General features: G+C 42.7%; 2 protein-coding genes and 1 pseudogene across 2 annotated transcripts in view; 1 reads left to right on the forward strand and 2 right to left on the reverse strand.

Annotated features, from left to right (window-relative positions):
* Positions 1–38751: 38751 nt before the first annotated feature.
* On the forward strand, positions 38752–101611 carry LOC147610968 (uncharacterized). The gene is made up of 25 exons (XM_086785621.1): positions 38752–39012; positions 39361–39484; positions 39917–39985; positions 80176–80277; positions 87918–88086; positions 88179–88277; positions 88716–88865; positions 88985–89024; positions 93823–93883; positions 94069–94151; positions 94324–94422; positions 94537–94652; positions 96035–96153; positions 96238–96308; positions 96969–97074; positions 97158–97303; positions 97502–97660; positions 98727–98830; positions 98998–99173; positions 99316–99508; positions 99634–99733; positions 99923–100091; positions 100325–100407; positions 100524–100600; positions 100716–101611. The coding sequence occupies exons 1-25, from the start codon at positions 38938–38940 to the stop codon at positions 100885–100887; spliced, it is 2862 nt and encodes a 953-aa protein (XP_086641747.1). The 5' UTR covers positions 38752–38937; the 3' UTR covers positions 100888–101611.
* A 4893-nt stretch (positions 101612–106504) lies between these two features.
* Positions 106505–108187, reverse strand: LOC147610969 (polyphenol oxidase, chloroplastic-like; annotated as a pseudogene).
* Positions 108188–124871: 16684 nt separating this feature from the next.
* The window catches only part of LOC147610970 (polyphenol oxidase I, chloroplastic-like), a 1947-nt gene continuing 947 nt past the window's right edge, over positions 124872–125871 (reverse strand). Inside the window, exon 2 of the mRNA XM_086785157.1 lies at positions 124872–125858. Coding sequence (XP_086641283.1) covers positions 125012–125858 — 847 coding nt within the window. The 3' untranslated portion in view covers positions 124872–125011. The remainder of the gene's footprint in view (positions 125859–125871) is intronic.

Here is a 125871-nt window from a genome sequence, read left to right on the forward strand (position 1 = left end):
TGGCAGTGTTGATCGCTATAAGGCTAGACTTGTTGCAAAGGGTTATGCTCAAGAAAAGGGCATTGATTTTGATGAGACCTTTGCTCCCACTTGTTGTATGACTACCATTCGTAGCATTTGTGCATTGGCAGCTCATAATGGTTGGAATGTACATCAGTTGGACATAAAGACTGTGTTCTTAAATGGAGATTTGCATGAGGAGGTGTATGTATCGCAGCCTCGTGGTTTTGTTCAAAGAGGGCAGGAAAACAAGGTGTGCAAGTTGAAAAAGGCTTTATATGGTTTAAATCAAGCTCCACGAGCTTGGTATGAAAAGATATATGCATATTTGACTGCACATGGTTTTTAGAATAGTCCAACAGAAAGCACTTTGTATGTTAAATGTGTGGATGATGTACATCTAATCATTGCTCTCTATGTCGATGACATGCTGCTCACAGGACCAAATGAGAGTCATATTGCTGATTTTAAGGCTGATTTAAATGCCTCTTTTGATATGTCAGATTTGGGGCATTTGCATCATTATTTGGGGATACAATTTAAGTAGTGTGATGGAAGTATTGCTTTGTGTCAAACAAGTATATTGAGACATTGCTGTGGAGATTTGGCCTTAAGGACTGCAAGCCTATTGTTACTCCAATGGAAACAGGTTTGAAGTTGAGTCTTCATGAGGTTGGAGATCACTTTGATGTCACACTCTATCACAAATTGCTATTGGTTGCCTCATTTATGTATGCATTACGAGGCCGGACATTCAGTTTGCAGTCTCACAAGTGAGCAGGTTTATGCATAGCCCAGGGTCTCAGTATTGGAAGGCAGTTAAACGCATCTTTCGCTACTTGAGTGGCACCATATATCTTGGGTTGTTTTATCCCAAGGGGGGATCATTACCGCCAGATTTACATGCTTTTTCAGACTCAAATTGGACTGGTTGGTATGACACAAGAGTGTCCACAAGTGGTTTTTGTTTCATGCTCGGTAGCTCATGCATATCTTGGTTGTGCAAGAAGCAACTAGGACTGTGGCCACTTCTAGTTGTGAAGCTGAGCACAGGGGAGCTTTCACAGCTACGGTTGAGTTTGTGTGGCTCAGACGGCTTATGGCTGACTTGGGTGTTGGACAGGAGTCTGCCACCTCTATCTACACTAACAGTCAGAGCGCATTGGCAGTTGCAAGAAACCGAGTTTTTCATGCTCGCACAAAGCACATTGAGGTGCATTATCACTATGTCAGGGAGAGACTCTCAGCAGGAGAGATCAGCTTGGCCTATGTACCAACACAGGACAACCTCGCCGATCTTTTCACAAAGGCGCTTCCTCGTGAGAAGTTTGAAGCTTTTCGTAAAGCTTTGGGCTTGCTTCCCTTTGTGGACTGATCTACTTCGGGCATGGTACTTCCCTATACATAGTGCCAGCTCTCGTTCACACCATCACTCCCAGGGGGGATTTGTTGCCATATATATAGGCAGTGATGTGTGTGAACACACTTAGGACCGCCGGGGCACTTTTTCCCTCTTTAGGAGGTTTTTTCCCTCGGCTTGTATATACGCCCATCATTCCTGGGCTAACTTATCTTTTGTACATTGACACAATCTAATACATTGTGTGTTGTGTGCATTCTTGCTTCTTCTTCTACAAGCTTTGTGTGCTTTCCTGCAACCCTAGTTCCAACATAAAATAGATACCCGCAGTAGCATATTTCAAAGACAAACACATCTTCTTGATCCCCAGAGTGTCCTCTAGTGACAGCCAACTACAAACACTTGATCCTGAACTTCTTAGATCACATCCAACAAGAGATTACCTCTGCTCTAGTGAACTGCAATTGTTGTGAGGATCTTTCCAATGGCCGATCTCATAACCCTTGAGGTCTCCAAGCTCTACAACTCGTTGTGAAGCAACTCCACCACGCCTCCCCCGCAAATGTTGTCTCACCGCCGCATTGCACTATGTGTACTCGTGCCTCCTCTCACCTCACTTCACTCACACACACTCACTAGCATCCATTAGCGAGAGACATTAGCAAGAGCAAGAATCTATTGCACAATGGGAGAGTTCTTTGTATTATGAGAGATATTCACTTATATACATGGCCATAAGTGTTCACACGCACTTAAATTGTGGTCGTCTTGGCACTTTAGTCTCATAAGAGGCCTAATGCTATTACAATGACTACTCTCATAATATATCCATGAAGTACATCAGTTGGGACTTCATCCTAACTTACTACCACACGCTCTTGAAGCGAAAATCACCATAAGTATTCTATAGGACCATTACGAACGCATGTCCAAGTTATGGATTTGGACACCATTGCTTCATATCTTAAATGTATGACCTTTTGGTGTATCTACCTTGACTTCTCGATATAAGATAATGGTAGTAGCTCTTGTTAATCCTAGGAATGGGTTAACATTCTCCCCTTCCTGATGCCAATCATGACCTCATAATCGCATTGAAGACCTTTATGTAGGGGAGAATCGAAAAGCTTTGTTGATGGCCTTTGATGTTAAGTGACATTCAATAATATTTGTTCCTCCAAAAGGAATAAGAAACGCTAGTTAGTAAATGAGGGTACACATTAGTAGAAATTCCTAAAAACGGGGTGGGGGTGGTGGGGGGTTTTGCGAGTGATCGTAATTTTATGTTTTTGTGAGTATGTTTTTTTAAAATATTTTTGCTCACTGATTTCTTGGCAATCATAAGAAATGTTACATTTGATTTCTGTTATTTGGAAAACTAAGAGATGTCAATTATGGGGGAGAAGAGAAGGAAAGATCCCAAGGAGCGTAGACATAATCATCAGAAACGAGATTGTGTTTCTCAATTCCTCATCTAATTCATTGAAGCGATATTCATCACTTGAAGAATTTGGCCTTTGATGATGTCCTAGTTGTGGTAGGATTTTTGTCAAATGTTGTTGAGTAGGACTTGCTCTAAAAGATCCCTGTCCCCTCTGCTGTGCAACCAATTCCAGGGGTGCTAGCAATGGAAGTAGCACTTCTTACGCAGGGTAGAATCTCTCACTCGGGGCCTCGCCTACGGATATCCAGACAAGAGACTAATCCCTCGGTTCTTCCAAAAACCGAACCCGAAAAAACTTCCATCGCCCAGTAGACATAGGAGATTCCTCTAAGATATTTTTATTCTAATGTAGTCAAGAGTCTTAAGTAACCAAACTGATCCGACCAAACCTGTAAGTCACATGGTCAGATCAAGGTAAATACTTGAACTTGGATCATAGAGTCCAACGCTTTTTTCCTCATCAAGAGGCACAGCTGTTGATTCTTTTCCATAGAACAAGGGTTATCTGAGATTTACTTCAACTATCGTAATTGAGTCTCATTTTAGGGATCCATTAGTCCAGCCTAACCCCATCCAGTCCCATGGGTTAGCCAACCGCCCAACCACTGTAGTGATAGGATCCATTTAGGAATTTGGTTATATTTTGTCTCGGGTACTAGTAAAAGAGTTTCCAGGTCCCCTAGCCGGCGCTTCAAGCAAACTTCAAGATAGTTACACCACTTACGCACCCAATATGAAATTGCCTATTTCACAAATTCAGCTGTCTTTAAAACAATATTTTAATGAAACCATAGTATCACTGATCATAATCCTCCAAAATATCCTGCTTGAATTCTAATTTCCAATCATTCCTTCAGCGGTGTACATATGGCATCCTTGGCAACTAGAACGTTCTCGTGAACCACCTGTTCTCTCAGGGGCCTTTTCAATAGTTCCTAGCTCATAGTACCCAAAAATATATTCACTTAAGAAAATCCAGATGGACTCTCCATTGAGGATTAGCAAGATCAACCAACAGATCCATATAAAGAGCCATGGACTCATCCGTTGAGGACCAGCAAGGACAATCATATAGATCCATGCTCGAGTTCAGAAAACAACTCTAATACCTTGTTCCATTTTCTTCCTCAACATACGTGTGGGTATCTTCGATGACCGAGAGCCCGAGCACTGTATGATCAGCACCCTCTAGGCTCCTTCACAGGTCACCTAGCACTTCACTCATAGGCCGCTTCCTTGGTCCCTTATCCAGCGTACCGGAAGCTCACCATTTAAATCAAACCGAGGCTGCTCAAGACCTCGGCCGACCTTGCTATACGAGACGTCCTCCGTTGACCTTCTGTCAGCTGTTGTTGCAACTTTATCACTTAGGTCTCCACCACCACGACCTCATTCACCATATGGTCAAAATGCTTCCCCAGCATTCTTGACATAAAACAGTCATTTAAAAATAGGTCATAAATACAGTTTCTAACGAACTCTCATCTTTCCACGATGTGAAACATCATTTCTCGTTATTCCACATTCTTCTTCATCAATTCACATTGCTTAATCCACATCTATCCTCGTCACATATCATCCATTCATATCTCATCCATTCACATCTAACCATATCCATATCACATCACATCACATCCATTCACATCTAACCATATCCATATCACATCACATCACATCCATTCACATTGCATCCATTCACATCTAACCATATCCATATCACATCACATCACATCCATTCACATCACATCACATCCATTCATATCTCATCCATTCACATCTAACCATATCCATATCACATCACATCACATCCATTCACATCTAACCATATCCATATCACATCACATCACATCCATTCACATTGCATCTCATCCATTCACATCTCATCCATTCACATCTCATTCATTCACATCTAACCATATCCATATCACATCACATCACATCCATTCACATCTAACCATATCCATATCACATCACATCACATCCATTCACATTTCATCTCATCCATTCACATCTATCCCAATTCACATCACATCTCCTCCATTCACATCTATCCCAATTCACATCACATCACATTTCATCCATTCACATCTATCCCGATTCACATCACATCGCATCTTATTCATTCACATCTATCTCGATTCACATCACATCACATCTCATTCATTCACATCTATCCCGATTCACATCACATCTCATCAATTCACATCTATCCTGATCTACATCACATCACATCTCATCCATTCACATCTATCCCAATTCACATCACATCTCATCCATTCACATCTATTTACGTCACATCCATTTCACATCACATCACATCCATTCACATCACATCTCATCCATTCACATTTATTTATATCACATCATATTCACATCCATTCACATTTCATCACATCCATTCTCATCCATCTCATTCATTACATCCACATCACATCACATACATCCCATCCACATTACATCACGTCCACATCTCATTCTCATCCATTTGCATCACATCGCATTCTTTCACATATTATCACATCTCAATCTCATCTCATCACATTCACATCCACATCTATTTACATTACATCACATCTCATCCACATTTAGTACTGTTTTCTACTTTCGATACCGATGGGACTTTTCTAAGTTTTTGCCAATTGCTTGGCCTAGTTAAAGGTACTTTTCTCGATGGATATTTTCATATTCTTTCTTAAATTTCTCAAGTGAAATACATTCAATATTCTTCTCTTTGAGTAAAGTATTCATGGGATTTACAAAAATCAATTCTACCCATATTTCCCAATAAAATTAATAATGCTGAAAATTTCACTTTTGATAAATTCTCATAATTTGAATTATGCTAAAAATTCCTCTTTTTCCATTTAATTTCTTGGATCTCAAATATCATGGGAACTCCTCTTTTTGCATTTAATTGATTGAATTCCAAATGTCATGGAAATTTCTCTTTTATCATAAAATAAATTTATCTAAAATTCCTCTTTTCTTTAATAAAAATATCCATTATTTCAAATATATCAAGAATTTCACTTTTACCATTTAAATGATTGAATTCCAAATGTCATGGGAACTCCTCTTTTATCATTTAAATTTTCTCATGCATAAAATAAATTTATCTAAAATTTCTCTTTAAATAAAAATATTCATTATTTTAATATACTAAAATTTCTCTTTTTCCATTTAATTACATGGATCTCCATTATCATGGGAATTCCTCTTTTTTCATAAAAATAAAATTACCAAAAATTTCTCTTTTCTCTAATTAATTATTTATGTATAAATACTAAAAATTAGTTTCCCATGAATTTGATGAAAATCATTCTTTTAGCATAGGATGTCCAATCCTAGAATATGGTAGAAAGTCCTCTTTACATATTATGCAAAAAAATGAGTTATGTATTAATTTCTAAAAATTTTACCATAGCTTCGTTGCTATTACTGATAATTTTTAATATTTCTAGAAAGAATAAGACTTTGTAATACAATTATGGTAGAATACTATCCTTAGACTTAAATCCAATTTATGGAATTAAATCATAAGTTTACCATAATTTTATTAGCATAAAAGTATAAAAATTTAATTTTGTTAACCTCTAGCTTAACAAGCTTAGAGATTGATTTTGAATTAAGAATTTATCAATGAGAAGCATTCATTTGCTAAAGAAATAGTCATAGGAATGACTATTCTTTTGGGGGGAGAGAGTTATACATAAAAGCATCCTAATTAAGCATAAAAACTAACTTTTTGTGACTAATCATTAGAATTCTTATAGAAAGCTTAATTTGCATTGAAAACAATTAATTTGAAACTTCTCAAGCTTGAGAGGGGTTGAGAAGTGAAATCTTTTGAGAATATTAAGGAAAACCATGCAAGTACTTCTTACCTCTTGATTTGGCTTGCTTCTTTATCTTAGAAGGAAGCCCCCAACCAATCAATTGGTTTAGTATGTTGAGAAGAAAGCTCCAAGAGTTGTTGAAGAGAGAGAGAAGCTCCAAGTTCTCCAAAAGTAGAGGATTTTTAAGGGATAATAAAAAATATCATTATTTTCATGTAGTAATACTGGCATGGTATAGTTCACAAATTTTTTTACAAAATCCAACAGATACAGAGAAGATGTTCAGGGGGAAGCTATCCCGGCGGTAAAGTTTCTTAGGCACTTTCCAATCATCCCAAGAATAAAAAGCATGTTCAGGTGCAAATCTATAGCAAGCTTGATGACATGGCATGCCACAACTCGATCCATAGATAAAGTGATGCGTGTGCCTGATTCACCCGCATGGAGACACATTGAAGAGAAATGGCCGGCTTTTAGGGAAGATCCTCGTAACCTCCATCTTGGCCTAGCAATGGATGGTGTAAACCCTTTTGGTTTAAGGAGCTCTTCATGGAGCACATGGCCTGTTTGCCTTGTGAATTATAATCTTCCACCATGGCTAACAATAAAGAAAGGTCATTTGTTGCTCTCATTAATAGTTCCAAGAAAGTACAAGGTGAAGAACATGGATGTATATTTGGCACCACTTATTGATGAGTTACGCACCTTGTGGAACGGAATTGAAGTGAAGGACATGTCAAAGCAGCAGAGTGGCCAAAGACTTGCAACTATGCAAGGTATTCTCATATGGACAATGCATGATTGGCCTGGCTATGGAGAATGCTCAGGTTTGTCTATATCGGGTTATAATGCATGTCCTGTATGTGGTCCTCGACTTGATTCAAGATACTCAAAAGCATTACGAAAGAATGTCTACCAAGGACATGTTAGGTATCTTCCAGAAAATCATGAATTGCGGGATGGTAATCTAGGAAGACCTCCTCCAAGTGTACTGAAGGCAAGCGATTGGAAGATCAAATGGGAGGAATGTGGCAACTTGGCATGTCCTGGGATGAAGAGGCTCTCTATCTTTCACCAACTCCCCTATTGGGGTGATCTCCTTATAAACCATTTGCTTGACCCGGTGTATATTTTCAAGAATGTAGCTGACATTCTGTGGAAGACCATGACAGGAAAAAAGGAGACTAAAGGCCAAAGGGATGACTTGGAAGAGATAGGTTGCATGCAAGAGTTGTGGGCTCGCACTAGACCCAATGGAAAGGTGCTACTTCCAAGAGCCCCATGGGTTTTTAGTAAGATGGAGGAACAACAAGTGAAGAGGACAATTTCAGAGTTTCACACTCCTACAGGTTGTATGCATTTCTTGAAAAGTGCATTTACAAAGGATGATGATCTTAGTGGCCTCAAGAGTCATGATTGGCACAAGTTTCTACAATATGTGCTACCCATAGCAATAAAAGATTGCATCACTGAAGACATTAGAGCTACTATCTATAAGATTAGCACATTGGTGCATTGGATTTCTTCAAAAGAGATAAAGAGAGACACTTTGGAGACAGCGCGTTTAAACTCCATAGAGGCAGTCTGCATGGTAGAGAAGTTTTTCCCTACAAGTTTATTAACAATCCAGATGCATGTGCTAGTTCATGTTGTAGATGAGGTTGCAGTTGCTGGAACAGTCCATTCAAGATGGATGTTCTTTTTGGAGAGGTTTATGAAGACATTAAAGGGATTTGTTCGCCAAATGGCTCGCCCGGAGGGTAGTATGTCAGAAGGGTGGCTGATACAAGAGTCCCTTGTTTACATCACTGAATATTTAAGTTCTTCAGATCCAGAGATACCTCGACTATGGTCTCAAGAGTCTAACAGGCGAGTCATTGGTGAGGAACCTCAAGGCCAAGGCATTATGAGAAAGATGGATAACAATTTGAGGGAAAAAATCAACAAATTTTGCATTTTGAACTCTCATGTAATGGAGAAGTGGATTGAGACATATGAAGCTCTCAAGCGACAGCGAGTACAAGATCGTTTAAGTTTCAAAAGGAATCGCACTACAAGAAATCTCCCATATCCAGAAGGTATGCAAGCTCTTCCGGACTTTCCCACAGGTAGATGGCTGGAAGCTATAATTTTATAAGCCAAACGTTCTGGTTTAACTATAACAGAGGAGGAGGAGGAGCTTACAAAAGAATGCGATTGGCATGTAAGTGTTTAAGTTCTACATGTCTCTCTTTTTTTTCTCTACATGTCTCAGTTTTTGTTTGTCCATCAACAATCTTTATGTGCTATTTGTAGTATCACAAATATGGGGCGTTTTGGTCACATGGACGTCATTTTTGAGTAGAACGAATAGACCAAAGAAGAGCAACCTTTGATTGTGGTGTCACAGCACAGTTTGTTCAAGAAAGTCGTGCAAGTGCAAGTGATGATAACACAGTTACTGGAATGCTTGATTACTTTGGAACCATTCAAGACATATTAAAGGTTGGCTTCAGAAGTTTTGAGTTGTTTATCTTTGATGTGAAGTGGTTCAAGGTAATCACAAATGGGCCACATGCAACTGTACGTAGAGACAAGAGTGGCCTCATCCAAGTGGACTCCACAAAGGTATGGACCGATCAGCAAGATACTTTTGTGCGCCCAGAGCATTGTGAGCAGGTTGTCTTTAAAGCGGATCCAAAAGATCCACGCTGGCTATTTGTGGTTCAAGTCGCCCCCCGCAGCAGCAGTAAGCAAATTTTTGAAGAATTATAGCTACAACAGGGTGATGTGGATTCACAGGGTGGTGGGGAGCAGCAAGAACAAGCCGATATCAACAATGAAGAGGAGCAAGCCAATGAAGAGGAGCAACTAGAGCAAGATCCAAATGAAGAGGTGCAAACCAATGAAGCTGTAAAACCTGTTAAGGAAGAAGACATAGATGATGAGGACATCCTTCATCAAGGGACTTTTAATGATGAGGATGCTGAAATGTACATAGACATAGATCTCTTTGGGGCTACTAATCTTAATGAGGATGATAGAATAGATAATGATTTTTAAAATGATGTATCTTAATGATTATGCAAATAGTTATGACATATTTGTAATGATTTTATGACATTGAAGGTGCAAAGTGATATGGTCTACCATTGTTGTTTAGGGAAGTTAATGTTTGTCATATGGTCCTTTCATTGTTTACCATTGTTAATGTTTACCGTCATAATCACTAGTGCAGGTGCAAATTGATATGGTTTTACCATTGTTGTTTATCATTGTTAATGTTTGTCATATGGTTCTTTCATTGTTTACCATGTAATTTTCGTTTCGCACAAGTTTGTCATATGGTTTTTTGTCCAACACGCCATGGGTGATGACTCACCGCCGCTTGACTACAGTCCTGATTTCTCATTTAACCCTACACCACAGAGCATGAGTCCCCAGCAGTTATATGGTTTTCTCTTGTCCATGACTCCAGAGCAGAGAGCCATGGCTCAGACTTATTGGGGTTCTGGAGCAGGGACATCTGCCTCACCATCTGGCTTCCCGACGGCAGTTCCATCACCCGTAGATACGACAGCAGCTCCCACACCTCATACCACATAGCCTTCCACTCCTCTTACAGCTCGATCTACCACCTCTTCACATAGACGTCACTCACGTAGTAGGTTTTCAGGGGGAGGTTGTTGTGGTGGTAGTGCCACAGATGCTGTGACACCACCACCACGTGAGCGTCGTCCTTCGCTCTCATCTGTTGATAGCACACCCATAGGTTCACCTTCCACTCCTTGGGGTGCACATGACCATGACAACAGCAAGATATACACAATTAGGGATGGGGCACCTATAATAAATAGTGCAGGGAAGGCAATGAAGACACGAATTCGACAATTGTGCACTATACAGTTTCACAACTCTGTTATGACTAAATGGGATCAGCAAGATAAGGAGAAGAAAAATTACATAAATACAAAGATAAAGCAAGAGTTTCAGCCATCTGACCCTATGAATGTCGTCTCTAATGAGTGGATACAATATACAGCTCGCATTTTGATGGGGCATCGTAGGTCAGAGGCGAGGGATGCATTTAGAGAGGGGAAAGAGAAACCTGTTTGGCTAGATGATAGGGAGTGGGAAGCCATAGCTCAGGAGCTCACAGAGACACCGGAGAGGTTTCAACAACAAAGAGAGGCGACAAGGACAAGACTCCAAACAGTAGGGGCTTCTCATCTTGGGAGTGGTGATTACCATGCGCCATGAATTCGTAAGTATTTGTAGCAATTTTGTTTATCTAAATGTATGTATGTGGGCTAAATAATGATTTCTAAAAGTTGTAATTGTTAATCGTTTATGTAGGAGTTGGCCATGAATCGCCCACCAAGTAGGCGAGAAGAGAAGTACGCTCACAAACATGGCCTTGTGGCCTTATTTGAGATGCTTGAAGAAGAAGGAGAGACCATTAATTGGGAGGCATTACCATAATGTAAGACCTTCAAACTATTGGTATATGATCAAAATATTCTTGAGTATTAATGTTTAATTTCTTGTTTATCTGAAAAATAAAAAAACAAGCACTGTTGTCTTTTGTGCTCTATTTTAGACAGAATAGTGATGTCTGTTTACTATTGTTGAGTCCTGTTCACTGCAGGCAGCCAGGCAACACCGTTCTGTCTTAAAAAAATTCTGCTGTAGCATCGGTATATTCCCCGGTATAGGTACCGGTATATGCGCCAGTATATTCGCCAGTAAATCTGCCGGTATATATGACGGTACTGTCGTCGGTATATCTGTCGGTATGCTCGTCGGTATAGGCACCGGCGTACCGTCGGTATAGGCGCCAGTATAAGCGCCGGCATTAATCCCCGACGCTTATACCGACGTCGTCGTTCCGACGTAGATACCGACGTTTATACCGATGATGGGGCTTTTTTAGACCCCGTTTAATGACGTCGGTATAAGCACCGATATTAGGCTATCATGTAGTAGTGTTCCAAAATCAAAATTTTCTGCTTAACCTTCCCATAGAACCAATGCCATATTTTAGCGAGGAAGCACTCCTTCCTCTACCACCTTCTCCAGAGCCCCTTTTTTGTACAGGGTTATCCTTGCATTCTGAAGTGATTGATACCATCTTTCCAGCAGAAGTGGACACGGATCCACCACCAGTGCAGGGGGAAGCACATCAACTCCACAATAAGATCAACAAGCCAGGGCACTTTTCTCCCACTAGGTTTTTTCCCTCGGTTATATTCGGTGATTGGCACCAATAACAAATTTTATTCTTTTCTTTTCTTTTCTTGTTTGTTAATAAGACATTTTGCAGAGATCTCAGCTAAACAAGAGCATACAAACACGCTCCAACAGTCCACCTACCGTGCACACAAATTAGGAAGGGGGGAGACATGCAATGCCTACAAAGAGCAAAGAGAAGCAATCTGCACATCAGTAATGCATCAAGACAAACGCGCCACATTAACGAGCACTACAACAGGTGTATTCAAGTCATAATCTTTTGTTCTTTATGTGCTTTTCACTTTTGCATATATTGTTTGCATGTTCACATACACTTGGCTGGTTTAAGTTTTAAATTAGTTGTTACTATGTGGTGAGTGATTTCTAGATTCTTAGAGAACTTAGTAGAAGGTATTTCTATTTGAAGACGGTGTAAGATATATGCCAACGGAGTATGCCAAGTTCTTATGCTCTCGAAGTATATTAGTTATCCCTAGTGGTAGCTACCTCTTAGGTATGGCCTAAGTGCTGTGATTTATTTTTTTTTAAAGAAATTCATGCCCTAAAAAACATATACAAGTGAATCGAGACATGATGTGTCTACGGCCATGTGGAATGCTTGGTAGGACCTTGGGTTGTCTTAGCACCTCGGGGCCGATGCCTTGGTTTCCATGGGGTGTACCCTGACGTCTAAAAGATTAAGAAGAAGACCTACAAGGACTCTATCACCTTGATAGATGCTGGTAGGACTCTTGGGTACATTATGGGCCTCGAGACTGATGCCCTCATCTTCATGGGGTACTTCTTATGTCAAAAAGAAAGAAAAGGGTATGTCGCCCTTGAGATACTTAGCGGCCTTTAGATTCTCTTGGCCATTGCTTGGGTCTCATTGGGATAGAACCTTCCTCTTTATCAAGCTAAAAATAATAATTTTCTTTAATCTTCTCCTCTTTACACAAAAAAAAATAAAAACAAAAAAAAACCCAAAAAAAACAAAAAAGAGAAAGAAAGAAAGGTCTAATCACAATGGCTTATATTTAGGAGTAGGGTTGCCACTTAGGAATAACTTAAACACTTATAGGACATTGAGACTGTGGTCATAACCTGCAGTGTACAAACACACTTGCCTTTGCATAGCACTATCTACCACTTAGTCTCACTTTGACTAGTCTTTACTTGCTTCTTTTAGCACTCTTTAAAACTCTAATCGGCCTTTCACTTGCGTGCTCACGTGTGAGATTGTCATTTTTGGTTTTTTTTTCAATAAAAGGCTTTACTTGTCTTCCATTGTTTTTTGTAGCTTTTATTTCTACCGTGCCCGAGGACGTGCGCGATTTAGGAAGGGCGGAATGTTCCACGGGAACACGGATTATGGAAGGAGACCGGAAGCAATTAATGCAAGAGAGCGGGATTGTAGCCATGGGAACATAAAAAGAGGCACATAATTTTTTCATATTTTTGTGCCGAAGTGCAATGTAAATCATTTTAGGCCAATGTAGGTTCTAAATGAGAGTTCTAAGTGTATTAAGCAAGGCTCACTTATGGGGTTGTCCGCCCATGTGTGAAAGAGGCCTAGGGTTAGGGTTAGTGACATCTCTATAAAAGAGATGTTAGCTAAAGAAAGTGGACGTTTTTGCCCATTCTCATAAGCTATTAAGTGAAGCTCTTGAGCTCTCAAGCTATGGCAACTCTCTAACTCTCTCTTGAGCATCAAGCTCCAATGAGTATAGCTCCACTTCTCTCTCTTAATCTGTTTTAGCATCATTGAAGTAGATTAATCTATGATTAGTTGAATGCTTCTTTCTTTCTCTTGTGTATGCATGCTTGTAGTGTGTGTGTGTGTAGTCTCCATTGATGTAAGCTCTTGTCCACTTCATTGGGCAACAATGAGTTATTCATGGATAGACTCTCTCTATGAGCTTGTGGGTTTGTGAATGTTACATTCTATGCTTCCTTAAGCTTGTGGGTTAGTAGATGCACGCTTATGGGTTTGTTGGCATTAGGGAAAGCTAAGATTTAGTCAATGTTTGAATGGGATTAAGAGATGGCCATGCATTGCTTGTTCTCTTGATTAGTGTAGTGGATTTAAGGAATTGAGAGATTGATTGAGGTGTTGAATGGTTGAATCGTCAAGTGGTGGTTCATGTATGTGAGCTCTCCCTCATGGGATAAGCCTTCATGCACTAATCGGGTCGAGTCCTCGGATTGACATTATGTTTCTTAACACATTTGTTGATCGGTAGTACTCTATGAGCACTATATTGCACGGTAGAGAGAACCGCTCTACAACTTGGGTATTGGTTTCTCAAATTGATCATATAGCTAGGAAGCTCTTCATATGCTCTTTCCACTCATGTAACTAATTTCTTTATCCTTTACTTCATTGAATCAGAATTTCTCCCAAAGTTGCTAACTTTTAGGCAAATTTTGGCAGTTTCATAGTCTTGTAGTAAAATGCTCAAAACTTTTCGCTCGGTTGCCCGTTTTTGAAAGTTTTTATATAGGCGCAAAGCTCTCTTCAAGCTCTACGTACGTGAGGAATCCTCTTTTATACAATCTATATGGATTTAAAACTGCAATTCTCTGTGTATCTCTATTTTTATAGACTTTTGGCCAATGATTAACTCCTCTTAATCTCTTATCAAAAAGCAAATCCCATGTATCTTATCCTCTTGTAAGTGATTGCTATATTCTTTTACTTTAAGATGTTCCGTCCAAATCGCCCAACTCAAACAGATGAACCTTACCAACATTTCCCGTATGTTATCGTTCACATAATCCTGAGTTGGAAGATTTTCTTCCAACAAAGAATTGCCCTCTTGTTTGGAGCTACAAGACTGGCAGAAATTCTTGCTTCTCCGGAGCCTTTCATCTTTCCTCCCATGAATTATGATCTCACCTTTGATGTGTTTATCTTTATCTTAACCTAGGGAGAGAAAGGGAGGTGAGGAGACTGTGAGGTTTCATACAAGTGTGTTTTGATTCTAAGAAGTGACCGAAGTCAAAACCCCAACTTTGTGTCACATCTTTTGGTGGAGTTGACGAGCAAAATTGGTATCTTTCATTTTCAATTTTGTACATATTTTGATGGTTTCTCAATGGTAATAAGGTGGAAGCTTGTCTAAGAAGATTGCGGCGTCCACAATGGAATAACGGCATGGTGATGCGACGGCTTGGCGGGTACCCTGATAACAGCATTCTATCTTCAAATATAATGGTTGTACTTGATTTAGGGTGCACATATTGTAAATGCCACAAGTATGCTTGATAAATACTTTGGTATGGTAGATAGGCTAGTGATGTGGAAAATAAAGTGAGCCTTCATGCTCACATGGATTGTAATTGTATTATTAATATAGTATTCACCATAAGGCTACAAGTTGGGGAGTGTGGAAGGCATGTGGAGGAGTGTGTGTAGGTGTATAATTGGGTACCCATGCATGTCTTGAGTAATCATCAATGAAAGTCACGAAGTACAAGTGTTTACCAAATGACGGAGTTTGCATAGGCCCACATACATCACTATGTACAAGTTGCAATTTGTGAGTGGCCCGCACAGAACCATCCTTTGGAAACGCAAAACGCTGCATTTTGCCCAAAAGACAGCCTTCACAAACATGTTTCAATGGTGCCTCAAGAGGGGGCAATGAAGCAACCATATCAAATTTCTGCAAACACAGCAAACTAGCAAAGTTCAGATGACCAAAACGAGCATGCCATAGTTTTGCATCTGAAACTGCCTTTTCATGAGAAACTGCATTTGCTAAATCTTGCACACACTTGTCATAAGAATTGAGCCTATACAACCCATGAAACAAGGTGCCAGATAATAATCGTATCACTAGAAGTCAAATCATGAACAGTACATCTGTCATCCATAAATTTGACTACAAGTCCAAGTCTAGCAAGCGCAGAGACAGACAATAGATTCTTCTTTATCCCTGACACATACAAAGCATTTGAAAGTGTAAAAGCGCTGCCATTTGCAGCAGTAAGCATAATTTTACCAATGCCCTTCACTGGGTAAGAAGCATTATTAGCACATGTGACAGTATTCCCATTAGGGACAGCCTCAAGACAAGTGAACATATCACGATGCGAGGTAATGTGCTTTGTAGCACCACTCTCAAAATACCATACATCAGAGTCAACAGAAACTGCCAAACATGCATCATGTACAGATGGGTCATACTGGCAATACACACTAAATGCCCATTCTGTATCGTGCACAACATTTGCAAAATCTGCATTTGTAGAAGCATCCGCTATTGTGGCTACATTTGACTCTTTCTTCTTTGCCTCTTTAGCCTCCTTTAGCTTAGGGCAATTCTTAATGACATGATCGGTTGCCTTACAATAGTTGCACTTAATCTTTTTCTTGCCTTTATCAAGAGCCTTCTTAGACCTATTGTTGCTACCTGTGGAAGGAGAAGAAGTTGCAGACCTACTAAATAGGAGAAGAAACAGTGGAAGGGACTGCCTTACCAATTCTTCTCTGTTGGGCAGTAGCAACAAATGCTTGATCAACTGCACGGTGCCTAGCCCTATTTTGCCTGGACTGTGCTTCTTGCAAGAGTTTGTTAACTAAAGTATCATACTTGACAACATCAGGTCCGTCCTCAGTAATAAGTCTCCACGTGGAAGCAAAAGTCTGATATGACTCAGGTAAAGCATCAAGAACAGTCTGCACAAGAGAATGATCAAGAATAATCTCACCTACAGAAATCAACTATTCCTTGAGATCTTTAATCTCAGCAAGAAAAACATTCATGCATCATCTTCCTGCATAATCTTCGATTCTAGCTCTTTACGCAGGTAAGAGATTTTTGCCTCGTTACGACCTGCATACAAACCAGCTAGAATATCCCAAGCCTGTTTTGCTGTTTTAGCTGAATGAATATGTGGAGTGATGTTACGTTTGACAAAAAGTGCAATCAAGGCATGAGCTTGCGCATCTTTACCATCCCAACGAGCTTGTTCAGCAGTGGGTAAAACAGCAGCAACAGTAGAGCTGCTAGAATCTGCAACATCCTCAACAGATCCTACATCCACACAACCTGGACGTACATCCATACCCTGCACAATGTTCCACACTCCTTTTGCAACCAAACCATGCTGCATCATGTATGCCCAAAGTGGGTAGTTACTGTCTCCATCCAGTTTGTCATCATCACCAGACAACATACGAAATACATCATTGCTGTTATCAACCATGGCCACTGACTGAAACTGATGCAAAAGCTACCTATAATGGAGCAAAGACTGAACAGAAAACAACTCGTGCTATGTAGCATGGTCCACAATAGAATACGTATGCCTAGAACACTGCACTGTTGAAATTTCTACACAAAATGACGAAAACACCTATACATAACTTGTAATGCAAAAACGGAGCCCGAAACGACCTCAGATGCAATTTCTGAGAACGCAGGGTTTTGATCTGCAGAGTATAGGGACCTGCAAGCGCTCGTTGAATGCTCATCTCAATCGGAGAACGTGAGTCGGAGGATGCTAGCGGAGTAGCCCTGGGAGCCGATGCCTGCTCTGATACCAATTGTTGGAATTAGGGTTGCAGGAAAGCACACAAAGCTTGGAGAAGAAGAAGTAAGAATGCACACAATCTAATACACTAGTGTTGTGTGCATTCTTGCTTCTTCTTCTCCAAGCTTTGTGTGCTTTTCTGCAACCCTAATTCTAACAGTACCAGCCCTTATACTTATTGTACCATCCATTGTACTAGCTATACCATCCATTGTACTAGTTGTACTAGCCAGTACATTGTACTTGTTGTACCAGTCCTTGTACTTGTTGTACCAATTGTACGTGTTATACCAGCCATTATACCTATTGTGCCAACCATTTTACTAGTTGTACCGGATGAATGTAGAGTTTTACTTGTTGTACTAGCTCTATTGCATGAAGCCCATGGTTTTTAGGGAAGAATCAGTACCCACAAGGACGTATCTGGTTTATATTGTTAGCTCAGCATTTCTACAGCTATGTGTCTGGTTGAATTTTATGGTTGCCTTGTGTTGGGCTGTGTTATGGCATTTTTGTTTTCTCTAGATACATGCCATATCTGAAAGACCTAGAAACAATTTAAGAGCTTCCTCACCTTGAAAAACTAAGTCTTCATCTCATCTTTGTTAACTTTTTAAGTTCCTTGTACCTGCCTTATAACAAGTAGAGAGTCTCCCTCTATAACTAGTCTTCTAACCTTCCTCACCTTGAAAAACTAAGTCTTCATCTCATCTTTGTTAACTTTTAAGTTCCTTGTACCTGCCTTATAACAAGTAGAGAGTATCCCTCTATAAATAGTCTTCTAACCTTCCTCTACCTTCACTCTTCAAGACCCAAATTGAAGCTAGCATACTCAGCCTCATTGTTGCTTCTAACTTTGAATCTCTTTACCTTATTTGCTCACAAAGACAAACCCAACACCCCCTTTACCCAGGCTTCTCTTAAAATCCCCATCAAAGTATAAAGTCCCATCTACAACTTGCAATTCTTCATGCAATATATGATCTAGAACCACCTACTTTTCAATAAGCTTGGGCTTCACCTGTACCTCTTTGTAGGTTAACATGTCTGCCATATGGGCTCTCACACTATCTTCCTTAATAAAGCTCATATCAAACTCCTACAATGCCATGATCCACTTCTGTACCTTTGGATTATCCTTAGGATATTTCATTACATGAGGTAGAAGGTTACAGGAAGTAAGCACAACAAAAGGTTTATAAATCAAGTAAGACTTCAGTCTCTTTGTAGCATGTACAAGTTTCCAAACCAGTAGCTCAACCTCATGCTAGGCCTTCTCAATCTCACCCTTTGCCCTACTGTTATAGAATACACGTCTCATATATGACTGCTTGGTTTTTTTTGCATCAACAATGCCCCTACTGCATGTTTCTCAACACTAAAACTTAGATAAAAGGGTTGGCTCCAATTTGGGGGCAATCATCATCAAGATGTTTAAAGACAACATCAAGCTTCTCTACATGCAGTAGTCTGTCACTATATACACAAAAATTAAATCCATAAATATTGTGACAAAAGTACCTAGGTATGGAGCAAGTATCTTGTCCACCCAACTCTAAAAGCTAGCATAAGCATTAAGCAAACCAAAAGGCATCACTCTGTAACAGAACACCCCCCGTGGAGTAATGAAACTGGTCTTCTTTTGGTCCTCTCAGGAGCTATTCTTATTTAATATTATCCACTAAATCCATCACATACTGAGTACCTTTCATGCCCAGCTACCTGATCCAAAATCTCATCCTTGAAAGGGAAGAGGGTAGTGATGTCTCTTGGTAGCTCACATACTGAGTACCTTTCATGCCCAGCTACCTGATCCAGAATCTCATCCTTGAAAGGGAAGAGGGTAGTGATGTCCCTTGGTAGCTGCATTCAGTGGCTTACAGTCTCACAGATTCTCTATTTATTCCCCTTTTTACAAACAATTACAATAGGAGACACCCACTTAGCATCATCTACTAGATAGATAAAACCAACTCCCTTTAAGTCATAAAACCAGCTCCCTCTGAGTCATAAAACCAGCTCCCTCTAACTCGGATCTCTAACTCAGATCCTTACAACCTTATTCTCTTATCAGCTAACATGTCTGCCTCAACTTCCTCCTCTTCTTCTTCAATGGTCTGAAGCATATGTACCTGAGTCATAAAACCAGCTCCCTCTAACTCGGATCTCTAACTCAGATCCTTACAACCTTATTCTCTTGTCAGCTAACATGTCTGCCTCAACTTCCTCCTCTTCTTCTTCAATGGTCTGAAGCATATGTACATTTCCTAAGGGGCCTTGAGGTGGTACCTGCCCTTGTACTAGCCCTCGGTTCCCATTATTCATCTCCCTATTTCCCACTCCTCTATTTCCTTTAGGCCTTTGAAGTATTGGTTATACTCCTCCTCTTTCCCTCCTTGGTTGGGTACACTGTGGAGCAATATGCCCCCTCTCACCACAATTAAAGCACTAGAATTCTCCATTCTATTCCTTAGTGGTTTGTCCCCCTGTGGTCTTCTAACCTGATTCTAAATGCCCTGCACAACAAGGTTCAAATTCCCAATTTGCTCTATCAACCTCTGGATTTCTTGATGCAGTCCTTTCTAACTTCTTTCTTCCATCTCTGCTACCCTAGGAATATCAACACGACGGTCTCTATCTACATGAACTTCAACCAGCAAAACAGCTTGACAACATCAAAAGCACTCACTCAAAAATGCTCACCAAAATGCTCACTCAAAAATTCTCACCAAAAAAAATACACCCGTCAACTACTACATCCCACTGAGGTAACAACCAGGTCCATGGTACAACCCATTGTCAGGCTAAAATCTGAAAGGTATTTTGGGTCAATGTACATATGGGATGCGTGATGTGTGAATAAATTTTGCCCTAAATGCCCTGGCAAGTGTACAGGCTGAGTGGTTTGGCAGAAAGTTGGTTTATGCACGTGTTTTGTTTTTCGGAGCAGACGCTGGAGATCTGGAGTTTTATGGCGATTGTGAGATGTGCAGATGATTACTAAATACAGGGTACCGACTGGCAATTGTCGGATTTGGTAAGTAGCTACAGCGGGAAATGAAGAGGGGGCAGCTCTCGCATTTATTTGGAAATTATGGGCGCGGCGTGATGATCTGAAGAAAGGAGAAGAAGAGTTTTTTTAGCATTAGTGTGGTCATTATTTTGTGGTTTGAGGCTTTTAAAAAAAATTTAAAAAAATATATTACACATGGCCAAGATTAGAGGAGGCCACATGGAAGTTCTTATACACTGCCAGCACGTCGTCTAGAGGCTGCAAAGATTCAAAAGCTAGCCGTCTACAGGCTGGCGTCGGCAAGCTGGTGATGAGAAAGGAGAGCTCACGGCTGGGAGCGGCCTGGTATGTGAGGAGAGCTGGCCACTTTGGTGTGAGGATAGCCTTGCTATAGTGCTGCAGTTACAGAAGGCGTCGACTTGTGCGAAGGCAACGGGCTGGCGTGTGGAGCTGCTGGCGTCAAAAGAAGTTGGAGTGCTACAGCAGTAGCAGACGGGTGCGAAGAAGCGAGAGTGGTGGTCGCTTTTAGATGAAACTGCCAGGGCAGGTACTATTGCTGTGAAACAAAAGGTGCTTGAGAGGTGCAGGCCTTGTAAGAGAGCCGCCTTGTGAGAGGAAAGAGACGGCTGGGGGAATTCGCCAGTCCACGCAAGGTTGGAGAGCCCAGGCGAGAGCTGTGGCCATTTTTGTGTGTGGTGGATTTCTACAGCAAGGGAAGGTGGCCGTCATGTGATCAAGAGGAGGTCGTGCTGGGAAAAGAAAGCTGGCAGACTGGCGCAAGAGGTGCCTATAGTGGCTGGTAGGCCTAGGGAACAATGGACTGCCTTGCTGAAGTGAGAGGAAGCCAGAGCAGAGGAGCCCCCTAGAGAGCCTGGTGAAGATTGCTGCAAAGGCCAGCGTTGGTGAAGCTCGTGCGTGGGAGAGCTGGCGACAGAGAGTGGACACTCTCCCTCGGCGCCGTAGACATAAAAGGAGAGGCCAACTTGTGCGTGTGTTTTGAGGCTGGCAAGAGAAAGGCAGAGCCAGAGGTTGGCGAGTGAAGACAGCAGGTCAAGGATTTGAAGTTGATAAGTGTGGGACAGTTGCATGGAAAGGAGACCGGGTCCAGAGAAGGTCGCACTCGAGTGGCTCTACTGACAAAGCGAGCAAAGCTGCTGACTTTCTACTGGTGGGAGGTGGCTGCCTTGTTTCGAGACTTCTGGTGTGAGACCAAGAGAAGCTGTGGGCAGTGTGTGGGTGAGTTGTTTGCTGTGAGTGTGTGATAAAAGGAGAGTGTGAGGGAGAGTGGGTTGAAGTTGTCAATTAATAAAATCTATGGTGATGGATCACCCCTTGTAAATGGATAACAGGGTTTGGGTTGATGATATGTGAATGGCTTAGCTTGCTGACGAATAAAAGGCTTTTATAATAAGAGATGTGAGCTGTTGAATTGCCTTTCTTTGGATATCTCTGAGTGGTAGAGAGAGAGAGAGAGAGATTTTTTCCTTTCTAGCTAGAGAAGCTGGTGGTGCCCCTTGTGCTTGTGAGTGTTCTGAAGGTGGTGAGTCGGCGAGCTATAGTGGCCTTCTTGTGTTCTTGAGCTGCCTCACATCTTTCTGGTGCCCCCACTGAGGATTGCTCTGTTATTTCCTTCGGTTATCAGGGTGTGTGCCCTAGAAGTTGAGAGTTCAGGGAGGGTGCTTTCTTGGGATCTAAGGTGAAGTTTGGGGGTGAAAATGATGTCTTATCCAGAGTTTTATGGTAGCCCCAATGAGGATGTGGCAGAATTCTTGGAAAGAATGGAGGTTGCATGCATAAGCAACCATATTAATGAGTCTGTACAGGTGTTGCGGCTACTGAGCATCTGTTTGAAAGGGGATGCAAGGACCTAGTACAGGACTTATGAGGAGTCATTGAGGGTTGCTGTTCCACATCTTGATATGACTGAGAATGGATTAAAGACAGCACTTAGCAACAGGTTCAAGAAGATAGAAGACCCCGACAAGGTTTGGCATGAGGTGCAAGCTCTGACACAAGGTGAGTTTGAATCATTAGATGATTATATGAAGAAATTTTCTTTGCTATGGGAGACTCTATGCAGGGCTTTTTTAGGGGAAGACCAGGTGCCGCCTGATATGATGAAGAAAAACAAGTTTGTAGCCGGGCTTAAGAGGAGTATTCACTGGAAAGTGGAATTGAAGAAGCCCAGGTCTTTTGAGGATGCGGTAGAAATTGCTAAGTCAAAAGATTGGAAGCTGCAACGAATGAATCAACTGGGGATGATTCCAGTTGTAGCATAGTCGGAGATTCATAAAGTGGAGGCTACACCCATGAATGCAGTGATTGAGAGGACGAAGCCCTCTGAAGCCCAAGCTATGCAGATGGTGCCACAAGCTAGTCAGGGAGTACCTATGGTTCCTGCAGGTTCTGATGAGGGATTGCGACAGGATATGAAACAGATGGTTGATCTTATGAAGAATTTGAGCTTAAATTTAATGGGAAGTACAGGTGGTGGACATGGTAGAGGCCGAGGCAATAATCATGAAGGGGGAGATGGACAAGCAGGATATGGACGTGGTCACGGTAGGGGCCATCGTTTCATTCCTACATGCTGGAACTGTGGTGAGCTTGGTCATCTGAGTACAAATTGTGATAAGCCTCAGCGTATGGGTGGTGATATGTACCCACTACCTTCACAACTACCTGACAGGTCAAATGATTATGGTATTGATATCAGGGATCAAGCAGGCCCCAGTGGAATCACAGCTGAGGAGAAAGGTAAAACTAAGGTGATATATGTGGTCACCCTTGAGAAGACGAAGGAAGCAGAAGCAGATGTAATGCCTTTGGGGAAACGGATGCCACAAGAAAGGGAAAGCAAGGATGCTGCAGGGCCCAGCAAGAAGAAAGGTAAAGTGAAGGAAGGGGAGGATGTGAAGGTCAAGCAGAAGCGGAAGTCTCGTAGGAAGTTTCAGGTAACTGATTTTCCACTAGGAGGTGGGCAGGATAGCTACACTATTCATGCATACCCATAACACACTTCCATACACACACATATACACATCCTCTGAACCCAACCCATTACACTTGAGTATTCTCACAAGTCCTAAGAACAATAGCCACATGCATTTAACACAACTCACATGCATATATACCTATAAGGTATTTGTATAACTTAAAAAGATGCAAGGGGGAAGAGAGCTTGAGCTCTTGCAAGCACACACACACACTCACAAAACCCTAATAGAGAACACACAAGGTGAGAGGCTGAAAATCTTCTTCTTCTCTACTCAACACTCAACACACCATATACAAGAATAAGAGTACACACAATATGAAAGGTACTCAACCAATACATACACGGGTTCTCTATAGTGTGAACCCGACTAAATGAGCTGGCGCTATAACTATGCCAGTCTCTAGAATGGCTGTCACACAGCCTGTCATCCCACTGGCCGCATATCACCCAAGATCTCACCAACCATGCCAGTGGTGTAAGTGTGGGGCCTATCCCCCAGGCGGGTCATCAGTGTCCACCGCCTCACTAGAGCTCGATATCTCAACACTCCCCCTCAAGCTCAACTCCATCTCATGTACACCAAGTGAAGCCCTGAATCTGCGGAGCTTCTCTGTACCCAATGCTTTGGTGAAGATGTCAGCTACCTGATCCTCTGTGCTGACATAAATAAGGTCAAGGTCAAGGTCTCCTGCCAAGACCTTCTCTCTAACGAAATGGTAGTGAACCTCTATGTGCTTCGTACGAGCATGAAAGACTGGGTTCCTGGCCAACTGTATACTGCTAATGTTATCATAGAAAATGACAACTTGTCTATCCACTGATAGACCCAAATCTGCAAGTAGCTTTCTCAACCAAGCTACCTCACATGCTGCCATAGCAGCTCCTTTGTACTCGGCCTCTGTACTGGATAGAGCAACCGTAGGCTGCTTCTTGCTGCTCCAAGTCACAGTAGCACTCCCCAAAGAAAACATGAATCCACTGGTAGATCTTCTGTCTGAGATACTACCAGCCCAATCAGCATCTGTGTACCCATGTACACATATCTCTGTCCCAATCTCATAGAATAGTCCACAATGCAAAGTAGACTTCACATACCTCAATATGCATCTCACTGCATCCAAATGCGATTTCCGTGGAACCTGCATAAACTGACTCACCAATCCAACAGCATAGCTCAAATCTGGTCTGGTGATCGTCATGTATATCAAACTTCCTACTATGCTCCTGTACATAGTAGGATCCTCCAAGATCTCTCTTGAATCTATACTCAACTTGCCATTCTGATCCAATGGCACGGAAATAGGCTTACAGCCTGTCACATACCATACTTGGATAACATGTCCAAGCCATACTGTCTCTGCAGTCATCCAATACCATGTGGTGACCTAATCACCTCAATGCCCAAGAAATATCTGAGCTCCCCCAGATCCTTCATCTCAAACTTCTGTCTTAGCAAGATCTTTACATCAAAGATCTCTGCATCATGGTCCCCCGTAATGATCAAGTCATCTACATAGATGACAACAAGCACAACCCCTCTATCACCATGTCTCACATACAGCGAGAAATCTGCATTGGCTACATGAAAGCCAATAGTGACAAGATATTCAGAAATCTTGTCAGACCATGCTCTTGGTGCTTGTTTTAAGCCATACAAGGCTTTCTTCAACCTGCAAACATGCTCGGGGTGACCCACATCCTCATATCCAGGTGGCTGCAACATATATACCTCTTCTTGCAAATCCCCATGCAAGAATGCATTCTTTACATCCATCTGATGTAAAGACCATTACTTTGACGCAGCCATTGCTATCACAACTCTCACCATTGCCATCTTGGCAACTGGGCTGAAAGTTTCCTCATAATCAATCCCATATGTCTGCGCATATCCTTTGGCTACCAATCTAGCCTTGTACCTGTTTATGCTTCCATCACTGTTATGTTTAACTTTGTATACCCACTTGCATCCAATGGCTTTCTTTCCTTCAGGAAATTGCACTAAATCCCAAGTTTCATTTCCATATAGTGCATCCATCTCCTCATCCATAGCTTTCTCCCAACACACATTTCCAACAGCCTCATCAATGCATGTGGGCTCAACAACTTGCACAACCTTTGCCATATATGCATAGTGATGTGCCACATAACCATCATAGGTAAATCTCTGCACAGGATTTTTCACTCTCCCAGATCTTCGCAGCTTTTCATTCATGGCTTCCATAGCCTTCTTTACACCAAGTGTTCTCATAGCTGGGATCCCAAGCTCCTCATCAAGGCTCATATCTGAGCCACTAGACTCTCCATCAACATGAGAATGCCCTGCAGAAATGTCAGGCATACCAAGGGGCTCAACCACTTTCTCTTTTCCTTTACGTGATGTACTAATCACATTTGCAGGACTGGTATTATGACGCAGCCTGCCACTCCATGGTCTATCAAGAGACCCACTAGATGAGGACTCTCCTGGTCCACTCAAAGACTGTGATTGCTGACCTGCATTCTGTGCAACCACACTTCCACTCACATCAGCCCCAACAGCTTCTTTTTCAGCAGCATACCAGCTGCTCATCTCATCAAAGACATCATCCCTGCTTACCCTCAACTCACGTGTAGCAGGGTTATAACACCTGTATCCCTTTTGCTCAAGGGAATATCCAATAAACACACATTTTTCAGCTTTCAGATCCAGCTTAGTTCTCAGCTCATCTGGCACATGCACATATGCAATGCATCCAAAGACTTTCAGATGAGACAAATCTGGTTTTCTGCCAGTAAACCTCTCCTCTGGAGTTACATCATGTATGGTTGCAGTTGGAGTCCTGTTCATGATGTATACTGCTGTAGAAACAGCCTCAGTCCAATAGCAATGTGGCATATTCTTCTCTTCCATCAATGCTCGCGCAATCTCAGCAATGTGCCTGTTTTTCCGTTCAGCAACTCCATTTTGCTGCGGAGTGTATCTGCATGTAAACTGTCTCCGAATACCATTCTTCTTAAAAAATTCAGAGAACTCATTGGAGAAGTACTCTCCCCCTCCATCTGACCTTAAGCACTTTACATATTTCCCTGTTTGCTTTTCAACCAAAACTCTGAAATTTTGAAAGTGAGTGAACACCTCACTCTTCTCCTTCATGAAATATACCCACACTTTCCTTGTGTGGTCATCAATGAAGGTCACATAGTACCTGCAGCCTCCCATAGATATGGTCTTCGTAGGACCCCATACATCTGAATGCACAACATCTAGTGCATTTCTGCTCACATATCTGTTACGTGGAAACACATGCTTTGTTTGCTTCCCAAATTGGCATGCTTCACAAATTTTCTGCGTACCTTCCACTTTAAATTTTGGCAGCCCTGTCACAATTCCTTTTGTCTGCATAGACTTCAATCTCTGCACATTTACATGTCCAATCCTTTTATGCCAAATGTCTGTGTCTGCAACAATTCCTGAACCATTTGCAAACATCGCAGCACTCATTTCAGGCATGTCTACATTTAATGTAAACATTCTGCCCACTCTGTTGCCTTTTGCAACCAACCTGCACTTGTCTTTGAAATCTTCAACATAACACCCATCAGGGTTAAACCTAACCTGCAAACCCTGCTCAATCATCTGGCCAACTGAAACCAGATTCTTTGTTATGTTCGGTACATGAAGTACATCTGCAAGGTACTTCACTTTGCCATCCTGCATAGACAATGGCACATCTCCAACATGGGCAATTGGATAAGCAGTGTCATCCCCTGTTTCCACAAAACCTGGTCTTTCCGGGTTTTTCATCTCCTTGAACCACTCCCCATGACTCGTCATGTGGTTTGAAGCACCTGAATCCACATATCATACATTATCTTTTTGTGCTGCATCAACATTTTCAGACATGGCATTCACAACATGCTGCATAACAAACAACCTTTCATTATCCTCATTATTTCTGCTTGAGGATGCATAGTTGTTTTGCTGCACTTTCCCATTTTGCATGTCAGCCTGCTTCTTATAACATTCTGCCTGCACATGTCCAGGCTTACCACAATAATAGCATTCACGTGCATCATTATATTGCCTTTGCCAATTTCCACGGCCTCTTTGACTCCCCCTGCCTCTGAATCTGCCTCTTCCACCTGCGTGTTGTTGTTGTTGTTGATTCTGGGACTGTTGTTGTTGTTGCTGCTGCTGACCATAATTCTGATTACCTATTCGGCCACCTCCTTGACTGCGTCCACGGCCTCCTCTACCTCGTCCTCTTCTTGAACTCGTGTAGAAGGCCTGTTGCTTTGAACTGTTTTTGCTTTGTGAAGACTATTGGTCTTCACCCAAGTTCTTCTCTTCGATAATCAGCATAGACACCAAATCTGTAAAGTTGGGAATGTTTTCCCAAGTCTAAATAGACGTCTTAAACGCCTTGTATTGTGGCCCGAGACCACGTAGACAAACTTCCACCTTGTCATCGTCATCTATTGACACACCAATAGATGCAAGGGATTCCACAATACCCTTTATCTTCAGCGCATAGTCATTCACAGACATGCTCTTTTTCTCCACAGTATGAAGTTCATTCTTCAACTGTATCTTACGTGCCTTGGTATTTGTTTCATAGAGCTTTACCAAGGTGTCCCACGCCTCCTTGGGAGACGGCATCCTGAATGTGCCCAATCATGGTGTCTTGTATACTAATGGAAAGCCAATACATAACCTTTCTGGCTCCTTGATTCCAGTCTTTAAACTCTTTCACATCTGCAGTCAGCAGCAGTCGGATTTATATCCGGTATCTCCGGTGCCTCTTCATGCTCACCTTCTATGTAGTCCCAATAGCCTTTTCCCATCAGGAAATTCGTCAACCTGAACCTCCAAGCATGGAAGTTATTCTTATCAAGCTTCTCAGCCACAATCTGAGTTATCCCATCATTTGACATCAAGCTTCTCAGCCACAATCTGAGTTATCCCATCATTTAACATCTTGCCAAACACACAATTTTACCAGAACCTGCACTCTGGTTTTTCTGCACAAACTGCTGTATTTTCTGCACAGCGGTACTGTAGTACTCTCAAATGTCACAACCAGTGACTTCAATGTGCATACATACACCCAATGGCAACTGTAGACCTCTTTGCAGCACCCACAGTGTCTGCACAGTCAATCTGTCTTCCTGCAGTTCTTAAAACAGAGTTCTGCAGAGAATCGATGACTTACCCGCAGTGCTCGAAATCGCCTGCTTTCTGAAAAACGGAGGTCCAGACGCGCCCGAAACGCGTTTTCGGCCCGAAATCTTAGTCCGATAGGACTGTATAGTTGCCCTATAGCTTTACTCCCGCGAAGAAAGCTCCTCAATCAGAGATCGTTTGCCGGTGCCTCCCGTAGAGCTCCCGACAAGGGTGTAGTCACCAACACAATAGGGAAGAGTAGTTGAAGCTCTTACCCTCGTACCGCTTCCTGTGGTTCTCTTGCTTGCAGCTCAGCCCTTAGCACGAACCAGGCTCTGATACCATGAAAAGATGCAGGGGGGGAAGAGAGCTTGAGCTCTTGCAAGCACACACACACACTCACAAAACCCTAATAGAGAACACACAAGGTGAGAGGCTAAAAATCTTCTTCTTCTCTACTCAACACTCAACACACCATATTCAATAACATGTGTTAACATGTTATTAACATGTTAACATGTTAACATGTTCCCAAAAAAGCCGGTGGAAAGCAACCTGGTAACCGGATAAAATCTCGCCGGGCTTTTGCTATACCCGGAGGTCCCGCCGGGAAAAAGGAAACCCCAGAGCGGGTCCCGACGGGGTCATCATCCAGCCCGGTGGGGTACAATTTCCTATATATATGGACCCGGGGGGCCCTTTGGGAGTTCATTGCTGACAGCATACACAGGTAATGAAACTTGTGTGTGTGTGTGTGGGTGTGTGTTCGTGCGGGCAACCGCCCACTGTCGCAATGCGCGACAGGATGTGGGTGGTCCGCCACACGAGGGATGTGTGTGTGGGTGTGTGTTCATGCGGGCAACCGCCCATTGTCGCAATGCGCGGCAGGATATGGGTGGTCCGCCACACGACAGGTGTGTGTGTAAGGCCATTCTTCGGAATGGTGCTTACCCTGGGGCACTTAGTCGATAACGCGGCTAGTCTGTGTCCTATGGTAAGTATGGCACGCCGTAGCGGTACTAGTCGGTAACGCGGCAAGCATAGTATCGTTATGGCGATGTCACCTTCCCTTCCCTTCCCTTTGTCAAATGCGGGCATATGGTCGGTAACGCAGCCAGTGTATGTTCGTATCCTATTCGTATTCCCATAGAATCGGGCGGCATTTTATCGTTAACGCGGCAAGTTGGTGTCGTCCACCAGTGCATAAATTGTTTTTTGCATATTGCAGCATTTGATCGTTAACGCGGTCGAAAAAATGTCGTAAATTTGCTTGCATATTACGGCATATGATCGTTAACGCGGTCGAAAAAATGTCGTAAATTTGTTTGATTTGACTTGTATTGTTTTTATTGTGTTTGATCCATGCGATACTTGGTTGCTAACGCGGCATGAGTATTTCATGGATCAAAGTTTACATCATATTGTCTAAACGTTTTATTTTATAATATCGTGATTCGTAACTCGAAAAAATGAATATCTCTCTCTCTTCCTACCCCCCTCTCTCTCTCATGATACACTTCACAACTCTTTCTCTCTCTCTCCCTCTCATGATACACTTCACAACACGATAGATGTGTAGATAAGGATTTCTTTTTTTTCTCTTAAAATATACATAATTCCTAATAATTTCTTTTTTCTCCCTCTATTTACTTAAAAATTAAAACAGTACATTATTTTCCTCTTTAGGATCTCACAAAAACATTAAAAATGTCATCTAATGTTTCTTCTCTCTATCTGTCACAACTCTCTCTTCCTCTCCTCTCTCTCTCTCTCTCTCTCATGATACACTTCACAATCTCTCTCTCTCTCTCTCTCTCTCTCTCTCTCTCTCTCTCTCTCTCTCTCTCTCTCATGATACACTTCACAACTCTCTCTCTCTCTCTCATGATACACTTCACATCTCTCTCTCTATCACGATAGGTGTGTAGATGAGGAGTGCTTTAGGATTACAAAACATTATTTTTCTCTCTTTAGGAACTCACAAAACTATTAAAAATGTCATCTAATGTTCCCTCTCTCTCTATTTGTCACACCTCTCTCTCTTCCTCCCCCTCTCTCTCTCTCTCTCTCTCGTTCAATAATATATACACGATAAGTAATAATGCACTTGTTGCGGTTGTCTCACGTTCAATAATGTATTGCATGATGTTGAGTTCAGTAATATTGTTTGATATTCCGTTTTTGTTTGATCATTGATAAGTAATGATACACTTGTTGCTGTTATCTCACGTTTGATGATGTATTGGATGATGTTGAGTTCATTAAAATTATTTGATATTCCGTTTTTGTTTGAACATTGATAAGTAATGATACACTTGTTGCTGTTCTCTCACGTTTGCTTGATGTTGATTTCAGTAATGTTTGATATTCTGTTTTTTGTGTTTAGTGATATTTGCTAGATTTACGGAGACGACCAATTCATGCTTTCCCCTAAAGAGCGTAAAATCGTTCTACGAGCAATTCGCATTGAAGCAGTCATCACAGTGTCACAATGTGCTGATGATGTCGTCAAAAAGATCAATGAGTCTGAGATACTCATGCGAGATCTAATAGACCAGATATGGGAAAATGCACACCGTCGGCTTCGAAGCAGAGGCAACGCTGAGTTGCTTGATAGACAGAAGATAGCAAATTTCAACCATCAACATATAACACGAACCATTTTGGGGAGCATGCATGTAGCATGCAGTGATCTTAGAGATGCTGCCCCGCCTGAAGTTAATATGCAACGTCTACAGTTATGGGACGTTGTATGGAGCGAGCAAAGAGCCAAGAGCAAGCGCATGAAGGCGTTGGATGCAGAGTCCCTCCCCAAAAGAGTGCGCATTGCCCAGGACGTCGCTGCAACGTCCAGCCAGGCAGATGCAAGAGGTACAGGTGTCATTAATTGTACCATCTACAATTCTATGTGCACACACCTCATTGGCATCCCGCACGAGGCTCTGTTCGAAGGGTGAACAATAGGCTCTGGTGTTTTTGGCACAATAAAAGAGTATACAGTTAAAGGTATATCATTTTTGCCGGAGCACATTACTTTTTGCGGAAAGCACTACAAAGGAGAAGACAGCGCCAAGTTCGAGAGCTTCCAAGCAGAGCAGGGCATGCAGGTTCTACACCCATCGATTGTCAGGTGTATTGCCTTCACAAAAGAATCTCCTTGGATCACTATTTTCCCGTACTATAATGGCGGCTCGCTTGGTGATACTCTTCTGAAGGTTCCCTTCAGATTCGTGAGTTCACCAGAGCAATTTTCCGTTTGGATCGAGGATGGAGACAACCCCCGCCCGCTAATATTCCTTTAAGTCATCTAGAACTTTCTAAAATAAAACAAATAGTAATAACCATGCTACATATTATGCATGCCCTGTTTGGTGGAAGGCCTAGCGGCAGCACATCTGGCAGGAATTGTATATACCGACCTACATCCATTCAATGTAGTGTTGGATTTTACAAAAGAGTTGAAGCCACGCATAGGTATTATCGATTGGGGGTTACTACTGAGAGCGCCCAAAAAACAGGTGTCTCTCAATTTTGTATTTGAAGCAAACAAGAACCCTGAGAAGGTGGCACAGGCGGTCTCCTACGCAGACAGAGAGCGAAATAAACGGCCGTGGATAGCCCCGGAGCTTTATGATCCGTTTTTGACAGATACAAACACTCATGCATCTGATGTTTTTGCCTTGGGATATTTATTACAAACTTTATATGACTTTTGGTAGAAAGTACAAGAGTTGTGGATGGATAATAGTTCCTATGACAAAGTTACCATGGATACTATTATTTATAGAGTCAAAAATTGGATGTTTCTGCCTAATCGCGATGAGTGAAAATCAATTTTGCAAGTAGTAGAATTTTTTAGATCACTAAATACTGACCCAACGAGGGCACAACGTCCTCTTGTAGAGCTATCAGTGTCATTCACCCCAATTTTGTAATGATACAGTATCAGGAGATTAAGTTTCAGGAATGGCACTTTGTTTCTCTCTTCAAAATTTGGTGTGTCCATTGTTTGAAATATTATCTCATTGAGTCTTGTAATATCTCTCTCCTCTTGTGGTGTTTAAGTTTATGTTTTCTCTTCAAAATTTGATGTGCGCGCATTGTTTGAAGTATTTTTGGAGTCAAGTGGATATTTCTCATTGAGTCTTTGCAATACATATCTCCTCTCGTGGTGTTAAACTTTAAGTTTTTGAGGGTAATGGTCAATTTATCTTACGTTAATCTTTACAATTCATTAAAATCCTAAAGTCATTTATGTTCATGCAGATATGGCAGAGACGCAAGCAAACGAGCATCAAGAGTTAGCCAAGAAGGCATATGAGCGAATGAAGGCCCTTGCACATGGCCTGACAGCCCGCGAAGCTACAAGAACAGCATGCAGGTTGTCGAAATGGACAAATCCTACTTATGCCCAATGAAAAGACATAAACAAACGCGTAACCACAGAGATGATAAAGGAAATATGGCCATGTCCAGATGGCGAGATTAAGAAGGGAAGATGGAAGATTTCACGTTGCACTCACAATGATATCAAAACTAATGCCGAGCGCATTTTCTTGGAGGTGTACGGTCGTCCTCTCCATAACGCCGACGCTCCACTCTATTTTGCTAAGATGCTATATGCACAATTTATCCTAGAAACTTCAGTGGACTTCGCCTCCAGAGAGGCCACTGTCAACACCCACGACATACGTGAAGAGACAGTGACATTCACAAGGGAAGAACTTGCTCTCATGGTGGAGGGCGCTGGATTGGAGTTAAACAAGGTCAAAGAAAGCTTAGGGGCACAGCTAGCAGAGAAGGAGAAAGAAGCTGAGTGATTATCTCAAGCGTCAACTCCTCCCCTGGCCAATAGAGGGATTCAAGAGCAGCTCACAAAGATCAGCCAAGATGTACAGAGCATCTCTTCACGTATTGCTCCTGTGCGCCAAGGAAACCACATCTCTCATTTTTTGATACATCCTGATCTTGTGGGAGTTTCTGCTGAGGCTACTAGTTCCTCCACCCCCCAATGTCCTGTATGTTACATTTAGTATTCGATGGGTGGAGCGGCCAGTATATACTACACTGTGGACACTACTACCACTTAATATTTTTAGTGAGGCAAATGCAAAATACTTCCACATGTGCATTGTGCAGTGTCCCAATAAATCAAGGTATTTATACAGTGTTCGGCATGGCTAGTGAATATAAACCACCAAGACCTTTAGATGCAACTCCTAGTGTAATTCGTAATTTATTTCAAGATGAAAGCTAAGAAAGACAAATCCTACTTTTGTATTTCTCCAAATACGATCATTTGTACAAGTACTTTTTATGAAATTAATGAAATGACTTCTTCCTCTATGTCAGTATCTTGCTCCAAAATTCTTTCACCGTTTACTCTCTCGTCTGCTAAATTAAGCTCATCTAAGTCAATGTCTAAATTGTCTTCTATCTCAAGGGTGGTGCACAACGTGCGTCCAACATCAAAGTTCTCGTGTTCTTCATACTCTTCACTTTCAATGTCTCGCAAGATCTTTTCATTGCAATACATGTAAACAAGTTTATCTGCTCGATCTGCAAGAAGTCGATTGCGAATAGTACTGTGAATATATTTGTACATGCTCCAGTTTCTTTCTGAGCCTGAGTTTGAAGAGCACTGACTTAGAACCTTCATCGCAAGGTTGCGCAATAAAGCATAATGCTCACCACCATTCATCATCCACGACTTCCATGCAGGTTGCTCTTAAGCCATTTGTTGAACAAGGGAGTTAGAAAATAAACCCTCTTTCAATCGAAATGAGGTCATCTCCTTTATGCACTTTACATGATCGTCAACATTATTATAGAAAGTGTTTACCACTTTATAAAAATCTTGCACCACCTCAACGTTGGACATCAAATCCATATTCCAATATTCAGGATCTAACATGTAAGCAGCACTGTGTAGTGGTGAATGCGCTCCAATCCATCTAGCATGAAAGTACTTCAATAGAACTTTTCTTTGTCTACTGGAGAATGGTACATGCCATTGCTTTTCCACCACTGAATGCTCTAATTTCTCAGGACACTCCAAACTCCGCTGGACAGTCCACCATTGCATCCATGCTTTCCCGAGATTAGGCGCTCTTTGATCAAGACTTCGTACGGCATACATAACAGGCATCATTACATGGTATGCATCCATCACACTGTTCTACCAACTTCTTCTCGTAAGCGCTGCCTTCAAGGCTTTGATTTTCTCTTTCACTTTTTCAAGTTGAGTGTTCTCCCAGTCATGAAATGCCATGCATGTAAATGTTTCGCAAACTGCATCTTTATTTCTAAGAAGAGACTCAAAAGTGTAAAAGTGAGTGCAAAACCTAGTCTCCGCTGGAAGCTTTAACATAACTGACATGCGAGGTCGAAAAATATCTAACACTCTCTGTCTCTTGAGCATGAATCTCACAAGACGAGCAGTGTCGACGATTGAGGCAAACCATTTGGTATCATCACTTTTATACCAATCTTTTAATACAAGATTCAAACTATGAGTATTACAGCCTACCGGAAAAACATGTGGATATTGTCGCTGTAGGATTTTGGATGCATTTTTGCAATTTTTTGCATTGTCCATGACGACTTGGACTACATTTTTGGCACCCACTTCCTTTATCTCACAGAGCTAATGACTTGAGCAATGTAAGCCCCAATTTTGATTGAACCAGCTGAATCCACGGCACGGATGAAAGTCTCACCTCTAGGTGAAATAACCATTATATTAATTAATGGTTTTCTTTGTACATTAGACCATCCATCACTTACTATACTACATCCAGAAAGCTCTATATTGCTAAGAATTATTCTTTGTACACGTTCTTTTACTTGCACATAACATTTCTCTAATAGATCATTTTGCATAGCATGGTACGTAGGCGGTGAAAACCCTGGTCCAAACTCACCAATTTTTTTCCATGCTCTCTTCCAATGCTCACTGTCCACCATCATCATAGCACTCCCAGAAAAGTAAATCGCTTCAGCAAGGGCGAGTTGTACATCATCGAGTCGACCTTGACGTAGGCTTTCTTGCAATGAAGTTTGACGCATGGGTATATTTCCTACGTCAAAGTTTCGCTTGCAGGAAGATGCACTGGGTAGATTACTTTCTGGTTGCACATTGCCGTTCGGGGTACAAGTAGGCAATGTAGCGGGAGTTTGATGATTAGAACAACAGTGTTCTTGCTGCCTTGATACATTAACGGTAGGAGTGTCATGTTTTCTTGAATCTTTCTTTTGAATTTCTTCTCTTATGCGTTTGGCCACTACAGGTGCAGAGGGGGTGGGTACATGACTTTTTCTTCGGTCCGCCTAAAAAGTGTTGTCTTAGTCGAGGCGCCCCACCTGATTTTACTGCATGGCATAGCTTACACTCCCAATCTATGAATCGATCACCAACGTTAATTGCATATTGCCACTCTATCCCAGGTGCCTTTTTTTTCCTGCTATTTGAAATTTGGACTCTATTGGAGGTATCACTGGATCCAACATTGTCCTCCATCTGAACAAATAACCTATTCAACCAACCATATAACAATGAATACACAAATGAAAAAACAACAAAGTCACTCACGTATTACAAAACATACATTAGCAGACAAAGTACTTCGAAACTATCTTGACAAATACAAAAGATCATCACATAACACAAAACTACTTCAAACTATCTTGCAAGGTCTTACTATAAAACTACTTCGAAACTATCATGCACATTGCACCCCCAATGAAGGATGCCTTTTGTACCCAATTAAGGATACTTTATACAATCAAAGATCTATGCTTGCCCAATACTCTAGTATAGGACAATAGACCTTCTCTAACATTCACAAAGAAAATCAAAGATCTATGCTTGCCCAATACTCTAGTATAGGACAATAGACCCTTGTCTACTCTAAACTATATCAAGTATCAAGAACCAATACAAGGCCCTAAGCAGGACTCTTGGCTCCATCCAACCATTCATAAAGCAGAATGAGGTAGATTACCTACGTCGCTCAAATGCAAAGCTGAATGACTCCAAATTTGTCCCTAAATCTCCGCAAGTATTAGCTACGAACCACACCCTGCCCCCAATTCAAAGAACTAAGGACAAGTGGCTCAATAGTCTTAGGAGTGCCTACTAGGAAAGACGACAGCCCCTAAGATAAGGACGTTCTTCCGAAGAGGACACTTCTAGCAACTCGAGAGCTCTACAAGTACTTTGAGGAGAGATATCACGCCCCCAAAACAAGGACTATCTCCCCAAAAGTTCCACGATGGGTGTCGGGCAGTGTTTATATATAGAACACAACCCCGACGGGCCCGCCGGGGTTCCTTTGTTTTCCTGGCGGGCCCGCCGGGGTTCCTGGTATCCTGGCAGGCCCGCCGGGGCCCGGGAAAGCTAAAAGCCCGGAGGTGTTACGAGACTAGTGGGTTGTGGCAGGTCATTGCTCAGGTCATGTGAATATACAATGTGATCACAAGTTTTAATATGTTAACAATAGGTTTTGTTAACGTGATCACGAAATTGTGAAGACGTTAATGAAATCCTTGATTCTCCTCCAAGCTTTGATCCATAGAAGATAAAGCCCACATATAAATATTCCCACACTTTGGAATGGTCAGAAATTTTGTGCACCATTTCGGTTATATGCCAAAGTCCTCAATCCTTGGATTGGCCTCATTTGTCTCTATCTTCATGTAGTCGTCTCGTGTTTCCTTAGGGTGCTCCTTTTTCTAATGCCTATAAATTATACGTAATCAGATACATGACTATTCTAATACGTGTTTCCATAGGGTGCTCCTTTTTCTATATAACTATACGCAATTAGATACGTGACCATTCTAATCTCAGGCAAATCCTATAATTGAGGATTTGTGAGTTTTGTGCTAATAACCATATTTTCCAATAAGGTTTCTTCCCTTATCACCTTTGGCATCAATTCCTCCCACTATGGCATTAGTGCTATGATTGGATATGGTGCATATGAGCGACTTTGTGGAGCAATACTATAGGCCTCAAGGGATAAACGTGTTACTCGATTGAATGGCGTCACCTGCATCACTTAAAAAAATATTATGGGCCATAGCATTAGGTAATAGAAAGAGATCTTTATACTATGTAATAAAAAGCTAGCCTAAAATATCTTCATTAGTATATTCTACAGGTACCAAGTGGCAGTGTTATCTGATCGTTGTCAACTTTGGGGCTAGTGACTCCTTGAGGGCTAGTGACTCCTTGAGGGCAAGAGTGTTAGTGGGAAAGTCATAGTGGAAAGGAGAAGAAGCTATGTTAGTAGGTTGCTTAGTGTTAGTGGTATCTCATAAGAGGGGGGAAGTTTGGAGGTTAGCGGCTTAGAAGGGGGATACATGTTGTGTGCATTATTGCCTCCTTATCTTTGTCAGAGGTTGGGTTGGAGGGGGCTTAGTACTATTAATGAACATATTGAGCTCTAATTGTTCTTCATGTGTTATGACATCGGGGTATTCAAACTCCAAAAGGATGTACTTATGAGTCTATGCTTACAGCCCTATATATGCAGTTGGGCTACCACGTCTCTTGGGCGCAATCTAAGAGATGGGATCAAATATGTAGCTTGTTGAATAGTGAAAAGGTGGGATGAGACTCAGGGGGAAAGGAAGTCGTATAAATAACTCTTATATATAACTGTTTTTTTAATATAAATATTTTATGTTCCCAAAAAAAGAATATATTATATTTATAACAATATAACTTTGGAAGATAACATTCTATCTAAGAGTATATTTTATATTAAAAACAATGTAACTTTGGAATATATTTCACTACAAAGAGTCAATGTAGTAAGAAATCTCATGACATCAGTATTAATAAACTTAGTGAAAATTTACACTTCACTTTATGAATTTTAAAGAATGTTTACATCTTTATTTCACTTATATATATTTTTAGGGAATAAAATTAATTGATTAATGGCCAATGAGGTGATAGCTCAAGTGGTGAAGGTGTTTGCTTAGGACCAAGAGGTTGTTCAAAACCTCCCTTGGTGCTTCCTCGACAACATCCCCTATGGGTGGATTAATAAGCGCCTACAAGCGGCTATCTACGGGCGGTGAAATTTGATAAATATGGGAAGATCTTGGGCCAAAGGCCAGTTGAAAAAAATTAAAAATAAATTGATTAATGGTTTATCTATCTTAATTAAGAGTGGGTTGTAGTACGGGAAAAAAAACTATCCAAGATAAAATCCTTAAAATATTTGATGCTTTTGCTGTGCGAATAGTAAGCATTTTATACTGGTAATTAAAATAAAGGCCCTTGTCTACCATAGCTGCAGGATTCGTTAGGTCTTATGAGCAGAAACACTTGAATCGCGATCACTTGGTAGATCGCCTACACAGTCTACTTTAAGCCCATGGAACCGCGGAGGATGCCCCTTTGCTATTTGCTTCTGCTCACAACCGCAGTCCTTTCCAGCTTTGCCCCAGAGGTATGATCTCTTCCTACTCAGAAAACGCAAAAAGAGCGAAGAGTACAAAATGCGAAAAGCAGAAAAGAAAACGTTTACTGCACATCTTCCGATTCACAATTGCTCACATACGATGCTTATGTAACTCCACAACAACAGGGTTTAAATAAGACAAAACAAGAGATTAAGCCGTTCTTAGGGACATTTTGATGGATGAATCAACATCTAAGCTTACCTAAATTCTCTATAAAGTGGAAAAAATCCCTAAAACACCTGAATGGCACATGTCGCTGCGGTTTTTGGTTCTTTGTTTTGCAGATGTCAAGGTCTTTTTTGACTTCAATTTACTTTGTCTTTTCTTTTTTCAAGGTGTTTGGTGCAGACGACCTGGCGAATGGAGCCACCTGGAAAAAATCCTCGAAGTCCTCGGTTCTGTCATTGTTCAATATGAAAGGAAGAAGTAAATTCTGGAGCGAAAAAGTTATGCAGAGTGGTAAAGCAACTAATCATTATGATAGTTGGAGTGACTGATGTTGTCCTCATCCTCATCTTCAGCTTTGAAAAAACAATGTCATTGCCATTCAATATTATCAGCATCATCATTGTTGTCGCCATCATCATCATAATGCAACTAACTCATCATCATCGTTGGAGGTAGTTGTCATTGTTATCATCATCATCATTATACCCATCCTCATACTTGATAATTATGATAATTATCACCCTCATCTATTGCGGTAATGGTTGTTGTTATCATCATCATGATAATGCATATGTGCCACTGTGAAATCATCTTCACACATGGGGATGTAAAAAAATAAAGGCAAAGAAAACCTACAGAGGGACAAGTATGCTATTGAATTTCTTTTGTGCCTCGTTAATGCCATGCTGATTTTTGTTTTAATTTTTTTTTAATTTTTTGCAGATTTTGAAGACCTAGAGCGACCTGGTTCTGGGTCTCGCAGGGCTGCCTTGTTGAATTTTACCATGGCAGGTACAGTGTCTCTTGCTGGAACACCACCCTTTTGTTTGCTTTTCCAAGTTTCACAAGTGAGGATTTGATGCATGTACTTATGAATTGCAATAATAGTCACGAAAGGCTAGAAAGTTTGCTTCATTTACATAAGATGAAAAGTATCCTCACAGCATGGTCCAAGGCCAAGTAACATATACGAGGGGGTTGACAGGTATTGCTAGTATGTGCAAGGTCCCAAGGGTTCATGTCTAGCCCATCCCACTCTCTCCGACGCTGATCTGAGGATTCATTGACCGATGGTGTGTCACGGGCTCGTGGCTAGCACAAAGGATGATACCCATCCTCTTATATGCAGAAAACATAGTCCTCATCTTGGACTTAGCCGATGGTTTCTAACGACACCTGGATACATTCGTGATGAGAGGGACTCGGTAGTAAATTTTGGGCAAGATTATGCTTTTGAACACCTTCTACCTTGTTGTTGCAGCTAGACATTCTTTTATGTCCAGAGCAGATGTGGTTGAGTTGGTTAGGTCATATGTATATTTGGGCACTTTTATGGGCCCGCTCTTTACTATGCGTCCAATCGTTTAGGCATGGCTAGCGCAGAGAGATCCGCCCTTGCTCACTTGCAGACGGGATTTTCAAGCCCATTTCTTGGAACCTAGTACCAAATGGTGGCTATTTGATACTTTGGTTCACCCAACAGTAATGTATGGGGTGTCTTGCTTGAGACCAGATTTGGGAGAGGACTAGAGGATGACTTGAGTGTAACCACACACGAGTGGGAGGAGAGAGAGAGAGAGAGAGAGAGAGAGAGATGATGATGATGATCAACAAGATAGTCAGCACAAGATTAAAGGTAATCAACACAAGATTAAAGGGATTGAGGAAGTACAAGATGTAGTGGAAAGCATAAATTCATTATAGGAGTAGGTCCTTTTTATAGGAGAGACCTCATTACATATTCTAAAGCATATGCTAGATATGATGCCACCGCATATGCTAAATATGATCCCATGATGCCACCACATATGCCTTTTAAGAGGTTGTTCCCACACAAGAGACTTATACATACTAGCTGCTGTTCACACATTGAAACCGCTTTTTTTGAGGTCTACATTCATTGCTAGTTTACTCAACTACTTAGCACTTGTTTATTCCCACATTAATCACTATTATTTAACATTCCCCCCCATAGTGATAATGTGGCTAGAAAGCCCAGTCATCTTGGACTAGGTTTCCAATGTCGTGGATTCTGTATAGTGTCGGCCTTCTTCAACTATGCATTTGGCTTCCTTGGCCTTTCGTTCCTCAGCAAGTTCGTGACGACTTTGTTGCTCCATTAAGAGAAGAACGCGTTTAAATTCTGTGGGATCCTGCTCTTTAGGCTTTTTTGCATCTTTTCCTTGTTGAAGTTGTAGCTTTAGCAATCTGTTTAGCTCCATCAGCTCTTGGATAAATCTTTGTTGCTTTGTGGAAGCGTTGTTTCTTCTTTGGTGGTGTCTTCTTGGATACTTTCTTCTTTGATGGTGTCTTCTTTGAAGCTTTCTTCTTTTTCTCTTGACATGGTGGATGATTGGGTGGTTTTTCTTGACCTCAATTTTACCATTCATGGGATTCATATGGAATACTGAGTGGACACAAAAGTTACGAGGTATTGTTGTTGGGTAGGAGGGCTGCTAGCCTGCACGCGCGCGCGCGCGCACACATTTTTTTTTTTTTGTAAAGCTTCATGTCATTAATTACAAGTGGGAAACCTCAAAACGAGGAAAACCCACCAAAAAGACCATATGCAAGGGAGACTACTAGAGTGTTCACTATGTTCAGTGTGAACATAGTTAAACATCTAAAAACAATCTGTAAAAAGAGCATACAGAGATGAGTCAATCTCATGAAGAGAGAGACAGTCATATAAAGATTGCTGAAGAGAGGAACGGAAGAATGAGTAAGCATCCAAATGAGGCCCAGCAAAAACTATCCTGTTGCGAGATTGCTAGGTAGTCCATAAAGCCCAGTAGCGAACCCAATCAAAGAAGACTTTATAGGATCTAAGGGGTGAAGGGAGAAGACTGAAGATCCAAAAGTATTTCCCAAAGGGTGCCTGTCGGAAGCGGGCTCTCAAACGTGCAGCAATCCGATCCAATAAAGTCCTGGTCAGAGGACAACTCCACAAAAGATGAAAGACTGTCTCTTGAGAAGCACCACAACTATGACAAGTTGAAGGTGCCAAAAGTCGCCTAGCCAAGAAAAGGCCGACTGGCAAGACTCCAATCAAGCATCTCCATAAAAAAAGTCTACTTTTCAAAGGAAGACTGCATTTCCAAAGAGAATGAAGCCGCTGTTTCCACCAAGCCTGACTTTTATGAAGATGCCAAATCTGATTCGCATGTTCTTGAACTCAAGAGGCAGGCAACAAGAGATGATATATCGAATGAACCGAAAGTTTAGCCATTGATAAAGGGCCTCGTGCAGGTTGTTCTCTTCTAAGGCTCCAATCAACCAAACGATCAGAACGATCCAAATCTGCAATTGGTTCAAAAGGAGCAAGAAGCTCTCGAATAAGCTGCCAGATTGATCTATAATGCATCCCCAGACCAATTTTTCTGGCGGCAACCACAAAAGAAAGCACATGGCCACCAGCATCCAAAACATCATCAATAAGATAAACTCCTTTCTTTGAAAGGAAATATGCCTTCCTAGACTCACGTAAAGCCAAGGGTACATCAAAAGCCTTTGACCAATGAATACTCTCAAGGCGAAGCGAAGAAGATTGTGCATTAAGCCTGGGATTCCAAAAAAGATATTGCGTAACCTGTTTCCAGGCAAAAATTAACTTAGATGAAAGAGGGTAGCCGGCAATTTTTCCATCGAAATGGCTGAAAATTGCATCCCAATACGTAACAGTCCACTTTCCAAAAGCAGGTGAAGACATAGACTTACACATATGACCCAACATAATAGCCCATGGCTGGCGCTGTTGTACAAATTCCAACAGCAAAGTGGATTTACGAGCAAGCACATGAAAATGAATATTCAATATGTTCAAGCCACCATGTATCTTTGGAGAACACATCTTTGGCATTGACAAAAGACGAAGACCCTTTTTACGATGTTGAGTTTTCCACACAATTGCCATTGCCAGAGACATAAACCGATCTATATCAGCTTTCCTCCACATAATCAATGGAAGAAAGAACTGTATGTAAGCCATTACAATAGCCTGCACTATCCTGAGACGTACATGAAGAGGCCAAGTGGAAAGCTGCCAATAATCAATTTTGCGATTCAATTTTAGCATAACCCATTGAATCATTTGTGAAGATGACAGCTGCCAATCCAAAGGGTAACCCAAATGACGAACGATATGTCCACGAGGAGGTATTCCACCGGGCCACAATACATGATGCCATTGCTGCACGTTAAGCGCAAGCAAGGTAGACTTACGGAAATTCACTTTCAAACCAGCAGCCAGACCAAAAAGTTCCAAAGCCTCCATTAATCTCTGAAGATCTTGTTGCGTATTCTTGGGCATAAAAAAAGAATCATCAGCATAAGCCTGAGCCAGGAAAGTATGCCCAGCAGGAAGCTGTAAGCCATGCAATTCATTAGTAGCTTGCAAAAAATCCAAGTAGCAAAGAAAAGGATGTGTGGCAATAGCAAACAACAAGGAACTAAGCGGACAACCCTGGCGAACTGAACGTCCCAATTTCCAAGAATCCGATAGAGAAGAGCTCAAAATCAAAGAAGCATCACTGTCATTATAGAGCCAATACACAATATTTTGCCACTTCACACCGAAACCAAGATAACTCATAGTCATAGCTATATAGTCCCAATGCACAGAATCAAAAGCTTTCTCGATATCAACCTGCAAAATGAGTACATCCTGCGTAGTGTATTTGGCATATTCAATGGCAATATAAGCATTAGCCAAATTATCATTGATTTGCCTTCGAGGCACAAAACCATATTGCGCAGGATGCAAACCATCATGTAAAAATCCTTTAATACGATTTGCCAACATCTTAGTCAGAAGCTTATAGATGACAGGCATAAGAGTAATGGGCCTCCAATCAGAAAAAGCTTCACAAAGATCCCGTTTAGGGAAAAGCTTAACCAGTCCTTCTTTCCAAGAAGATGGTGTACATCATTTGCCCAAGCTTCATTGATCATATACAGCAATGATTGTTCCAGGTGAGACCAAAAAACATGGAAAAATTCCACTGTCAATCCATCCCATCCGGGAGATTTCCATCGACCCATTGAACGTAAAGCATCTTTAAGTTCAATATCAGTGAACGGAGATTCTAATTCCAAAGCATCCTGTGGAGAAATAATGGGCCGAACATGATGCAATAAAGCATAACGAGCATTAAGTATGTCAGATGAAGTAGTTGACGGTTTAGCAAAAAGAGTTGCAAAATGCTGATTGGCTGTCACGTAGGCTGTAATGCCTGTGACCGACGGCAGACCGGATGGCCATGTCCGGGGTTCAGTGGGAGAGGACGCCCGTGCGGAGTCATGGGCATGCTCAATGCCCTTATACAATTTGATCGAAGAGAACTGTTCTTAAACTTACTAGCATGGTTTTCTCTTCTTTTTATTGCCATGCGTTGACATCCCACTGCTCGAGAGTTTGTGGTGATCTTTCGAGGGGGGAAAGAGCCTTTTTATATGTCACATCAATTGGTTTGGTGGTAATTTGATGGTATGGGACATCCAATTCTCACGGAATCGATTGTAGTCTTGGTGGAATGGGACGCCAAGGCTTGTGCATGTAACTTGACTCTTTGGCAGGTCTGTATGTACACTTGTCTGTAGTGATAAAGTGTGCAAGATAAAATTTGAACTTTGAGAATTACCAAATATAGCCATAAGTTGGGATAAAACCCAGTTACAGAGTTCGGAGAAGCTCTAGGTAGCAAGACCATGATGGTGTGCTAGTGCTAACAGAGTGATTTAGTTCCGGAGTGATCTAAATCTAGAGGTTAGCAGTAAGACTAGTTTGGTTGGATAGTTTCATGCATGGGGGACGCCCTATAGCATTTTGCAAGCGTAGTCTTGCCTATGTTCAACATAAGTGTGCGATTGTGAGCACATTTTAGTTGCTACCATATGAATTTGGGAAATATATTACTTTCCTACATAAGCAATTGTAATATTGCATGACAGGCTATTTTGCTTACGAAGTTCATGTGCGTGTAAACCCTATGAGTCGTATGATCCCTGGGAAATGAGTAAAAAATTTCTTGGATTTAATAAGGTTTTACATGGCAATAGTGAGTAGTATCTCACTCCAGATGAGCCTGGTTGTTGTTAGTATCGGATCCGACATATGTAGTGTACATAAACTCGGGCTGAGTTAGGATAGGAGGCTAAGCCGGAGAGCTTAGTGGTAAATCCTACTGTATCTGGTGAGTTTTGACTTAACCGGAGTGTTAAGAAGTAAACTCAAAGTCTGGGGCTGAACTGGAATGTTCAGAGGCAGACATATCTTTTGTTAAATCGAAGAATTTAGCAACAGATGAGCTTGGGGTGAACCATGGTACCCAGGAAAAAAGCTCTTCATACTAAAATAGTGCACAATAATTTTAGGGTGATAAAAGTCCATCGCAGGAATGTTTTACAACTTTCCATAGATGATAGATGAAGACCATGTACTTTACGGAGTTAAAGTACATAGGTGGTGACTTCGGCGCCACATTTTTTGTAGGAAGTCACCAGTGGTGTGGTTAGGTCGGCCGAGACTCCACAAGACCTATGCACTAGTTTTTAAGTTGACCTCCATGATAAGGACGTCCAAAAATTCGAGTTGTAATACTAGAAATTGTACTGCAATGTGCAATGGAAGGGTCAATTTATGTAGTCACTTCTGAGCAGCAAGTGACTTAATCATCTTGTTATAGATGGTTATATATCGTACTCCCACTCGGGGGAGGTACGCCATTGGGTACGGAGTTACTCACAGACTAGTATGGAGCTACTAGTGTGATGATAGTGCGTACGTAGTTACTCACTACTAATACATAGCTGCTAATAAAATTAAGATCCTCGAGTGCAAGATACTCTAGATCAACATTTTAAATTACCGAACCACAATACATGAGTATCGAGGTACTCATAAATATGTTGACGTTGCTCAAATCGAGGGACCGATTTGTTCGATGGTATGGAATAAGCAAGAGAGTGGAGTAACTTAAAAGTTACACATCACTAGTCCTAGTGAGTTATCGAGGTCATCCGTAGTTTGATGATCCCCTCTACCTACTATCAGATAACATTCAATTTTGCAAGCCCTGGCATTTAATACGTAGTGATTATGAGTTGGGTGTGAGATATGGTTATGAAGTTCTTACAAGAGTACTCGTTTATTTGCTAGTCATTGGTTATAGCTTGGTAGAGCTTGCCACCTGTGATAGGTAGGTAGCTTTGCCGCTATAATGAGGAGGCAGCAAATAATGTTCTCATAGTTATACTTCATACCAACACCAAACAGGGATAGGATGAAATTCCTAAGTTCATCATCACGAAGTACTGTGATGTTTGCATTTATATTGAATGTATGATGTAATGCGACATTGGGCTTGTGTAATTACCATCAATTATCTAGCAACCTATGGCTTCGCAGCAAGCTCAGTCATTATCTGTGGATTGATAATGTGGTTATTAGTGGTTTGGAATTTTTCTTGATAGATGGTACAATCCACCCAAATAATTCATAAGTGTGTAACCACTTATGAAGGGTAATAATATGCAACAATGAAGCACTTTGTTACAAGTGTGAAACCACTGATCTGTTGCAAAACAGTTTATCAATAATACCTCCATATGTGCGTAGACACTATACCACATCTTCGTTGCAAGATGTTTAAAAGTTTCTTGGAAGGACTCAAGAATAAAATATATTAAACACGGTCTAGATTTATTCTTGGACCTATGACACTAGCGCGTAGTCCGCTTGAGAGTAGAGTTTTTGAGGACAAAAACCTTTTTTGAGGGAAAGGAGGGATATCCTCAAATATCACATAAACTGGAATAGTTGTGTGAGTCCAGACAATACTTGAAGGGATGTGTCTGGTAATAGCAACAAAGAGTTGTAAGTGATTGGATGTAACTCCAGACACCCGCAGTGGTGCAAGAACCTTTATCAAACATCTCCACATACTATATGATCTGCCAGCATATATAGTATGGCATAAGAGATAGGAAGTTTGATTGTTATATTTGAAGGGAAATCTTCAAAAGTTACATTTACTCTGAGTTAGACTGGAGTTTAACCATCCGTAGATTGATGGTAGTTAGAAACTCAACAAGATTCTAGAGCATATGCTTGTGCAAAGAGGTTACTCTAAGAGAGAAGTATCTCTCAGCTTTGGAACTAATCCTTGTGATGCATGATTAGATTGGCTCTAGTTTATTTCTCCTATGGCCGTAGGGCTTTCCAAGGAGAAGTTTTAACAAGTTGGTGATGCAGCATGGTAGCGTAGTCTACAAATATCTAGTAGCATAGTCTAAGAACTTGCGCTACTAGAGTGCTCTCCAGTACATTAGCTTCTGTGCTAATGACATGATGCAAAATCAAGGCATGAAATTTGCCTTAAGGTTTTGGTTGAAATACCAAATCATGGCTTGTGTGAGCATGATCCTGTCTTTACAGAGGTCTGGCGTGCTGTACGCGTACGCACTTTGTCACAGCCGCGCCCACCTTCCTCACCGGCACGTAATGCTAGTCCGGAGAGACTGGCCGTAGGTGCGGCGGATAGCAAAGCGAGAGTTAGTCCGAAGAGGCTAGCCGAGCCTTCGGGGTATAGTTTTGATAGTCCAAGTGCGGGTCACCCTGGGATTCAGAAGACCTATGCACTAGTAAAAAGACAGTTTTATTGGCCTAGTTTGTTTAAGAACGTCCAGACTTATATGTTGAAATGCAGTAAGTGCCAGGCCAATAAACATGAACGTCTTAAGGTTGGAGAACTACTCCATCCACTGGAGATTCCTCAAGGGAAATGGGAAACATTTCCATGGATTTCATTACCGGTTTACCCAAGACGAGTCGAAGGAATGACTCGGTGTGGGTGGTAGTGGACAGGACTAAAATGGCAAAGTTTATTGCCACGAAGAAAAACTGTAAAAACGCCAGAGTTGGCAAAACTCTTTATTGAACATCTCTACAAGCTATATGGCCTGCCCGCAGATATAGTGTCGGATAGAGATAGAAAGTTCAATAGTCATTTTTGGAGGGAAGTCTTCAAAAAGTTGGATACTACTCTGAGTATGAGTACGGCAGATCATCCGGAGTCTGATGGTCAAACTGAAAGAGTTAACCGAATTCTAGAGGATATGTTGCGTTCTTATGATAGTAAGAAGCAATCTAATTGGGAAGAGTACTTGCCCATATTGGAGTTTGCTTATAACAACTCCAAACACTCAGCGACTAGAGTTACACCATTCATGTTAATGTATGGATTCCAGCTGAGATCTCCAATGGCTGTAGGCCTAGAAAAGGAGAAGATTCAATCTGTCAAGGATTTCCTTGAAGATATGAATGATATGCTCAAAGCTGTACGCGAGAGCATTCGTAGCGCACAGGATCGCGCTAAAACATTTGCCTATAAAGGACGCAGACAAGTGACCTTTGCAGAAGGTGACTTTGTATTTTTAAAGGTTCCTGCGCAGTCAGCAACCATGAAAACGGGAAAGTGTGATAAACTTTCTCCTAGATATTGCGGTCCTTTCAAGGTCCTTAAGAAGATTGGAGACGTAGCCTACAAACTTGAGTTACCGAAGAGTTCTCAAGTTCATCCTGTCTTCCATGTTAGTAAACTGAAGAAATCAGTTCACGGGTTAGAGAACGTAGTTTCTCTAGATATTTTGGTGGAATTGATCACTCCACCAAAGATACCACATGAACCGGAAAGGATTCTTGGGTATCGAGACAGACAAACCCGACATAAAGTGTACCAGGAGGTACTTGTTAAATGGACAGATAGGGATGAGGAAGTGGCAACCTAGGAACGTCGTAGTGCAATTTCCAAAAGGTTTCCCCAGTTTGTTTTCAAGGACGAAAACTCTTCTTAAGGGGGGGGTAATGTCACGTAGGCTGTAATGCCTGTGACCGACGGCAGACCGGATGGCCATGTCCGGGGTTCAGTGGGAGAGGACGCCCGTGCGGAGTCATGGGCGGCCAGGCTAGTGTGGACGGCAGGCCACACACTATATAGCCTGGGGGATGAGGGGCAATCCTCATTCTTCCTCTATGGCTGGGTGGTGAGCCAGAGGCCGTCCCCTCTTGTGGTAACGCCCGTAGCGGCGTTACGGGAATGTAACACTGGCAATATACGAGAGCTCCGACAAAGAATGAGTCCATTGACCATCAGATTTTTTCACCCTTCTGATGCATTCCTTTTGTCTTGAAGCATGTAGATTTTTGAAAAAATCTTTGGAAGAGCAACCCTTATCTATGATAGCTCGATGTCGCGAACGTGTCAACCATTTTTGCAATTTTCTCTGATCATTTAGCATGAGGAAATGCTTAGCCTGCATTAAAGATTCTTGTTCATTAGTATTTAAAACCCGAAACTGAGCAAGATCTGCTATAGATTGACATGTTTCTTTAGCCTGCAAGATCCGATCCTGCAAGTCGGCCATGTAATAACGACCATAATCACAGATCACAGCCTGCATCATGCGCTGAACAAATTGAAACCAAGCAATGTCAATATCCTCATGCATTTGAAGGGGCAAAGGCTCAATGGCTTGCAAAACCATTTCCTTGAAATCAGCATGCTCAAGATAACTGTTGTTTAAAAGCAACAGCCTATGTTTCTGAAGAATAGAAACATCTTGTGGCATATCAAAATAAAGGCCTAACCATAAGGGAGAATGATCAGAGAGTAACATGGAACGATCAATCCATAGCTTGCAAAGAAAATCATCGTATTGGTCAGCATGTAACAAGTACCAGCGATCCAGACGTGTCCAGATATGTGGAAAAGCATTGTGATTAAAAGTAAACCCTTGTAGACGAGGGAATACATGCTGCCATAGGTCCAAAATATTGCAGGAAGAGAGCAAATCATTCCATGTTCTGCGTTCAGCTCCAAGCATATGAGTTCTTCCAGTGGAATTAAATTCAGGAGATGGAGCATTATTAAAATCTCCACAAAGGAATGCATTATGGAGCCAGGGATAAGCCAACATTTGTGACCATATATTTGTCCTGTCAGCTGAGCTTTGTGGTGCATAAACTGCTGCAAATTCATAAATTTGTCCATACAATAAACATTGAATGACCATCCATCTGCCAGCAGAATCATTGTAGGCCAACATTGGTTGCAGATCATGCTTAACAAGCATAAAAACTCCCGAGTAATGCTGAGTGTCCGCATAAAATATATCATAACCAGCAAAGTGACCTGATTGACCCACTAAGGTATGCTGATTGTGTTCTTGCACACACACCAGATGAGGTTGCATTTTATGCACATAGTGCCAAAACAACCTAAATTTACTAGGATCACAAAGTCCTCTAATATTGTACGAAAGACATTTTATTGGCGCATCAAACATCAAATCTGTACAAAGGTATATACAGTGAATAGCCAGCAAAATCAATGCTGCATAACAACAACTGAATCAGGGAGAGAGCCCTCGCCCTGAATCAAGAGAGACTCATGCATATTCGTATCAACACACATATCCAAAGCATTTACATCGACATCCATACTCGAGGAAGCACCTCGAACTACATCCGACCATATTCTAGAAAGCATAGTCGATGAAGTGGAAGACTGTGCAATAGTGGCAGATGCAGTCCAATTACGTGAAGGAACGGGAGCACGACGAACCATAGTAGCTTTTTTCGGAGTTTTCCATTCAGCCGAAGATATTTTATCTTTTCCTTTATCCTTAGGTTGATTAGGCACGGCCAAAGAAGAAACAACTTGTGGAATAACTTTAGCTTTTCCTTTCTCTTTCTCCTTTTGAGTATTTCGAGTGGCTTGATTTGTTGGTATCTCCTTAACTTGAGTTGGCTGCACATTCGCTGAAATGGGAGGTACAGCAGATAACGACGGAGGATGCAGCAGAGAAGGACATTCAGAAGCCATATGCCCGAACTTATGACAAGTGAAACAAGCACCTGCAAAGACTCCCCAATTTAATTTGAAGTAACGTGCACCCATGCCACGCACATTTTCTACTTCAACAGCAATTGCAGGTGGTTGCTCATGGTCCGTATCCCACAAGATGCAAAATCTGTTTTTGTTTCCTGTAGGACGAGGTGCACAAACCACTTTGCCCAGAGTGGCTGCTATACCTGGCAAATGTTCCCTCAAATATTCCGGAAAATCCACGACCTCGACCCAAAATGGACAACGATGCCTAATCAAGGACTGATAGTCCTTGGTCGGGGACCAAGGTAACACATGTACCAACTGTACACCAAACATAAGGGGAGAAGTTTCAAGCATCTGCTGCTTATATTGACCATCAGACAGTAATACATCATAAAAACCCCTTGCTGCAAAGTGAACTCCATCTACAAAGGGTCCACCTAGAATGGACTGAATCCATTGAGCTACTTCTTGCGCAAAAGGCATTTTACCCGGAAAGAAGAGAATAATCCCTTTCTCTGAGTATCTATGCAGAGGAGACACAATCGTCGGCAATTTAATCTTGTAACTGAAAGAAGGAGGCGGGTCCTTCCATTTGACACGACTGTCTACAAAGTCCTCACATAAAGCCTCATATACAAACTATGCATCCGACGAATCTTGCTTAATCATGGTGACAGATTCAATTGCAGCATGCTGCCTCTTGTTACTGTCTGCAGCATTATCCCGGCGAGCATAGGTCATAACAGTCTCAGACATAATTGCAAGAGTAAAGTCTGTACAACACTGCTAAACAACTTTTTTTTTTAAAATGAAAGCTGTATGCTGTATACAGGAGCCTTTAAAATTTCTGCTGATGCGAATCAAAAAGAATGATGAGTAAGCTGGGTTCACACCTGAACTAGCAGGGAGTGGACATGACCAACAAAACCCCCCTCAAGTGAATGGTGTGAACGAGTAGCAGCAAGGTGATAAAGTTGTGAATGCTGCCCTGCACTATGCTCCATAGTAAGAGTGAACTGCAGTGCCAATGGGAAAAGCAAGCACTATATGACGAGGAAAAGGAGAATCCCCAATGTCATAGTGCTAATGCTAGAGCACAGTAGTACATAAACGCATCACCTGAAATGCATGGCAAAGATCATGTGGACATCAACTGCATCAAATCAAGAGACATCGCATAATACCCCGCTGAAGGCAAGCATCCAAATGCCAAGCTGAACTGCATGTAATCCACATCAATGCTCTATAACTGCACCAGTGATAAGCATAAGAAGAGGTAGCAGATATACGCATGTGTAAAGGCAACAGGATCCAGAAGTCATGCCTGTAAGACATGCAATGTAAGCTGCAAGAGTGAAACTCATCAATGGAGGATCCGATGATGAAAAATCAGCAATGGTAGGGCTGATAAAAGTAAAAATTCAGCAATGGGAAAAGCTGAAAATCGGGAGAAAAAGTGGGGGCTCGAGGTAGGCATCAGCCAATCCGATGAGAGGATGGGTAAACTCTTAGCGATGCCATGATCAGTGGCATGTATGGCAAGTGTAAAGATGCATAATCCCACAATGAATAATATACATGTGACATGTCAAAACCATGAGGGCAAGCCAACACTGGCCAAGTGTGTAAAAGGCACTGCCAGTAAACATCACATGTGAGAAAGTGACAATGTCAACACTGTAGAAACAATCCCGCTGCAAGGGAAAGAAACATAAAAGGCATCTCCAGTAGACATCACATAAGAGAAAGCGTCTAGCATAGACCATCATAAGGGTCAACAAGCATAAGTGACCATGAAGCATCACCAATTGCATGTTGGCAAGTAAAATCCCCCCCTGAAATGCATCTGCCAGATAATGCATACCATGGAGTACAGACTATAGAGCATAGTCATCAAAAGCAGCGGCATCAGAAGACATCTCTGCAGGTGATGAAGATGTAAGGGTCAAGGTTGATACATGTGTAGCCAAATTGGCTTGATCTGCACCTGTGGAAGAAGATGCCAACTTCTTCTTTTTTTCACTCTCATTCCTGCATTCCTCTATGGTGTGCCCTGTTTTCCTGCAATAATTACAACGCTTTTTCTTTTCAGGCTTGTCCTCTGTCGTCTTGGGAGGATCCGATGAGCTAGGTTTAGGCCCAGATCTATTCCCACGAAAGGGAGCAGCCATTGCTGACTCAACAGACATCATGTTCCTGTTGGAACGAGATTGCTCTTCACTGAGCAAGAGAGTCACAAGGTTGTCAAAAGTGAATGCATTAGGTGCATTGCCAGCCAACAACCGCAAAGTGGTCCTAAATGTCTGATAAGAGTCGGGCAAATTACGCAAAACTGTCTGAGCAAGAGAGTCACAAAACTGTCTGAACAAGATAGCCATCAATGTTAATGAGCTGCTCTCGTAGGTCTTTCACATGCGTAAGGTACTGATCGATAGAGTCACCTTCAAGCATGCGGTCAGCTTGCCCCGAAGGTAAGCTACACGAGCCTCATTGCGACCTGAATACAAAGCCGCCAAGGTATCCCAAGCACCCTTTGCAGTGATGCAGGAACGAATGTGCGGAATGATATGCCTGTGGCACGAGAGAGCAATCAATGCATGGGCCTGAGCATCCCTAGCATCCCAAGTACGTTGTTGTTGAGTAGGAAGAAGACGAGGAGGTGGACCTGTAGGAGGGTGAGCGGGAATCACTTCACCTTCCGCTGGAGCAGGTGCAATGCCATCCACATATAGCCATACATTCTTGTCAACCAAAACATGACACATCATATAAGCCCACATAGGGTAGTTATCCCCATTGAGCTTGTCCTCTTGAGATAGCATTCCAAAGAGGTCATTATTATTGTTGGCCATGATAACACAGCAACACAAGTCACCACGAGTAGGCAATGCCCAGCAAAACCGTAAGAATGTGGGAGATAAATAGCAGGATAATCAATGGACTGAAAGGGAACTCCTTCACCATGAGAAAAACATATGCATGTTCCAAATCTGCAAGTGTACTGCACGATGATGCAAATCTGTCAAAGTGTTCACAATGGCATACATATACTGCAACAAACCACAAATGTATACATGTGCCGTGAAAAACACGATCAGCTGACACCTGTAAGAGTTGCAAGTGCTCAAATCTTGGCAAAATCAAAGGTAAATTGGTCGAATGCTCCAAAAATGGGCTCAATGTAGAAAACCCCCAATTTTTAGGTAGCCAATTAGACCAAATTTGAACTGGATCTGCACCTATAAATCTGCTAAAGCAATTGTCACCTGTACCAAATGCTGTAATGTCCCAAAAAATTGGGGGAAATGCCCCAATGCCAAGTAAATGTGTCTGTAACACCCAAAATTGGGGGAAATGCCCCAATGCCAAGTAAATGTGCCTATAATACCCAAAATGTCTGCAAATAGTGCCGATTTTTGCAAAATAGTGCCAATTTTCGCAAAATCCCCAAATTTCTAGTGCAATTATGCACCAAATCTGCTGAAATCAATGCCAATATGTGCCAATGTTGCAATTGCAGGCTCAATGGTGAAAAGCCCCAAATTTCATCAGGCAGATCTGAGATTTCAATAGGTCAAAAATTTGCAAATCCCACAAACCTTGCAGATCTGAGATTTGGAGTTGCTTTGGGCAAATCTGAGATGCAAGTGCTATACAGAGCGGCGAGTTGTGAGGCGGCGCACAGCAGTTCAACAGGGTGGCGCAGAGATCTGGGCAATGTTGGGTAGCGTCGTACGGCGGCGCAGATCTGAAGGTGAAGGTGAAGGTGGCGACTGCGGCGGCGGCAGCGGCGCAGATCTGTTAGATTTGGCGAAGGCGGCTGATGTACAGTCAACGGGGGCACAGTCGACGACGGTGCGGCGCAGGCAGCTGCCGTACAGTCGGCGCAGGGCGTCGTCGTTGCAGGTGACGCAGGGTGGCGCTATTGCAGGTGGCGCAGGTACAGTTGACGCGGTGTATGGGCTGCAGCAAGGCTGCGACGGTAGCTTCGACGCAGATCTGAGCGACGGCGGCGGCAGCAGGGCAGCTGAGGGCGGATGCAGAGGACAGTAGGAGAAACCCTAACCCTAATGCAGGATGCAGCCTAACCCTAATGCTCTGATATGTGCAATAGGCTGAAGCAAGAGGAGAAGCTCAAGGGCAATGGGGGTAACCCTAACCGTAGCAGCACCTTGCTCTGATACCAATGTTCGGTAGGAGGGCAGCTAGCTTGTACACACACACACACACACAACCTCAAGCACAGAGAAACGTGAGTGCTGGAAAAGATATACTCAATAATGATATCAAATGAAAGTACAAGTGAGTACTAAAAAGCCTAGGGCTAAGTGTCCAACACACATGAGTGTGTTCACACGGGGAAAAAACCTGTGTCCAGTCATAGGGAAAAAGTGCCCGTGAGTAAGCTGGGTTCACACCTGAACTAGTTGGGAGTGGACATGACCAACAATTGCGAGCATTTGGGATCTTCGTTGAGCAGGATTTCTATTTTTTTAAAAAGCATTTGGAATTTTTTTCTCAAGGTTGGGAGGGGGAAAGTAAAAAAATAAAAATAAAAAATCGCACCGTACGATATTGTATGGTACGGCACCGTACAAATTGTATGGTACAAATAGGTTCATACCGGTACGAGAAACAACCCTGACCCTATTCCACCACTAATGGAAATGCGTAAGTTTGTGAATGGATTACAACCTTAGCTTATGCAAGCAGTGTATATGGTTGGTCCGAAATCTTTGGAGGAAGCCCAAGACAAAGCTTTGCAAGCCAAGGCTTTGTACATGCCTTGGATGGAGGGCACGACAAAGAATGATAACCGGGATCCACCTCAAAGAAGTTTAAAGACATATTCCAATCAAGAACCAGGCCTCAAGAGAAGAAGGATATGAGTGAGGACAAACCTCCACTCTTTCGAAGCAACTTGAGGAATATGCCAAAGAAGGAAAGTGTTTTCAATGTGGAAAGAAGGGACACTTGGCTGCAAATTGTCCCGACAAGCCAAAGCAAGAAGCGAGAGATCGGAAGATCATCAGATTGACATCATGCTAGGAAGTTCGTCAAGTGATTCACAGTGGTAGCTAGTCCATTGCAAGATTCGACAAAAAAAGCTGTGGGATTTCGGTGGATAAAAGCTGAAAAAGAATCCTTTGAAGCATTGAAATTCTATGCTAGCAAAGGCCCAGTATTGATTATTCTAGATTTGTCAAAGCCTTTTGTGATTGAATGTGATGCTTCAAGAGATTGCATTAGAGCAGTCTTGAACCAAGAAGGCCATGACTGTGGTCTATGAAAGTTGAAGACTCCAAGGAGTTGAAAAGACTGCACCCATACATGAGAAGGAATTGATGGCTATCAGTTATGCATTGAAGATCTGGAAGCATTACCTTATGGGTGTTGAGTTTGCTATCAACACGGATCATCAAAGTCTTAGGTACTTCATGTCTCAACGTAAGATATCCGAAAAGCATATAAGATGTGCTAGTTATTTGGCCCAATTTCATTTTCAAATTATGCATACTCATGGAAAAGACAACAGGGTAGCAGATGCATTATCTTAGAGACCCATGAGCCATACGGTTTCTATGGGTTATCATATGGACTTTACTTTGATGTAAAATCTTTATGCTACCGATGAGGACTTTAAGGATATTTGGAACAAGTTGCAGAATGCAGATTTGATGACCTCTTATGTCATCAAGGAGGGTTTCCTTACGATGCAAACCCGTTTATGTGTGAAAGGATTTGAGGCCAATAGTGATGGAGGAATGCCATGCTCCACCCTACATGGGGCCAGGGGCACAGAGGCATCTTGACTACAACTCAAGCTTTGGAGAGCTACTTTTATTGGCCTAGCATGAGAAAGGACATTGAACGAAATGTTCGAGAATGTTTGATATATCAGATGGTCAAGTTTGATCGACAAAGCCGTAGGATTATTGCAACCATTACCAATTCCGAATGTTCCATATTGCTATGGATTTTATCCTTGGATTACTAAAGTCAAGGAATGGGAATGATGATGGTATATGGACCTTTTCAGATTACCAAGAACAACGATGTATGTTATTGGTTGGAACTTTCAGATTATTGGAGGATCCACTAGAGGTGGAAGAGCAAGAAGAAATTTTGCAACCGGAACAGATTGTGTTTCATTCTGTGAGAAAAAGAGAAAAGACAGTGGTTAGAAAGTTCCTCTTGAAATTCAAGAATTATTCGCCTTTGGATGCGAAATGGATGCTAGAGGAGTACTTCAAGGACTATCCAGAGATACTTCAAGCTTATGAGGAAGCGGTTGGTCCAAATGTATTTGAAATACATGAATAGACGTCTTGCGAAAAAGACAGATTCAAGAGGGAGGGATTGTACCTCTAGCCATCTTCATTGTATATATATTGGAATGGAATTTATCATTATTTTGCTTATCTAATGGTTAAATTGGACATGCTCTAGTTTGAGTCTATTGTATACCAGATGACCCAAGGAGTGAGATTTGTATTTGGGTGGCAACGATGCCAGGTGACCCATTGGATGGCCTTTATGCCAGATGTCTTCGATGCCATAGTCAGGCGGTCAATGTGACCAGATAGCCCAGATGATTGTTGATGAACAGTCGGGCGGTCAATGCGACCAGATAGCCCAGATGACTATTGATGAACACTCGGGTGGTCCTAGTGACTAGATGGCCCTAATGATTGATTGAGCGGTTTCCTTTGGGAGCCAAATAGCTCAACACCGGTTTTCGTTGAGACCAGACATGACAATCAATGAACAGGAGGATCTTTACATGTGCATTGCTTACTGATGTATGTTTGAATTTTTGACTTTTTGTGTTGTTTTTGATGTGTGGACAATGCTTGGATTTATGGCATGTGATAGTCCACTGGGCTCTAGACTACCTAGCTAGTACGAATGATGCATACCTGTCTGTTGACTAGATTATGTCTAGTTTTTGCAAGAGGTAAGTATGGATTTCTTTTATTGAACACATGTTACAGGTCGTGAAGAAGAACCATCAAAGACAAAGCCATTTGTCAAAGATAAGGCATAGAGATGTTGCCATATGAGCAAATGACACCACAGATATGGGGAATGTGCAGATGCACAAGACTCACCAGATGGGGCTAGTACTTGGAACATATGGATATGCTTGGTACACTTGTATCCCACAGTCGAGGACAACTACGATATAAGAGGAAAGGAATGTAACTATTTGGCCTTTTCTAGTACTATTCACATGATGGAACCCTTGCTCGGACACACGTGGAAGAAGGCATGGAGATAGGGACCATAAGGTTCGCACATGGAAAAGTGCCAGTTTTGGTCAAAAAGTAGAGAAAAGCAAAAATTCAAACTAAGTTGACCACAAGCTAGGAGCAGCACCGGCAAGAGGGGATTGAGCCGGACGAAAAAGCAAAAAGATGCTTTTTCAAAAAGCAGCTCTAGGGCCAAAAAGCAAGGCCCTAAAGTTGGAAAAGCAAGGCACAAAAGAACTTTTGAAAAGATGGCCTTATTTGAGTAATACTTTATTGTAAAAAGTAAAGAGGAAAGCAAAGTGAAAAAAGTAAAGCAAAAGCATGGCAAGCTTTTTGCCAAAAAGCAGGATCCCCTTCTCAGGTATAAAAGAAGCATGAACCTCTCTCTTTAGGATCATCATCAAAAAGCGTGGAGCCTATCATCATTGAAACGTAAGGTTCCACATGAGCCACACCTCTCCCATAAGTGGAGAGGGTGCCCAATAAGTTGTCCACTCTTTTATTTAAAAGAGTGCCTAATTTATGAGAGTTTGGTCGGCCGCTATCCAATAAGTGCCCAAACTCACTTACAACGTGTCCACCCAGTCTTTAATGAAGTGTGGATGCCCAAACTCACTTATAAGTTGTCCGGCCGTACTTTAATGAAGTTTGGACCTGCAAAGTAGCACAGGGAGCTAAAACACAAATAAGCTTAAACAAAGAGTTTAGAGTCACACCTACCACTTGTCTACAGCTTACAGCTCACAAGTGAGGTCGGAATAGAGATTCACGCGCACGGTTCGCTAGAGGGCATCCCCTGCCCGTAAACTAGACAGATCTTGTAAGCAGTAAAACATTTCAATAAAACATTTCACGTGAAAACAGTTCCAGGCGTGCAAGTATGCCATGCATAAGAATGTATTAGACAATCTCCCTTTCATTTAGCTTGTAGAGTAGGCGGTCATTCCGGGCGTAGACATTACGTCCCCAACCTCTCATATATACATAGCCTACTGGTCCTTGGTGTAGACATTAGTCCCCTACCAAGAGGTGCTAATCCACATGATCCTTGGTGTAGATGTAAGTCCCCTACCACGAGGTGTCATGTCCACACTATTGAGCTTGTCCATAGGTCCAGAAGCGCAGAGAAAGCCCAACTAGTGACACCCCTTTGGCTTCTAAACAGTTGACCGCAGCTGAAAAGCTTCCAAGTATGCTTCTAGGAGGTGCGAATACTCTTGGGACTATACCTCATCCATCCATTTAGTGTAACTTCCGGCATGCCCCGAGGTTTCACAAAATACTTGACCATTAATGCAATTAAACAGTGAAATCGGCCACAGTCTTAACGCATATCCATCATCACTTTGCATAAAACATAAAAGCTGCACAAAACATCCACAAATGCTGAAAGTGGAGCTTGCACATGTGACACCACAAAGAGGCCGGAATGAGCTGACCCCCCCTGTTGGAGTATTTTATTACCCAAAGAGAATAATATCATGTACAAGCTTTGAGGGCCTTACTCTCCCCACGGGAGATGCCAGATTATCCATATACAAATGCCATAACACAACCCAACACGAGGCAACCATAAAATTCAGTTGGAAAACAGGCTGAATAAGTGCTGAGCCAACAATATAATCCATATACCTTCGTGTGGGTACTGATTCTTTCCCAAGAACCACGGGTCTTCATGCAATAGAGTTGGTTCAACAGGTTCAGCTCTCCATTCAGCCGATACATCAAGTACAATAGCTGGTATAGGAGGTACAATGGTTGGTACAACAAGTACATTGGTTGGTACAGTTGGTACAATGGTAGGTACAACAAGTACAAGGGTTGGTACAGCAAGAACAGTGGCTGGTACAGCGGGTACAGTGGCTGGCACAGGAAGTACAGCAAGTACAAGGGCTGGTACAACAAGTAGAGTGGCTAGAAATCCTAATAAAATGATTAAATACCCTTACCATCAGTATTTCGTCGCGATGGAAACCTCCAAAACAATCCCCAACAGTTGGTATTCTTCATGGGCAGCCTTTAAGAGAGAGAGAAATGGTGGTAGAGACTAGTGTGTAGCAAGAGAGCCTCCTTCAAATGAAGAGAGAGGGCTCCAATTTATAGGTTTGGGCCTCCCATAAGTTAAAATGGCAAGAGAAGGCTATAATGACAAGTGTGAGGCCACTTATCTCATTTTGATCCACTTTCTTGACAAGTGTGGGGCCACTTGTCTCACTTTGATCCACTTTCTTGCCACATGTCCCAATCTAAGAGATGGGTTCTCCTATAATCTTTATTTCTAAAAATATCCCAATTGGTAGTCCATTTGTCATAGGTACTTTGGCAACTCTTGGTATCTGCTCAATTTCAGATGTAATGACGTGAATAGAATTTCCATTTTAGTCGGGCCAAAAATAGCAACTCTCCTAAATTTTAGGAGTGTGATCCTTTGTATTCCAAGATAATCTCCCATCCCCTAAGCTTGTTCTTTTCGAATATTTAGACGTCCTGGAGACCAGACCCTTTTCATACTGGGAAATGTCTAGGATGGTGACATTTAGCATCCATGGGTGAATAATTCTTGAACTCACAAGGTAGCATCTTTGAAGTTTGCCACCTGTAAGCTTACGCTCCTTGTGACACACAATCTGCTTTGGCTGTAGCACCTCTTTTAGCTCATCCACTTCAGGTGGATCTTCCATAACTGGCTCTTTAGGCTCTGGTCCCACATATTTGCGCAAGAGGCCATGAAATGCATTGTGTATCCTCCAATGATTCGGCAATGCCAACTGAAAAGCCACTTCATTGATTTGCTCAATGACTTTGAATGGTTCCCTCTTTTCCAAGCCTCTTTCTAAGTCTGGCTTTCTTGAATTTCAGCAATACCCAATCATTTTCTTTAATGTCCAATTGCCTTCTATGCTTATTTGCAGGCTATGTGTGCTTCTCTTGAGAACGCTCAATGGCTGTCTGCACCTGTGAAAAGGCAATATCAAGGTCCTTGACAAATTCGTCTTGGCGGCCAAGATCTCATTCCTTGTATATGAAGGATGGATGGCAATACCACTTTGCCATACATGATCTCAAATGGGGCCTTTCTCGTGGAAGCATGCAGTGTGTTGTTATATGCAAATTCCACAAGTGGCAAATACTTCTCCCAATAATTTTTTTGATTAGCCACATAGCATTTAAGCAAATCCAACATAGCTGAATTTGCAACTTCACTTTGTCCATCCGTTTGAGGATGATAAGCTGATGAAAAATTCAGCTTAGTGCCTATATTTTGTCAAAAAGAGCTCTCCAAAAGAAACTCCTTGTCCTTGCCCCTAGGATCTCTATCCCCCGCAATTGATTTGGGCATTCCATGATGCTTAAACACCTGTGACATAAAGATTCTGACCATATGCTGAGCTTTTATGGTCTTTTTGACAGGCAAGAAGTGAGCTTGCTTGCCAAACCTGTCCACAATAGTCCATACTGCATCATTGCCATACTACGTACAAGGAAAATCCATAATAAAATTCATGGCAATGCTTTCCCATGGTTTGTTTGGAGTTGGCAAAGGTTGAAGCAAACCTAGAGCCTTCTTCCTATCAAATTTCACCTTTTGGCAGGTGATAATTCACGTTCGTAAGCCTCTATGTCTCTTCTCATGCCTGGCCAAAAGAAATATCTCTCAATCGTTTGAGTGGTAGGCAAAATTCCTCTATGTCCTGCATAAGGAGGAGCATGGCATTTATCCAAAACTGTTTGTCTCATGTTTGAAACTACACATAGGCAATTGTCTTTCATAAGATAGCCATCTTTCAGTACATACGAGACGTATGGATGACCAGCCATCAAATCAGCCCATATTTCTGTAAATTCAGCATCTGAATGATATATGTCTCGCATCCCAGATAAGTCTTGATGTGAGGCAATTGAAATTATAGTCCCATGGTTTTCTTGATAGAGCATCTACAAAAACCACATTCTTCTTGCCAAGGGTATGCAAAATCTGAAAATGAAACATAGAGAGGAAATTGACCATCCTCATATGCTTCTCTGAAAGCTTGGTTTGCATCCAAAAATACCGTAAACTTTGATGATCGATCGTGACTGTAAATTCAGCTCCCAATAAGTAGTGTTTTCGTACTGTAAGGGCATGAATTAAAGCCAATAGCTCTTTCTCATAGATGCGAAGAGAAAGTTTGGCATCATGTAACTTTCTGCTCTCATATGCAACGGCATGTCCTTCTTGATTTAGGAAAGCTCCTATGCAATGGTCACATGCATCACATTCAACACTGAATGGCTTTTATAAATCAGGAATCACCAAAACTGGTCCCAATGTAATGGCACTCTTGAGCTTAAGAAAAGCATCAATTTCAGATTTTGACCATTTAAACATAGCCCTTTCCTTGGTAAGTCAATGCAATGGTTAGGCAATCATTGCAAAATGAGGTATGAATTTTTTGTAATATGAGCATAAACCAAGGAAACTACGAACTTCATATGGATTTGAGTTCCGTCCAATCCTTAATGGCTTGGATCTTTGTAGGATCCATTCACATACCAACTTTTGATGTTGTGTCCAAGATAGTGAATCTCCGAGAGGAAAAATTCACTCTTTTTGCCATTAATCATAAACTTATGTTTCCTCAATTTATCAAAAACCACTTTCAAGTGCGTCTTATGCTGTTTCTCATTCTTTGAAAACACCAAAATGTCATCGAAAAAGACACTTGTGATTTCTGAAAATTCGGTCCAGCGTGACCATTTGTGAGACCGAATGGCATAACCAATTACTCATAGAGACCAAAAGATGTGCGAAAGGCTGTCTTGTGCACATCTTGAGGCATCACTCTCACTTGATGGTAACCACTCTTGAGATCAATGTGACTAAAACCTGACGAACCATCCAATTTGTCCAAGATATCATTAATCCTTGGAATATAAAACCGATTCTTGATGGTTTATCTTATTAAGTCCCCTGTAAACCATGCACATGCGAAATTAAGCATTCTTCTTTTGCACGCAAAAGTGCTCCGAAAGCTGAAAATGTACAACAGAAGCCATGGAACAAGAAGAGCACATATGGGTTATCTCGATAGCAAAGGGCCCAATACAGGGAGGGCAAATGTAAATGCGGTAGTGAAGATCACATCGCGCCAATGTACAAGCAAAGACAAGAAAGCAGATGAGCCTAAAGTGCATGTGAGTATGGTGCCTAATGTGCAAGGCAATAAGGGTCATGCAAGCAAGGATAGAGTAGTATGCAAAGCATGGGGGCAACTTAAAGATCAGTCCGCCCTATTCATGTTTGATGACTGCTCTACCGACAACTTCACCTCCATCCAAATGGCTTCCGCCTTGGGGACTGAAGTGGGAGACATGGGACCCAAAATATATGCATGTTCAGCTTTTTATTGAGAAGGATGTGAAGGTAACTCCTCTCATTGGAAAGCTGTGAATTCACATCCAGGGTTACCTCAATCATAAGAACTTCCTTATTGAACCTCTCAATGGATGTGATGTATTGCTTGGCAAACCATGGCATGCTTGCCTTGAACCCCACAAGAACTACAAGACAAATAAACTCTCTTTTATGTACAAAGGCCGAGAGCATCTTATAGATGCAGGCGAATCGCGTGATAGGTTGAATTTTCTAAGTGAGTATAGAGATTGTTTTGCTCATACATTGCCAAGTGAAATGCCTCCTTTATCGCCAAAGGGTCACCGAATTGAATTGGTGTCAGATAGTTCACCTCGTAATAGGCCAGCATATCATGTAAGTACTTTCCACCAAGAGGAGATCATGAAGCAAGTTGGTGAACTCTTAGAGAAGGTTTTAGTGCACCAAGTTCTTTGCCATTTTGTTCACCGTTCTTTTTGGTGGCTGTCCACCTTTTTGCATGCTAAAACTAGCTTTGTTCTTCCCTCTTTCCATGCTTAGGTCAATCTTTGATTCCACCCATTTGACATTGAATTGCTCGGAGGCTAAAGCTGAATTTATGAGTTGTTGGAGATAAATTTCAAGTACACTTTTGAAGATGTGTGTAATGGCATGGGCACCCAAGTAGAAACTCCAATCCTAGTTTGAATACACTTGCAAATCAATGAGAAACTTTACATTAAGTGAAAGCTAACCTCTCTCAACACATCATTGGAGCCGGAACGCACCCCCCCCTCCCCCGCGGAAAAACTTCATTCCAAGGAGTATTTCTTTAGTACAAGTATGAGGGTGCTTTGCACCGGATTTTCAACATGTGCATGAAAACAAGAGTAAATGCTTTCCTTGTTCCCAGAGTCTAGACCATTAGCTAGGGAAGAGAAATAAAATGTTCTCCCAAGTATATGACAAATGGGTAAGGAGAATCAGTAACATTACACAACAAAGAGGAACTCACAGGACCATGTGCTAGTCTCTCTCGTTGTAATTGACGCAACCATAAGCTTTTGTCCTTTGCCTTTCTTCTCAGCAACAAATCCCAAGATTCTTAGAATCACTAGACACCTTGCTTTGCATCTTTTAGTAGCATAGTCACGACCACACCACTGGCCACTTTGTCTTTGCACTTGCTTGTGCTGGCTTACAGTCACTGTATAATGCCCCTCTTACTTTCTTGTCTTGTATTGTAGTTTTGTGTGGCTTTGCTTTGTGACGCTTTGGCCCCACTACTTCTTACAGCTAGCAGCAGGTACAACAGAAAAGATCCAGCACCCATTAACAGGTACAGCATGCAGCTGGTACAACAGGTATGGTACAACCCTTACAGCATGAATGGTATGGCACCTGGCGGCTGGTACAGTACCGATAGCAGGTACAGCAGATAGATACAGTAAAGCTTAGCATAGTAGTTACAGCAGGAAAGGTACGACACTTGGCAGCTGGTACAGCACCTGGTTGCTAGTACAATTGGATCGGGTACAGCATGTACGGTTACCATACAGTACCAAGCTGCGGTACAGTTTGTATAGCAGGTATTGCATGTCAACCTATAGCAGTTCCAACACGTACAGCAGGTACGGTACAGACAGGAGAAGCAGGTACAATACGGTCAGGTGCAGCACGTACAGAATGAGCAGGTGCAGCAGGTACGACAGTTGTCGCTTAGAGGCTTTCCGTACCACCGAGCGTGTGTTTGATCCAGCGAAAAATGGACCTGGTCGACCAGCTTTAATGAATACAAGTTGGTGAGTTTTTAGAAAGCCACGTATAAATGGAAATCTTTTTCTCTTGGAGACATTTGGCAGCTTCTATTCGTTTCCATCTTTACACGAGTCTATGTTGCCAAATAAAGTGCCCATAACACGTGATGCTCAACCTCAATAATAGTGTTCATCCAGATTTAAATGAGTGTGAACTCAAAAGCTTATAAGTGGGTCACTATAAAAATGTAACTTGCAACGGAATTATGCGTAGATGTAGAATCTTGTCTCACATAGTCTCACACCGCCTTTTTTATCGTGAGTTTCGTGAGTCTTTAGCAATCCACTTTATCACTTCACACTCTAAGAGATGAGAGAGAGATAGAGCTTTGTACACCTTATTGGGTCCCAAATTACCCATGGAAGGCCCCCTTCCTATTGCTAGGAGTGTTTGCTTTATTACTTTGAAGAGAATGACTGACTTTGGACTGTAGATAAGCCAAACTCAAGACCTTCGGAAGACCAAGAGTCGGGCTGAACTGTACATGGCTGTAGAAGCACCAATGATGTCCAATCTCAAGGCCAATGCACTCTTCCAAGGGGCTGTAGGAAGGTTGCAAACTGTGGCTGAGAGATGGGCTGTTTTGGGACTGTTCTAGGCTGTGAATATGCAAGATGAATGCATGAATATGTTGTGTTTACCTTCACCCGGGAGGATGGAGAAAACGATGATGAATGCGTATGCTGAGAAACGCAAGGGCTGAAGCGCTTCTTCCTTGGGCTGATTGTTGATGATGCGTTTTATGCCGATGTATGCTTCTATGCTCCAAGCGATGATCATCCAAAGGGGGTGAATGCTGAATTGATTATGCTTGAACATTGAGATGGAAGATGAGATGCAAAATGACGCTATTTATATGAGCAAGGGCGGCTGGTTGGCTGGCTATGGCCCTCCTCACCAATGTTGGCTCTCCTTTTGCCTTTATCTCCACGAGGAATGTAACGCTCCAATGCCTTCCTTGTAGGAATTGAAACATGGGTCCGTTCCCTGCACAATGTGTACCTACAAATGAAGAAGCATGCCTATGAGATGGGATTCCATGTGTAGTAGAGGCATGGCGAGAGGTTACTGTCAGCTCTTCCCTCTCTTGTTGAATTGGGATGGCTGTTCCTCATGTGCATAATTACCACGGAATGCATGAGATACATTTTCAGCATACTGTTCATCATTTGCATGGATTCCATGGTGTACATCTTCGACAACCTGTTCTCAACGCGCTTGCTTTTTGAGTATACATTCACTCCACTATGTGTTTGGCTTGCCATAATGTTTAAAAGCACTAACAGTTAGTGTATGCAAGTTAGGATTGTCTTCCACATAGAAAGAAGGAAGATCCTGGGCTCTGATACCAATGTAATTGCTCCATAAAGGGTTGAGCACAATCTCGACACATACTTAAACTATTAATACTATTAAACAAGATGAAATGGCACAAAACCAAATGAGATAACAATGCGTAAATTTAAATGACATGGCAAGAAGGCCGTAAAGGGCCGACCCCCTTGCAATTGATAAGGATTTCTCAAGATAAAAGCTTCATGGTCATCACATGCCAGATTTCCAATGACATCCATGCAATGAAAACATTTTGCAAGCATGTTTTGTCGAAGTCAAGGTTGATTCCATAGCTTTTGTTGCGAAGAACCTCACTCCCCGATTCCTAGGGTCTTGCCACAAGCAGCTATGCTCCACTGGCATTCATACACAAGCATGTGTGTGCCAGGCTGAGTTATAGAAGACCTTAATGGTCAAGTAAGCAGATGTAGAGTAGGTAGATACTGTTGTTGTCCATGCGTATGTTGGGAATCAAGGTCTTACCTATGTGTGAACCCACTCTTATGAGTGAGGAAGTATGAGTGTGTGAACCACATCTTAGAGGGGTATCAATAATATCTAGATATTTGTGTGTTATGTGACATAAGTAGTGTCACATCATTGACTCGTGTACTTTCAGGGTTTCTGTTTACCTTCCAGTTCCAGTTTCATTTTCTAGGTGCCAGTAGTATCATCTTTATTTTTCATTTTCTGGTTTTTTATCCAGACATTGTATCAGATCCACCATGATGTAACTTTTTGGTCTCATAGGTCATTATGGCCTTTTGAAGACGTTAATATAACATTTCATTTCATGTCATTTCTCTCTTTCTCTCTACTGTGTTGACTCTCTTTCTCTCTCACTTTCTCTCCTTTGTGCAATGCCATAGCCACAACCATGTTTCCCTTTGAGCCGCCATAGATGGGCTCAAGCTCTACATTTGGTATCAAAGCTGCCCGCCTGTCTGTAGTCGGCTCTCCATCAACAGCCATGTCTCCATCTGTCCTCTGTTGCCCACGTGTCCGCCACCTATCCCACGCTTTCCTCCTCCTCTGTCGCCTCTGACCTAGCTGCTACCCGCCATTTGCTGTCTGCATGCTCTCCACCATGTGCAATGTGTCAACCATTCCATGCTAAACTTAGCTTAGGTAGCTAAGCCTTGTGGCTCCCTATCAGAAGAAGTTGCTGCCCAACGAACACCAGCACCTAAAAAGCATAAATCGTCATCAGAAAACAGCAAAAGGGAGCGAGAAAATCAACAAGCAGAAGCACAGTAAAGGAGGTAACTTTCAAAGCACAAATTGAAGTATTTGACAGGAAAATACAAACCAATTTTGGGCTTTTTATTTTTATGCAGTATCTTGCGGAATCAGAGCATTAAATCCTAATTTCTCAACATTTTTCCTGCCGCAATTCCCTGTAGTATCATTTCCAAAAAGCCCTAATTTTAGAAAATCCTAACCCTAGCTTTTTGTAAAAGGGTAGATAGAGGCTCAAGCATTATAAAGGTCATGGCCTCCCACTTGCTCATTGAAAAATTCAATGGAGAGAGTGGGAGACTAAGCTTAAATTTAGTTTGGACTTTGATGAGAGAAGGGCTTTGGCCTTTCATTGAGGGGGAGGAAAAGATGCACAAAGCAGAAGGTGAAGCCCAAAGAGCTTGGATCAGAAAGCCTTTGGCCTCATAGCCCTAGACCTGTCCGACAATTTCATACACCATGTTGTTGATCTCTCGATTTCCAAAGAAGACCATGAGATGCTGGATAAGCTCTTTGGAGCACAAGGAAACAACTCTAAGATCTCTTTGCAGATAGAGTTCTATGGCGTGATAATGCAATCACATGAGAGCTTCAACGCTCATATGAACAAGATGAAGTCCTTGATGAACTAGCTTGCTGCACTTAAAGCCAAGGTGGAAGATGTGGTTGTAGTGTTCTTATCAAGTCAATGTCAATGCTGGAAGATCCCTACGGAAACCTCATCACTACACTCAAAAATCTCCCAAATCTCAACCTGGAAGGAGTCATCAATCCTTCAAAAAAGAAGAGAAGAAGTTCAAGAACAAGGGCAATAGGAGGGGACAACTCCTTGAAGAACAAAGTGTTTCCTTTGTGGTAGGAACAATCATGCAGAGGAGTGTTACTCAAAGAAGCTGTGCAAACATTGTGGGAAAAACAACCACAATGAAAAGTACTCCTTTCACAAAAAGGAAGATGCCAATATCATTGAGGAGACAAAGTCTTCTACACTTGAGGCCAACTGAAATCGGCCTGACGGGCGGTGAAACAAACACTCGCACATAAATTGGTCTTCTGCCTGCGGACCAGCCCTATGACCTGCGCAAGCAATCCATGCTGCGTGTACCTCTGCAGTCCTAGCCGCCAGAGAGTCCAGGGAAACCAGCCCCTCCCTTCTGCAAAAAAACATGCCGCCCTCCAAAAAGCACACACCTGGCCGTCTGTGTGTCCAGAGAAGCCAGCCTGTAAGCTGCAGCCTAACTCTTGTGCAAAAGAGCATGTGTTTCAGCCCTCTGCGCCTGCAGTCCAGCCCACCTTCTGTTTTGCAACCCAACAGTCGCCAGACAGAGAGAGAGCACGTGTTGCTGCCAATCCAGTCCACCTCCTGTCCTGCAGCCCAACAGTCACCAGACAGAGAGAGAGAGCACGTGTGCTACCTGCAGCCGTACTTGCTCGCCTGTTTTTCCACCAGAGAGAGAAGCATGTATCTGCTGCCCGACTAGCCTGTCAGCCTTTCCACACATCCAGTTGTAGCTGACTCTCACAGGAGAAAAATCCCCACACGTTGTTCAGTCCCTGTCCGACTGCCTTCTCACACAAAAGCGAGAGAGAGAGAGAGAGAGAGAGAGAGAGAGAGAGAGAGAGAGAGAGAGAGAGAGAGAGAGAGAGAGAGAGTGCTGCCTGCGGCTGTACAAGACTGAACGTCCCGCCTATACCTGCTGGACAGAACTGTCCTTATCCGCCTGCATGTACCTGTTCGTACAAGTCTACAGTTGCACAGCCGACGCCTGCACCTGCAGCACCCGTACCAGTGTGTACTAGCCTTCTCACAGCTGCTGTACCGTACGGCTACTCTCCATGCAGTCAACCGGCCTACTCTATCTTCTCCTCCACGCAGCCAACTTCTACGACCTCTCCCAAAAAGCAAGAGTGAGCAAGAGGCGTGCCCCCTCCCCTAAAAGTAGAGTAGCCTCTAGAAATTACCTAGGGGCCTCCCAAGGTTTTAAAACCTTTTAAACTTTAATTTTTGGCCACCAAAGGTTATAAAACCTTTTTAATTAAAGTCTCTTTGCCCCCTTCACACTTGGGGTTGTCCACACATGGGCTTCCTTTTTAACTCCAATCTGATGCCATTCACACTGTCCACCATGTCTCCGTGCACACCTGCATACGGTCCAGAGAAAAACATAGGGTCGTGACACCAACTATTGTGTTGATGATTGGGCTTTTTAAAGTCCAAAATATATGGTGTTCTATTCAGGTGTGTGTGTGTGACTTGATCCTGTGGGTACTTTACCCGCCTGTGAAACTAGAGCCATGTGATTTATCCTTGACTTGGAAAACGGGCAAGAGAAACCATGAGCCTAGATTTATCCTTGACACAGTATGAGTTGATCCCTTGAGGGGGAGATTGTTGGGAATCAAGGTCTTACCTGTGTGTGAACCCACTCTTATGAGTTTGTGAACCACCTCGTAGAGGGGTATTAATAGTATGTAGATATTTGTGTGATGTGACATAAGCAGGAGAACCTTTGTACTTATAAAAGGTACATGTACTTCATTGAAAATTAATCAAGCAAGTGTCAAATCAGTGACTCGTGTACTTTCACTCTTCCTCTCCACTGTGTTGTGTAATTTGGTTGAACACAATGCTAATCAATACACTTAAATACACTAAGATTTGAAGGACACTTGCTCAAATACAAGAAGTAAATTGCTGAATTGACAAGAGGCACACAATGAGCCGGAACGGCCGACTCCTCCCTTGAGTAAATTGTATTACTATTGGAGAAATTCAATACATAGTTTCACGGGCATCCATTGCCAAATCCTCCATGCCAATGCATATGAAATTCAGCATTTAGAAAACAATGGTATATCGATGTAGATCACCAAGGAGCTGCCTTGATGCCCGGCCCGACTTCAGTGCCCATATTCTCTACCATTGGCTCTATGTTCTACCAAGCAAGGTAGCAACATCTTCAAGAGCACATAGGACAAGAGAAATACTACACAGGGCGGCTAAACAAGGAGTCCTGCCCTTCTACTGAGTAAGTAATGACAATACATTGTCCAATTACCTTACCAGTCTTCATAGAAGTTGTTGCAAGCGGAAGCCTTCGCGTTGGAAGCTTTAGAAGTGTTGATATCTTCGATTTGCCGTAATCCTTCGCGACAAAAGTCTTCAAGAGGATGAAGGGAACCCTGGGAAAGCTTCCCTTATGGTTCAACTTGAGAAAGGAAGGCTGAAATTAGGGTTCTCAGCAAAAAGACCAGAAATTACAGCAAAAATGAGAGCTGTTTTGCTGAATTTCAGTCATTGGGAGTGAGTAGGAGAGTGATTAGCACTTGGAAACACTCTTGGAAGCTTGGAAAACACCCTAGCAAGTTGGGTATGGCTATGGAGAGCTTGGAAATGGAGAGAAATGGTGGAAAAACAGAGTTTTCAGCCTCCAAAAATCCTCATGAAGAGAAAACACGAATTTCTCTTAATAAGTAAGTGAATTGGGGTCCAATCAGGTGAAGGGACATGGGGAGATGCCCATTTATGAGTAAAAGGGGAGGATCAGGTCCTGGACATTGAGTCTTGTCCGCCTCGGGACTTCAGTGAGTGTGAACTTGGAAGAGGTCATAATTTATAAGTGACTTTTGGACGCCTAAACTTTAATGAAATGGGAACGCACTCACTTATAAATATTGGCCAAGTCCTAAGGGCTATTTGAGCCTAGATCAGGAAATACTTGCCACCTGTTCACATGCCACACAACCATGTCAGTAGACAGTTTCACACGCACGGTTCACGGGCGGGCGTCCCCTTACCCGGAACTACACATAGGTCATGCAGGCATGAAAACAGCATGCAATTTCATTTGCAGGCAAGCACATAAAGATGCTATGCAATGCAGCATTGGCATGAGCAATTTCCGTTCATGAAACCATATAAGACCAGGCGTTTCCAGGCAAGTATACGCAATCGATCACTCGGAAAGGTCCATAGTACCTGGTTGCAAGCTTAGGATATGCACCCTCTTTGCCAGGCCTCTTTGCAAGTCTTGCTTTCTCAAATTTCAGCAATACCCAATCATTCTCTTTAACATCCAATTATCCAAGTCTCTTACATACTCATCACCTGCAAATATCTCATCCTTTGTGCAAAGGATGGGTGGCAAAACCACCTTACCATAAACAATCTCAAACGGGGCCTTTCCCGTAGATGCATGCACCGTGTTGTTGTATGCGAATTCCACAAGGGGTAAGTACTTCTCCCAAGAAGACTTCTGATCCGCCACATAACATTTCAAGAGATCCAACACGGCTGAATTTGCAGCCTCACTTTGCCCATCCGTTTGAGGGTGATAAGCTGATGAGAAGTCCAATTTGGTGCCCATATTATCAAATAAGGCCCGCCAAAAGAGACTTGTAGTCCTAGGATCTCTATCCCCCACAATGGATTTCGGCATTCCATGATGTTTGAAGACTTGTGCAAGATATATTTTAACCATATGCTCAGCTTTGATGGTCTTTTTGACCGGCAAGAAATGAGCTTGCTTGCTAAACCTGTCCACAATTGTCCAAATTGCATCATTACCCTGTTGGGTACGTGGCAAGTCCATAATGAAATCCATTGTAATACTTTCCTATGGCTGCGTGGGAATAGGCAATGGCTGAAGCAAACCTGGTGCCTTTTGCCTATCAAATTTGACCTTTTGACAGGTGATACATGCACGTACATGTGCCTCTATGTCCTTCCGCATACCTGGCCAAAAGAAATACCGCTCAATCATGTGCGTAGTAGGCATTATGCCTCTATGACCAGCATATGGAGGAGCATGGCACTCATCCAAAACCTTTTGCCTCATTTCAGACACCACACATAGGCAATTATCTTTCATGAGATAACCCTCTTTGATCACATATGAGGCATGTGCATGACCAGCCATCAAATCAGTCCAAATAGTGGCAAAATCAGCATCTGTATGATACAAATCACGCATGGTAGACAAGTCCCCATGAGAGGCAACCGAGATAGCTGCTACATACGGCTTTCGTGACAATGCATTGGCCACTACATTCTTCTTTCCTGGGGTGTGCAAGATCTGAAAATGAAACATAGAGAGAAAATTGGCCATCCTCATATGCTTCTCTGACAACTTAGTTTGAGTAAGAAAATACCTCAAACTCTGGTGATCTGTCTTCACAGTGAAATCAGTCCCAAGAAGGTAATGTTTCCATATAGTAAGTGCATGAATTACAGCCAAGAGCTCTTTCTCATAAATGCCAAGAGATAGCTCTGCATCATGCAATCTACGACTCTCATAAGCCACGGCATGTCCCTCTTGATTAAGGACAGCCCCTATGCAATTTCCAGATGCATCACATTCCACACAAAAAGGCTTTTGCAAATCCGGAGCGATCAACACTGGACCATGAGTAGTTGCATCTTTCAATTTGAGGAATGCATCTCTCTCTACATTAGTCCATTTGAACACGGCCTTCTTCTTTGTCAAATCATGCAAAGGAGAAGCAATCCATGCAAAGTGCCGAATGAACCTGCGGTAGTAAGAGCATAATCCAAGAAAACTACGGATCTTATGCACTGAACTCAATTCGGGCCAATTCCGAATTGCATCAATCTTTGCAGGATCCATCCGCACTCCATCTTTGGACACAATATGCCCAAGATAATGTATCTCTGACAAGAAGAACTCACTCTTCTTTGCATTTATGAAGAGTTTATGCTTATGGAGCTCTTCAAAAACAATAGCCAAATGAGCTTTATGCTCTTCTTCGGTCTTCGAGAAGACCAGGATGTCATCAAAGAAGACACCTGTAAATTTCCTGTACCCACGGAATATGCGATCCATCATTCTATTGAATGTAGCGGGGGCATTTGTAAGACCAAAAGGCATAACAAGATACTCATAAAGCCCAAATGCTGTCCTGAAAGCAGTTTTGTGTACATCCTGAGGCACTACTCGCACTTGATGATATCCACTCTTGAGATCAATTCGGCTAAAGCATGCCAATCCATCCAACTTGTCAAGGATGTCGTCTATGCGTGGAATCGGAAACCTATTCTTGATGGTAAGCTTATTCAAAGCTCTATAATCCACACACATACGAAAGGATTCATCCTTCTTTTGAACTAAGAGGACGGGTGAACAATATGGGGAAGAGCTTGGCTGAACCAAACCCTTCTCAAGAAGCTCATTTACTTGCTTCATGATCTCCTCTTTTTGGGATGCACTTACACGATAGGCTGGCCTATTAGGCGGTGAGCTACCCGGCACAAGATCAATGCGATGATCTTCCGGTCGTACAGGTGGTAACTCATCAGCAAAACAATCATTGTGCTCTTGCAAAAATTTCAGCCTATCATTACTAAGAGTGTTTACATGTACATTATTTTTCTCAACATGATCTCGTACAAAAATCAAGTACGCAAAAACACTCTTTTTCATTACTTTCTTAATTTGTACATGAGATACAAGGGGAATAGTATCACCCTCTTCACCAGCATCAATTACATGTTCTCGGCCTTTATGCATGAAGGTGATTCTGTTAGTCTTGTAAGCCTTGCACGGATCAATACGTGTATGCCAAGGCTTTCCAAGCAATACATCACAGCCATTGCGCCACAAGAAAATCCTCATGATCCACATAGCCTTGAATGTGTATGTGCAACTTGCCAAAAATAGGCATGACCTGCACTTCTCTACCAACAACCTGCACTTCTCTACCAACAAAGGCAGCCCCTGCTTCAATTTGAGGACCCATGTCCTCCACTTCGATACCCAAAGCAGCTGCCATCTGAGTGGATATGAAATTCTCCGATGCACAATCATCAAACATGAACAAAGCAGGTTGATCTTTGAGCTGTTCCCAAGCTTTACATACAACCCTATCTTTGCTATCATGTGAAGTGTTGCCCTGCACATCCGGAACCATATGCACATTAGGCTTCGGTACATTAGCATTTTCAGCTTTGTTCTTCTTATTTGGGCATGCTCTTGCCATGTGCTCAGTGCTGCCACAAGTAAAGCATTTGCCTTCACGCATATATTGCTCCTTCTTCTCAGCACTAAGACCAAAGTTTGCCGGCTTATAAGGGCGCTTGTTAGCAAACTTATTTTCAGCTTTTGGACCTGATTTGGCTTGGTTTTGGTCCCTTTTAGGTGGTTGTCCATCATTTTGCAGGTTTTGGACAGCCCTCTCTTTGCCTTGAAATGAGGGTCTAGCCTTATTGGATCGACTCAATTTGAGTTCCAATTGCTCGGTGGCGGTGGCGGCGGCGATTAATTGGTGTAAGGTATAACCAGGATACATTTGTAATCCCGCTTTGTACACGGGTTGCAATCCCGATTGAAACCTTCTCTTCCTTTCCGCCTCGGTGACATGCATAAATGGAGACACCTCCAAGAGCACTTTCCAAAACTTTTGTACATATGCATTTACCGATTCCCCCTCATTTTGCTTTACCCAATCCCACTTCATTGTTATCTCATTCAATGCATTGGGAGGCAAGAATTGAGCATAGAACCTCTCCTTGAACTCTTTCCATGATCTAACAGGATTCGGTGAGAGCTTCTCCGTGAGCCACCAATGGGCAGCAGTGCCTTTCATGAACATGCTTACATGCCGGATCATGGATTTCTGAGTGAAATCCTCATCACTGAAAGCAATATCAAACTGGGCAATAAAAGCAAGTGCCTTTGATGCATCATATTCTCCATGATATGTGTCAAACTTCACAGATTTGTCTCCGGCTTTGAAGTCACGAGACTTTGATGCATGTGTGTGCATCTCAACATGTTTTCCCCCATGTTTGTCCATTGGGACAGCTCCTGTGAGATTGGCATCATTTTTGGACCAAAAGGTGATGCATAAGGCATAGATACATGTGCCCTGTAAGCATGAGGCATGGCTGGCCCCTCAACATGCATTGATACATTTTCAGCCATAGCTTCTCCCTCACGAGCACACTCGAAGGCATGAGTGGCATGAGAGATACGCGGAATACCTGCACCAACAGAAAATTGCAGCCCATGTTGCATGTGTTGTGCATGTACATTTTCAGCCGGCAATGGCATTTGACATACATTTTGACCACTGCCATAAACATTGTATCCTTCACGGGCTACATGAGGTATTCCTGCATGGCGTGAAGTCACTGATTGTTCCTCTCCCATCGCATGGAGGTTCATCCTCTTAGACATAAGTTCTTGTTCGGGTACTTGTGGGGATTCCAAGACATGTGGGATGGTTGCCTTTTCTACATAGGCATCCTCGGTACCAGCCAAGTATGCACGTGCTGCATCCCTCGGTTGCATGTGCAACTCTTGAGCAATCATTGCCATTGCATGATCCATATAAGATTCAGCTTTCTTGGCCTTCAAACGGTCATGTACCAATGGATCCTCGCGGCGATAGAGATTCAATTCTTCTTGTTGTGCGTGGAGAAGAGCCTACATACGAGTAAGTTCAGCCCTCAAGACTATGGACTCTTCTTCTTGCATCTTCTCTTTGCCACGGGACGGCTGTTCCACATATTCATGCTCCCTATTGTGCACCACATGAGTTTGCTCATCCTGTAAAGCATTGGAGGCATGCATTTCATTGTCCCTGCCTCTTTTATTAGCATGTCCAACATTCATTGTATGGCTGTCCATAATGTTCTAAGTGTAGAGATAGCTAGTGTTCACGGTGATCGTCTCTCACGATAGAAGTGAAAGAGAACCGTATGCTCTGATACCAATGTAACTTGGTTGAACACAATGCTAATCAATACACTAAGATTTGAAGGACTCTTGCTCAAATACAAGACGTAAATTGTTGAATTGACAAGAGGCACACAATGAGCCGGAACGGCCGACCCCTCCCTTGAGTAAATTGTATTACTATTGGAGAAATTCAATACATAGTTTCACGGGCATCCATTGCCAAATCCTCCATGCCAATGCATATGAAATTCAGCATTTAGAAAACAATGGTATGTCGATGTAGATCACCAAGGAGCTGCCTTGATGCCCGGCCCGACTTCAGTGCCCATATTCTTTACCATTGGCTCTATGTTCTACCAAGCAAGGTAGCAACATCTTCAAGAGCACATAGGACAAGAGAAATACTACACAGGGCGGCTAAACAAGGAGTCCTGCCCTTCTACTGAGTAAGTAATGACAATACATTGTCCAATTACCTTACCAGTCTTCATAGAAGTTGTTGCAAGTGGAAGCCTTCGCGTTGGAATCTTTAGAAGTGTTGATATCTTCGATTTGCCGCAATCCTTCGCGACAAAAGTCTTCAAGAGGATGAAGGGAACCCTGGGAAAGCTTCCCCTATGGTTCGACTTGAGAAAGGAAGGCTGAAATTAGGGTTTTCAGCAAAAAGACCAGAAATTACAGCAAAAATGAGAGCTGTTTTGCTGAATTTCAGTCATTGGGAGTGAGTAGGAGAGTGATTAGCACTTGGAAACACTCTTGGAAGCTTGGAAAACACCCTAGCAAGTTGGGTATGGCTATGGAGAGCTTGGAAATGGAGAGAAATGGTGGAAAAACAGAGTTTTCAGCCTCCAAAAATCCTCATGAAGAGAAAACACGAATTTCTCTTAATAAGTAAGTGAATTGGGGTCCAATCAGGTGAAGGGACATGGGGAGATGCCCATTTATGAGTAAAAGGGGAGGATCATGTCCTGGACATTGAGTCTTGTCCGCCTCGGGACTTCAGTGAGTGTGAACTTGGAAGAGGTTATAATTTATAAGTGACTTTTGGGCGCCCAAACTTTAATGAAATGGGAACGCACTCACTTATAAATATTGGCCAAGTCCTAAGGGCTATTTGAGCCTAGATCGGGAAATACTTACCACCTGTTCACATGCCACACAACCATGTCAGTAGACAGTTTCACACGCACGGTTCACGGGCGGGCGTCCCCTTACCCGGAACTACACATAGGTCATGCAGGCATGAAAACAGCATGCAATTTCATTTGCAGGCAAGCACATAAAGATGCTATGCAATGCAGCATTGGCATGAGCAATTTCCGTTCATGAAACCATATAAGACCAGGCGTTTCCAGGCAAGTATACGCAATACCAGACCCAGTGGAAAGCGAATCCTCCAGGCGTTTCTGGGCATGTACACAAAGGCACAAGTCCCAGCGGAAAGCCAAGTCCTCCAGGCGTTTCCGGGCATGTACACAAAGGCACAAGTCCCGGCGGAAAGCCAAGTCCTCCAGATATTCCGGGCATGATAACATCAAGTCCCAGCGGAATATCATATCCAACTATACAGCATGACACGTATCAATCACATGCATAGGCACATTCCATAAGCCATGGACACCAATCCAATATGTACATAGTGTGAAAGCAAGAGTGAACCATTCGGGTGGCCAAATGGTGACATGTTGACTCTCCCTCTCTCTCTCTCTCTCCATTTCTCTCGTGTGTAATGCCATAGCCACAGTCATGTTTTTCTTTGAGCCTCCATAGCTAGGCTGAATCTCTATGACGCACTGCTGTTGCCTTGTCTCTATGCGTTGCCTGACCGCCTAGTATCTCTGAACGTTGCCCTGATCAACACAGCCTCAATCCCTTGAGGGGGGTTTTTTGGGAATCAAGGTCTTACCTGTGTGTGAACCCGCTCTTATGAGTGTGGCAGTGTGTGTCTGTGAACCATCTCCTAGAGGGGTAAGAATAATATCTAGATATTTGTATATGCTTTGACATAAACAATGATGTTAGAAGGTGAACCTTTGTACCTATAAGGTCTTGTACTTGTTTGAAGAAATATAACAGTCACATCATTGAGTCGTGTACTTCACTCTCTCTCTAGCTTGTCTTTCCCCTCTTTTTCTCTCTCTTTACAGCCGCGTACCTCTTTGACCCTCCATAGATGTAGCTTTGTTTTACCGTCGGGCACCCCTTATGGGTGCCCACTTATGGTTGGCCATAATGCTAGCCTACGATACCTACATGCTTGCTACATGCGTCTATCCTAAGATGACCTAAATGCTCTATTCTCCAAGTGGGTTAAGTGACACATACCGACACTTAAGGCTTCAGATGTGTCCTATGTAACTTGTGCCTGACATGTCTATGGATTAGGGCTCACAATGGTGTCACGGCATATGACAAATAAAGACCTGAAAAGGTTCTAATGACGTACGCATGTAGCACTGGTGATTAGCCAGTGTGTCACATGGCACCTCAGTGCATGGGTGCATGTGACAGTGGTTGGTAGGGTGCTGAGTGGAGTTCATCTCATCTTATGTTTACCTTGGAGTGACCTTTGCAGGTCTGATCTTTTCCATGAGACCTGCCCCCCAGACCAGCCTTGCGAGAGGATATGTAGCTCTAGCCTGTTTGGAGAGTGTTTCTAGGCCCACTTCGAGGACCCTCGTGCCAAGTATTAGGTCTTTTGACACTTTGGTGCACTCTGCAGAAATGTACGGTGCCCCTTTATGGGGACCAGATCTAGGTGAGAATGATAGTAGGGGGATAGAGACACTGCAGGTGATGATGCTTTTCCGCATGATTGGGAGTAAGCCATCAGTGCCACATGAGATCATCTTGGTTGAGTAGGCAGCGACACCCTTGGTGACATATGCACTTTTATCAACTTTCACATGCATACGCTGTGTATACTTATGATGCAGAGTGCCTTCCACGTTGGCCCTTTAGTCCTCCATGCGGCCTACACAAGAGGAACATAGCAGGTTGTATTTTTATGGAGCTATTGTATTACGGTTTGGTCTCATAGATCCTTTGAGTCTTTTGAAGATGTTTTCCTTTCTTTCTTTCTTCTCAGTTTAGTGGCTACCTTACCATGCTGCCCAGCAGAGGGCATAAGTTCAATTTAAACTTTGTTTACAAACTATTTGTAATTTATCATGTAACCTTTTATTTGTCATTTAAGGACAATTTAAACTTTGTTTACAAACTATTTGTAATTTATCATGTAACCTTTTATTTGTCATTTAAGGACAAGTTCATGCATGAGTGAACAGTGATACTCGTTTGCTATCCCAACGATTTAAAAAAAAAAAAGTTTTTTTCAGTTCAAAACTACGGTTTCTCTTCTCTTCTCCCTAATATATTTTTGTATGATGTACAGCATCAGTGGCAGATTATTTGAAGCTCGCACCAGTGGAGTCTATTTATCTTCCCTTGCCAATTAACTTCATTTTTATTGGGTTTGAAGGCAAGGGAAACCAAGGTTTGTCTCCTCTGTTTTGTAAATCTATCAAAAAATAGTCATTTTTTTTCTGAGAGACCAATTATATATGCAGGTGCCTTAAACCTCTACCACTCGGGATAGAGCCCGTTGCCCAAAACAACCATTTTTTTGCTCCATATCATCTTCCTTTGGACAGGCTAGATGTCTCCAGGGTCTGTAAATGTAATATGCGGAAGCTTCGGAGAAGGATCGGTACTTCAAAACTCAGAAAACAGCACTCTTTTCGCGACGGAATTAACGCACAAAACTGAAAGACGATGTGCAGAAAATAGAGAGAGAAGGGGAAGATGGAGAAGGACACAGTATTGGGTCCCAATTACCCTCTGTAGGGCCCCCACCACGGATGGTGTATTTGCTTTATTAGAATGATGTAAATCTGAAACAAATACAAAAGTACTTGACCTTTTCTTGGCTGGAAAACCTGCCCTTGACCTTCAGTCCTTCACCCCTTAGCTTTAGCAGACCCTTGGCTGTCCTGGCCCTTGAATGCTTGAGGCTCTTGGTGAATTGTGAGATGGGATGAATGAATTATGGGCTGGGCTTATATACTACTCATATCATGCAGTCGGCTGTCTTCAGGACAGCCTCACGACTGTGTCTTGTGCAATAAATGATTTCACACCATAATAAAGTGTTTTCACACCTGTCCAGCCTGCGCATGACTCTGGGACAGCCCCTGGCTGCTGGGCATGCTGCGCATAGGTGTGGGACTGCCCCCCCACACCTGGCCGCCTGCTGTTAGGGTTTCAGTCTCTGTCGGCTGCCTGTCCAGAGGCTCTGGAGCTGGCCGACTGCCCCTCCAGCCCTTGCCTTGGCTGGTGGGCAATGTCTTGGGCCCTCCTGGCCCCTTGGGGGTGGTTCTACACCTCCCCCATGCCCATCTAAGTATGCACATGCAAACCCTTGTCCTGGGGTAGCCCTATGGGCTGACCCCATCTCTACATGCAAACTACATGCCTACAGATGTCTGGCATCCAGTTGCAAACCAGATACACAGCACATCCGACATCATTCCAGAGGGAGACTCACAGCGCGGACTGGCACTGCTTCATGTGCAGGACAATGCACACCTGACCTTGGACTCATGTGCAGGACAATGCACACCTGACCTCGGACGACTGAGATGGATCCCTGGCTGACTCGTCCCGGACTGGGCTCACATGGGACCAGTTCACCATCCCAGGTCCTGCACCTTCTGTACAGAATGTCCACGTGGCATCCAAGTGCGGGATGCACGTGACATCCCCTTCTGCTTAACTTGACGGAAGCTGCATAGCCTCCAAATAATCCGTCAATAAAGCCGGATAGTCTTCGAAGAATTCCTTGTTGAGCCATACCGCTTCATGAGTTCCTCGGTCCTGAAACTTCGTGAGGAACTGTCGTAGTCTTCGGCCTGAGCCATGCTTGAAACGGTGCAGAAGGATCTGTTCTGGAACCATTACTTCTGCTTCATCAATGATGTCTGGTTCCGCTTCGTCTTTGACCTCTGAAGGGGGTGGACCTGTATATGGCTTCAACCAACTGACATGAAATACATCGTGCATAGTCCAACTCGGAGTGGTCCGAAGCTCCTGAAGGACAACTTTGGGCATCGCTTGCCCACCTGCTTCAATCTTTGCTTCATAATCCGAAGATATACCCAATCTCCTTCCGAAAACTTCATGTCCCTTCGGTCTTTATTGGCCTGTCGAGTGTAGGCCTCTTGCGCTTTAGCCAATCTGTCTTTGACGGACTCTAGGATCTCCTGGTAAGACTCCGTCACTCTGTTCGCCTCCGGTACTGAAGACGACGTCCTGGTTAACAATGATTGGAAAGGCCTTCCAAACGCTGCCTCATATGGAGTCCTGCCAATAGCTGAAGAAAAAGAGTCATTCAATACAGCTTGAACTAAAGGCAAAAACGATTCCCACTTACCTTGCTGATCGTGGACATAACACTTCAGCACATCAAAGGCCAACTGGTTGTATATCTCTGTCTGGCCATCTGTCTGTGGGTGGAATGCACTGGAAAAATTCAACTTAGTACCAAAATTATCAAACAATGCCCTCCAAAAATGACTGGTAAACTTGGCATCTCGGTCTGACACTATGGTCCTAGGAATCCCACCAATCGGGTACCAATGCCGAATGAATAGCTGGGCAACATCCTCGGCGGTCACATTGGCCCTGCAAGGAATAAGCATAACAAATTTGCTGAACCTGTCAACAATAGTCAAACACTGTGTATTACGCTTACTCGGACTGGGAGGCAGATTTGTGACAAAGTCCATCGAAATGTCTTGGAAAGGACCCTCAGGAATTGGCAAAGGCTGTAACAACCCTATCTTCTTTCCACGAGGAGCTTTCACCTTTTGACAAATGTCACAGCGTTGTACATAAGTAAACACATCACGCCTCATCTTTGGCCAATAGTATTGCCGTTCTAATTTCTCCAGAGTCGAATTCATGCCCCTATGACCACCTGTAATGGCGTCATGGGCATCATGGAGAAGAGCTGCCCGGTATGATTTCATGACACACAGTCGGCCTTTGTAGTAAAGCCAACCATCGCGTATCAGAAAATGGCATGGTCCTGTGGCATCCAATGCATGTTCCCACTGTGTACCGAATTCCTCGGAATCCGCGTACGTGTGCTTCATGTCTTCTAGTCCTGTACCAACAAGGTCTAGTCTAGTGGTCTGAATCGTAGATACTTGTCCCTTCCTGCTCAAAGCATCGGCCACTGGATTGGCCTTTCCTGGAAGGTACTCAATCATACCACCGAACTGCTGGAATATCTGACTCCAGCGGTGCTGTCGATCACTCCACTGTGCACTGGGCATCGTCTGAATCCAGCGCAATGCTTGATGGTCAGTGCGAACCTCGAAGTCACGGCCATACAAGAAATGTTTCCAATGTTTCAAGGCCTGAATGACTGCTAGGAGTTCACGATCGTAGACTGAGTAATTCTTTTCGGCGGGCAGTAACTTACGAGACATGTAAGCTACTGGATGATCATTCTGTTGCAATACACCTCCAATTGCGATGTTACTCGCATCGGTGATCACCTGAAATGGTTCGTCCCACGAGGCAAGGGCTAGACAAGGCGCTTCCGACAAAGCCACCTTGAGGTTCTGGAATGCCTCCAACGCTCGTGGAGTCATTCTAATCTTTTGCCTCCTTGTTTTCACTCCCTTTAGCAGATCGGTGAGGTCTGCCGAGAGATCAGAAAACTTGTCAATGTGGGTGGAATATGCCTGGCATATACCCACAAATGATCTAATGTCATAAGCGGTCTGAGGTACTTCCCAGTTAACAATCTCGGCTACTTTAGCCGGATCAAGTCGAATGCCTTCGGCACTGATTATATATCCCAAGTAATGTACCTGGAACAGATAAAATTCTGACTTCTTTTCATTGATATAGAGCTCGTTGCTTTCCAGCAACCTAAGGACTTTCTCCACATCAATGTCATGCTGCTCAACTGTAGCTGAAAATATGAGTATGTCGTCCAAAAATATGAACACACACACTCCAATCAACTCCCGGAAAATACGCATCATCATGCGGTTAAATGTAGCTGGGGCGTTCGTCAAACCAAATGGCATGACCACAAATTCATAGTGGGCCCGTTCTGTACGGAAAGCTGTCTTGGGGATGTCCCCCTCAACAATCCGAACCTGGTGGTACCCACTCTTTAAATCCAATTTAGAGAACACCTTAGCTCCATTCAGCCTCTCGAGAATATAGTCAATTCGAGGCATCGGGAATCTGCTCTTGATCGTCAGCTTGTTGAGTGCACGATAATCGACACACAACCGAGAAGACCCATCTTTCTTCTTGACAAATAAGATCGGTGCTGCAAATGGCGACACGCTGGGGCGGATGAAGCCAGCTTGCAACAATTCATGGAGTTGGCGGTCCAACTCCGATTCCATTGCCTTAGAAAGGCGATACGGAAACTTGCTCGGGGGTTCCGAGCCTGGGAGGAGGTCAATCTTGTGATCCTCCGGTCTGGACGGGGGAAGCTGGGGAGGGAGACTGTCCCGAAGAAAAATCTTCTGGAACTTTTCATGGAGAACCGAGTACTTCTCGGAAGCACTGGCCACCGTCTGGGCTGTCTGGATGTAAATCATCGCACACTGTGCGCCTTTCCTGACTGCTCGCTTAGCCTGCAAGTGGCTTATGAGTGGAAAGTTTGGAATACCTGGCTCACACTTAATGGTCACAGGGGTGTTTGACACATTCCGATCAATCTGGAACGTGTGCTTGTCCCACTTGACATCAGGAAGGAACTTGTGAAACCACTGGATACCCAAAATTATGTCTGCTCCTACAAGAGGGGCAACCATAAAGTCACGCACAAACTCTATGCCCTGAATTACTAACTTAGCACCTAGAGCTTCATACTTGACGCTCGTTGTCATACCTGTGCTAAAACCCTCAACTTGTTTGTCCACCGGAGTGAGCTCGAAACGGGCACGCCTAGCGGCCTCTTCCGTGATCACATCCTCCGTGCTGCCGCTGTCAAACAAGACAATGACTCTCTGGCCACCTATGTAGCCAAAGGACTTGAGCAATTCGTTGCGCTCATACTCCTGGTCATGGGCGCCCTTCTGCTTATCTTCGAGCTCCCGGCTAATAATTGCTCCAACTGAAGCACCGGGGGTTGAAGAACTAGGGGTAGCCACTGGGGTCTGTGTGGGAGCTGTGCTCACCACGGAAGCTGTGGAGGCGGCGGCGGGCTTTGGAGGCTTCTTCGGACAATCCCGAGAAGTGTGTCCTTTTGTGTGACAAAAGTAACATCTACCCTCCTTCCTGTACTGAGCAAGCTCCTCAGCACTCAACTTGCCACCTGTCTTGCCTGCCTCCGCTTTCTGGTCTGGAGTAAGCTTAGACGCATTGTTCGAGTTCTTGGAGCCAGAGGCTCCCGGGCTCTGTCCTGGGGAAGAACCCGTCTGGTTCTGGCTTTTGCCCCCCGAGGTGTTAGCCTTGGGAGAAGCCGGCTGGGAAGTCTTGGGCTTGCCACCATTGTGTTTCATTTCTGCACTCTGCGCAAGCGAGAGTGCGTCCTCAAAGGTGGCTGGTCTAAACATACGCACCTCCCATTGGATGTGCGTGTCCAGGCCATACAAAAACTGCCCTTTCTTGTCCGCATCAGATAAGCCTAATTGTAGACACAAGGTCGAAATTCTATTGGCAAACTGAAGGACTGGTTGCGCGTTCTGACGCGCTCCCCTGAACTCGTCTTCGAGTCGCTCAAGGTAGTGGGGCGGTAAAAACCGCTGCTTAAGGTCACGGACGAACTCGTCCCACCCATAAGCTGCCATACCTGATCTGGTGTGGGCATGAGCCCACTGAGTCCACCAAGGAATGGCCTCACCTTCCAAATACCAACTGGCTAAGATCACTTTGTCAATATCTGATTTCCTAACTGCGGCAAAGTAAGCTTCAAATTGATGTAACCATGAATACAGAGTAGTGGGATCGAGTTTACCATTATACTTACTGAAGTTCATTTTCTCGGGAAAATGATTCGAGGGCGCCGCCGGTGTCAATCTGGCGTCCAAAGCTCGGAGGTAACGCTCGTGTTCCACTCGTCGCATGGCTTCGTCTTCTCGTTGTCGAATCTCCAATGCCCGTATCTGCATCTCAAGCAAGGAGCTTGACTGCGGCTGTGACCCCTCGAGAGGGTCCCTGTGACGAGGATCTGGTATCTGGGGTACGGAAGGAGAGGGAGGAGGAGATGGAAAACGCGACGCTGGAGAGCGAGAACGCTCCTCCAGAGCCAAAATCCGCGCCTTCTGCTCGTCCAACTTGGTTGTCTGGTCTGCGATTGCTCGCATCATCTGCTGGAACATGTCTTGTACACTCAAGCTGGCGGGTGCCCTCGTTGGGCTGCCTGGTGCACTCTGGTCCCATGGTTCTGGTTCTCTCTCGTCGCCGAAGTTCGCCATAGCGGGAATATGCAGTTCCTTTCCGGAACGCAATCTGACCATCCACTATCTGTGTGGGAGACTTCCGGAGGCTTCCGGAGGCTAAAAACCAACCGTCCTTCGAGGGACAGGAGTCACTCCGAAAGGGGTAGTCCACCGGCGTCTAAAAACCAACCACACGAGCGAAAAAATTTTCTGGTTTTCTTTGCTGAATCTTCGTCCTTGAAGTAGGCTCTGATACCACTGTAATATGCGGAAGCTTCGGAGAAGGATCGGTACTTCAAAACTCAGAAAACAGCACTCTTTTCGCGACGGAATTAACGCACAAAACTGAAAGACGATGTGCAGAAAATAGAGAGAGAAGGGGAAGATGGAGAAGGACACAGTATTGGGTCCCAATTACCCTCTGTAGGGCCCCCACCACGGATGGTGTATTTGCTTTATTAGAATGATGTAAATCTGAAACAAATACAAAAGTACTTGACCTTTTCTTGGCTGGAAAACCTGCCCTTGACCTTCAGTCCTTCACCCCTTAGCTTTAGCAGACCCTTGGCTGTCCTGGCCCTTGAATGCTTGAGGCTCTTGGTGAATTGTGAGATGGGATGAATGAATTATGGGCTGGGCTTATATACTACTCATATCATGCAGTCGGCTGTCTTCAGGACAGCCTCACGACTGTGTCTTGTGCAATAAATGATTTCACACCATAATAAAGTGTTTTCACACCTGTCCAGCCTGCGCATGACTCTGGGACAGCCCCTGGCTGCTGGGCATGCTGCGCATAGGTGTGGGACTGCCCCCCCACACCTGGCCGCCTGCTGTTAGGGTTTCAGTCTCTGTCGGCTGCCTGTCCAGAGGCTCTGGAGCTGGCCGACTGCCCCTCCAGCCCTTGCCTTGGCTGGTGGGCAATGTCTTGGGCCCTCCTGGCCCCTTGGGGGTGGTTCTACACCTCCCCCATGCCCATCTAAGTATGCACATGCAAACCCTTGTCCTGGGGTAGCCCTATGGGCTGACCCCATCTCTACATGCAAACTACATGCCTACAGATGTCTGGCATCCAGTTGCAAACCAGATACACAGCACATCCGACATCATTCCAGAGGGAGACTCACAGCGCGGACTGGCACTGCTTCATGTGCAGGACAATGCACACCTGACCTTGGACTCATGTGCAGGACAATGCACACCTGACCTCGGACGACTGAGATGGATCCCTGGCTGACTCGTCCCGGACTGGGCTCACATGGGACCAGTTCACCATCCCAGGTCCTGCACCTTCTGTACAGAATGTCCACGTGGCATCCAAGTGCGGGATGCACGTGACAGTAAATCCCATTGAACGAACACCTAAGTTCAAAGCCACTGTATCCCTATCCTCCCTACTCTCATGGCCCGTATTCCTTTGTCAATACAGCTTACAATGGACATGAGGCATGCATCTGATGTCGGGAACTGATGCATGTGATATCAAAGGAGCCATTCTAGCAAACCATGGAAGTTGGGCCCTTTCTTTACACAAGTGACAGCGTCCATGATTTTTTTTGGGGGGGGATTTAGAGGCATGCACTTAGTTTTTGTGAGGAGTAGGTTGCACATTCAATGCATGTTTTTTCAATTCATAAAATCACATCTTTATGGTTTGTTATGGGTGCAATTTGAAACCTATGATGACACTTTCTTTTGGTGCTGCTGGTTGCATTTAAAGAGTTGAGACTTGGACAAGAAGAGTTGGAGCGGTGGTTCACCCAAATAGACCATGTCTTGGAACACACAAGAGTTCCTCAAGTGGGAGAAGCACTTACACCGTTTTATAGACAGAGGGCTGATGGAGAACAGCGCCATCATCTTCCACTCATCAGCCATGTTCATTACAAGTAAAGTAGAAACCCTGTTTTTCTTTGCTCGCACGCGTGCATGTGTGTGTGTTGGGAGAGTTCGCTCTTACATTTGTACCGATTTATTGCAGTTACTCTGTCCATGCCATTGAGATGGCAGATAAGGTTACGGCTGTGTTTGAACGTGCTTTGAAAGTGCTGTCTCGAAAGGATGACTTTAACGATGCTAGGTGAGTTGAGTCAGAACCCCAATACCCCCTCCCCCCTCGTCCGTCATCCTTCCCCACCAGGAAAATAAATGAGTTACGGTTTTTCTGCATTATTTAGTGTGGAACAAAGCTCTCAAGTCTTCGATGTATCCCTTTCAACCCAATGTGCCATCTCAATAATAAAAAATTCAATATCATGTAGTCGCTAGACAAAATCAGTTCTTTGCACACATGCACCGTCCTTTTCTGCTCTAAAAGAATTTGACAACGGGTGGGTGAGGGGGATGTTGCTCATGGACTGGCAATCAGGCCCATCCATAGCCCCCCACCAGTCTGGGCTAGGGCCTTAGCAATGAAGTGATTTTTTTTGCCAAGGTTAACAGCCATATGGTAATCAAAGCTTTAGCTAATCTTGCTTTCTGATTACCTTATTTTGCATCTCTTGATATGACTTGACAGGCCTGATTCAGAGGTCCAATGGCAAGTGGATGTAGACAGTATCTCCCATCTTTTCTCGAGTTTGGTCCATTATTTGCAACTTGGGAATGCCTACAATATCTTCATTTTGAACCCAAAACGTGATTCAAGTCGTAACCATTATGGTTACAGGTAAGCGCATCCAAGTATGTGGATTGGGGGTAATGTATTGACAAGCAGACAAATTTTAGTCTAAGTTTTCAAAGGAAGTCACTCACAACCTATTAAGTGTCTCGATGTTTACTCTACAGGCAGGGTTTGTCAGGTGCTGAGATACAGTTTTTGAAGGAGGTATTTATGTCTAGCACCACTGGCCTTAACATAATGGCTTAGGGAATGCGTGAGTTTGCAATCAAAAAGTGGACTTTTAGAAGTTTTTGCATGAAAAGTTTGATATTGTTAGGGCACAAGAGAACATCAAACTAAGGCTAGCAGCCCATGATTCCGTGAGCTGCAAAACTGATGATGACAAATTTGATTATTTCTTGGGGAGGAATGGCGAGTCTTGCACACCTGGACCCTTCATTTTATCTCCCTGCCTTGACCCAGCCTTGAGAATATGTTTCAACCCTTTTGGTAATTTGTCAATTGGACGATTAAGCACATGCTTGGTTGAATCCCCCCTTTCTAGTGGCTGCCGTATGGCTAATTTTTTCCAAAAGTTAAATCTCCTTTTTGGGCTTTACCTTTCGACACATACGTTCATGCCTAGAGCCTCTCCATAGGACATTTCTCTTCAAATTGGTCCCTTCTGGAAAATTCTAGAATAATTTGGCTTGGTTAGAAGCTCACTTTTTCCTATAAATAGAAGCCCTCCCTTTTGTTGAAACTTAATAGTGTTTTGCACTGCTACCCTGCCTCTCCCAAGTGCCAAAAACAGTGAATTTTACTCATAGCCATCTGCTCTCTGGACTTCTTGAATATAGGTGATGTTGAGATATAGCCCTGAGTGACATCTTTTGAGAGTTGCCTCACCACATGACACTTTTGGCAGGCCGGGTTTGTTAGGGCTGTATGGATCGTTCTCATTTGTGTAAAAGGGGATGCTGGGAGCAAGTGTTGATCTTTTTAGAGCTGTTAATACCTTCTATTTTTAAAAAGATCCTTCTATGAGTTACCAAGAAAACAGCCATGCAAGCTAAGTACTTCAGACTCGGTGGCCCAAGCCACTATGGCCCAAGTAACTGTATTGGGGGGAGCCCGGTCCATAGTCAAGATGCAGAGAAACCTCTGCCAGACCTGCTGAGCCTTCGGGCAATCCCAAAGGCGATCATGCTGGGACTCCTGTAGATGGCCACACCTAGAATAGGCTGCTGATCTACCTCCCGTGGCCAACCAAGTGCCAACCGTAAGGCTCTAGTGGGCTAACTGCTACAGAAAGAGTGTAATTTTCCGCGGCCGAAAACTGTACCACAACCTCTTCCAGAAATCTAAAAGAAACTGTAGAGGGAGGCCCTGGGACTGCCAGTGCCCCACTGCTGCTGGAGCGCCCTCAATGTTTGGCATCTGAATCCTACGGCTTAGTTGTGCTGTGTATCCAAAGAAGGGGGTACCAAGAGCCTCCTCTCTAGCAAAGGGATCCTGCCATGTCTACTCTCCTTGGTCCCACTAAAGGCGTGCGAGCAGCCGGCCCCCCCATAACCATAAATTCCAAACAACCTCTCTCGCCGCCTTGGCTTGTGGAAGGTTGGTGTGCCAACCATGCTTGTGAAAACCAATCACCCACACCGCATTTGTTGTGATCCTCGGAAGGGGGCTCTACTGTGACAAGTCTGCCATGAGGCCCGATAGAGTAAGTTAGCGCCATGCACTGCCAAAGGTATGGCATGCCTGTTGGGAACACTCCCAACCATTACTGGGGAAGGGGGTCCAGGATTGGGGTAAGCCACCCCAGGGAGATGGATGAGTCAATGTCAAGGCTAAGTTTGTCCTTGCCTCGTATCCCAGCGAGAGTCCTCGCTTGGGCCTTCGAGGGGGAGCTTTCTGAAAAGTAATCAATCCCTGAGAGATTGTGTTGGGCTCATCCTCATAGCTCCCCAAGATACGTGCGGGTGGGCACTCAGCATGTGACCACTGGATAACTGGACCAGGTTCCATATCAAGGGCTATCGGAGGCGCTTCTTTGCTAAAGCTGGGGAGGACTGCTGAAACCACGGCCCCCTCGAAAACATTGGCTTCCGTGACAGGAAGACATCATAAGAAACTGTAGTGCACAGGCTGCCCTAAGGCTCCTGCGGGGGGGGGGGGGGGGGGGGGGGGGGGGGGGGGGCGGGGGGCGGGGGGCGGGGGGCGGGGGGTGGGTGGGTGCACCGGAGAGGTAGCAAGGGTTGTCTCAACAAGCTCAATAAAATGGTGGATTAGTTGGTGCACCGAGCTGGTCTGCTGGCTCCTCTCCATATTGGGCGCGGCTGGTGAAGCGGCCGTTGGTCTCCCGATAACTCTACCAATCACTAGGAGTAGGGGAAGGTATTCCTCCTTGAGGCTAGGAAAGCAAATTGTAATTGGGAAGCTGGAGACACATGCCAAGGAGTTGGATGTTGGGTCGAAACCGTGTTGCCACCTCACAAAGGCACCCTAGGTTGTTCGCAGTGCGACGGTGCTCAGCTGCATGACTCTAAGTCTCTATCTGATGTTGTGGGTGAATCAAACTCACTTGGTATATCAGTAATCTTTCCCGGCTCGTGCTGATGAGGCCAGCCCGTAGAAGTTCCCTGAGTTGTTTTCACGACGGGGGCGGCTATCCACAATCTTGCATACTAAGGTGGAGGCCTCCATAGTTGCCAAACATTTTGAAAATGGGAAGTATTATACGAGTTTTATATTTTTAAAAACGTTTTATATTTTTGGAGAAGTTTTTAAAATAAGTTTTTTAAGCTGTAACTATGGCCTGTATCTATAGTTTTTAAGCCTAGGAACCACAGATTTCATGTATAAAAGTTAAACTTGTGCATAAAAACTCAAGAGTGAACAGTTTGAAGCCTATGGCTATCATAATTCATTAAATCATAATGATAATACATTCACATGGCTCCAAGGGCCAGGCCCCCATGGATTTGGTAGTGACAATGCCATTCAACATTGACTTTAATATTGATTTATCAATGACCATTCAACATTAACCATTCATGTACATTGTAGACTTTAAAAACCGAAAGAATGATACCTGAAGAACTCAGAGGCTAGAGCTAAGAGACAATAGGTAACATAATCCACCATCCATGATCAAAGTTGAATCAAAATGCCAATCACAAGTGCCAAGTACAAATGAAATAAAAATAATGTCAAGACTCAAGACTGACACTCTAGAGTCTACACATCCATCTCAACATCAGATGCCTCAGCCTTTGAATCTGTAGTGTAAGTAGATGAATCATCCGGTTCTGCCTCCTCTATCTGTGCTGCAGCACTTCAACTCGTGCCAGCTCGAGCACTACATCTCGCCGTTGATGAACTGGTCGTGGCCTAAACTCGGGCTCTGACTCTCGAATGGCTCCGCGTGGTGCGAATCGGTTGCATGGCCTGTGCACCAAACATGAAGCCTAATCTTGCCCAGCTTGACCCGATCCTTCACTTTCCTCTTCCTGATCTTTTGCCCTTTTGGTCACACCTTGACCATTGCATGAAAAGTCCTCGACTCCCTCATCTTGAGACTTTGCAGCCATCTGTACTCGCACCTGATTCACCACAACTTTGCACTCTAGGGCATATAGCAATGCCCTTCCCCTTTAACCCGGCCAAGTCGGCTTTGATACGGGTAGCCTTCCCTGTGTAAATGTCACTGCAATAATTGCATCTCCACCTACCTTGGCCACTCTCATTGTAATTGGTTAGCTCCTCTACATGTGCATTCACCAGATCTGGAGTTCGGCCCATTTCAGAACTTAGGAGAAGATGGGGCAGAGGCAGGAGCAGCAGAGGGGACAAAGGCGGGAGCAACAGAGGGGACAAAAGGCGGCAGCAGATGGTGGGGGTGCAAGGTGGGAGCAGAAGGGGCAGGTGAGAGTAGCAGAGAGGCGGGATCAGGCTTGAGTAGATAGGTGGGAGCAGAGGGTGCAGGGCAGGGGCCAGAGCAGCACGGGCAGGTGGGAGTAGATGCGAGCCCCGGGGGCAGAGAAGAAGGTGGCGGTAGCAAGTTCGAAGAACAGTACATCGTGCGATTACAAAACGTGAGGGGTTTTATAATTTAAAAAAAACTACCAAAAAACGTGTTCCAAAAAGTGAAACATTTCAAAACGTACACGTTTTTTATTTTTCCAAAAAATGCGTTTTTTAGCAACTATGGAGGCCTCTAGTGAGGCGTTATTGATGCGAGGAGCTGGAGATCCGTTTCAGAAAAAGATAACCAAGGGACGGCAGCCTCGGTCGGGGATGTCGGAGTGGCTGCCATGGAGTGCTAGGCACACTGCATCATGTTTGTGCATGTGGCCACTATTCCATACGATCCAAGGTGTTGCCTGTTCGAAGCTTAGCATAAACTAAACAAGAGCGAATTCCAACAGAATTCTGTGAAGACCAGAAAATGCCGACACTCGCTGAAGAAACAAACTGCCCAAAAGCTGAAAAAAAACCTAACGAAGGAGAGGCTGAAGAGGATAGGGCACGGACGAAGATGAAGAGGAACAGGAGGGGGCCGCACACGACGATGGAGAAGGGGGGAGCTGGAGGGTGACACCAAGGGCAGAGGGGAGGTAAAAAGGTGGGGAGCGAAGGTGGGCGGAGATGGTGAGCAGGAGGGGCCAACAGGCTTGAAAGAGGACAGGTGGGGGGTGCGTTGGAGGCAGGAAGGCGGTGGACGGTGTGCGCAGCAGGGCAGGAAGGAGCTAAGATGGGGTGGACGATGGCAGCTGGGGATGGGAAGCGTGTGACGGCGAAGGGGGGGAGGGCAACAGGTCAGCTACGGGGGAAGCCCCAGCTCACTGTGTAAATCGTCTAATCTTGAACCCTTGGCACTTGCAGAAATATGCAATGACTTAATACCTTCTAAAGAAGATTGTTCTGTAAGATTACATGCATTTCATATAGATTGGGAAAGTGATAACACAACATTACCATGTATCCATTACCATTGAGCTATTGTACTGATATGCAGGATGGAGAAGCTAGATTAGCTGTTATCAAATCAAAGCCTGGGAAAGTTCCAAATCTGCTAGGTACTAGCATGATGGACCTTACAGACGGTTTCTTTTATAGCAATCTTAAGGTTGTCTTTGCGTTGTGCAGAGTGATCTTATTTATTATCAGCTATAGCCTAGATAGGTCTTCTACCAATTTGTGAAGGTGGTACTTGAACAGTCAATGTCCTGTCTGCTGAAGCATGTGGTGGTTGTTGATATAGACATGGAAAAACGAAGCCGGCCCCTGTATGAACGGCATCCTATGCTGAGGTTTGCTTGGACGACAGTGGACACAGTGGACATGGTAATCGATGAGTTTGCTCATACATTATTGTACCAAGTCATTGAGCTTTTTTAAGATGTGAATAAAGTGAGTAGAGCTGTTTATGAATTCCATGATCCTTCTGCAGACTTTATGGAACATTCAAATGATTCCCAAAGTCCTCTTGCTATTTATCGTGCTTTATGTTTTCCAGGACAATTGGGTTGATGCATGCCTTGATGCTTTAAACACTGTAGACAAGGCATTGCAGGGTAAAACTAATTCAGAAATAGTAATTACCAAGGCACAGGAGGTAACAAAAGAAATCGCTTCACTTCAATTGTAGTTTATTTTTCAGTGTTCCATTTGTGAGGGGTGTGTTTGCATGCATTTCAACGGTACTTAGAAGTTGGAAGTTGCTGTGTAGGTCTTGCACAGGGGTGGCTCAGATATAGCCTCAGCTCTTCAACGAGAGCTAAAGCAGGAAGAAAATGCTGGTCTTCATTCAGATTGTCTTGTTGATACATGGGTTGGGATTGAAAGGTTTTCTTGCACCTTAAAACTCACTTACAGATGCCAGATTGGGCTGATTTAGCTTGTAGCTGCTTCTAGCTTAATGTTTTCATTTGTTGATATGTTGGATTTGAATCTCGTGAAACTTTATTTCAATGGGGTTTTCAGCATAAACCCGCATGCGTGAAAAAGGTGTAGGTGAGTCGTGTACATACTGCACAATTTGTACCATTATGTATGCGGCCATGCTTTTGTTAGTTTCTCAAAGCATTTGAGGGATTTTAGACGATCTTTAATATGAAATGTATTTTTAAGGATGACGGACAACTAGAAGTGCATACCAATACCTTGGAACACATCACATTCCCAATCAACTCCCTAGCTGGATATAATGTTATAAAAGGTAGGTTTCTCACTGGCCTCTGTGGCAGGCAACCTGGCTGGAAGATCACGAGTCTGAAGGAGTCTGAGTGGTCGTTTTGAGGGGTAGTAGGTGTTTCTATTTTTGAACACCTATAGGTGATTCTCCTTGAAACTGGGTTAACAAATGTCAAATTTGTGCAGAGCTCATATCATCTTAATCAAAGATTATTGTGCAGAAAAGGGGGTTCCTTTGTAGCCACCCCTATTGTGGGAGCGAGGGAGGCGCTAGATGTCTGGAAGGGGTTGTGAGATAGCCGTTATCCCTGCAAGATATCATTATTTTTGTGGCTCGCTGGATATGGTGGGCTTGTAGTTGGGATATGGGTGGCACACACATGGGGAGGCCTTGTGTCTGTCCACAATGCGAGGCTCCAAAGTAACACAGCTTCATGAGACTGCTCATGGCTTGGCAGGTTTGGCCTGCCACATTGCTACTGGACTTTATGATCTTAGCACTCTGAACATCTCAAGGCAATATCCTCATGGAAAGAGTCTGTCAATCTTCATACATTTCCAAAAGTTGAAAGTTTGTGTCTGGCAGCCTTAGAGTTTATTCAGAATGGGCTGCAAGCACTAGTAACTGCTCTGAGAAAGACAGATGGTTCTCTATAGCAACACGGTTTGAGACACCACAAAGAAGGCTCAATTTAAAGTAGGGAGTATAGCAGTTATATAGATCCAAAATGGTGAATAGTGCAGTCCACAGTCCCTTAGATGAAAAAAGGATAGGACCAGGGATTATTTTCTGACCATAGTGCACTTCTCGCTTGGTTTGGCTCTTGCCATCTGCACTTCTGATGCAGTCTCCCTCCAAGAGTGGAGAGAGCATCTTGCTCTCTTCATGAAAATTTTCTCCTTCATAAAGGGTTGGTATCTGTTTTTAGGTGGATGCACAAAATTATCTATTAATAGAAGGATCTCTTTCTTGGGGATATTTTTTTTTTTGACATGTGATCCTTGCTCATCTTATGGTGCTTGTTTTCTTTCAGGTGGGCTTTTGTCGATCTAAGTGCAGGACCCTTTTCTTGGGGTCCAGCAGTTGGTGGCATAGGTGTAAGGACAGAGCTTACTCTACCCTCAGTTGACAACTTGTCAGAAAGCCTTCCAGGTAATGATGAAGTTGAAGGTATTTATGCCTCAAAAAGTCTTAATTAGCATTTTAGTGTGATTAACCTAGTTGTGGTTTAAGTAGATGCTTCTGAAGAGGAGGCTCAAGAGGATCTATCGAACCTTGTTCAGGATAGGTTTTCTGTCTTTGAGGAGGTAAGTTGGGTATTGAACTTTTTGTTTTTGAAAATCAAAGAAGATAAACCTTGTTGGCCTGCCTTTGTAAAAGGTTAAGTCTAAGTGATACATTTCTCTCTCTCTCTCTCTCTTCTTTTCATTTCATTTTCAGTACTTTTTGTTTCCATGTTCACAGTCTACACATTGAACTTTTGTAACACATGGTGGTCTCATAGATCTGTTGGGTCTTTTGTAGACATTAATAAAATCTCTCTCTCTCTCTCTCTCTCTCTCTCTCGCGTTTACTTTTTCCATGGCTCAGTATACCCAGGGTATCATTGTATCACTTATGGTCTCATAGACCCTTGAGTCTTTTGTAGATGTTAATATTACTCTCTCTCTCTCTCTCTCACACACACACACATATACACACACATATACACACATACACACAGAGGCTTAAGTAAGCACGCACACTCATGTGCACACATACATACGATTTATTTTTACTTTTGATATTTAGATCTAAATAGTCAATTATTTATTATATTCAAATGAATCTTTCAATATTTATTTAATTGAACGTCTCTTCAAATTGACTCAGCCTTACTGAAAACCTTGTCTTGTTTTTGATACATTTGAAAACAAGCAGACGTTATGGGTTATGCTTAACTTAATTGTTGATTGTTTCTTGTGTAGGAAGACCCTCACACGGTTGATACACTACTTGCAGAGATAGACATATACGAGATTTTTTCTCAAAGACATTGTGAAGGAAGAAGAGTCAAAGTTGCGCTTTGTGAAGGTGACTATTTTTCTGATTTGCACTCACTTCTTACATCTGTGTCTACCTTGCTCTTCTCATTGACATCTTTCAAAGATGTGCAGAGCTACAAGAGAGGATGGAGGATCTGAAAGAAGAATTGCAGGCTGTGCAGCAGGAAGAGTTTGAAGAGGTGCATAAGAAGAAGGCAGAAGAGGCGTTGAAGCGCATTGAGCGATGGAATCTCTTTAGTGATGCCCATGGGATGCAGGTGTGTGTGTTTTTTTAGTGCTAGCTTTGGTCATGGCTAAGACTGCCTGAGAAGTGATAGAAAGTGGTAGTTTATTTCTCTCCATCAAGGCAGAGTTGATAATTTGCAGCTTTGTGAGTAGACTATTATGAAGTTACAATTGCACTTTGGTTTTTGATGATCTTGGACTTTTCATTGGCATTTATTTCTGTTTTGCAGCATATTCAAAACTTTTCTGTGGCTCGTGACTGGTTCCTAGCCAATCTGGCTGCAACGTTGTGGTCTTCAATGAAGCATGTAGTCACACCTTCAACTGCAGATGGGGCTTTTCATTTTTACGAGAAGGTTCATTTCCAAATATACATCATCACGCAAGAGGTAAGCCGCACAAAGATTTTTGGTTATGGTTCATGTCTTTTCTGGCAGTGATTGAATGTAGCTAATAATGCTCTTTAGGTCCCACTAACTTTCATTCCTTATAGTTTTCTTCAGCTTTCTCACCCCTTCTTCTATACTAAAAAGGAGTTGCTTAAAAGGAGAAGGGGTGGGTTGCTTTTTTGGTGGAAAATTAAACCCTTAATCAGACTGCAATATCTTGCTCTTTAAGTGAGATGAAGACTCCTTGCCATATGATTGATCATGGCCATCTGTTGATGATGTTATTTTAGCCATCGCTAATGTAGATTCCTGATCCAGAATACGAGGTGCTCGAGGTGCTGACTCTCGTACAGCCTCCATTTTAGCCGCTTTGCGTGTCCATGGATGCCTTCATGCTGAGAAGCAAATCAATGAGTTGTGAATCCCTGACAAATATCAAGTGATCAAGGACTAGGTGAGGGATTTCAGCCCTGGCGGATGAGATGAGTGTTTGGTGGGGTGGGGAAGCACAATATACCCAAATTAACGCAGGTGCAATGAAGAGAACCCAAATATTCACTTTCCCCAAAACCAAGCAGGTGAATATGACGATTTGGCTATGTATATATATAGATATAGATATAGATATATATAGAATGCACCAATGCTCCTAGTCAAAAGTAGTATTGCTGTTGGTCATCTGTTCCCGATTGCCATGTCATTGTTGCCTTGTCATCGCTACCACGTAACATTTGCGCTATCCAACTCTGCCTGTCGGCTGCTATCTGATGTCTGGCTGTGCCCTGCACACTTGTAGGTGTGTTGCATTTTGTTTCTGGTGATTCTTTGAGACTCACTGTGTGCTTGGCTGAATCTCAATCATGAAGGGTGAAAGGGCAAAAAAGACATATGAGATGAAAGTAATACAATTTGTAGAGAACACTGAATTATGAATTGCACAGGGCATCATCTTGTAGGTGCTCTTACAAGACAATGAAATGGTATATGGCTATGCAGGTGTGAGTGATATTGTGAAGCACTAGTGAGAATTATGGAAACGCGTTTTAACTTTTACACATGTCTGCAGAAAATCAAGCACAAGGATTTGTTACCATTAGATGTCTCTTTGTTCAAGGAAGCCCTTGCTGGAGTTACTGTACCTGGTCAGAAAGTACAACATGCTGTGCAAATGTATCCCTCTCTCTCCCTCTCTGTGTGTGTGTGTGTGTGTGCGCGCGCTTGTGTTTCTCATTTTCAGAAAGGCTTTGCTATGAGTGTGGAGTTCGAACTTAGTTAAAACATTGATGTGTTCACTCTACTTGGTTTATGTGGTTGCTGAAAGCTGTAAATTGCTGCAGGCTAGCTCTGTCTGAAGACACTGCTCTGTCAATGGCCTTTTCTGTAGCAAGACGAGCCGCTGTTGTTCCTGTCCTTCTAGTTAATGGAACACACAGGACCACAACACGGCTGTACCTCGATTCCTTGATTCTACAGCACCAGTTGCAACGTTTCAGTGGGAGTGGCTCCTTGCTTGGTAACACACATCTCACCCTTGCTACCCATCTGTACCGGACATATAAACCCTTATGCAATACCTTACATTTGATGCTAAAATTATGATGGAACAAAACAGTCATATTGACTGATAGGGGATTGCATGTGTGTATGCGTTACAGGGCAAGGATTGCATGAGAGATCTGTTTTGGAGGTCCCTATCTTTTGGTTCATACAGCAAGGCGAGCCTCTTTTCATCGATAAACACTATGTAGCCAAGGCCTTACCTGACATGGTCATTATTGTACAGTCTAGTCAGGCGTCATGGGCAAGCCATCTCCAATGCAACGGCAAACCCATTTTGTGGGACCTGAGGTGCATCCACTGATTACAAAAGCAACACGTGAATATTATTATTTGTAATCTCTCAAATGGTGAAAATTTAAAGAAACAATGCTTATATGTTTAAAATTGGTGTTATGTGCTGAAATGCTCCACAGCCGCCCTTTGAAAGATGCAGTTGCAGCAACAGCCGAACATATAGCAGGATTACTGCCATCCCACTTCACATTTAGTCAAGCCCATGAGAGTGGGGATCAGGTTTGGGTTACCTCTGTAAACACGTAAAGAGTCGATTCTAAAAAAAGTCTGCATTGTAGTGATTCGCAGCATGAGAGGGCAAGACTTGGCAGCTTATGTGCTGTTACCTTAGCTTACAATGTGAAGTGCGTATTCAAAGATGTGTCTTGAGCTGTTTTAGCCATAACAGCTGCAAGTCTTGATCTGCAGGATTGGCGATGGTCAGCAGGTTGCCACCCATTTTCAAGCATTGCATCAGGATGGCAAGTGTCTCTTTTTCAGTCTGATGCTTTTGGGAGAAGCTATATAGTCACCACTTTGGATGAGTCAATTGAGATGTTAAATGATGCAATCAAGCAACTCGCCAAAGAACTAACATGTATCCTTTGCACCATGAGAGGGTGCCTTTGTATTTTGACTTTCTGAATCTTCCTACATTAGGCATTCTTGCTCCATCACGCACATGTGCCGGCTCATGGATGTGCGTGCATGGATGCACGCATGCATACATGAACATATGAATGTATACACGTACATACTATGTATGTTTGTATGCATGCATGCATGCGCCAGGTTATCCTCTATATTTCTATTGCTTCTCAACCACAACAGATAAGGAGTCTTTTGAAGCATTCAGAAAGCAGGAGCATATTCTTCTCAACAATTATAATACAATCATTAGTCTTTGGAAGCGGGTATTCTAGATTCCTCCTTACGAGTTTAAGACCACTTTTTTTGGCCTTTGTGTTGGATGCAACTAGTCAGGTCTTGTTTTGTAATCTGTATTGGTCTGTTGTGTCAATGCGTGCAGATCGCTAAAAGCATGGAGGATCTTCGTTACATGGATGCCATGCGTTTACTACATCACCTTGAGGACTCATCTACTCGGTATGTGTACGGGTAGTCATATCTCTCTACATTATTTTCTTAACTATAGGATACCCCTTTGTTTTAGTGTGTTCTGATTCCAACTGTGTGATTCTTGTGTTCATTTCTGGAGCAGTTTCATGAAGGCCACCAATGCCACAATTGCTGAATTGCACCCAATACACTGCACTCGGCAAAGGAAGTTGGCGGTTGGATATGAAATGTATACAGGAATTGGTATCATCATCTCAGTAGTTATCATCTTACTCTGGTTAAGACCGAGGCAGAGCAAGCCGAAGATAAATTAGAAGCTTGGCAGGTCTTGTATTTATGCAAAGATGGCAGGGTTCCGTCTTTATGTTAATGAGGCCGAGTAAGCATGTAGATTGTACACCTCGTGAAATTGAGTAGGTGGCTTGGGAGTCATAAGATGTAGGAGGATGTTGTTTGGGATTTACACACCTCAAATTTGTGATGAGGGAGAGCTGAGTAGCTGAAAATGTGAAGCAAGTCATGAGACGGTGGATCACTTTTCAATTTATCAACAGAACTTTCTTATCAGCTGGAAGCAAGTGACTGGCACGCCAATATCCATGCAATATGCTTCCTAAGGATGCCCCGAGCTGAGTTTATTGCCTGGAAAGTGGGCTTCTGTAATGCAGTTTTGTAGCCGTGTTGCTTTCAAACATGTATGCTATGATGCTTGAAGTTTTTGGCCACTGGTCATACATGTGACCAATCTTACTGCTGCAATGGCCCCTCTCACGGGCTGTGATAAGAAAACAAAGATTTTCATCTGCTGCAGCAAAGTTTGTGTTTTGTCCTATTTTTTATGCTCATTGAAGACCATCTTGTTGTAGCAAGTCGTCTACTCTGCGAAGTTGCACAGTGACCCCCATTTTAGGGGAGGAATGATGAGCAATGGTCGTGTGGATGATGGTATGATTATTACTGTTCGGGTGTTGCTCTGTTGTGGATTTTTTTAACAGAACCAAGCTTCTGAGAATCAATTAAATCTCTGTTGCTTATGCAGCATGCTTCGTAAAGGTCTCTCTCTCTCTCTCTCTCTCTCTCTCTCTTCTAATAGTTGGATAAGGCTGAACTACAGAGTCACTATGGCTTTAAGACAGCAACATCTACATGCACCTGGAGCTCTACCTCGAGGTGCACTCATCATGGCTTTAAGACAGCAGCATCTAGATAGATGCACAGGGAGCTCTACCCCAAGGAGAGAGGCATGACACCCTAGGAGAGGCACAAGCGTCCACTAGTGCGTCTTAGAACTAGTTACACACATGGTCTAGAGTCCACTAGAGCGCCTTAGAACTAGTTTGTCATACACTTGGTTACAATAAGCTAGGAGAGAGATCTACCTCTTGGCCATGTAGCATACATTGTGATGTTAGCAGACACATTGTCAGGCCTCGCATGTCTTGGTTGGTTTTTTTTTTCTCTAAAAAAACCAACTATAATTTTAAAAATGCAAGTCTGATAGCTCAAAGTGCACGTTGCTTTTTGATTAGCTCAAACAGTAATTACATCATATGCAAGTAAAAATAAAATAAAATCCAAGACAATGTACGTATCAACTCATAAACAGCATAAAGATCAGAACTTTAGTTTAATGTGTGCTATTGAGCAAACTTTAGTTACAAGAGACCGGAAGAAGACGGTGTGACATGATAGCATTTTTTGGATCGTGATTGGTTATGTCAAACTCGGTTGCAAGGAGCTTGATCTGCGTGGCATTAGGTTATTCTGTTTGCTTTCTCTTTAGTTTTGTTTTTTGTTTTTTGAGCCAGGGTCAGATACGAGCAAGCTTGGTCTGAGACTCAAAGAGAGAAATGCTCTCTTTAGTAATTAAGTAGATGTGGTGCCTTTGTGTTCCTCCCCATCAAAATAGATTGACCTCCTAAACTCCCTCGTCAGCACAAGCAGCTTGAGATGCTTAGATTGATCACCCTTGACGCAAGCCACATAGAGACTGGCACGTACGGATGTTGACAATCAATCAAAAACGTGTTGTGCATGGATATTGAAAAAAGAAAGCCAAAAACCGGTAGTGTGGAAGTGTTCAAGTGCCTCCTTGAGGTAGTGGGATCGAATCTCCTTGGATGATATTGTGAGGCGTGTAGTAGTAGGTAGTGTGTGTGTGTGTGGTGTTCAATTCCAATCATTAAAAAAAAAAGGGAGGAAGAAAAGAAAAAAAGAAAAAGAAAGTTGTCCAATAACCATTTGGTCGTGCTTTGCAATGAGTTAATGGTCGAGAGAGGGATCACGCTTTTCAAATGTAATACATGGGATTTCATTGACTAGGAGCTAAGGCATTGCTCAATAAGCATGCATGCATCTCCTTAGCACTGTACATTCTAAATGCATCAAGAGTCTTCAAAGCATAGCTAGCAAATCATTCTAATACTAATGCATTCTTAAGTATAGTCATCTTTCTTCATTGATATAACACGTTTTTGCTATCCATGCATTCTAGTTTTAAATTGTTACTTCCAACTTGTTTCATTTAAATGATTCACACCACAAGAGTCCTTGATGATGGGGAGGGGGGGGGTCGTCGGTGTGTTCACATGGGATCTTCTCTAGGTGTCGCAATAAGGCTCAAGGAACCCAATCTCTTCAAGGTCCCAAAAATTAATGGCTATTATCCCTTCGTTCCAATGCTTAAAATTATCAAATAAAAGTTGTAAAGCCCTAATAACTTAAACAAGTTTTCAAGGAATATATATATATATATATGGAAAAATGCATGATGTGAGTGAGAGGTGCCTTACCTTAGAATAAATCGATATGTCTTCATCTTGAGAAGAAGTTGGGAAGTTCCTTTCTTAGAGATACTTACATAGATCACCCTCGAGAGGAGGCATAGAGATTGCCACGTATGGTTGTTGACAATCAATCAAAACTTTGTTGTGCATGGATATTGAAAGCGAAAAGCTATCCAACAACCATGTGGTTGTGCTTTGCAATAAGTTTATGGTTGAGAAGGATTGCAATTTTCAAACATACAATACATGTGCTTTCATTAACTAGGCTACCTAAGTCATTCATTGCTCCATGAGCACGTGTGCATCTCCTTAGCACTATACATTTTGAATGTATCGAAAGTCCACAAGCATAACTAACCCAATCATTATAATGCTATGGCATTCTAACTTCTTGAAGAGTGCTTAAGTCCTCTGATTAAAATAAAGAATCGTCCTATGTGGACATTTATCAACTACAAAGGCCTAAACAAACTGAAGGTTAAGAATTTATACTTGTTGCCGCAAATGAATGAACTCTATGATTGATTGGTAGAGCAAGAATTATGCTCTCAATGGATAGACTTGCCGTCTAGACCATCTCCTAAGTGGTAAAGCAAGCTGAAGAAAGATCAAGATGTTATCTTTTCAAAGAAAGAGAATAAATATCAAGGTATTAACTACCAAGTTATTGATCAAAATAATATTCCAAGAGATGCTCTATAACTGTTTATCAAATACATTTGTTGTAAACTATGAGTAAACTTTGACTCGATCTTTGTGAAAGGGTAAAATAAAAAAAAGTACAAAAAACTTATGGGAAAATAGCTTAAGGGTTGTTTCGTGTCATCGTGGGGTGCTCTAGTCTCCTTATTTAAGTAAAGAATTTCCCTTTGCACATATGTATTTACTAGAAAGGCATACACAAATGCTCTCAATGAGAGACTTGCATCTAGACCATCTTTGACCTTTCCCTCTTCTAAAGATTCATTAGGGGGCCAAAGAGGTGATAGTCCAAGTGGTAAAGTGTTTGCCTAGGACCGAAAGAAGATTGAGTGTCTAGACATCCCATCGGGTGGTGGATTGGGGTTGCTTCTCCATGCCTCAAACCAATCTCTACCTCTCATCACAAGTGGTGAGACATCATGTGGCACATCTTGGGATGTGGAGGAGGGAGAAATCGATGATGTTTATCATACACCACCTTCTTAAGTGTAGAGGGTCTTTTCGAAACAAGTGTTTCGAAACAAGTGATGGTCCACAAATCGGACATGCATGATGTCCGGAGGTTTCCAAACTTATTTTAAAATTGGGATAATTGAGAGGTAGAGATATAAACAAAGTTTAAAGGTTAAAGCTTAAAGTTATCCGGTTTAAGTATGTACCTGAGCACTCCGAGAACCCGGGATAGTCATGCATCGTCCAAAGCAAAGCTTCTTTCACCTCCATCTCGCTCACGTCTATTTATTGACCTTGAAACATCATGCACTTTGATACCTCACCATAGTGTCTCAAGCTCCTCAATCAAAGCCTTAAGGTACACATCCATTTTCGCCACCTTATACAAGTAGAGAAAGCATAAAAGGACCTTTCTTGATTACCGCCCATGGAGGGAGGTTGTAATTCACTAATACAATAGGCCAAGTAGACCATGACATGGACTTGAAGCCAATGGGTTAACACCATCCATGCCCAAGCCAAGACGTAAGTGAGGGGGCTCATCTTTAAACTCTGGCCATTCATGCTCCACATGTTTCCATGCTGGTGAATCAGCTACAATCCTCATGATGCCATTGGTTAAGCGATGAGTAGCATGCCATGTCACACGTTTTGCAATCCCCTTACATTTAAACATGTGTAGGATGCGAGGAATGATAGGGAGGTGCCTCAACACCTTATGGGGAGCTTTGTCTCCTTGTAAATTATTCCTATACTAGCGGCTCTCCCCGCGTTGTAGACATTGTGTTGCATCTTTATTAACCCCTCAATCATTGGGACATGCGTGCATTTTTGTGTAGTCCATACCTAGCATAGAGAGCATTTTACGATACCCATCTTGTGATTTCAGTAATAGATTTTGAGGGGAAAGAATCTTCTTAAGAAGCCTACAATATAACATAAGAAATCATATGTCAAAATATTAGCAAGGGAGAGTATATAAAACATGAGACATTTTCAATTTAGGAGAATAGAATGAGGCGGTCTTACCTAACAAGACTTGTGACACTTGTATCACTCTATCTATAAGTTGTTTGCAAGTTTAACAGCTCCAAGTTTGCTCACAGTAGTGTGGAGTACGAACATCCCTCATACAAAGGGGTGCTTGCCTATGCAAGGTTTCCTCCTCTTGTGATATTGGAGCTTTCTCACTATCATCTATGACCTCTCGTCCAAAGAAGTCATTCAGCATGTCATCCATGATGAGATTCTCTTCCTCTTGATGTAACAATGGTAGAAGAACCTCATTCATTGGTTGGCGAAGATGAGTCTTAGCCATGCTTTCCATATGAAGCCTTATCACCTTCCACACTCTACTCGATGTCACTGAATGGTGTGGCATGTTACCTAGCACTCTCCTATGGTTCTCCCTAATGTCATCATCATCCACACTTGGTCGTGCCAATGCCTCATGAAGCCCATACGTCTAGACATGCTCAATTGTTATACGACGCTGTTGTATATATTGGCCCTTGCATCGATCACACACACAACAAATTTTTTCTCTCAACCATGCCTCGGAACCAACTTTTGGTCCTTAATCACTGTCAAACATTTGAGACCTGACCAAAACTGATTTAAGGTTAGTACAAAAACACTTGAGCTATCTAGAAATTATGATAGAAAACTGCCCAAGATTTTGTTGCTATAGGTAGCGACTACAACCTAAGCGTTTTTTTGCTGCTGAGGAGTGAAAAACGCATGAGAACCTAGGTTCGATGCCTAGGGACTACACGATGGCACACACATAACCACCTTCCCAATAGAGAAAAAAACTAAGATCCAGCTTTCTACAATATTGGCAAGTCACCTTCTTTGCTATTCGAAATCACCCTAAAAAGACCTTATGATTGGATGATGCTAACATCAATACTCTTTTTGGAGAGAAGTAGAGAGCTCAATTATCATTGTTAATTCTATTATTATGCTATGTTTTAAAGGTTGGATACTCTTATTGGATTTGCAAACCCTTTATTGTGACTTTCTCTTGGCCCTTCACCACGTTGTGCTTTTTGTCCTCATTCTGTATGCCGATGCACTTGAGGTTATCTCCGATCTCGAATTTCACGTTGGTGAACAGGTGGTTGTGTTTGCTCGCCGAGGGTATGATGTTGAAGGTGCCCACATACTCAGCGCTGCTCGACTCGGTGTTGCCGTTAGCGTCCGGCAGGTTGACGAACACCACCAGCTGCATAAAGCTATCCGTCGTCAAATCCACACCTTGGATCACCAGTACTTCCTCTCTATGTCGAGGTTGGTTATCGGGTGGCCGCTCCACAAGTGCCGTGAGCTTATCTCCCAGGTCAACGGTACCATTTTGAGGCGAAGCTCCGATTTCCGGAACACCATTGGCGGCAGCGGGGCAGCTACTGCGCTGCCGTTAGAAACCGGCACAGTGGCGCGTAGTTCAGCCATTGCTCATCTGTGCTCAGCTTCTCGTAACTCACGGCCAGCTTCTGGTTGTCGAGGGCGTCTCGGACTTTCACTTTGACTAGATTCGCGTTCTCGTCATCATAGAAGGGAAACTCTGCGTCCAAGAAGTCGGGAGGATCGGAGTGGTCCTTTCGCCGGGTGCCTGGGATATCGAACCTCCACACATCCCACAGCCTGTCCACGTTGCTGTGGCGAGTGGTAAAGGTGCCCATGTCCTCCGACAGCGGCTTGATATTTGGGTCGCCCGTCCAATAGTGGATGGCGTCGTGCACGGTGAACTCGACGCTGCCACTAACTGGGGCGCCATATAGAAACCATATATAGAAATTATAGAAAAGCAAAAAAATATCTTTCTTAATCCAAAGTTCATAAACCCCCAATTGTTTCTATTTGTAAATAGCCATTACTATTGTTAAGACATTTGTAGAGAAAGGTAATGCTCAAACACACTAAAGCATTAAATTACATTGATGTGTAGTATATGTACCTAAGTAGCTACATCAAAACTAGTAAATTTGAGTGGAATTTTTAGAACAATCACTATAGTTTTCCATGTATAATAGCCCAACCATTTTTTCATACTCCCTACAATAGTGATCAAGCACTAATATCAGCCGTTAGTTTCTTCTTGGCCATAGGTCATACTTGAGGGCCCAAGAATGTGTAACCCAAAAATTTGCTATAAAGCAGAAGTAATTTGCAGCTTGAAAAATGATTAAAGCTAACGGTGATTTGCAAGCCCTTTATTGTAACTTTCTCCTCCTGGCCCCCTTGACCACGATGGTAATGTCCAGCTTGTCCACATTCTGTATGCTGCTGATGTGCTTGAGGTTATCTCCGATCTTGAATTTCATGTTGGTGAAAAGATGGTTGTGTTTTCTTGGCGAGGGTATGATGTTGAAGGTGCCCACGTGCTCAGTGCTGCTCGTCTCGGTGTTGGCGCTAGAGTGTGGTAGGTCGACGAACACCACCAGCTGCATGAAGCTATCCTTCGTCAAATCCACACCTTGGATCACCAGCACCTCCTCTCTATGACGAGGTTTGTTACCGGGTGGCCGGTCCCCACAAGTGCCGTGAGCTTATCTCCCAGGCCAACGGTGCCATTTTGAGGCAAAACTCTGATTTTTGGAACACCGTTGGCGGCGACACCAGCTACTACACTGCCGTTAGAGAACGGCACAGCGGCGCGTAGTTCTGCCATTGCTCATCCGTGCTCACCTTCTCGTAACTCACGCCCAGCTTCTGGTTGTCGAGGGCACTCGGACTCTTACTTTGACTAGATTCACGTTCTCGTCATAGAAGAGAAACTCCACGTCCAAGAAGTCGGGATCGGAGTGGTCCTTTCACCGGGCCCCTGGGATATCGAACCTCCACACATCCCACAGCTTGAGCAATGGTTGAGCTACTCGCCGTGCCGGTCTCTAAACGGCAGCGCAGTAGTTACCGCTGTCGCCAATGGTGTTCTGAAAATTGGAACCTCGCCTTAAAATGGCACCGTCGACCTGGAGATAAGCTTACGGCACTCGTGGACCGGCCGCCCGACAAACCTCGTCATAGAGAGGAGGTGTTGGTGATCCAAGGTGTGGATTTGACGAGGGATGTTCATAATACTTATACATATGTCCAAAAAAACAAGATGTTCATATTGCAAATAAAGGAAGCATGTAGAAGGTCAAAATGTTGTTTCAAAATAGAGTGTAATAAAAAACAAGCAAAATAAGATAATCTTGGTATGCTTACTAATATTATCTTCAAATGTAATTATCTCTCCTCCTCATCCTCATATGTATCCTCCCCACCACCACCACCACCTTCAACTTTATCCTGACCACTTTCATTCTCCTCCTACATTACCTAATGAAAAAGTTCCTCATCTATATCCTCCCCCACCACCACCACCTTTGCCTTCATCCAGGCCACTTTCCTTCTTCTCCTACATTACATAATGAAAGCGTATTCATATTTAATGCCTAAACACGCTCATATAAATCTTCAAAGAAATTCAGTACATGCGGGATCAATTACTCACCTCCATAGTTGTGCGGAGCTCTTTGGATGTCACCGTCCGATCTCCACTCCCTCTTGTTTAAGCCACTCCCAAGTTTTGGCTTCAGTATGAAATCTGTGCTAACTATTCTCCCGTTCTCTTGGAATGCAACCAATTGTCATTTTCCACAATTACTAAAATATAGCACATGAAATTAAATGCATAGAAAACATGATAAATATTTAGTAATGCATTAGAAACCACATATATTTGAATATGAGTTAAATAACAACTTAAGAATGTGGCGATCCAAGCTACCTTTCCTTTGGACCCATATTTTATGGTGCCATACTTCTCTAGTTTATGAACAGTGCACCGCCTTTTGTTGTGCACATTGCTTGTCCGCCTTGACATCCTTAAATCTTGCCTTCTTTCACTCTTTCATTGAGTAGCTTCTTCCTACCTTCATGAATCTCTTTATATTGGACCTCCTATTGTTTAATATCCTTATGATGTGGTCTCTACCCCAGTGGTGGTTAGTAGAACACATGCTAGGGGGATTACCCATAGTAAAACATCCTTCCCATATTATCCTTAGAAGGGACTCTATCATCGCCTAGAGAATAATAAACATTTCCATCCTTTAGCTCCTTATCTCACGTCTAGGTGAAGATGATTGTTCACCTGATCCAAAACAACCAAGGAAAACTCCTCCACTCACACTGCCATTGCTTGAGTGGTGGCAGTGAGAGGGAAAACCACATGCAATAGATGGCTATGCCAATGTGAGCATGGTTTGATAGAGGTAGTGGTGGGAGAACCGAAGGGGGCAGGGGTGTGTCAGCAGGCTATTGGAGGAGTGAAGGGGAGAGGAGTCCACATAGTTTATGGGAGAGGGGTAGGGAGAGTGGTGAGGTGAAAGATAAGAGAGAGCTCTCTTTGGAAGTGAAGAAGTGTCTGCTGACACATAGGCTAACACAAAAGAGGGGGATAGGCTGGAACTGCACAAGCATTTTGTTATGTACCTGTAGCTAAATCGATTCCAAGCACCCTAATTCATGAAACTTTGCAAGTCCGGGTCCTCCTCTCTTATAGGTTGTGCACTGGATGACCGTCCATAAGACTGCCACCGCCACACAAAGTTAACATAAATACACCTTAAGCTTAACCAAAATAGATTAATGCATATTTATGATATTATCAAGGCTTGTGTATAGATCTACATATTTGATTGTGTTTGGTTTTAATCCACACTCAATGGCCATAATATTACATAACATATATGGCATTCATAAAGCTCATAAGATATATGCATATGTATAAGATATATCTTCTGCATAAGCCTAAAGCATAGGGCTAAAATGTGAGGCTTAAGCATAACTTATGCTTTCGGCTTATGTACACGTTTGCGAGTCATAAGCGTATACATAAGCTTGAAGCATAAGGGTAAAGAGTTTAAAGGATTAAGCAAGCCTCATGCCAAAATCTTCCACCGTATGCTTTCGGCTTATGCAAAAGTCTTATGCCGTATGCTTTCAGCTTATACCTTATGCTTTCGTCATATGCTTAATGCTCAGGGTTAAGCATAAACCTAAAGCATAACCCTCATCTATAATTCTCATGCATAAGCTTAAAGAATAGGGTGGTTTAGCATAAAGCTAAATCATAAGCCTCATGCATAAGCCTAGGCTTATGCCTTACCCGGGGCCTCCACCTTCCAAAAAAGTTTGTATCACGTGCGTTCAAAGGCATATTTTAAAACCCCTCTGTCGCCTGATTTCCCCTATTTTATGCATACCTCCTATTACTTTTGCAATATATTATTATAACCCTCCTGTACTTTTAAAATTTCCAGCTCATAGAAATTTTTCCCCCCTCTAGTAAATTTAAATTGAAAGATATCCGCCCCTTACAATTATTGAGAAAGGTGATCACAAGAATAATCGATAAGCCTTTGTCAACTTGCATATACTACTACATCTAGAAGGATGCCGTCATGTTGTACACATTCTCACCTTGACCTTATCTTGGAATTTGTGCATTCCAAGAGAAAACAAGGGAGATCCTTAAGAACATGTCCTTTCTAAATGCCTTGAAAGAAGGCCAGCATGTAGACTTAGTGAGATTATCAAGGTCTTCCTAGAAAGTAGGAATGCAAGTTTATTGAAACAAAGAATTGAATACCATGGATGCCCCCATGGTTATTCACATTGTAGTGCCATTTTAATAAGGGTTGTCTCTTTCTAGGTGGTTATGGGAGAACAAACAAAAGGATCCTCTTACCAACTCTAAGATGTAGTAGTGCATTCTTGTTGCCTACAATTTACATATGGGAAACCTAACAATTCTCTTCTAGTATCATAGGAAGTTTTAGACAAAATCCCACTATGATTCCTGCTTCCCTGACTACAACAACATGATGAGCTTATGCATACCTACATGGTGCAGTTGGGGATAAGGGATTGTTGGCCCCCAGGATACCCTACCCCCAACCAGACCTATCTAGGTATGTGGTTCCTTTTGTGTAAAATCTCATGATGTTGAATGCTATCAGGAAAAACAAAGCGAGAGAAGCTCTTTTCCCACAAACGAGAATGTCAAACACGGCTTGCGTATGTGAAGTTGGAGCACGGTTTGCAACCTCATACATCCTCACAAGAAGTTTTAGGCATTTTGGGAAAAGGCCTCTTTCCCTTAGTTTTTCCCTATAGTTTTCAACATCACGAGCTTCCGTAGGGAAGGCACTGCATACCTAGCTAGGTGTAGTTGGGGGCAAGGGAGTGTAGGAGCCCCTATCTATCACAAGAAGTTTTAGGCATTTTCACTATGATTCCCACATTGAGGATTGCGACAACATCATGAGCTTCCTCAGGGTGAGGTGGAGCATACCTAGCTAGATGCAGTGGAGGGCAGGGGGTTGCCGGCCCTGAAGGAGGGGGCTGACACCCCCTGCCCCACAATGCATGCAGAGCCTCATTTGTAGAAGCTAATAATGTTGCACACTATAGGAAAACATAAGGGAACGCCTCTTTACCACATGGGAAAATGCCCAAAACTTCTACGCGGTGCCTTCCCTATGGACGCTCGTGATGTTGTCGTAATGCACAAAGTGAGAATTATAGTGGGAACTTGTCTAAACTGTGCTTGTATCCAAACCAATATCATAAGCATCAATTTATAATAAGCATTGGCCTTCAACTATATGCAGGGCATGATGTGATGATGCCACAATGGCTTATAATGGTGCTTGGTGTTAACCTTGGACTATATACAGGGCATGTTGTGATGATGCCATTGACTAAGCTGAGGATCCATAGAACCGACTTTATATAGATGATGGCCATACAAAGCACATCCATAGAACTGACTTTATATAGATGATGACTATATACAGGGCATGTTGTGATGATGCCATTGACTAAGCTGAGGATCCATAGAATTGACTTTATATAGATGATGGCTATTGCCAACAAGCACATGCTGATGATGCTTGATCCAACTTACATCGTACACAAGGGACCTTGTTGACACTCTTTACTGTGTTTGTTGGCCCCATGGTGTTTCAGTTCTCAGCTTCCTGTAACTATGCTAAAAGTAAGTAGATTTGACATACATCATCATCCCTGGCCCACCTGCCATTGTCGCAACATCATCACTCAACAGTGAAAGCTTAGGAGCACAGGCAATAGTTGATTAAAAACTGCATCTGACAGGATGCCCTTGCACATCATAATTTCCAAACAGCTCAATGCATGCTCACCTCGGCCGTCTTGGGAATTTCCTAACATTAGTGCTGCCTAAAAGACAACATGCTAAAAAGGAAGTCTCCTGAAAAGCTTCATTCAGCACCATGCCCATCTGCAAAAAGATCAAAATTCAATCAACTATGCCAGATTGATGTAGAAATAAAGGCTGGTTTCTCATGTAGCTTGAGTGTATGCATATGCATGCATATGCATGTGAGTGTGCCCATGTATTATTTTCTACATGTGTGTGTGTGTGTGTGTGTGTGTGTGTGTGTGTGTGTGCATACATGCTTACATGTAAATATACATACATGGTCCATGCCATGAACCTTGGCAGACATACATATGTACATACATGATACATACTTACATGCAAATATGTATCCATGCTCTCTGCCATGAGCCTTGGCAAACACACATATGTACATAGGTACATAGACACACATGCAAAAATACATACATTCTCTATGCAATGAACCTAGGCAAACATGCATATGTATATATGCACATACTTACATGCAAATATACATACATGCTCTTTGCCATGAGCCTTGGCAAACACACATATGTACATACATACATACATGCAAATATACATACATTCTCTATGCGATGAAATGGCAAACCATATGTACATATGCACATACATACTGTCATTCATTTCTTGGGATGTCAAATCTGATAAAAAAGGTTTTTCCTTTCTCTGGTCAGACCAACCAGTCCACGTCCCAACCCACCACACCGACACCAAGCAGCCCAACCCCAATGCCACCTGAACCCACAACCCACCAATTCCACCCAAACCTTCATCAATAACAGCGTCTTTCATCCATCATGGTAGCTGACCCCAACTATGACTTTGTAGCCCAGTAAATCAGCGATGAGTACACCACACTTGGCTAGACCAGTAGATCTCCAAGTACACCAAAATTTCCATGCATGTTGCCCACAGTAGTTCCAAGCACACATCATTTTCCAGCAGCTCCTGACCCGCAATCTCATCATGAAATTTGTTGCTCTATTAGCTTCTCCCAAAAAAACTATGAGAAAACCACAAAGCTCAATTTCTCATCACATCCAAATAAACTGAACTGGAGTGACTACATGCATTGGGAACACAAAAAAAAATCGGTTTCATCTGGAGAGATGCTCTCACATTACATCCATTGGAAACAACCCAGAGCTTCCGCAACCAGCCCTTGCTTTGCATATCCTCCTATGAGTGCATTCAGGAAAATGTGTTTGAAAAGATGTCTTGGGTTTGCATCAATGCTCTGAAAAGAGCTTGTCTAAGAGCATCAATCCATTGACTACAATAAAATGAACGAGAGCGTAAACATCGTCGAAAGAGCTTGTCTCTCAACAACAAAGCTAGTGTGGAATTTCATAGCAGACATACAATCAAGATGACACATTTTACGTATGGTTGACATCCAAATTGTGAAGCAGACAACACCAACAACTCTCATGCCTGTCAAAATAAAATTGGGCAACAGCTGCAACACAAATAAAACATATGCATGCACATAAGAACTGGTCTAACAAGGAATCAATAAAAGACATGCACATGCTTTTTAGTAACCTATTCTTGGATTAAACACCTACTTATCATACACGCATATCATTGAACTTCATATAACCTATTCTTGGATTAAACACCTACTTATCATACACGCATATCATTGAACTTCATATAATGTCCTTGACTAGAGCTGCTCAAATGTATATTATAGTCAAGCTACCCACATTATAGAAGGGATATACATGACATTTAACAAAAATCTACAATATGTATAAGTGTTTGTGATTCTTTCTTTAGCCGCTATTGTAGGTCCCATTGCCTGCTGCCAAAATGGATTGCCTTAGGAATGAATTGGATCTGCAAAACAATCTGATAGCAATCAAAAGAGAAATTTTGAATAAGTGAGCTAAAGATGTTCCTCTATTCTTTTGAATTAAAGCAATAACTAAGACTTACTTTCTCTCACAAAAATTGTCCTTGAATATACGCTTAGACATGTCGTCATACATAGTCATGCATACCACGGCTACAAAAAGCATGAGTCTACATAAGTCACAGTCGCTAAGTCTTTTAGCCCGCACCCAAAAAACTTCAGCCCCACCAAAATTCAGCCCATGTCAAATCAGCTTCTTGCCTCCCTATGTGTTTGATGACCTGTTGCCTACAATCAAAATGAAAATGAGAAAAATGATGCAAAAATCTGATATAACATGACTTAAAAATACAATTAAAAATACATGACTTAAAAATACGTGAATCACATGAAAAACTAAACTGAAGTATTTACAAAATCATTAAAAAGCTTGTAGTCATTTTGATGTAGTTCATATTTATCAGTTGCTGTATTGTATGTTAAATGTGCCAATGCAATAACTGACTCTATATCGACCATGTTCAAGTCCGTCAAGTCATAAGTAAATGTTGGATGCCCTTTCACCTTTTGATACCAACCAAGCTGAATCTCTACCCCTTGAGGCCGGTCCTTGAGGCCGGTCCGTCAAGTCAAAACCTCGCTTATAATCCACATACTTGCCACCTACCTTCTTTCTCATCTTTTGAACTCTTCCAAGGTACCAAGTGCTATATGAAGTGTGTCCATCTTCTTCAGATTTGTAGCTTTTCCAATTCTCTTTGACCTTTTTTGTCCCTCTCCATGTGTCACATCATGGAAATAAATTGCACAATCAGACCCTATTCCAAAAAAATTGCCATTACTAGATGACGCTTCTTTTTCCTTGTGGCTGAAATACACTTCTTGCTTCACCCTAGTCAACCTATCCTTTGACAATGTAGAGTTTCCATTGAGTTGGCTTACTAAAGTAGATTTGAAGATGAATTTGCCATCAACCTCTACCACCGGTGAGATACTCTTCTTCTCAGCTTCATTGCTTGCCTCATCAAGAAGCCCATCGATCTCATGACTCAAAGATATGACCTCGTCATCTTCATTGCTCTCGTCGCCAATGGGGCTATCATCACCACATGGCTTCGCAAAGTCATCATGCTCATCTACCCCGCCCATTTCAGTATCTAGCTTTGACCACATTGATTCTGTATCTAGCTTTGACCACATTGATTCTGTATCTAACCAAGGCTCTTTCCACCATTTAAGACCCTCACTTGTGCAAGGTTTGAGGCCCAATGTCTCACATAAAGTTTGTGCCTGCTTCAATCCCTCTTTTAATGCATCTATCATCTTTGTATTAGAGGAAACACTTTCGTAGTTCCCAAGATCTGCTTCCAAAACACCTTCATGCTTGTTCAAGTCCTTCCAAATGTGTTCTTGTTTCTTATGGGCCCTTGAAAAATTCACCCCATTTGAGCTATACTCATGCATGGCAACCTGATTCAAACTACCAACACAATGCAAAAGATCTCCAAAATCAAACGCTCTTTCCTGCCCAACCATACCGCCAATCTTGCTAAAATAGATCTCCGCTGCATCAGATCCTGTGAGATGTAGAGGACATTTGAAATTTGGATAGAACTCCCGAAACATCTTTATAAGTAGAACAACAAAATGGCAAGAAAGTTGGATGTCTATGTATGCCTCTTTGCTAATGAAGTTTTCCTTTAGTTTGTATGTAGGATGGTGATGTAGCCATAATCTCCACAGCTTGAAGAAGAAGACCACTTTAGCTGCAAGCACCACACGCTGTCCCAAGTCTAAATATGGTGATAAGAATATGTCTATGTAGTCAGCAACAACCTGCAAATATGCCTCGGTCCCTTGCATGCTCCTCTCTTTCTTTCGCATTTCCCTCATACATTTTTGCACTTGTCTAGAGACAATCCTTTGGGCTGCCCCCCAGTTTTGACGATCATTTCGTTGTATGTCCCCATCTCGCAACCTGTGTTGATCAACAGAGAAAGTGTTGTAGACCATTTAGGTCGCCCACAAGATCCAGTCAAGAGTGAAGAAGACTGATGTGGTGTGGTCTTGCTCCATGCAATGGTGTGAGACTTTCCATTAATATGTTCCATTAGAATTGTTGGCAAATCTGAACCACCACGAGGACATAAGTGCAGCCACTTCCCATCATACTTACACACCACTCTGACAGTGCTTCTATCTTTGTAATCATGCAAGGTGGCTTCAACCAACTGAAAATCAGCCCCTACATGAAGAAACAAGATCTTGAGAGAAGAAAAGAAAAGAAAAATCAGCTGAAAATTAACACTAAAAAGAACAAGAAAAAATCCTTTAAAAAAAACCAATACAAGGGGCTGAAATTAGTGTCTTGCATGAGCTTAACAAAGGTGTTACATAAAGAAGATAATAGTTTGGTTGCAAAGAATTAAGAAATAAGTTGATGCTTACCTTCATGAGTGTTATTGAAATTATTCATCTCCTCGCCGCCAAAATTGCCACCGCATCATCACAATCATCTTCTTTGTCCTTTGTACTACTTCCTTGAGTGTCTATTGCATCGATCTTTAGCCCTCGATTGAAAAGGTACCGTTTTGTATGGGATTGTCCTTGAAGAATGTGAAATCTTAAGAAGTTTGATAAGCATGAGTATGCGGTCTGCTTGCCTCCAGTCATTCCCGATCCATAAAAGCTTGCCTCCAGTCATTCCCGATCCATAAAAGCTTGTATGGGATTGTCCTTGAAGAATGTGAAATCTTAAGAAGTTTGATAAGCATGAGTATGCGGTCTGCTTGCCTCTAGTCATTCCCGATCCATAAAAGCTTTTACATTCATCACACCAAATTCGAATCAAAGGCTTGTCATTGACATCTTCGGTTGTAAGCTGAAAATTATCATCTCTAGGTGGATTTCTGTTCCTCAAATTCTTACGAGTCTTGTCACATTGGACCTCCCATAGGTCAAGAGTTTCTTTTGGTAGTAAAGAACTCTTGAGCATGTTGACCTTGATACCATGAACATTCTCACCCTCTTCCCTTGCATTCATGTCACTAGTTTCTAAGGCAACATTTAAGCTTCTACAAATGCGCTTTGCGGGCCCGCCACCATCAGCCATTCTTAAACACCTCTTTATGCCAACACTTTTGTTGCTCTCCACTTGCCAACGCTCTTCTTGTGTGGCATTCAATGTGCACGCTCCATCATCATCTTCATCTTCAATAACAAACTCAAAAGATTCACTTTACAATGCCATCTTGCATAATCTCTTTGCGTATGGCACTATAGGTATAATCTCCCATCACTCTAACATAACCCAACAACTTCTTTTTACTATCCCCATGGTCAAACACCTTAATGCGAGCCTTGGATGGCGTGAATGCTCAATCCTACATTCAAAAGAACCATAAAAGAGAAAATATCAAACATTATGAGGGATGCCAATAAATAGTTTAATGGGCATAAAATATCTACAAGGTCTCTATTTATTGAAAAAATATGAAAGAAAAATTAAAAGAAATTTCTTCTCTCTTGCAATAGGACCACACTCATTTTCTTTGATTTCAACCATAAAGCTTGAGAGAGCTTGCAAAAAATAAGGCAAATCTACTTTACTTGAGAGCTACATAAAATTCTATTGGAAAAAAATGCATGAGGATTACTACTAGATTGAATTCTTAGTATTCTAAAACACTATAGAAATCCTTCTCTATAAATTTATATAATCCTTCTGTATTAGTTTATATGAAAGAAAAAATCATGAACTCTAAAGCACACTCACCTTCTCTTTGAGTTGTAAAATTTGTAGATAATAAACTTCTTCTTTGCTTGTAGCCGTAAATATTGCAAATAAGAACCAATAATTAGAGAATATTTTCCCTGCACAATAAGAGAACTAGCTATTTAGGAAGAAACTTTTCACTGCATATAAAAATTAGTTTTAAAAGAAAACGTTAATACACTTTATGTTTAGGAAAATCAAGTGAGGGAGTAAAATTTATAGAAGAAGTGCATAGTGATTCATCCAATCACTTCATTGTAAAGGTTTATTGATTGAAGAAGAGATTTGGGAACTTCTTTTACCTTTGAAAGGAAGAACAAGAGGAAAGAAATCAGCCCATTAGTAGAAGAAGAAACCAATTTTCCTATAATCCAGCAAGAATGAAAAACTCAACCCATAGAAACTCTTTGAGATAACCCACAAGCAGCCCATTAGTAGCAATATGCCCATTGTCCTCCTGCAAGAATCAAAACCCTCTTTGAGCTAACCCACAAGCCATTAGAGTGAAGAGTGAACCCATAGTAGAATAGATTATACAAGGGGATTTGAAAAAAATCAGAGCACAAAGATAGAGAAAGGGGGAAGAGGCATCCAAAAGGAAGGAGGGAGTAGTAAAGAGAGAGCATCATTACGTGAGATGTTTCTTTATTGCTTCTCTCTTTTACAGCAACTAATTTAAAACACTTCACTTCAAATTTAAAAAACGTTAAATAGAGTGTGGAGCAAAAAAAGAACTTTAAAGTGTGGGGCCAAAAAACACTACTAGATTTGAACCCTCTACCTAGACCCCAACAAAATTATGTCATACCACTAGAATAGTACCCTACTTCTGAAGTTTCGTGAATAAAAACACTCCTTATTTTATTTTTTCTAGGCACAATTGTAATACCCCTCCTTTCTTTTTAAAACTGTAAGTGAGATTTATATTAAAACCCATCCTTTTGAACGCACGTGCTACACCTACAGGTCTATAAGGTGGAGGCCCCGGGTGCCTTAAGATCATGTATTAGCCTTGTGCTTTAGGCTTACGCAAAAGGCTTATGCCTTATGCTGAAGGCTTATGCATAAGCTCTTGCATAAGCCTTATGTATAAGCCTAAAGCTTATGCATGAGCCATAATATGCATAATTCCATGAGGCATATGCATTTACATATGCCTCACGTAGTATAAGCCTAAGGCTTATGCATTAGCCATACACATAAGTCTATGATGCATATGCGTATGCATATTCTTTATGCAAAAGCTTAAATCATAAGGCTAAAGCTTAAAGCATAAGATTAGAAATTATGCATAAGAGTTTATGATGCATAAACTCGTGCATAAGGCTTATACATAAGCCCAAAGCATATGCATGAGCCTTATCCTTATGCTTTATGCTTATGCATAATGCCTTTATGTATATAAAAATTAAGTTGACTTCTTGTAAGTTAAGCTTAATTTTGGTATGCAATCTACAAGAATAAGCCAAAAAGTAAAAATTAAAAACATTAGAGAGCTTAGTAAAATATATATTATCCAAACCAATCCTCATATTAGTATGCATGAAAGAGATAATAAATGGAAAAAAAGGTGAGATTCTCTTACGAAAGCTGATGGGAGTTTGGATCGTTTCAAGGCTTGACTTGTAGGTCGTGGCTTTATGCAACAATTTGGAATCGACTACAACGAGACCTTCTCCGCGGTATTGGGTATGGCATCATTCCATTTGATAGTTGCATTAGCACCACATTTCAATTTACCTCTTCATCATATAGATATTAAAACGGCCTTTCTTCATGAAAGGCTTGAAGAGGATATTTACATGCAACCACCACCATATTTTGTCTCCCAATCACATGCACATTTCGCTTGCAACCTTCAACGCCCCATTTATGGCTTGAAGCAATCACCCTGTCAATGGTATCGACGCATGCATGATGGACTTCTTTCTTGGGGATGGCAAAGGCTGCTCACGGATCAGAATCTTTATATCTTGCATCATAGCAATGGTTGGGCTCTCATAGGCCTCTATGTCGATGATATTCCTATCCTCTCTTCTAATGAGTACTTGATGCATCTAGTAAAAAACATGTTCCAATGTGAGTTCCCTATCACTAATAATGGGCCTACAGAATACTTTCTTGGTATCCAAGTTATCCGTGATCCACATGGAAGCTTTTTTTCTCTTTCACAAGAAAAATACATTGAAGAAATCCTAGCACATGCTAACATGTCTCAATCAACTTATGCCCCTACTCCTATGGTTACAAATGCTAAACTTGCTCCTGAGGATCTTCCCCACACACATAGATACGAGCTTTATGCATGATATTCCATATGACCATACACTTGGGCAAATTCGGTATTGCATCACTTGCACTCGCATGGATGTGTGCTCCATAGGTCATATTCTTTCTCGAGCATTGCATGAGCCTCCCAAAGTCCATGGTATAGCCCTCAAAAGGTGCCTTAGGTACCTCCATGCTACAAAGGCATATAGATTGACTTACTTTACATGAGGGGGCCCTCTTTGCTTCGAGCCCTTCTTAGATGTTGATTGGGGAGGACATGATCCTCACATGAGAAGCATCTCCGGTTATCTATTCTTGCTCGTTGGTGGAGCCATCTCTTGGCAAACCAAGAGATAGCTTTCGATGGCCTCATCTACAACAAAAGCTAAATATGTTACCGCTTCCCTCTCCGAACGCCTTATGGCTTCAACAACTTCTCAACGAGCTTCATCTTCCCTATGATATACCTCCTGTCACTATGTTTTGTGGACAACAAATCTACCATCACAATCGCCAAATCAAGGTATCCAGCAAGGTTAAACATGTTAACATCGCTTATCATATTTTCAAGCAGGTGGTCATAGAGGCCTACATCAACATGCAATATGTCCCTATGAAGGAAAACATGGCCGACTTCCTCACCAAGCCCGTACCTCATGACAAGCCTCGAGCCTCCTGCCTTGGTGTTGGGATTCTTCTCAGTGTTTATTCGAGGGGGGAATCTTCAAAAAAAGAAGCATCTCACAAAGATGCTTAATGCTAGGTCAAATGTCCACCTCTTTGCCTTAAGGAGGATGTAAAGTGGTTAACGCTTCCAGGTGTCCATTTGAATATGGACTCATGTTCTAGGATTAGTTTTATTCTATCCATGTTTCTACCAGATGCTTTCCTATATTTTGAGGAAAGCATATTGCTATTTCTATTCAAATATGTAACATGACTTGCCAACAGTCACTACTATTTGTAGTGATCCCACTTTGTATAAAGAGCCACACTCTCCATGGGTTGGGCTTTCGTCCCTGTGGGCGGCCCTTCCCAAGCATGCTTCACCAAGTTGGGGCTATTGTCCCTACTTATAGACGATGTCTGGAAGAAGCCTATAGTAAATGCTCCCTATGATGGGGCTGATCTCCTTGATGGAGACGATGATGAAGATGAAGGCGCACTGCAGCCTCAGCCCGCAAAACAAGGGCAACCACAAGACAAAGGTGAAGGTCCACTCCTGCCAAGTCAAGGAGATGCGGAAGAGATAGACCCGCAGCCCCAAGAAAGTGGGCGAAAAGACAAAGGTGAAGGCCCACTCCTGCCAAGTCAAGGAGATGTAGAAGAGAGAGACCCGCAGCCCCAAGAAAGTGGGCAAAAAGACAAAGGCGAAGGCCCACTCCTACCTTGATGAAGACGAGGAAGGAAGTGGCAACAACAGTGATGAAGATGATGTTGCAGAAGCTCCTGATGAAGAAGCCTTAGAGGGTGATCAGCAAGAAAAAGATCATGATGGTGATGAATGTGAAGATGACAATGATAAAGAGAACACAGAAGATGTAGATGAAGAACATTCAGATGATGAAGATGGAAGTGATGCTGGTGATGCCACTGATGACCAACAGGATGGTGCTAATGCAGATGAAGAACATTCAGATGATGAAGATGGAAGTGATACTGGTGATGCCAATGATGACCAGCAGGATGGTGCTAATGATCCAGACGTTGTTGATAATTTCAACATTCAGCTGACTATGGTATTGATCTGTATAGCCTTGACATTATAACCTCTCCAATCTCTCATATTCTGGTTCTTCTTTTCACTCTCTTGAGAGGGAGTAATGGTGGACAAGCTCGTGGTGAAAAAGAATATTGGAGGTGCTCGTGATGAAAAGAATATTGGAGGTCACGTCCATATGCAGCCATATGTAGCAGGATCAAAAATGAAAGACAAAAGTATTTATGCTACTGATCATACACGCACTCCTTGATCCGTGTTGAATGCATTTGCATATTGTAATCTTTATAGCATATAGATAACGCATATATGCAAAGCACCACAAATGGGGGTGCATCTCTGTTTTCGTTTGCGTTAGTAATAAAATGTATCCCTCTCAAGACCTTTCTGGTCTTACTGGGGAATGTAGGAATAATAAGAGCACTAAGGTCTTGCCACCTGGCGAAACCCCAACGGTCACGGTCATGCAATGCATGTAACCGTTCATCTCTGTATATATTTCCAATAAAGATAATAAACATACAATTTAGGTTTTGTTCGTATCAGACGGGATTTCCTATTTTACCACCTTTGTAGTTATATATCTCCACACCTGCAGAGAAAGCAGTATCGATACGAAAGTGTGGAGATACCTGCATGCACTCCAAAGTCACCCCAGGTCTGTTTCTTACTAGCTGGTCTTTCCACTCCTCCGAATCGCCTTAAAGCTACTCTCAATTCAACGCGCTTCCACGTTCCCATATAACTCTTCTCCGTGTTTCGACGATTCCAATTGTTCGGTGTGCAACGGAACCTGATGGCAAAATAATAACCACCCTTTATTTCAAGACTAAGATTGAAAATAACCTGTCGTGTTTAAATTTCTGCTTGCCTTGAAATTAATGGCCGAGATTTTTGGAAATATTAGCTATATTTAAACCCTGCTTCATTTTCAACGTCACAATCGCTATTGCCAAGCAATGGTTCTTGCTAGCTAGACTCTCCACCCGTGCACGACTCACAATTTAACGCGCTTAGTGTTTCGGTTACATCATTATAAGGTGACACTGCCCTAGTCGAAACAATTAATTAATTGATTGATTTTTGCTGTCTGCGTAAGCACTATGCATAACCCCTACTCATAACTTGTCGCGCATAACCTCTATGCATAAGCTTAATATATAGACCTTATGCATTGCATAGGCTCTATGAATTAAGCTCATGCATAAGCTCTATATATGCATGTATCTATAAAGCTTATGCATAGATCTTGTGCATTATGCTTATATTTAAGCTTAATGCATAAGCCTATATAATTAAGCAGCTATGCATAAGCCATAAGCTCTATATTGCATTAAGCCTATGCATAAGCTCAATACATAGAGGTTAATACATAAGTGCATAAGCCTATATAATTAAGCAATTATGCATAAGCCATAAGCTCTATATTGTATTAAGCCGATGCATAAGCTCAATACATAGAGCTTAATACATAAGCTCTGTGCATTATATTGAGCTTATACATGGGCTAATACGTTTGTACATTTGTGCATTAAGCTTATGTATGTACGCAGGTATGCATTAGCTCTATGTACACATGTATGCATAAAGCTTTTGCATAGATCTTGTGCATAAGCTTTATGCATAGGCTTGTGCATAAGCATGCATAGGTTTATGCACAAGCATGTAGGCATAAAGCTTCTATATTAGTATGTATGCATAAGCTTATGCAAAACAAGATGTTCATATTGCAAATAAAGGAAGAATGTAGAACGTCAAAATATTGTTTCAAAATAAAGTGTAATAAAAAACAAGCAAACTAAGATAATTTTCATAGAGAGAGAGAAAGATGGCACCATGACATGAGTAAGTATAACCATTTGTTAAAGTTTTTTCTTTTTTTGAGATACAAGGAGAAAGGGATACTACAAAAGGATGCATACATAGCTGCGTCCACAACTCTGCTCCACAACAAAGGAAATTTGGAGTTTCCAATTTCTCTCGCGCGACTATGCACGTGGCTAGAGCTGCAAATATAGCCGCTCTGGGGGATGGGCACAAGGCGGGCATCAAAAAAGGAACATGCCTTGCTCCACCAAAAAAGCGCATCAAAGGGCACAAATCATTCAATGTTTTATGCTTGAATCCATTGCCCACAGGCTTTTTATGATGCTCTTTGTGATGACTAATGGAAATCACACATACAAGTAGTATGAGTAGTTTCTAAGGTGTAACTAATTAACGGGAACTCATCGTGGGAGCTTGAATTTCAAAGTTCCAAAAGAAGAGAGAGAAGCTTTTTAAACGTTTCCAAGAGTCCAAAATGACCTATCAAATTAAGTACAAATGTTAGATCATTAAGTGTCTTGAACGAGTCACTAGATCCAACCTAAATATAAAATGAAAAATTCCCAAGTTAATATCTAGTGGATACATAGGTTTCAGAGAAACACTAGAACTAAACGAAATAAAAAAAGGAAATTGCGTACTAGTGGATATATCGATTGAATAAGGGGTGGTGTTTCGAGCTTGCAAAATTATTGAATGAGGACTTCATTTGCTTGCTATAATTAACCTTGACGCGGATTAGCTTAGATGCGCAGGATGTAAGTAAAATGTAGGCAAATCTTGAAAAATGATAGAAGCTGACGGTTACTCGTATTGGATTTGCAAGCCCTTTATTGTGACTTTCTCCTGGCCCTTCGCCACGATGGTGATGACAAGCTTGTCCTCATTCTGTATGCCGATGCGCTTGAGGTTATCTCCGATCTCGAATTTCACGTTGGTGAAAAGGTGGTTGTGTTTGCTCGCCGAGGGTATGACGTTGAAGGTGCCCACGTACTCAGCGCTGCTCGTCTCGGTGTTGGCGTTAGCGTCCGGCAGGTTGACGAACACCACCAGCTGCATGAAGCTATCCCTGGTCAAATCCACACCTTGGATCACCAGCACCTCCTCTCTATGACGAGGTTTGTTACCGGGCGGCCGGTCCACGAGTGCCGTGAGCTTCTCTCCCACGTTGACGGTGCCATTTTGAGGCGAGGTTCCAATTTCCGGAACACCATTGGCGACAGCGGCAGCTACTGCGCTGCCGTTAGAGATCGGCAGCGGCGAGTAGCTCAGCCATTGCTCATCCGTGCTCATCTTCTCGTAGCTCACGCCCAGCTTCTGGTTGTCGAGGGCGTCTCGGACTTTCACTTTGACTAGATTCGCGTTCTCGTCGTAGAAGAGAAACTCTGCGTCCAGGAAGTCGGGATCGGAATGGTCCTTTCGCCGGGCGCCTGGGATATCGAACCTCCACACATCCCACAGCCTGTCCACGTTGCTGTGGTGGGCAAAGAAGATGGGGTCTCGGGCGGCAGTGGTAAAGGTTCCCATGTCCTCCGAAAGCGGCTCGAATGGGTCACCCGTCCAGTAGTGGATGGCGTCGTGTACGGTGAACTCGACGCTGCCACTAAATGGAGCGCTGAGTACTGTGGAGCTGGTAAGGTTCATGCCAAGTCTGTGCATAAAGA

This window comes from Cibotium barometz, chromosome 48 (genome assembly GCF_041138505.1).
Source record: "Cibotium barometz isolate CiBa-2024 chromosome 48, ASM4113850v1, whole genome shotgun sequence".
NCBI lineage: Eukaryota > Viridiplantae > Streptophyta > Polypodiopsida > Cyatheales > Cibotiaceae > Cibotium > Cibotium barometz.

Bases quoted from the DNA above. Each gene is read 5' to 3' on its own strand.
- LOC147610968 (XM_086785621.1), top strand. From the start codon at position 38,938: ATGGAACCGCGGAGGATGCCCCTTTGCTATTTGCTTCTGCTCACAACC. The intron at 39,013-39,360 runs GTATGATCTCTT...TCTTTTTTCAAG, and splicing joins TTTCCAGCTTTGCCCCAGAG to GTGTTTGGTGCAGACGACCT. The intron at 100,092-100,324 runs GTATCCTTTGCA...CAACCACAACAG, and splicing joins ACTCGCCAAAGAACTAACAT to ATAAGGAGTCTTTTGAAGCA.